This window comes from Castor canadensis, chromosome 12 (genome assembly GCF_047511655.1).
Source record: "Castor canadensis chromosome 12, mCasCan1.hap1v2, whole genome shotgun sequence".
Classification (NCBI taxonomy): Eukaryota; Metazoa; Chordata; class Mammalia; order Rodentia; family Castoridae; genus Castor; species Castor canadensis.
This window is the reverse complement of record NC_133397.1, coordinates 104,949,869-105,094,047: the sequence shown is the minus strand read 5'-3', so window position 1 is coordinate 105,094,047 and position 144,179 is coordinate 104,949,869. Positions and strand designations below refer to the sequence as shown.

Below are 144,179 nucleotides of genomic sequence, written 5' to 3'. Positions count from 1 at the left end.
GATTCTCTCCCTGGTTCTGTTATTAACCACCATAGTGGCCATTAGCAGAAATCCTAAACCACTCGGAATCTCAGGGCTTCCTTGTTCTGCAATGGAAATATAAACACCTGAGCTTCCAAATGCAGAAAAGAGCTGTGAGAGTCTCATGGGATAATTATAAAAGTGCTGTTAAAAGTACTAATAATCTGTGTGTTTGCTCCAGGATGCTGTCAACTTTGGCCCTTTATAATTTTGAGAGAAACAGAGGAATCACTCATAATGCTGGAGGATCTGGGATCTCTGTTTCTGGCACACATGGAGGTGGGCTCCTGAAAAATTATTCCTGCTGAACTCTGTGCCCCTAAAGCTGTCTGTTTCAACCTAGTCTTCTTACAGTGGCCAAAGGATTATTTGTAAATTTAGAAGAGAAAAAATCTACTCGTGTCTGTCACTTCCTGTTTAAAAGCTTTGAAAATGTGTGTGTTTGAGTAATGAGTCCATGAATAACACAGAGGTTGCTTACTTCCAAGTCAGGATGGAAAGGGAGATTGGGATGGCCTTCTACAGATTCCCTGTGCTGAGGTTCAGGATTGTGAGACAAATGAATATGAGCTCCTCGTTGATGAGAAATCTGAAAAATTGGGCAATACTGTGGTACAGATATGTTCAAATGTGTTCTCCAAAGGTTCCTATGTTAGAAGATTGGTCTTCAAAGTGTCAATGATAGCATGGAAGCTTTAAATGGTGGTGACAGGTCCTTAGGTCAGTTGTGGACATGCCCTTAGAAGGAACGGTGGAACACCCAGCTTCTCTGGCTTTCTGCTTGTCAATGTGATCTCTCTTCTCATAGGTGCTCCCAGTCCTGCCATCTACCATGGGCCCCTTGCCAGAACTGACACAATGCTGTTTGAAATTTCAGCCTCTAAACCAATGACCTAAATAAACCTCTTTTCTTTAGAAAGTTAGCCTTCCTCAGATATTTAGCTATAGTAACAAAAGGCAAAATAATACATGGCATACACAGAGGAGGAAATGGACACCGTGTTACATGGACTATGTGCATCCATTTTGATGAAACTCAGAACAAACAAGTCAACTGTGAAGCATACCCAATTGACTGGGCAAAGAGCATCAACTTCAACAAAACCAGATTCCAATGGCCCATAGGAGAAAGGAGACTCACAGGAAGCCTGAATTAGAAACACTTGTGGTTTCTTATTAGACCCAAGAACGTTGTTTATTTTGTTTTTCCCAGACTGTTTTATTTGGCAAATCCTGGATGAAACAGCATCCCTTTTCCCAGAGCTCTTACAAGTAGCTGCTTGTTTGTTTTTGCAATTGGCCATTTTACAAGTAGGGGTCACAGGCATTCACACCAAGCCCTGAGGCCACTGGTGAACACATCACTCTGGTGAAACATGGGTTTTGAGTGAGGCCAGCTGAGTGGCAGAAAGGCCCTGGCTGAGATCATCAATGCACTTCCCACCTGTGTCACTGCTGGCACCTGTGCGTGATTCTGCCCATGGGCTTCCAAAGTCCACCTCCGTCTATAAACTGAGAATCCTGTCAACTGTGAACTTGCTACTGGTCTTCTGCATTCCAGTAACACTGACAGCCTCTTTTGATGTCACCTTTCCCTGCAAATCCTAGTGCTCCAAGTCTCTCATCCAACCTGTTCTGGGAGACACTAGTTTGTCTTCAAAGTAGGTTGACCAGATGACCAGTTTATATGGCTTAGTTCTGTTCTGACCCAATGGTGCTCTCTTTTTGCCCAGAATTGTGCTTAGATGACAATTATAAAGGCATCCTATTTCCAAATTATGTTTTGTAAAGAGAGTTATTTTAAATGATTATGCCAGAAGCTACTCAAGCAACATATTTTCTGAAGTAAGAAGTTTGAAAATATAACATATTTTATCTTAGAAAAATAGGATACACTTTAGCAAATTAAGGGCTCTGGGAAGTTCCTGCATAAAGATGTCTCCTCATTTTCTTTAACCCAGCATTCTCAATAGCTGTTAAGCTATAGACCTTGATTTTAATAAGTGTCTATTAATAACTTACTAGAAAATGGTTTGGAAATGCTTCCCTGAATCATGAAAAACCCACTGTGCTGCTTTTCTCAGATACCGAATTACAAAGATGTGCCTCAGGGAGAAGCAGATGATCATCTGATGGGCTGGTGTTGCCCTTTGTGAATTACACATGTTGGTTACAACCATATTTTTCCATTAAAAATCTGACAGTGTGGCCAAGCTTATAATCAATGTGACTAAATTTGTGGCTCATGCTTGTAATCCCAGCTACTCAGTAGATCAGGAAGACTGTGGCTAGAGGTCAACCCTGATAAAAATTTAATGAAACCCCATCTCAACAAATAAGCCATGCATGTGTGGAGACATCGGTAGGATGATCACAGTCCAAGGCTAACATTGAGCAAAAATGGGAGAACTTATCACAAAAATAACTAAAGCAAAAAAGGGCTTGGAGTGGTTGCTCCAGTGGTAGAGTACCCACCCGCAAGTTCAGTACCATAAAAAAAGAAAACTGACAAGGTGATAGATATGTTGATCTGACGTGGTTCTAAAGATGAGAGGAAATATTTTAATCAGGATAGACCTAAACAAATCTGAGTCTTCTATATAGTGTCATTACTCCATTCTCCCTATTTGTTGACCTCAGGACAGATTTTCAGCAAGCTATTGATATACCTGAGCAGCATCTTAAAGAAGTAGGAGTTCCTCACATGAACAAGGTAGACAAGGACATTCTGGGATGATTAAACAATCTCCACAAAAGTTAAGTGTGTGATCAGGCACAAGTGGCTCATGCCTGTAATCCTACCTATTTGGGAGCCTGAGGCTCCATCTCCAAAATAATCAGAGCAATGACTGGTGGAGTAGCTCAAGTGGTAGAATGCCTGCCTAGCAAGCACAAGGCCCTGAGTTCAAACCCCAGTACTGCAAAACACACACACACAAACACACACACAACTATTCCAAATATGACTGAATATAGAAATGTGTATGTCTTGCTGGGGTTATGGCTTACTGGTAGAGCACCTACCTAGCAAACACAAGGACCAGAGTAAACCCCACCCCAATACTGCCAAAAAAAAAATAACAAAATAACCAGAGCAAAATGGACTGGACATGTAGCTAAGTGGTTGAGCACCTGTTTTCCATTCCCGGTGTAAAACATCGTGGCATTAATAACAAAAGAGAAAGTGATTAGAGGTGGAGCTAGTGCTATATTGCCCAAGGCCCAAGAATGGACAACTGAGACCCAACCATTCAATAACTGTAAGATTCATGACCATTTTGCTCCAGGTTGTCACCAGCTTTTATGCCATGAGATGATAGAGGAGCCCTTATTAACCATGTCAAAAGCTCAAAGCAGGAGGTCAAACCCAAGCAGGAATGAGGACAACACTGATGGATTTCCCTGCCCAGTCTAAGAGGATCCGTATGCTCACTGGACACTCACTGCATTAGAATAATGTACGTCTATACTTCATGCTGCCTTACAGAGAGGCTCAGTATATTTTTCCAGACTAATAAATATTGGATCCAACCAAAGAGGTCCCCATCCCCAGAAGGACTCATACTGACCTTTTGTCCTGCCTACAGTGTCATGGTACTACCCTGTTCAAGCACCTTTGATGAGGCTACTTGGAGCTGAAGCCCACACAGAGCCCTGGTGCCACCCATCTGGTTGACTAAAGTAGGTGTGGGGTTCTGCTGCACCATCATTTGTGTTTCCCCATATGGGAGACAGCAGCCCTGCTCCCCAGAGAGCAATTGTTCCCAAAAACTGAGGCCAAAACTAATTCAGCAAACATTGCCTGATGCAGCTCAGCTAGGAAGAAAGAAGGGCTGTGCTTTTCCTGAGCTGAGACACCCATCTGAGCTAAGGCTTGGGACAGGGGCCCCAGAACAGTGACTACCAGATGCCACCAGAACAGTGGATCTGGGAAGCAGTAGCTGCAGGCTTATGCTGCCCTTCACCTAGGCTTTCCCATAAACACCATGGGTTCCTTTTGGCTCATAACTCCTTGGTTTTTGTTTTTTTTTTTTTTTTTTGACATGTGTGATGACTTCTACAGAAAGCCAGAGATCATTTGTATGCTATGGAAAGTCTCGCCACTTTATCAACAATTTTGCCATTACCAGGACTGGCTTTGTGAGTCCCACACTTAACCTCACAGTTGGTTTAATACTTTGCTGTTACCCTTGTGAATTTCTCAATAAAGTTAAACAAGGACCCGTATATTTTCATTTTCTATTAGTCCCTCATATTATGTACTGGTTCTGATGCAACCGACAAAAATAATTCTCCCTACTTCTGAGTAACATTTCTTTTACATTTTCAACAGGAAACTGTTGCCTTATTTGATCCACATAATTATGCATTGAGGAGGAAAATTGACAGAGAAGACAAGACCTTCAAGTTAGACAAGAGGGATTCCAAGATGGCAGCTAGAGGGAGGAAGCAGAAAGCGTGCCTCCTATAGTGAAATCTTGGAAAGACGCTGGAGACACACCTTGCAGGCAAAACCACTGAGAAGAGGCAAAACTTTGACCCCTCCACACCTCCAGCTGGCGCAGAGCATCTCCACTTCACGTTAAACAGAAAAATCAGGAGGGCCCCCAGGGCACCAGCCGCCAGCCACCAGCCGCCCGTGCCCAGACAGCTTGGGAAGACATGGACAAGGTGAACTTAGCAGTACCATGGTACTCCCACAGACAACCCTGGGCCAGAGCAGCATAGCCCCCTGGACAGACCGACCTCCACCCAGGGAAAAAAGAGAAACTGAGTAATAAGCAATAAGAACAATAAGGACATGCAGGAAAGAGGGTGGGGCGCACTGAGTGCTGAAGATTGGGGGAAGGGAATCCTTCCCAGGACTGTAAATAAACAAGCCTGGCAGGCCGGACAGACTCCTGCGGGAGTGGGAGTGCGAGCCCAGCAACCAGGAGTGGGATAGCTTGTGAGAGTGGCAGAGGGAGGAAAACTCCACAGGAGAGTGGGAAAAACCCACTTCCCACATGAGCTGTAAACAAACATGGCGGCTGGCAGGAGCAGCAGCACTGCCCAGTAATCAGAGTGGGAAAGCTTGTAAAAGTGGAAGTGGGAGGAAAACTCCACAGGAGAGGGGGGGAAGACACACTTCCCATGCGAACTGTAAACAAACACGCAGGCCTGAGAAAGCAGGTGCAGTGTCACCTCCCCCAGTGTGCTTGGAAAGGGGAAAGCTTGTAGCAGTAGCTCATGCACAGGAGAACTCTGAGTAAACAAAGCCTGCAGGGCCAGGTGAGTGTTAAGCTCACCCCTGAGATCTGCATAAATAATGCCTCCAGCAACAGCAGGCTGACAGCAGCGGGCAGGCAAGCCACAGCCGCAGATACCATTCACAGAACTGTCTCCAGACTCTTTTTTTTTTCTCTCTCCCTACCTTTGATGAGAAAACAACCGAACTACACCTGCATGCTGAAAAATTTACTGAAACTGTGTTGCATTTGAACTTAGGACACTTTCTGGGGTTTTTTTGTTTTTTGTTTTTTGTTTTGTGTGTGTGTGTATGTGCAGTTTTGTTCTACTTTATGCATCGCCTTTGATGAGACAACTACAGAACAACATCTGAGGCACCATCTCCAGGATTGGAGATTGAGACAGACACCAAAATTATTAAGACTGAAACTTCATTGCATTTGAACTTGGAGGTTTTTTTTTTTATTGTTTTTATATTTTGTTTTCTATTTTTCATTTTGTTTTATTTTATTTTTATATATATATTACATTCATTTGCTTATTTTTTTATGTTTATTCTTATCTTTATTCTTTTTATTTTTTACTTTCAATCCTCTCTCTGTCTCTCTAAGGTCTGTTCAGCTTATGGTCGATTAGTACACTAATGCTCCCTGTTTATACCTTTGAAACTTTCTTGTTTTGTTTTTTCCTACCTGGCTGTTTGTTTTTCCCTTTTCTTTAACTTCTTCCTTTCCATCTCCTCTCACCCTTCCATTCTAAATATTACCATTGTTATTATTACAAGCTAGAAAATACTTAATTGTACACAGTACAAGGACAGTAACAACACCAAGGACAATGACAGGAAGACAGAAATAACAGGGAAACCAGTTTCCCCACAGCAAAAAATTAGTACAGGAACCAGAGGGGAATGAAGAAAACAGATATTCAGATCCAGACTCAAACAAAATGAAGATAAACTATGCCAAAGAACCCAATGAAGCCCACAAGAATAATTTAAAAGAAGACATACTACAGGTTCTCAATGAGAATCTTATAGAGATGATACTGGATATGGTCAACCAAAATGTATAGGAGACACTCAAGAAATTCCAAGACAACAAAAATAGAGAATTTGAAAAAGCAAAAGAAGAAATAAAGGAAACCATAGAAGCACTGTATAAACACCAAAGTGAAACAGAGAACATGATGAATAAACAGATAAATGAACTCAGGACAAAAATAGACAACATTAATGAGGAAACCACCCAGGATATGGAAAACCTCAGAAAAAAGAATGAAACAGAACTGCAAAACAAAACGGAAGGCCAATCCAGCAGAATAGAACAAACAGAAGACAGAATCTCAGAACTTGAAGATGAAATGGTAATTAAAGGAAAAACCGAAGAACTATTAATTAAACAACTCAAGACCTGTGAAAAGAAAATGCAAGAACTCACCGACTCCATCAAAAGACCAAACTTGAGAATCATGGGCATTGAAGAAGGAGAAGAGGTGCAAGTGAAGGGAATGCATAATATATTCAACAAAATAATAACGGAAAATTTCCCAAATCTAGAGAAAGATATTCCCATACAGATGCAAGAGGCCTCCAGGACACCAAACAGACCAGATCAAAATAGAACTACCCCACGACATATCATCATTAAAACAACAAGTTCAGAAACTAGGGAAAGAATATTGAAGGCTGTAAGAGAGAAAAAACAAGTAACATACAAAGGTAAACCCATCAAAATCACAGCAAACTTCCCAACAGAAACATTAAAAGCAAGAAGAGTGTGGGGTGAGATCTTCCGAGCACTGAATGAAAATAACTTCAACCCTAGGATACTCTACCCAGGAAAACTATCATTCTGCTTCCATGATAAGCAGAAACTAAAACAATATGTGACCACAAAGCCACCACTACAAAAGATTCTTCAATGGATTCTGCACACAGAAAGTGAAACCCAACTTAACCATGAAAAGACAGGCAGCACCAAACCACAGGAAAAGAAAAAGCAAGACAGTAGAGAGTAACCTCAACTTAGGTACACACAATCAAACCTTCAAACAACTAAGACAATTAAATGACAGGAATCACCACATACCTATCAGTACTAACACTTAATGTTAACAGATCTAATTCCCCCATCAAAAGGCACTGCTTGACGAAATGGATTAAAAAGGAAGATCCAACAATTTGTTGCTTACAGGAGACCCATCTCACCAACTGAAATAAGCATAGGCTTAGGATGAAAGGCTGGAAGAAGATTTACCAAGCCAATGGCCCCCAAAAACAGGCAGGAGTAGCAATACTTATCTCTGACAAAGTAGACTTCAAACCTACATTGATCAAACGAGATAAAGAAGGACATTCCATACTAATAAAAGGGGAAATAGACCAAAAGGAAATAATAATTATCAACCTGTATGCACCCAATGTCCATGCACCCAATTTCATCAAACATACCCTGAAAGACCTAAAAGCATATATTAACTCCAACACAGTGGTTGTGGTAGACTTTAACACCCCATTACCATCAATAGATAGGTCATCCAAACAAAAAATCAATAAAGATATCCAAGATCTAAAATATACAATAGATCAAATGGACCTACTTGATGTCTACAGAACATTTCATCCAACTTCTACACAACATACATTCTTCTCAGCAGCCCATGGAACCTTCTCTAAAATAGATCATATCCTAGGGCACAAAACAAGCCTCAACAAATATAAGAAAATAGAAATTATACCATGCATACTATGATCACAATGCACCAAAAGTAGAACTCAACAACAAAAGTAAAGACAAAAAACATGCAAACAGCTGGAAACTAAATAACTCACTACTCAATGAACAATGGATCATTGATAAAATAAAAGAGGAAATTAAAAAGCTCCTGGAGGTCAATGAAAATGAAAACACAACCTACCGGAACCTATGGAACACAGCTAAGGCAGTCCTGAGAGGAAAGTTTATAGCCATGAGTGCATATATTAAAAAGACTGAAACATCCCAAATCAATGTCCTAATTATACATCTCAAACTCCTAGAAAAACAAGAACAAGCAAATTCCAAAACAAATAGAAGGAGAGAAATAATAAAAAATAAGAGCTGAAATCAATGAAATAGAAACCAAAAAAAAATACAAAGAATTAATGAAACAAAAAGTTGATTCTTTGAAAAAATAAACAAGATCAAACCTGACTAAAATGAGGAGAGAAAAAACCCAAATTAGTAGAATCAGGAATGCAAAAAGGGGGATAACAACAAACACCATGGAAGTCCAGGAAATCATCAGAGACTACTTTGAGTACATTCAAATAAATTTGAAAATATTAACGAAATGGACAGATTTCTAGATACATATGATCATCCAAAACTGAACCAAGAGGAAATTAATCATCTGAATAGATCTATAACACAAAATGAAATTGAAGCAGCAATCAAGAGTCTCCCCAAAAAGAAAAGTCCAGGACCTGATGGATTCTCTGCTGAATTCTATCAGACCATTAAAGAAGAACTGACACCAACCCTCCTTAAACTGTTCCATGAAATAGAAAGGGAAGGAAAACTGCCTAACACATTTTATGAAGCCAGTATTACATTTATCCCAAAACCAGGCAAAGACACCTCCAAAAAGGAGAACTATAGGCCAATCTCCTTAATGAACATTGATGCAAAAATCCTCAACAAAATAATGGGAAACTGAATTCAACAACACATCAAAAAGATTATTCACCATGACCAAGTAGGCTTCATCCCAGGAATGCAGGGGTGGTACAACATACGAAAATCAATAAACATAATAAACCACATTAACAGAAGCAAAGACAAAATCCACTTGATCATCTCAATAGAAGCAGAAAAAACCTTTGATAAGATCCAACACCATTTCATGATAAAAGCTCTAAGAAAACTAGGAATAGAAGGAAAGTACCTCAGCATTATAAAAGCTATATATGACAAACCTTCAGCCAGCATTATACTTAATGGAGAAAAACTGAAACCATTCCCTCTAAAATCAGGAACCAGACAAGGATTCCCACTACCTCCACTCCTATTCAACATAGTACTGGAATTCCTAGCCAGAGCAATTAGGCAAGAAGAAGGAATAAAAGGAATACAAATAGGTAAAGAAACTGTCAAAATATCCCTATTTGCAGATGACATGATCCTATACCTTAAAGACCCAAAAAATTCTACTCAGAAGCTTCTAGACATCATCAATAGCTACAGCAAGGTAGCAGGATATAAAATCAACATAGAAAAATCATTAGCATTTCTATACACTAATAATGAACAAACTGAGAAAGAATGTATGGAAACAATTCCATTTACAATAGCCTCAAAAAAAATCAAATACCTAGGTGTAAACCAAACAAAAGATGTGAATGACCTCTACAAAGAAAACTATACACTTCTGAAGAAAGAGATTGAGGAAGACTATAGAAAGTGGAGAGATCTCCCATGCTCATGGATTGGTAGAATCAACATAGTAAAAATGTTGATACTCCCAAAAGTAATCTACATGTTTAATGCAATTCCATCAAAATTCCAATGACATTCATTAAAGAGATTGAAAAATCTACTGTTAAATTTATATGGAAACACAAGAGGCCACGAATAGCCAAGGCAATACTCAGTCAAAAGAACAGTGCAGGAGTTATCACGATACCTGACTTCAAACTATATTACAAAGCAATAACAATAAAAACAGCATAGTACTGGCACAAAAACAGACATGAAGACCAGTGGAACAGAATAGAGGACCCAGATATGAAGCCACATAACTATAACCAACTTGTCTTTGACAAAGGAGCTAAAATATATGATGGAGAAATAGACTCTTCAACAAAAACTGCTGGGAAAACTGGTTAGCAGTCTGCAAAAAACTGAAACTAGATCCATGTATATCACCCTATACCAATATTAACTCAAAATGGATCAAGGATCTTAATATCAGACCACAAAATCTTAAGTTGATACAGGAAAGAGTAGGAACTACTCTGGAGTTGGTAGGTATAGGTAAGAACTTTCTCAACGAAACCCCAGCAGCACAGCAACTAAGAGATAGCATAGATAAATGGGACCTCATAAAACTAAAAAGCTTCTGTTCATCAAAAGAAATGGTCTCTAAACTGAAGAGAACACCCACAGAGTGGGAGAAAATATTTGCCAGCTACACATCAGACAAAGGGCTGATAACCAGAATATATAGGGAACTTAAAAAACTAAATTTGCCCAAAACTAATGAACCAATAAAGAAATGGGCACGTGAACTAAACAGAACTTTCTCAAAAGAAGAAATTCAAATGGCCAAAAAACACATGAAAAAATGCTCACCATCTCTAGCAATAAAGGAAATGAAAATTAAAACCACACTAAGATTCCACTTCACCCCTGTTAGAATAGCCATCATTAGCAACACCACCAACAACAGGTGTTGCCGAGGATGCACGGAAAAGGAACACTCTTACACTGTTGGTGGGAATGTAAACTAGTACAACCACTCTGGAAAAAAATTTGGAGGCTACTTAAAAAGCTAAACATTGATCTACCATCTGATCCAGCAATACCACTCTTAGGGATGTACCCAAAAGACACATGTTTATTGCGGCACTATTCACAATAGCCAAGTTATGGAAACAGCCAAGATACCCCACTATTGACGAATGGATCAAGAAAATGTGGTATTTAAACACAATGGAATTTTATGCAGCCATGAAGAAGAACGAAATGTTATCATTCACCGGTAAATGGAAGGAATTGGAGAACATCATTCTGAGTGAGGTTAGCCTGGCCCAAAAGACCAAAAATCGTATGTTCTGCCTCATATGTGGACATTAGATCAAGAGCAAACAAAACAAGGGGATCGGACTTTGAGCACATGATAAAAGCAAGAGCACAGCAGGGAGGAGTGAGGATAGGTAAGACACCTAAAAAATTAGCTAGCATTTGTTGCCCTTAACACAGAGAAACTAAAAGCAGATACCTTAAAAGCAACTGAGGCCAATAGGAAAAGGGGACCAGGAACTACAGAAAAGGTTAGATTAAAAAGAATTAACCTAGAAGGTAACACACATACACAGGAAGTTAATGTGAGTCAACTCCCTGTATAGCTATCCTTATCTCAACCAGCAAAAATACTTGTTCCTTCCTATTATTGCTTATATTCTCTCTTCAACAAAATTAGAGATAAAGGCAAAATAGTTTCTGCTGGGTATTGAGGGTGTGGCGGGGGAGAGGGAGGAGGTGGAGTGGGTGGTAAGGGAGGGGGTGGGGGCATGGGGGAGAAATGACCCAAGCCTTGTATGCACATATGAATAATAAAACAATAAAAAAAATTAAAAAATAAATTCAAAAAAAAAAAAGTTAGACAAGACCTGGGTTCCAACCCAGGCTCTGCAATTATTATGAACTCTTGGTCTAATTGTTTAATTTCTTTCATCTTCAGTTTCTCTTCTTTACAATAGCAAAACTACCTGCACATTAAAGCTGATGAGATAATTATATAAAATAATGAATGTAGCAATGCCCGGTACATAATAACTACTGAATAATCCTCATTTCTCTTCTCTCCTAGATCCTCTCTTGCCCCCACCCCCAACTTTCCCAACATACAAGTTATAAAATTTGAAACTGAGAAGCTTAGACGATCTGCCAACTGTGTTATTCTGGGTCCAATGAAAAGCAGAAGTCAAGCTGGGATTAAATGTTCAAAGATTGAATTCTAGGAAATGTGGGTGTGAAATGGGAGAAAGACAGGAGAGTCATCAAACCAGGAAGCAATTAGAACCCTCTGCGAAGTAAGAGTGAGAGAAAGTTGGGCATATATGTCCTAGACTGCTGTGCCATCTAAGGAAGATTTGGCAAGAGACTCACCAGGGAGTCCTCAAACCAGCCAGTCAGCTCTCAGAGGCCATGTCACCAGGAACGGTCTTGCCTTAGTCTACCAGCAGGCTTGGTCATTGGCTGGAGAAGCTCACTGGAGGTGTGGCCTCAGAGCAAAGGAAGCTGTGGGAGTCTCAGGGCAGCATCTGGGTACTTGGTCAATTGTTCTCCCTGAATTTTCATGACTATAAGGTGCATTTTCCTGGCCACCACATCTAACTTCACATTAAATTGGTGACAAAAATAAATCCTTGGCCCTTACTTGCAAGGCATTCGTTTGGTTCAGCATCTTCCTGTAAGGAGAAAGAAATTGTTCTGAGCCACCGCTTTCTCAAAAAACAGATGACTGTTTTGTTGGAATTGGCAGTTCTGCTTGGTCCTGACACAAAGGGTCTATCTGCTGAAGAAGTCTTTGTCCTGTCTTTCTGAGGACATGACTGTTTCCTCAGAATTTTCTATCACTGCTCAGCTCAACAACAGGGTTTCCAGGACCCAGGAGAGAGAGTCACAGACATTAAAAGTGATTCAAGGGAAATTCTGCAAAAGTTAAGTATCCTTTGGCTGGCGTGTGTAAGTACATGAAATAATTTTCAAGGAAAACAAGAGGAAAAAAAAAGAAATATGGAGGTGGGGGTGAGGAAGGAAGAAAGCAACTTCTAGCTGTGGAAGGACTTTCACATACATTATGGTGTTGATACATTTGGTGGAGATAAGGCAGGTGATCTTATTTTTAAACCCCATTTTTAATAAAACATGGAAACCGAGATGCAGAAAATTTAAACCACTTGCCCAGGTTTCCATAGTTTGTGAAAGGTGGAGCTGGAACTCTATCCCAGGCCTCTGCTCTCCTCCCATAGAACTTGGTTTACATAACACCAATAAAATCTTTTGACTGAATCACAGAAAATGTTAGTCATTTCAGCAAATTATTGTTCTGGTACCTTTAGGCCCTTCTCTAGCTCCAAACACTTCCTCCCAAGCTTTCCTAGGCTCTAGAGCCCAGGATACAAAATCTCTGCCAACATTTACAGAACAGAGAAGGAAAAATCACAAATTTAATTAATCAAGAGTAAGCAGATGATATTCAGAGAAGGAGAAGAAAGAAGAGAACAAAAACTCTAGTTCAATTAGGAATAAATGTAAATAAAGGCATGCTTGAAAGTAAATTTAATGTTACTTTGTTGACTGTACCTAAGTAAGGTTTCAGTGGAACTCCTTAAAGATTTGTCTTAAGGAACAAAAATAATTTATGATATTTTTCTCATTGACTCAGTTGTCCCTAATTTAGAGCTGTAAATGCTTAGTATAAGGCCTGAAATTTAGCTTGCATTTTTAATGCATATTAAGAAAGATGGACTAAACCAGTTACTTTAAAAAAAATGCAGATAAATTTGACATTTACCCACTAGAATGAAAAACAAGAAATATTTACCCCACTTAGAAGCATTGACTTATTTGCCAAAAAGAGCTCACACAGTAAATCAGGCTTACTTATTCAAAATAGATGTGATGTAAAAGGAGGTAAGGTGAAGGCAGTTGAAAAATAATAGAATAAAACCAATTCCTTTTTAAATATTATTTTATTCATTCTTAATTCCTAGTTCAGACCAGCCCTCTTATATCCTACTTCCTCTCTACTGCCACCCCCACAACTTCACACCTACATGACCTGCCCAGTTAATCTAAATTAAAGAAATTTTACTGTGTTCACAAGATAAATCTGCAGAAGCCTGTTTCCATCTATAATGCCAAGTGTGAAAGGGAGGCTCATGACAAAATTTTAAAAGAGGCATAATGTCTTTTTATCCCCACAAAATCACAGAAACAAAGCTTCCACCCAATTCAGAAGTCCCTTCAACAATATCCTCCAGAGTTCTGCTGCCTCCACAGGGAATCTTAGACAAAGAGTTCTCAGCAGTGTCAGGAAACATTGCTCTTCATAGAGTGCCTCCAACTTCTAGAGAATAAATTTCTTTATATCAAGTTGATATCAACTCTTCAAAAACTAGAAAAATATTTGTCATATCATCCATTCATCTAATCCTTTCAAGATTATACCTAAAAGTTATGTTGAATTTTTTCTGTAAGTGTCCCGTTTCGTATAGAGAGACCCCATGTGACATTTGTAAAGGTCCCATCTTTTTGAGACATGGAACTCATCATTATTCTTCAAATGTAATACACAGATCTGAACTGTGCTCCACTGAGTCTTTATTCCCTTCAAACAGGTGACTAGCATTATTTACCTCACAGGCATATGTTGAATACTAAACTAAATAATCCTGATTGTGAGACCTTCCAATATTTGTACTTTGTTCATCCTCTTGGGCACACGGCTGGAGTACATTCCAGACTCCTTTGTAGTCAGAAGAGGCTATATGACTGAGTTCTAGGCAATGAAAGGTGGGTAAATTAGTCTCTTGTCTCTTAAATTTTCTCTCTCTCCATCTGCCTGCTCAATGGAAACAATTCAAGCAACTCAGAGAAGGGAAGAGTCACAAAATAGAACAGACATAAGTCTCTACATGACTGCATTCTTCACGCACACCCATCTCCTGACCCATACTACAGTGCAAAGTATGCAAGAATAATATTTTATTATATTACAACACTGAAATTTTTAAAGTTGTTTCAGCCATTGACTAACACTGCAATGCATATTAGGCTAATGTGTAAAATACAGTGGGAGTATAGAGAACTTTCAGTACATACTAGCAACTGTTACCAGTAACAGTGCTTCTAGCAGTACCACCACCACCACTACTAGTAAAACAGTGTAGTCTGACTGGAGTCCCATGTTACTCTCAGTGAATCTAGTCACTTCAGCCTAGAACTGAACCACTGTTTGAGAAGTTACAAGTAACTAGATTACTTGGATTTTTTTTCTGCTGAGTTGTTTTAATTCCTTATATGTTCTGGATATTAAGCCCTTATCAGATGAATAGTTTACAAATATTTTCTCCCATTCTGAAAGTTATCTCTATTGATTGTTTCTTTTGCTATGCAGAAGATTTTCAGTTTAATACTGTCATTTTCTGTTTTTGGTTTTGTTGCCTATGCATTGGAGACAATATTTAGAAAATCTCTTGCATTTCCCCCATGTTTTCCTCTAGTGCATCTTACATTTAAGTGTTTAGTCTTTTTTGATTTATATTTGTAACCGATGAGAGACAGGGGTTTCATTCTTGTGTGTGTAGATAACCAGTTTTCCCAGCAGCATTTACTAAAAAGGTTGTCCTTTCCAAATGTGTGTCTCGGTGCCTTTGTCAAAAATCGTTGGCTGTAAATGTGTCAGGTTATCTCTGGGCCCTATTCTGTTGAATTGGCTGAAGTGTCTGTTTTTATGCCAACACCATGTTGTCTTGATCACTACAACCATGTAGTATATGTTGAAGTCAGTGTGATGCTTCTAGATTTGCTGGGTTTTGCCCGAGATTGTTTTGGCTATGTGGAGTCATTGTGATTTCATATGAATTTCAAGATTGCTTTTTCTTCCCACATATTTTAATTCTTATAGCCATTGTAAATGAATTTTTCTCTTTGTTTCTTTTTCAGGGAGCTCACTATTAGGGATACAAAAGCATTACTGACTTTTGTTGTTAATTTTGTATCCTATAACCTTATTGAATTTGTTTATTAGTTCCAAGAGGTTTTTCATAGAGTCTTCAGGGTTTTCTCTATACAAGATCATGTCATCTGAAATGAGCACAGTTTGACTCTCTCCTTTCCAATATGAATGTCTTTTATTTCTCTTGCCTAATTTTTGTGACTAAGGCTGCCAGGACTATGTTGAATAAAAGTGGTCAAAGTGAACATCTCTGACTTGTTCCAGATCTTGAAGTGAAATCTTTCAGTGCTTCCCCACTCAGTATGACACTGCTGTGAATATGTCACATATGGCCTTTATTGTATTGTCCTTTGATAATTTAGAGCAATCTACTCATTAACAATATTTGAGTTCTATAAGCTTGAATATGTCTCACCATCTTGTCCATAAGAATGTTCTAAAATCTTTGTCAAGTGTCACTTTGAGAATGATAAACCAAGTCATAGCATTCTCCTAATTAATTATAATTTAGTAAAATTTTTGAGACAGTCTTACTGTGTAGCCCAGGCTAGTCTCAAACTTGTGATCCTCCTGCTTCAGCCTCCCAAGTACTGGTAGTTCATGCACATGTTACCACCATGCCTGGCAAAATTTAGTAATTTTGACAAAAAGATAAAATGAGATTTTCTTGGAATAACTTTTTAAAATAATCCTCAGATGACTCCTAGTAATCATTGCTGTCTTTTCTAAGTTCTATCAAATCTTGTACACTATCATAGTCCAGAATAGTCTCTGGATTTAACATCAAGTCTACATTGCTTAAAGTCTCTTTCTCCCAACTCCTCCTTCAAAATAATGACATTCACCCTTCTCCAATTTTCCCAACATCCATGACTTCTTAACCTATACCAACAATAGGCTCCTCATGTCATATACAAATTCCTTCAGATAGTAATTCTAAAGAACTGAACTGTATGGAATCCAAAGCCCCTGACTTTAGACACAGAAGCCCTTCAGCTACAAAATACTGTACCCATGACTACAGATAATTGCAACAATAAGTCAGGAAACTTTATCTTATTCATGGAGCATCTCCAGACTGGGAAACTTGCCTGTCCACCCAGTTATGGGTTAAGGATTTTGCTCTGTATGAAGCATTTAACACAATAGTTAAAACCCTTGTTCCTTCCTATTATAGCTTATACTCTCTCTTCAACAAAATTAGAGATAAGGGCAAAATAGTTTCTGCTGGGTATTGAGGGGGTGGGGGAGAGGGAAGGGGCAGAGTGGGTGGTAAGGAAGGGGGTGGGGGCAGGGGGGAGAAATGACCCAAGCCTTGTATGCACATATGAATAATAAAACAATTTAAAAAACACATATAGTTCATTTAATTCTCATTCCAATCCTATAAAAATTGAGGTTCAGAGAAGAAAGTTCATCAAGGTTATACAGCTAGAGTCAGGCTGAGTCAGGAGTCACCCAGGTCTTTAAAACTCCAAAACTTACATTCTCCTTACTGATGTCTCCTAATTAATTATAATTTAGTAAAATTTACCTAACTGAATCTTCTCACAAGGGCTCTTATGCCATCTGCTTACCTATCTCAGGTTTCATTCCTTTTTAATTATGTGTGTTGTACACTTTTCAGTTGGAGACCCTTCCTCTTAGTGAAGACAATGGGAGCATATCAGAAACTGAGATGTTTGCTCCTCCTCTATGTCTACCAGTCATTCTAAGCATTCACCAGGTAATTAAGCATGTTCTTGCAAAAGGAGGTTTCTCATTTTTTTCACAAGCTTCAACCTATTCTGTATTTTTATTTGACTTCAACCTCACTACTTATGTTTAGCTTAAAATCTTGTTGGTGATGTTGGTGAGCCTTGATTCCTTTGGGTCCTCAGGATATGCATTCTGCTCTCTCTTTCTCTCTCTCTCTCTCTCTCTCTCTCTCTCTCTCTCTCCCTCAAGGTTATCTTTCTTCTATCCACACTGTTCTTTGAATCTCATTCTTCTAAGTATCAAGGTTCTTGCCAGGTCCTTCCTTCTGAGAACTTATGACCTTTAACTAGAAGATTCTGCTCAGTGCCCTGCCCACCCTCCTGCATGCCCATACATTATCCTAGTGGTTTATAAGCAGAGGACATTGCTGTCAAGTAACTATGCTCTGGTATCAGCAGATGAATATTCTGAGTATCCCTTTCCTTGGAGACATGTCCATCTTTGGATGGGATGATAAAGGGTGACACAGTGATTCTAAGCACAATTTCTGTAGAGAGACTGCACCACTAACTTTCTCAGTAAACTTGGGCAACTTACGTAACCTTTCTGGGTTTCAGTTTATTTACCTATATGATGGGGGGAAATTCTGCTAAATAAATAATAAATGTTGGCTATTACTTCCACCAAGTGAATCTTAATGTTGGCATATTTGTCTTCTAGTAAATGAAAGAAGAAACAATTGAGAGTTGAGGACTCTGAAGGTTGCCACAAAATTCACAACATGTGTGTGGTTACCTCTTCTGCTTAGCAATAAGCAGTAACAGAATTTCTGAGCTGTAAATGTCATCCCATCCAGAAGTTGCAAACTCAAATGCCAGTGAAGCAGACCAGATGAAGACTGTCAAACTGGAGAGTTAAGTTCATGACCCTTCTAAAGAGGGCAAACCTATTTGGCTCCACATGAAGCTGTGGCCACAAAATTATCAAATCTTCTTTTGCTTTTTCCTAAGAAGTTCAGATTTTTATGTAAAATCAATCAATTTTTAAATTTTGACAAGCTATTTTTTATTACATCCTATTTTACATGTTTACTAACATTGTATCACCAGTTTGCAACCTTTGGCTGAAAGCCTGAAGTCCCCTTCCCCTAGTCACTAAATGGATTTATGACTACAACATGCTGCTGTTACCATGACTACAAATAAGCTCAGAAGATAGGTCAGGAAACATTATCTTATTTCCAGGCTTGGAAACCTGCATGTCTACTCAGCTATGTGCAAGGCTAACCCTTTTCTGCCACACATATTAGTTTACCACAAGACTGCTCTTGTCAGATCCCCCAGAATCTGCGGGTCAAATTCCTGGCCCATCCCAAGATTCCAGTCACTCACCGGTGATCTTATTTATGGTGTCAATTACTAATGGTCCTGAGATTAAGAACTGGGTAAAACAGATGCCAGGAAAGCTGTTACTAAAATTGTCTATACATGGTTAGAGACAGAGAGAACACCAGTCCTGCCCTCCACATCTTTGGAAGAAGAGGGCAGGTTATTGGAGGCAGCATCCAATGTGTTCAAGGTCAAGTCATCCATTTGGGGAAACTGGGGCTGGTGGCAGCTGTTGAGTGAGCCTTGCTCATTTTAGGATTATGAGAGAGCTAAAGAAGCCTTGATAAGTCACTAAGAGCCAAGTCTATCTTTGGAATCCAGTGTAATTTTCCAGCAGATTTTATCTATAAGGAGTTATATATAAGGTTAGTAAAGATTTAATGTCTATAAGTGTTCAAATATAAAAGTTTATTTCATTGTTATTTACATTGGAAATATATAAATAAAAATAAGTTAAGTGCTTATCTTCAGAAAATTGGGTTAAAATTATGGTTCATCCATATTACACAGTAGGTAGCTAGCTATGGAATAAATGAAATTAATTTTAAAAAGGCCATCCATAGGATAATATGTATGACATTGCCACTTTTTGGTTAAAACAAATAAAGGAAGGAATGAAATAAAAATTTATGTGAATATTTGTATCTGTTTAAATATATATGAAGATGTATGTATTCTAAATAGTCTTAGAGAAAAAATCTGGAACGATACATGACAAACAACAACAGTATAACAATATGTCAGGAGAAATTTTTATTATTAAATATACTTTAGCAATTTTTCTTGTTACAACAAGCAAGGAATAATTTTTAAATTTAAAAAGTGAATATGAAAAAATACTTAGCTTTTATCAGATCAAATCAACTCATTAATTTAGCACCTGCCATGAGTCTAATACTGTGCTGTGTTCCATCAAGAAGATAAAAGAAAAGCTCTTGCTATCTTTAAGTATCATAATTCACTAGGGGAATCCATATATATGTACACTTTATAAATACTTTTAAAATCCCCAGGACCAAATCCTTTTCCCTTCATAAGTAAATGAAGATACAACTATTCCTATTTTGTACATGAAGGAAACTGACTTTCAGAGAATAGAATGACAAGTGGAAGAATGTTTTAACTCTAAGAGCTTCACTACCAATTTCTCAAGGATAAATACTTTCTTTAGGATTCTATATTTTTCATAGCCATGGCAATGAAGAGGGAAGACATTTTGATAAGAACTGACTAAGAAATATTTAGAAGGGCTTGGGAAGAGAGGAGTACTCAAGCTTAACTTTCTATAAGTAAGTTTTGACAACATATTACTGATCTTCTCACTTATTTCTTTAAACAGGATCTACCCGCAGAATTGAACAAAAATCATGGAACAAGATGGCTGTCTTTCATGGAACACCAGAGATGGCAAAGACCTTAGAAACCACTTCATATAATACTTCTATTTTAAAGGCAAGAAGCTGAGGCCCAGAAAAGCCTGAAGACTGCTATACCTGCTGGTTAGTGGCAGAGCTGGGACTTGAATCTACTACTCTTTTTTTTTTTTTGAATCTACTACTCTTTAAGCCCATTAATGCCATGTTCTACTTGTGAATGCCCAATGAAATCTCAAGGCAGCATTCCTGAGTATCCCAATTACCAGAGAGTTGCTCCCAGAAATTACAATCAAACCTAAGCAAAATTCTCATTGCCTCCCAGGATCTCAGATCAGCTGAATGGAACAGATGATTGTGCTATTCTAATCATGCCTGCATCAGGTTTTGCTAACATGTTGTTGTCCATCAGGCAGGCTGCAGATAAACACAAGCACAACTAGCATTTATCAAGCTCCTGTTATACCATTCCCACTGAGATTAGGGCTTTTAATTACATTTAAGATTAAATTATTATCTGTAGCAATCTAGGAAGTAGATTAAATCCTTATTTTATGGCTAATAAATGGTGGAAAGAAAGGTTTAAACCCGACCTCTTTCAAATACTTTTAGGGCTATCATCTTGTGTACTTTCTTCCATTGTGTAGCAGAAAAATCATTGTATTCAGCCCAAAGACAAGCAATTTCTAAAGAAAACATGCTAGTGAAAGCTCTGCTTCCAGGCAAAGGCAATGGAAGTCAAGTAAGTGTATATTTTATTCTGTCCTCTCCTGACCAACTGGACTCTCTGAGAGTTACTGCCTCCAGGTATTACAGGAGTCTCTGATAATTTCTCTTTGTCTCAGACTTCCAGATCTTTTCCTTAGGCCATTTTCCTGATCTTTAATTGGAGCACCATTATACTGTGCACTTGGGCATATGTTCCTTTGGAACAGATGGCAGACCTCAGATTAAAAATTCTACAAACCTTGTCCTTTGAGTTTCTCGTGGTACACATTTAAGATAGCTGAAGCCCAAAATAGTCGCTCATTTTATTTAAAGGGTTGCTCTATCATCTTTCACCTCCTTCTTAATTTTGCCTAGTTCTGATTAGGGTCTACTGGCTTAACTCAGAGAGAGGAAAAGGATAGTGTGTTTGCAGCAACAGTCCCATTGGAACTTGAGTTCCTATAGTTCTGAAACAGATTAGAAGGACCCATCTCTCCCTGGGGCATTGTCAGAGCACAGTTAAATAATTACTGATAATGTTAATGATAAGCCTAATTGCAAGCATCCTTTTTAATGTTTATCTTTCCTTTAAATAAACTAAGATTTGAGGGGCCAGGGCAATTTGACTCCCTAATTGACAGGTGTTAGTCCATCGCTGGTGTCCCAGCTGCCTTGAGCAAAGGACCATCAGCCAGGCAGCCAGCTAGACTGCACCAGTTGCTGACACTCCATGATGCCTTGAAGAAGCTGCATGGCAAACATAGCTGCTTGCTGACAGAGCACAACTCTGGCTCTAAAAGACACTATTCCAGTCATGACTGTTTCAAACAGCTTGTCCCAGACTTTTTGCCAAGTCTAGATGACCCTGCAGTCATTTTCACCCAGACTGTGACTGGTATGAACATAGATCTTCATTTGCATGAGGGTCTGTTGCAATTGGTGCAAACACTGAGCTCCATTTGCATAAAGGACTATGCTAAGAATAATGCAAACACAGCCTTCATTTACATGAAGGACTACCACCATTTGTGCAGACACCCTTGCCACACCCCCTTTTTGGTTATATAAGCAGGCTGTTTGGCCCACTTAGTGAGTCAGTCAAGAGACACCCTCCTGGGCTGTTGCTTGGTGTTACATTATACCCTATAAAATGCTTCTCTTGAGTGGCGTTTGCTTGTCTACTTTTGATCTTTATCATTAGTAAAGTAGGCTGAGCTGGTAACACAAAGAGAGAATGGTGGAAGCAGCATCAGCAGAGTCACTGCAGTGGCAAAGGTGGTAACAGTGGCTGAGGCAACAGTGACAGTAGCAAAAAGAAGGCAGCTTAAGAGTTCCAGGGAGGACCACAAATGATGTGGAGCAGAGGAGACAGAGACAATGAGGGCTGTGAAGAGCTGAAGATATAAAATGTGGGCTTTGGTCCAGGAAGCTGCCTAGCCTTAAGGGCAAAGAATCTCAGACACCCTAAGCTCAAGAGCTATAACACTTGTCACTATAGGATTGAGGGTTCTAGCACCTGAAGCCTGTACAAGAGCTATAACACTGGAAGGAGCTGCCTGCTAAGACATACTGCTGTCTGCTGCCACTGTTCTCTGCTGCTGGAAGCTGAGGATTATAATAGCCCCAAGTGCAAGGGCTGCTGGTGGTCAAAGTCCAGAGCAAAAAGCCTCAACTTGACTGTCTAGAGCCATAAGTCTCTGATGTCTAAAACCTGGAGCAACAGTTCCCTGGCTTTCAAAGCTTGGAGGTGTAAACTTCTGTGTCCACCATTTCAGCCTCTAGTGCTTGGGCACTCAATGGCTCAGGATTGCCAGCTCTTGAAAAGTTTCTCCTGTCTACCCACAATTCCTGTCTGGGTAGAGCATAAGGACTCTACCCAGCTGATTGGTAACACTGCAACTCACTGCAAAAGCAGCATCGTCCAGGAGATAATGAGTTGGAATGAATATATCCCTTTAGTTATTTCTCCAAACAGAAAGGATTTTGTCACTGAAAACATAAAATACACCTAAAAAAATATTCTTCAGTAAAGTCCAACAGAATCAAGGTGTGACATCCCCAAGAACAGCCAAGTCACAAAAGAGCTAGTCATGCTAGAGACCAAGTTAAATAACTCATAATTTTGGATCTCTGACTTCTGCTATCACCCTTGAGGGAAGGCTTGTGAAATGCCTGAATAGGCAAGACGGCCTCTGTTGAATCTTGCTTGATTTGTTGAATCTTGCTCTTCTATGATTTGGCTTTCCCCATGCATCTCACACCTTTTCACAAGTGACCTTTTACTCTGTGTTTGACTTTTCTATGGTGGGTTAAGTGTTGGCATACATTCACATCTTCAGGTTCCCATTGTGAAAATGATATGGTCATTCGTGGTATTGCTCTCTGGATATGCAAGAGAGATTGAAGTTCTGCTCAGGCTCCTGCAGTCATTTCTGGGATAATTATGGGTATAGGGACATGGCCAGAAGATGAATTCCCTACATGTCTCCATGATGCTTTTTCTTGTAGTCCCTTGAGCTCCCCCAATACTTTTCATCAAACCCAGCTTGCACATACTTGACAGTGCCTCGTTCCTTAGACTACTAACTTTAGGTCATGTGCTGTTATTTCCTAACATTCCAGAGCTATTTCATTTGATAAAAAATTTCCAGAATTCCCATAGGCAAACTGCATTATGTGACCATGGACTTCTGCATTTCCTTGAAACACTACTACTACAGGCCACCCTAATTAAATCACTGGTTCTCAGTTTATTTATGTTAAGTTAATATTAAGTCTATGTTATGTTAAATTTATGCTACGTCCATGTTATATTAAGTCTATTTTTTGTTAAGTCTAAGTTAAGCAGTCTTCTATAAGGTATCCATCAACATCTTCAGGAACCCTTACCTGAACTCTGGATTGATTCAGCTGCTGCCATAATGTGGCTGTGTTTACCTCTGTTGCAGCATTTTCGTATCACAACAGGGGACTGTGATCACACTGCCCTGTGATTTCCTAAATTGTATGGACAAGCTCTTGTTTATCTGTGTATTACTAAGACTTAGTACTGTGTCAGGTACAAAGTAGACGCTCCATACATATTGATGAGCAATTGTTGAAGGTTTAGTAGAATGGGTTAGGGTGAAAGTTATTTCCAGGCTTGTGAATAATTCTATTCCAGAAACCCTTTTACTTGCCAGTAATTGTTTCGTCATGAAATATTGAGTATGGCTTCTGTTGTCAATCAGAGAGAAGACATATATCCATCTAGACCTGTCACTACAGGAAGATTGATTGGTTTAACTCTCAAAAGGTAATTTCGTTTACCTTGTTTTGGGGATGGGCAAGTGAGACTGAATCCTCCATGTTTCATCTTGTAAGATATAAGGAATTTAGCAGCCAGTTGGATTGGCCTTAACATGGTCCATATCCTCTAAAGCACCTTCCTTAAACTCTCCTAAAAGGCTGTACTGGGCTTCATAGATAGTATAAAACTAACTGCCTGGTATGACAGATGTACCTTTGTCCAAATTCCCAGCCATATCCATTCACTCAAGCATGCTCCAGTCTTATATATAAACTGGGAGCCCCAGAGATCATTGTTGCCAATCTCAATACTTTCGGTTTGCCAGAGAGTAGTTCTGTTCGGCTACGTAATTGAGGATGTTCTGAAGATGTCTTGGAGACTCTTCAATCTTTGTGGTTTGAGCAAAAAATTGAGTTGTTCCAATTATGGAGCCTCTGGCTTCCCCCTAATTATTTTATTAGGTTCTTAATCTTCTCTAATTCTGCGCAGTGTAGAAAGCCCATCCCTGGCCATGTTTCAGAGAAAGAAGGTGAGACTTAGCTTTAATGAGAAGATGTGTATAATCCTATGTTGTAAAGAAACAAACCAGCATTTAGGAAACAGTTCTGTTGATGAAGCATGGGACCCTCCTCAGACCAGCAGACTGTGGAAATGCAGAATGGAACATGTAGCAGTTTGCCTACATATTCCGGGGAACCATTCTGGATGATAAAAGAGCTATTGTTTCCCTGAAAAGAAAACTAATTGGTGAGATCTCAAAGGTTGATTTGCTGTAGAGTGCCTGACTCCGCAAGCTTCTGCTGTGAAGAGCACCTGAGGTCAAAGGCTAAAGCACTCTCACAAGAGTAGACAAAGTCTAATTGCAGAAACCTAGTTCAGAAGCCAGGCAGGAATTTGGCTTCCAAGCAGACTGGATCCTTGCAGATGGCAAATAACATTGTATGACCAGTTTCCATGTTCCTGCCTTGTGGTAAGAAGTGTCATCTGAAGACCTGCAAAAATGACAGGCTATGTAGAGAGTGATCCTGACACTCCAGGGATGACTTCCATAAGCTTGTCATACTTTGGCTTTTTCTGGATGAAATGAAATGAGAAGTGAGTCTTGCTATACTATAATTTTTTAAGGCAGATAACATGACTTATCCATAGAATTTTCAGCATTTTGCCTAAGCAATTAAATATTGCATAGTAATTAATAGTGTAGGCTCTAAATCAGAGTGCTTGAATGTGACCTTCAACAAGATTCTTAGCCTCTCTGCACTTTTTCTCTTACCTGTAATGTGGGTATAGTAATAACAACATCACTGTCATAAAGTGGTGTTAAGAAATAAGATGATGTATTTAAAGCACTTTGCTGGTATATAATAAGTACTCAGATAAATAGTTCTTGTTTTATAGTTCTTACAACTCGAGACAAGCTCACTCTGCAGTTGATGGATCCCCATGATGTTTTAGGAGAATGGGAAAGAGCACTTGCTGGAAGACACAGATGAACTGAACTCCACTGTGGTAAAATAGGCTGCTTCAGATTGTTTTACAAAGCAATTGAGAAGCTGGGCCTACAAATTGGAACATACTTTCACCTGCAGTGTTTGTAGGAAAAGCAGATTAGATTAACTTGGGCTAGATTGGCTCAAGGGCTAGCAAAGACTCCCTAAAGCCTAACAAATATGTTTCTTTTTTCCCACTCAGATGTATTTCTCACTTGCTTTGCAATTAGGTGTGGTCCATCAAGTCCTCACCATTAAAAAGAGGAAAAGGTCATGTAACCAATTTCAGACTGACTTATAAATTTGTCCCATGTTCAAGTTTTCATTCTTCCTCTACTAGCTGGATGAATAAATACTTTTTATGTGCTGAAGATAGTGGAGCCATGAAATAGTGGAGCCTGGTTTCCAGAAATACTGCTTGGGGAAGAGCGACCTAACCAGGAACCTCAGGTTGAAACATAAAATGAATGAGAAGTAAGCATTGATATGCTAGGATTTTGAGGCTTATCTGCTATATCATCTAGAGCAAATTCAAGAGGGACTTGCTTGTCCATGGGTGAAGGAAGAATATGCAATACGGCAAGATGGGAAGAACCCCAAGAGCCTCTGTCATGGAGTCCAAAACCTTCCTGGATAATGAGAACTGCTGGAGGTTGACTTGGCAATCCTTTGGCCGTCCCCTTTGTCCACTTTGGCTTCACTGGGTGAAAAATACTAAAAATGACTCAAAACCCCTTTGGTTTTCTGTACCTCTACAGGGCTTGCAATAAAGTCTAATAAAAGCAGAAAGTGTGAGTAGGAAGCATCTGAAGTGGGAAATGGCGTTAGGCTGGCCCATAAAAGATGAGTGCTATGGGTAGTAAAATGAGCTAAAAAGGAAAACATGACGAATGTTTGCTCGGCTTTAAGCACCAAGGTCCCCTTTCACCATCCCACGTGGCTGGAGGGAGCAAGGGGCTCTGTGCAGAGCCTGACTCAGGGAGTATGGCAGCTGAGCTATCCCTGGGGCCCTGGCCAGGGAGTGTGCAGAGGTGTTGGGGGGGGTATACCTTGACTCTCCCATCACCTCCCTCCCCTATTGACCCTTCCTAGGTTGAGGAAGGATCAACTAAGACATAAGAGGAAATCCTGAATTTACCAAGTTGCAGGACCAAGACTCCTCACAAAGGAAAAAGAAATCCAAACTCATGGTGCCAGGAACAGTGAGGAGAACAGGATGAGATTTGACTTAGAACAGTGAACATTTCCCTCAGTCCACGGCCAGAGCTTATTGACCCATTAGAGACATGTGTCTCTACTGCTGCCCTCACATTAGAAAACTTCCTTTCTCTTCAAATTCTTCAGAGTACAGTTCAAGTTTAGCCTTCTCCATGAACCCATCTCTTTCTATTTTAGTTCCTATAAATATTACTTTTAGAAAAATATAGTAGTAAAGTGACCTAGGTTAGAGTCCTATCTTTGTTACTTGCAAGCTCTGTGATTTTTATACACATTACTAACTTCTATGATCTTTAGTTTCCCCATCTAAAAACAGGGTGGTTGTAAGGATTACAGGATATTGCCCTGCATAATGAGTAACTTGTAATAAACACTCATTAAAAATTAGTTTCTTCCTGAAATTCTATAGCATATATGGACTTTACCACTAATTTAATACTTTTTTTGCATGTATCTTGACTTCCTGGCCATGCTAAAATGTCTTTCCAGGTAGAAATTTTCTATCTGTTCATATTACACACAACAGTTCTGAAAATGTGTTAGAATATCAAGACATATTTAATGTTTTCTTATTAATTGTTATTTATTATTAACTTTATTATTAAATGGTTGTTTGATCATTGGTTTTAATCTTTTACCACACTCACACTGTAAGGATTCTATTAAGAAAGTCATGAAAATAGGACTTTAGTGAAGCCATGTAGAAGACAGATTCAGATCTGAGAAGTCTCTAAGTGGCCCAGTCCCAGAAGGCTTTGGCAGAAAATATTAATGCTACAAAGCCATTGTAAAGGCAAAAGTGCCTGGCCTCAGGTGAGGCAGAACTAGCAGAGTACACCTTCTGCACTCAGCATAAGTACAAGTAAGCAAATTCCAAGGCCTGCATTAGTACTAGCTCAAATGTCAGCTGCTTAGAGCAGCATTCCCATCATTTCCTATCATCCTATTATATTTAATTTCCTTAAACTAATTGTTGCAATATGAAATTATACTATTCATTTATTGGACTCAAAATCAGTCTTCCACCAGGCCATGAGTTCCTTAAAAGCAGGAACATGTCTGATTGTACACTGCTTGCAATCAATACTCATTGATTGCATATGACAGGATAAGAATTAAGTTTGTGTTTATTGAATTAAACCAGATGAATGAATGGAGCTGGATATGGGTGTGGAGACCATAGATCTCAATTATTAATGATCATGGAAAAGAAGGCTTTGTGAAAACGTATCTTAGTGGCTGGGCTTCCTCATGAGGACAATTGCCCTGTAGGTTATTGAGTACAAATCAGTATAATAGAGCTTCTCTGAAATCCTCAAAATACTAAGCAGTGAATCAAGCCCTTGACATCAATTCATCTCTGCTCTTGGATTTCAACCCTCAACAATTCTACTAACAAGAAAATATTTTATAGAAGATATTAATCCATAGTCTATAAGAAATTTCTAAGGGGTTGGGGATTTAGCTCAGTGGTACAGCACTTGCCTACCATGAGTGAGAACCTGGGTTTTATCCCTGCACTGCAAAAGAGAGAGAGAGACAGAGAAGTTTATGAATGTTTCCTGCTTTGTTACATTGTTCACTTTTAACTGAAATTCTATCATTTTTCCTCCAAAACTTATTGTCTTTTAAAATGGTTATTTCATTATTAAACTCACCAATTTCTTATATCTACAAAACTCCAAACGACCTTCAATGCTTAATTCAAGTTCTTTCTCCTTAATGAATGAAAAGAATCTCAGCCTCACCTCCATACCTTAAGCATTTTTTCTAAATTTTCAGAGCCTTTGATATCATTTGCTTCACATGGATGACTGCCTGAAAAGTCCCTTTCAAAAAAAATCATGGCACATATTAGTTCCCTGCATTATGTATGACCATTTGCTAGCTGTTATCTAAATTAAATTTACATTTTTCACAGAATACTACATTAAGAACAACAAAAATTGTTAATTTAGGCCCATATAATTTGGAATGATCAATAATTCAGCATGCAATCATTTTTTACTATCTTTGAAAATGGTTTGGTCAACAAACTCAAGAATACATTATGTGCTGAGCTTCTATGAAAACCCAGGAGCTGATCCAGGTATTGAGGATGCAAAGGTGAATGAGGCAGCCTTTCTCCAGGAAAAATGAACAAGGATGGAGTGTTCTAAACCACATAGGAATAATCCTAGTAAACTGCCTTTTGTATGCAATCAGTGTGATGAGTACATTGGATTTTCATTACTTCATTAAAGAGAATTGAAAGGGCATATTCTTGGCAATTCTTTATCCAGTTTGTGTTTTTAAAATTTTTTCTTACTTGCTCAAATACAGAAGGAAACAAAACTTGGATGTAACTGTTTTGGATTGTTCTGACAAATTCAAATTATAGAATTCTGTATTTAATACTCAAAATGATTAATCAAATTATTACTCTTACTGTTGAATATGAAGATTTCTGTGTCAAGTTTTGGTTGCCTAAAACCTCAATGGCACTAAACCAATGAACAATATTTGGTATACTAATAAATCAGAGAGAAATAGCCCAAAGTATAGCATGTAGTTGGTTTTGACCTACCACTATGCCAATGGGAAATACAAGGTTTCCTAATAGGAATGAGTGTCTTTTTAAGTTTTGAGACAGGTCATACTCAAACACCTGGAGGTACGAGTTGGTCATTGTCTCAGCTATTTTGGCAATCGTTTGATGGCTAATGGAATTAACTGGCATGCCATGCTTTGAAGTTATTTATACACTGAAAGCAATGATTAATTTAGGTTTCTGACCCCACCTCCAAACCCAGCTCCATTTCCAGTGAATGAGTTTGGTGGTTGGCATCCAGAGTCCCCCATGTCGTGTCCCAGTAAACTGAGTCAGTGAGCAAACAGTGTAACTGTCCACCAAAAAACATCCTTGGATAAGGATAAGAGCAGGAGCCTCACATCCTGGCTCTGCTGTTTCCCAGACACATAAGTATGGGCCAGTCACACCTTGACCATCAAGCAGTACTTCCTGCCTTTTGTCCACCCTTCATGACTGCTGTGAGGCTCAAATAGGATATGTGTGAATGTGCTTATAACTGTCATAGCCCAAACACTTTTATTAGTTTGTTATAAATTGTCACTTGGTTCATGACACCGTCTCCTCCCATGCTTCAGAGATGCATTCAGTGAGGACAGTACAGATTTTCAATTAAACATATTAAGCAAAATTCAGCCTCAGAGGCATACTTGCCCCAGCCCCTGAGGACATGTCTTCTTTTTGGATTGTCCGAAGCGCTGGCATAATGACATCATGCTACTTGCACAGACCTGAAGGTCAGCCTTGCCAGCTCCACCATTTGCTACCTGAGAGTCTCGGTCAAACATTAACCTTTTATAAGCTTGCATCCAGACTTACAAAATCATGATGACAATAATATCCATCTCTCAAAAATGTTGGAGAATGAGACAATCGTGTAAGTGACATGAATAGTACATGGCATACAGCAGTGAGGATTACTGTGAGAGGCACAGGTTTCTGCAGCCAATATGAAAGCAAACATCCCATCAAAGTCTTTAGACCTGGTTTCAAGTCTTATAGTTCTCCCTCTGATGGGTTGTATGATCCTGGATAATTCATTCAGTCTCTCCGAAGCTCAGTTACTAATCATAAAATAAGGCTGGCAAGATTTACTTTATGGGGTCTGTAGAAGGTCACATAGTAGTGTGTATGAAAGTTCCATGCTAACAAGAAGGCAAATGCACAAGGCTATTATTTAATTTTTTCTGTATGAACAAACACACGGAAAACAATTGCAAAGATTTTATTTAGCGGCTTTCTGTGCTTGGCACTTTGAAACAGTTCCGTGCATACGGGCAAATTTTTATACACCTTTTCTTCATACATATTTTACATACCCTTTTATTGCCCCTTTTTTAATATTCATAATATTGGGTACCCCACTAGGCATATAAATACATTTATCTACAACACCTCAAAACCAAAAATCTTAGTAATATCTGTATTATTTTACTTGGTATTATTTGCATTTCCACACCGTTTAAAAGTTTTAGCTTGCATCAAGCTTCACTTGCTTTCTTAGCATTAAAGGGCTTGAGGGGGAAAAGGAAAGATGAAGGAAAAAAACCCAAAACTTCAAAATGCAATGAACTGATAAAAATGGAGATCTACCGGCAGGTGGAAACATGTGAAAGACCCATCAGCAGTTCCCTGGGACACTACAGGGGCTGGCAGGCAGGCGGTAGGGTCAGGGGTCTGGATCTGGCATGCGAAGGCCAAGCCTCTATTACTGCAGCCTCTGCTCTTTGTATCACCTGGGGAATAATAAAATTCTTCCTTCTCCACACATTTGTGGTTTGCTCACACTGCCAGGTTGCATGCTGTGGAATCAGCACTTCCCAGGCAGTGCACCTCTCTCCTGGGGTACAATGGTCAGAGCTGTGGGATCAAGAGGCATTCCTTGCCGCAGCCCCTCTCACTGGTGCTCTGGACATATACAGTGTCCCAAGGAGACTTGCTCCCCAGTAACACCATTGATCCTTTCTATAACCTGTTGGGGGGTAAACAAACCCAAACAAATTTCCTTGGCGAATTTAAACACTCCTCACTGTTCGCACCTCTCTCAGTCTTGCTCTCCATGCCCTCCTGCTCTCTATTCTTTCTCTTTCTCTCTCTCTTTCAGCTGCTCTCCCTCCCTCTCTTCACAGGCACCACAGGAACATCAGTGATGGCACACTGAGTGAAGAGAACCAAAGTTAAAAAGCAATCTCTTTCAGGAAGCCAAGTCCAGTTGTAGTGCTGATGTCTTTCCACTTTCATGGACAGAGAGGGGTACCAGAACACATGGTTCATTCCAGAAATGGGGTAAGCTGCAAGAAGAAAGGCTGGCAGTTACTGTGGCCCAGTCCACTTTTGTTGTACATAGACAAGCACCCATTCTGGGCCTCCACCAGAGTTTGCCCAGTTCTGAGTCAGTGTGCAGGATGTTTGTGTACATATGACTCTGTGTATGGTCATTGTGCACATGTATGTATGCAGGTAAGTATGTATAGGTAGGACTGCTTGTGTGTGTCTGTATTTTTTCATGGCTGCTACATGCTAGCATCTCCTTTAACATTATTTTTAAACGATTATTATTCAGTCTCTTCCAAGGCCAGTCTGACATAGACAATATGCTTTATAAAACTCAGGTTTGGGAAGGCAGGAGAGTGGCCACTAGGTTATGGATGGTTCACTGCAAATAGCCTTCAGTGGCCAAAATAATGTCTCTTGTTCTTCTCTATATGCTTTCCTCCTCCAGAAAAGAAAAAATACACAGTTCCTGTTTTCCAAAGGTATGGGCTCCTAAACAGGAAGCTCTACCCAGGGAGACTCTGCTGTCTTGATAGGGTCTTGACTGCCACAGTCTCCATGGTGCCGGACTGCTCTTTAGACCATATGTACGGACATCTGGGAGGAGGAGCCTGGGACTGCCCCATACTGCCGGCCATCACAAGTGTTGGTCGCCTGCTGATTATTAGGCGAAGGGCTGATCATGTGCACACTGTGCTCCATCCCTGTGGGCAGGTACTGCCTCTCCCCAAAGGCCCCGTTGGAAGGAGAAGAACAGAGTAAAGTGCTTTGAGAGGCGCTCAGTTTTTCTGGGCTTGCAGCTAGCCTGGGGGAGGTGGGGAAATTGTATCCATATAGATTGTAGGGGTTGTGGAGGGAGAAGGCATTGTAGGAGCTCTGCTGCATGTGGCTGCCCCCAAACATGTGTGGTGATGAGGAGCTGGAGGCTGCATTGCCTGCCTGCATGACATACTGAAACTGGGAAGTGGGGAAGGACCCCAGCTGGCCACCATAGGCTTCCATCTTGCTGTTGCTGGGCAACGAGGGAGGAGTTGGTATTCCTGAGATCAGGGATGGAGTCCTCTGAGGCATGAAGGTTTCAGAGGGCTGAGTGGCTGAAGCAGTGCCACTCTGGAGCCTGTTGTAGCCACTGTCACTCAGCCCTGGATAGCTCTGCAAGGCAGCCATGTTGCTTCTGGCACATGGTGGGTAATCAGAGAGGTTTAGATTACACAGCTGGCTCTCGCGACAGCCCACGTTGAAAGTGTTGGGGGCCAAATGAAAAGTGGGAGGAGAACAGGATGGAGATAAAAGATGAGAAGAAGCTGAAGGGGATGGTGTCCCAGTGCTGGAGGTGGTTGGGGAAGTGCCTGTGCTGCCTCCTGAAAAATAAAACATGAATACCATTTGAGTATTTGAAAATGAATCTGTCTAGGCCAAATGCAAGCCATTCAGAAAGTGCCTTCAAATGTCCAAGATGGCCTATTTGTACAGAACCATTGCTTTCTTTTAACTCAGAAGACAAAGCTACATGATTTGAGCACAAATTACAAAAGAGAGGACAAACAGGATGATAGAAAAGTGTACTGAAGCCTTTGAGGTTTTTTGCAAGAGCCTTAGTAAGCCTTATTTTTAAAAATTACAGCAAAGCTTCAGGTATTAATTTTTCCATTTCTCACCATCAGATTCAATTTCTAATAAGACCTCTAGTGAATGGTCTTATTAAAATTACTAGCTCAACTTTTCCCATTCTCAGTGGACATGAACTAAATATGTATTTTAGCCAGTGGTGGTTTCCTTCTTTGCAATCTTTAGTGTTTTAGCCTAAAATGTAGCATACAAAAAGAAGACCCTAATCCCAGGGAAAATGGGGTACTGGGGCAAGGTGCCAAGTCCATGACTGAGGCCTGAGAAGGCAGAGCAAAGGCCCAAGTGATGTTCTGTTACATGAAAGACACAGTGTGTGACTAATTATAACAGCTGGGTTAGAATAAAGCAAGGCTAACTAGAAATGAAGTAACCATGATCCAGAGGAGCCTGCTCAGTCTCAGAGCCTGGAACAAAGACTAAAATTGGAGTCCTTGAGTATAGATATTTATGAGAACAAGAGCCAAACAAACCATAAAGTGACATGAAAGTTAGGAGGCATGGGTTCTGCTCACACCTCTGTCACACTAACCACCTTATGATCCTGATACCTCTCCTGCCCTCTGTAGTCCTCAGTTTCTTCATCAAAGATGAGGAATGGAGTAAGATCTTAGGACATGTAAATGTTAGAGATGGGTGGGTGGTTAATGCACCAACACACTAAGAGCCAGCTCAAGCCAATGTTTTCAAATGTGTTCTCAGTTTAAGAAAATCAAAAATGATTTCAGAGGCCTCTTCTATCCCCAGGCCAAGAATCAGAGATACAGCACTCACTTCCCATGTTGCTGAAAGCAGGTTAACACAGTGAATGTTAAGGCTATTTAGCCCTTCAGTGAATTGCAGAATGGGTGGCTACTTTGCCTTCAATGGAACCGCCCTGATGGAATTCCCTCCTTTATGCCATATGGTAACTTTCCATGACAGTTGAGAGCTGTGATCCCTCAAAGTCATCCACAGCTCTTCTTGGGACTCTAAGCATCATAAAAGGGTAAAGGGAATTTTATGTGGCAAATAGTAGGAACAACCTTTTAATCAGTGAAGTGACTATGAAGAAAACCAGCTAGATTCCAGAGATACTGGAATTCAAAGAAACCCTTCTTCCTTGTTAGTGGGAATATAAATTAGTACAACCACTGTGAAAAGAGTGATTTTCAAAGACTAAAAATAGAACTGCTATATGATCCAGAAATACGACTCCTTGGGATATACCCAAAGGAATTTAAGTCAGGTTACAATAAAGACACTTGCACATCCATATTTATAGCAGCATTATTCACAGTACCTAAGTTATGAACACATCAAGATGCCCCATTACTGATGAATGGATTAAGAAAAGATGGTATTTATATACAATGGAATTTTATTCAGCCATAAAGAAGACTGAAAGTTTGTCATTTGCGGGTAAATGAATGGAACTGGAGAATATCATCTTAAGTGAAGTTAGCCAGATTCAGAAAGCCAAAGGCTGCATGTTTTCTTTTGTATGTGGAATATAGACTCAATACAAATATAAACAATATCATGAAAACCAGGTCACTTATACTAAGGGGAGGTCACATACAAGAGAGGGAGGGTAAAAGAAGGAAGTTAAAAAGGTAAAGATTGTTGATGTACTTCCTATACAAGAATGAATATAGAATTTTAAACATGTTAAAATCACCATAAGAAGGGGACTAAGGTAGAAAGGAGAAAAATAGAGGAGATGAACCAATTTGGGCAATAATACATCTGTACATGGAAATGGCACAATGAAACATCCCATATAGCTATCTTAAGCAAACAAAAATGCCATTTTTTTTCTCAAAAACAGAATGGGAAGGCAAAACAGTCTGGGAGGTTGGAACCAGTAGGCGGGGAGGATACAAAGAAAGGGTGTAGGAGGATGAACATGGTACAACTACTGTATACACGTGTATGTAACTGGAAAAATGAGACATGTTGAAACTATTCCAGGAATGGGGGAAAGGGAGATAAAAGAGAATGATGGAGGGGGTGAATTCAACTATGATACACTGTGAAAACTCTTGAAAATGTCACAATGCACCACCAGAACAATCTTAAAAAAGAGGCAGATGCCACAAAGAAATTAAATTAAATCTTTAATTTAAAAATTAAATTAAAAGTTAATTTTAGCACAGGAAACAAAAAAAATCTCAGCCTGCATCCATAGGCATATGTAGCAGTACTAGCTATCGAAGTAAAAATTTGTCTCTAGTTAATATTTTTTGAGATTGAAATTTCTATAATGCCCAACTAATATCATATTATCCTTGGTCAAGAGAATTTCTATACCTAGGAGGGTGAATATGGTAGAAATATTATATACGCAATGTATGAAAATGGAAAAATGAGACTTGTTGAAATTCTTCCAGGAATGGAGGATAAAGGAGAATGATGGAGGAGTTGAATTCAACTATGATATATTGTAAGAACTTTTGTAAATGTCACAATGTACCCCCGGTACAACAATAATAAAAAAAATTCTACAATGAACTTTCAAATTATAATTGGGTTTAAACTCAGTCAGCCACTATCTTTAGAGTCATTTCAGAAAATTCTCTTTCCTTCAATTATAGTTCAATTGCTATAAAAGAAATAATATTTTTATTCTACAATCTGAGATAATGCCATCACTGTAAATACTGCCAACAGCTCCTGACCACAAACGATGCAGGCTACCTCTTCTTTCTCCCCCTCAGTCCTAAAATGAAAGGCTTGAACTAATGGCCCTCAGTTTCTGTCATTAGACCTGTAGCTGTGTCTGAGGATTAAAGTATGTGAAGTGTTAATGATCAACTCTAACTTCTAAGGAATCACTTTCATATAAAGAAAGAGTTCTAGAAGTGGAAGACTCTAGAAGGAGGAGGAAGAGCATCTCATGCTTCCTGTAACTGAACGGCTAAGATGGCCTTGCCCACTGTGCCTTACAGAAAGCTCACACATTTATTTTCCTCTCTTTGAGATGTCCTGCACACTTTTATCCTTTTCCATCCTATGACATGAACTTTACTTAAAGTAAGTGCTCTGGCACAAATGGAGAAACTTGACTCCAGCTGTAAAGAGATTTGTGTTTTACGAGATAGGTACCTGGTCTCCTCTCTTTGAAAACCCTTCCTGCTTGCCCTTGTCTGGTGTTTATGCGGCCCCTGAGGAGACCACCTGTTCAGCATGCTGCAGTGTCCTGTGATAGGCATGCTCCACAGGCACTGGCCCTAGCCCTGCAGCAGGAAGTGTGAGATGGAGCAGATGACATTCTACAACTCTAAATGGTTTTCTCAGATGGCCCACGATGGAACGAATGGTACAGATTTAAGGCCTCAATTGGTTTCACTACAAAAAAATAAGAAGGGAACTATTAACAAGTTACAGGGATTTCTGCTGGGCAGATGAGAGGCACATGTTAAAAGTTTGTAGTCGGCTTGCTTTGGCTTTTAAATGACATTCACTGGAAATGAGACTTGGTGACCTGCTGAGCTTCAGGGGGTGGAAGCCTCCATATGAACTAGTGTTTGAAGGGGGGAGCAAGTCTGATAAGGGAAGGTCACATTGTTTCCATCCACTTTCATGAATATAAATAGTAACTTTTCCTCAAAGTCCACATAGAGAAGACAACGGTATTCATTTTGCAGAAAAGCAAACTGAGATACTGAAAGATCTTTATGCTCTTATGATCTAATCGCTTGCTGACTGTTAATAAGATTGGGAGTGCCAGCCAAGTGCTAAATAAGCTTAAGAGGCATCCCACCCTCTCTGTGTATTTCAGCACTTGGCTGAGCAAAGACCACTCATCACAGAAAAGCTAGGGAAGAGTGGGAGGCCAGGCCACACTGAAATAGAAGGGATCAGAGCCTCCCCTTCTTGTGTAGCACTCTCTTCCCTTCACCTTCATCTCCTGTGTACCTGCTAGATTCTGATGCTTTAAGAGTTTTTATATAAATTTATTTTGTGGGAAAACATGGATTGTAGCCCTAGACAAACCTGTTTCTAATCCCAACTATGTGACTATGAGACCTGGTAAATTAGCCTGACTGGGCTTAGGTTCCATAGTCACATAAATGGAATCACTGATGTCTACCCTCAAGAGATGTTTGAGCAATAAATGAGATAATATGTATCAAAATGTACTCATAACAGTTCTTGGCATGTAGACATTAAATAATGTCTTTGATGAGGATGAAAAAATCCTGAGGTATTTGGGTTGTAAAGGGGATGGCTCTCAGGTATTGACCTCTGGTCATGGATGAGTGTCTTGGCCTCTGTGCCCACTGATGAGAGGTGCATGTTCTGTTGTTACAGGCCAACAGAGGCTCCATGCTATGAATGATGGAGCACTGGAACAAGTGACATCCATGGCCTACCTGAGCCATTTTCCAAAAGGCTGTATGTGCTCTATATTCTCTCTGAATCATCTGTACTTCCTTCCTGTCCCCAGCCCAGAATGAAAATGGCCAGTCCCATGGCTTCATCTCTTCTCAGATCAAGCAAAGCAGAATTGACAGAACACATATAAGTAGACTGGTGTCTTTCCCACTGTCCTCAGAGATCTTAATCTACTTCCGAGAGGTGATCAAAATATAATGCAATAAATAGTTTAATACTCTCGGGTGTTTCATGATCATTCTCCCCCGCCCAAACTCCTACATTTTATTTTACTCCCCTCTCCAACGAGAGGAGGTACACATTAAAATTCATATCCAAGGTAACTTGCTCCAATATTCAAGGCTGACAGCCAAAACATCAAAAAGAATACATGTTTAGCAGTGATCCCATGCAAGGACAATAACCAAGAATATACTTGTGTAAAATGAAGACAAGTTAAATGTGACCGTGAACATCCTGAATACCAAACCTGCTGACTTTTGCATCTTTAAATTGATCACTTCCAGATTGTAATATGGGAGTTTTCACATATAGTTTCCTTTTGAATTTATTTTGCTGTGTTTCTCCCCCTTAAAAAATTGAAAACCAGTAAGATAAAACCCCATTTGGGCTAGTAAAGAATATATTTCCATGTAATTACTTGGCTCCACAAGCCAGACTCCTCTCTCCTGTAACTCATTGGCATCTCTCCCTGAAGAGCACTGATTCACAGTGTATCCTGAGGCTTTCAAACAGGTAAGAGGTGAAATATCAGCACCCAATGGACTGATCCTGGGGTCAGAGGCCATAAGGCTTAAGAAGCATAGCACTGCTAAGATAATTTCTTAGTTGAGACAAGTACTTTTCTCATAATGCAAATGTGAACATTACAGTACCGATGGGAATTGTGTGGTTTCAATCTTAGACTCCTACTACATTCTTTTCCATAAAACTTAAAGGCACAAATAGATCCAAACTCCTTCTCTTTAAAATAGTTTTCTATATATTCACCCAATTCTCATTTTTCACATTGGTCTTCATGTTGTCTCTGCTTTTCAGATGGTCTATTAACACCTGCTGCATTCCCTGGGCAGACGGTCCCATTTCTTCTCTTTGCATCACCTTTTTTCTGTTACTTGTTTTACTGACTTCCCTGTTGCAGTAAACATCTGCTGTTATCATTGTTTAGGTTAGCATGCCTCTTTCCTGGAAACAGTACCAGTTTTCCCACTGAGAAGCACTCCCTTTCCCACTTCTCACTCCTTTCCCCTATCTCCAGGGAAGGCATGTGACTCTGGCCTGGGTAAGCAAAGCACCATATTCCCCCAGAGCACAGAAATTTATGCAGGGGTGACCAAGTAAAACAGAGAGATTTTGCTAGATATCTTAGAAGAGAGGCACATGCCTTTCCCATCACAGTTAATCCTAAAAAGATGCAAGCCCAGCGATGTTTGCAATGACCACACTGAAAGCCTGAGAATGAAGTCACTATGGAAAGGAGCAAAGAGTTAAGAAATGGCACAAGACCTGGCCTGGGTGCACTTGTTTGGGCTGCTCAGTTAGGCTTTGCCAACAATCAGCTGCTTTAATCTTTCCAGGTTTGTAAACTAATGAGTTTCTTTTGTTTTGTTCTTTGGGTTTTATTCTATTTACAACAGTAAGAATTCTAATTGATACAGCTCTCCAATTCCATGGAGGTCATTCCACTGTGAATCTGAAGAAAGTTGGGATAAAGCGAGAGAAGAGGGAAATGGAAATGAAAGTGGTAGAAATGGTTTAAGGATCACGTTATCAGGTTCTGCCTGGAAGCAAGGAGAGTGTGGGGGCCAGGAGGGAAAGATGGCCCACACAAGGTATACAGATATGAATAAATGTAGAAACAATTAAAAAATAAATAAAAATAAAATATAACTGTGAAAAAAAAAAGGACCATGTTGTCAGATGAAATCAATGGATGATGCCTTCTAAAATGTGATAAATCCTTGAAGAGTAAGTAACAAGAGATGTCAACTGTTTGGATGCCTGATAAATATCCAGTTCTACTAAAACAAGGATCTGACTAAAAACTGTAAAAATACTTAACTTCACTTTCAAAACTATATAATCTCTTAAACAATTAAGGAAATAGGAAGAGCTGCTACTCTGTCATCATTCTGATCAATAAGAACAAACTAAACAGGAAGTTAAAATGCTGGCAAATTAAGATGACTTTTCCTGTGAGTATTTGTAACAAATAAGGGATACAATGTAGAGAATAGAAAAACAACTGCTTGCTTAAAAAAAAAAAAGATTCTAAAAGGTTGGAGGAGAGAAATATACAAATACAGGGAGGTGATTCTGAAAACCCCATTAAGTCAAATGAATATAAAAGAGAAGTGGCTATTTTGTGATGGCTTTATGAAACACAGTTGGATAAGATATAAAGAGGGATATATAAATAAAGACAGAAATAAACAATGGCAGATCTTTTGAGAGTAACATTAGGAAATACAGAATTAAATGAAATTTGTGGATTCCTTTAACCATCTTACAAGGTTTATTTCATTCAAACAAGACATATCACTTTAATGACTTATTCTTTTTTTTACTACCTTGAACTTTTTCAAATATATTTTAAAGTATATATAAAACATGAATATTGTACATATTCATGAGATCATGATGTTTTGATGCATATATGCATTGTGTAATGTTTAAATCAAAATAAACATCTATTTCATAAAATGCTTATTTGTTTATGGTTAAAACATTCAAAATCCTTTCTTTTAGCTTTTAGAGATATATAGTACGTTATCATTATCAATAACCACCGTGCCGTACAAAGGACACCAATACCCTTACTCCTATCCTGCTACACTTAGTACCCTTTCATCATCCTTTCACCATTCCTTTCTCCCACTGATTCAATTCTCCTCATGAATTCTGTCCCAAGAAGACTTAGCAGTACCTACGACAGCATAAGAAACATGAATAATAACTCAAGCTAGAATCATACTAATAGCTAAGGATAGAAACAGAGGACATTCACAGAGTTCTTAGTCCCTGTGTAAGCATTTAATTTTCTTTATTTTAATTTTAAGATTTTTATTTAAAAGATTGCATGAAAGTATAATTATATTTTAAAGATGTAAGTACTGATAAATCATAAGACTTGTTTATATTTCAAAAGTAAATGTATCAGAGTGGCTGTAAAATCTTATATTATTATCGTGTCTGATTCTCCTCATCCCTATCTACTTTAGAGGTGAAGCAGAGAAGCTAGAACTTGCCAGGTCTAATGACCTCTGGTAAGGAATATGTCTTTCCTGAGTGAAAGGAAATTATGGACTTTAAAGGGTTTTAAGCAATGTGGGGTAGGAAGTTGATGTGAACAAATGTGAGTTTTGAAAAAAAAAATGACACTATGGAGGATATTAGGGTCATCCAAGTGAGAGATGATAATGACTTGGAATGGGTTGGTGGCAAGAAAGTTTAGAGGTGTGAATAGACTCAAGAACTTGGCTTTGGTATGGGGTGGGAGCAGGGAGAGAAATATCCAGGATGACAAGTGGATGACTCAGTTTTGCATACATTGAGCATAAGGGAGTTTGGGGAAAAGTTACAATATGTTATCAATTACAGGTTTAATATCAGATATCCCTTATCTGAAATGCTTGGCACCAGAAGTATTCTAAATGTGGGACTTTTTTCAGATTTTAGAATGCTTACATGTATCTAATGAGTATATCTTGGATATAGAAGCCAAGCCTTTTTGTTTCATACATACCAAATATAATTTCATACAATATTTTTAATAATTTCATACATGAAACAAATTTCATGGGATATGATTTTCCAGTTGTAGTAATCACAGCAGTACTCAAAAAAATTTAGATTCTAGACCATCTCTGATTCTGGATTTTGCAATTAGAGACGTTCATCCTATACTGTTGTTTAGTGAACTGAATTGAGACGTCTTCCATCCTCCACCAGAAGCTCCTCATTCTTATAGTGTGAGCCATGCCACAAAATTGAAATCTTATTCTTCTATATCAAAAAGAGGAGTGCTTTTTAAAAAAATCAATGTGAATATTCCATTGCAAGCAGTATTCCTCATATCAGAGATAAATGCAATCTGTGTAAACTGGCTACCTTTAAATCATTACAGTGACTTCACAGTGCAAAGGCTGACACCCACTTAATTTTTTTTCTCAGTATTTTACTACAGTGACTTACTCATATCTGGTTCCTCTCACTGACCAACTTCTAACTAAGACAAACATGAGAATATAATCACCAACAGAAACCCCATAACTTCATGCTTTAATACCCTGACAACCACTAAAATATCCAATGGTGCTGAAATCTTTAGGGATCTCAGCTAATGCTTGAGCAAAAAGGAAGGCTTTCAAAATAGTAGGTCTCCTTGTTTCCACAAAAGGAGACAAATTTCTAGTTCTGGGGTTTCTAGAACTATTCCTTTAGCACAGTAGTTACCACTTGGAGTCACCACTCATAGAAACTCAAGTTTTGGTCATACAAATAGCTCTGTTGCAGAAATTAAGAGATTGAAGAACAGATTTTATTCAAGAATATCCATCAGGATCACATTATATTTGACTATAATGGACCTGGGCACTTATTCTTTTTCTCTCTGTGTTACTGTCACCTTAGTAACGTTCCTCAAGTGTGATGGTTAATCTTTTCAACTTGACTGGACTGAAAGTCACCTAGGAGATTAGTAAGCACTTCTCTGGGTATCTCTATGAGAACATTTCCAGAGATGATTAGATCATAAGAGCTCTACCTAAACGATGGTTTAATCCATTAATAGATCCAAATTTTGAACAGACTATAAAGAGGTGGTAGAACTGTGGAAGATGGGGCCTAGTTGGAGGAAGTAAATCACTGAGGCAGTGCCTTTGAAGAGTGTATCTTAGCCTGACCACTTCCTGTTACTGTTCTTTTTGCTTCCTGGCTGCCATAAGGTGAACCTCTCTGTTCCACCACACCTTTCAGCCATGATGTTCTGCCTTACTACAGGCCCAGAAACATGGAGCCAGCCAACCATGGACTGAAATCCCTGAAACCACATGCCAAAATAAACATTTCCCTCTCTAAGTTGTTTATGCCAGGTATTTTGTCACAGAAACCAAACTAATACACTTGTTAGTATACAACAAGTGTATTAGTTAGTATATAACAAACAAGTACAACTTGTTTGTTAGCTTATTTTCTCCATAGGACTAGCAGCACTCAAGCAGAAGCCAGTCTTGAAAGAGGATTTCTATCTCCAGATTCTCCAAATTTATACGTAACTTTGCTGACTCCACATCAAGACACCTGGTTGTAAAAATCATACAATTGACTTCATTTTAAAATGTAATGCTCAAGTTGTTGAATGATTAGCTATCAATAGGAAGAGCCAATTAAATTCCATGCAGAAAATTAAAGCTTAATAAATAAGAATGAAGGAAAATAGCATAGTCTGTTGGAAAGGAAACTATCCCTCAAATAGGAGATTGGCATTAGCATTGTCAACTTTGTTTTGCCACCAGTGTGCTGTGACACTAGACTGCTCTATGCTTCAGTTATAATGCATCCCTACATTCTTTTCCATAAGCAAAAACAATTGCATAGAGCACTATTCAATCTTTTCAAATAGAAGATTTTGAATTTTTGTAAAATTATGCCTAATTCATCTAAATGTTTTTCCTTCAAATTTTATCAACAGTTAGTCTTAAGAGAAATAGAAATAATAGCAAGGACAGGAAGAATAAAACATCCTTAACCTTGTCAAAGGAGAGCGTTGATCCAGCCTGCACCAGTAGCAGCACAAAATTGTCATAGGGCTACTGCTGACATGAAGGTATTCACATGTTTGAAGCAATGTTGTTATATGGACACTTGGGTAAGTCAGTTATTATAGGGATTTTAGGTATGGTGCCAATATTCCCCGCACCAAGAGAGAATCACTACGAAACCAATGTGCCACTGAAGATGCCATTAGCAAGGTCACTATTTCCTCTAAGACACTGAGCAGTTCAGCACAGTTGGTCTCTTTATTTTTTGAATGATACTGTTCAGAATTACAGAAACTCTTATTTCTTAAGGGAAGAAAGAATGTTGCTTATATATCGTTTGTCAGCATCAGGAAACCAAGCAACATAATTTTTTAATAAGAATTTGGATTAAGTTCAGTGTGTAGTTCAAAAATATACCCAAATTAAATTATAATAGAAAATTTTATTAACTATTTAATAGAAAATTTAGTTCAGTAAATTGACTTTTCTCTACCCCATCCTGCTACCACATGTATCCAATAACTCAGATTCATTTTTCCCAATAAAAGAGAGTCACAGAAATAGTTGTGATATGCTTTAAAAGTTCAGTTTCTGTGAAAGCAATTGCTGAAGCAAATTGTCAATAAAAAGGCTTCACATTGATAAATTTTTAGTAGCAGTGTCATACCTGTCACAATGCACACCTAAGCAATGCATCCAGGGTCCCTGTGCCTGCATCTGCCCAGTGGGCCTCGTGTGCTATTGCAGTGCAGGTTACCACCCTGAAGATTGTTTCCTGAAGACACACCACATACATATAAGGTGTGTCTGTGCTTCAAGACAGAAGCTGACAGTGACCCTGCCTAGCTGAGCCACAGGGCCACCAAGTAATCTCAGGTACAAAGCCCTATGATACATCCTAGGGACACAACAGTGAACACAATTTTCACCTTGCCTGCTCTCAGGAACTGGCAACAACTCTGTCAATCTTTTCTACCTCCACCATGATACAAACTCCTGCTTAGCTAGAGCTTAACAACTCAAAGAAAGAAAAGACAAGCAGAGAAGCCACCTCAAAAATCAGCACAATCAAGTGAGGGTCTTTGTATGACAAATTTCATTTATCTAAATGTGAGCCAACCGGTACTCAGAGTGGAAGAAAACTGCCAAGGTTACATAGAGGGTTAGTGACCATTAAATGTGAGAGCCTACATATTTCTTACTGCCGTAAAACTTGTGCCTTTTAAGGGCCATGAGGCAGTTGTAACATTCTGAATAAGAATTGATACTGCTGCTAATCACAGCTTTTTTTGGAAGAAATTCACTTCATATGAAGGGTTTCCATTTCTCCCTGACATATAAAAAAGATAAGGATGTTCTAGACAGATTACCTCACCTAATCCTTGCAAAGAGATACCATTTAATCATATTTTGAATAATCATCAGAAAGGCAGTATTTCCATTCCCTGATACACTTTTCTGCTAGATATCCATGTGCCAGGACATGGGGGGATGGAAACTGATGAGGACAATAGCAAGTAGTATGTATTGAGAGCTTACTATTTTCTACATACACTATCTCCTTTAATTCTCACTCTGTTGTATCTTCTGTATCATGCAGAATAAGAATAGAAAACTGAGTGCCTGAAAGGTTGAAAGACTTAGCCAAGGTCTGAAACTGGGAAGAAATAGTGATAAGAGCCTGATACAAACCATCTTGCTCAGAGTCTCTGCTTCTAATCACCATACTCACTTTTAAACTCAAGATATTTCAGCAATGTCAGTTACCAACCTAATTTAGTATGCAAAGTGTCAGCTGCTCCCCTGAGAAGGGAATATGATATAATATCAGAGCTAGAGTGACTTCCTGAATGGAAGAATCACAAATTCAATAGGCTTCTATAGTGACAGCCGGTTAGTGGACAGAGCGAGCGCAGGCTCTACATTTTGATCACCGTCAACTTTGGTAGGGGGAGGCCGAAGAAGGAGACTCATAAACCATCCAATACTTTAGGGAAGTTTTACTCTGTTACCAGGTACCTGAAAATAGGACTGCCTGGGGATAGGAGTTGAAGTCAACCCATGAACTTTCTGTACATACAGCCAAGGTTTCCCAGACTGACCTATATGGGAAGGAAGACCAGAAATTGAATGAGAAGCACAAAATCCACTCAGCACACCAATGTGAGAGGGCTGCTGTTTCAGATGAGGAGAGAGAGAGAAAGACAGACACAGAGAGAGAGAGAAAGATTGCAAACTTCAAATAGGCCCTTGGGGCGGTTTATTGCTACTATCCAGACCTAAGTTTTTATCACCTATAAAACTAAGATAAGAAAACTGATGAGGCTATCATGAAGGATAAATGAAGTTACTATAATGATCTCTTCAAATGTCAAGGCCTATGTGAATGCTTACTAATAATTTCATTGGAATAATTTTGCCACCATTATAATCATAAATATACAGCTACACTTTTAGGACAGAATTTTGAATACAGATGAAATATTGCCTCTGGAACTAGTTTATTTGCACACATGGTGTTGCTTTGGTTATTTATGGAGCTACAAGTTCTCTTTGTTCCAGGAAAATTGGTATAATCCATGTTCTGGCCTGGGGCCAAATGTGCAATACTCTGTTCAACTCCCCCTTTCTCCCCCTTCATCCAGGCCTTTACCTTGCTGTTTTTGCATGGTGGTGAAATCCTCAAAGGTGAGTGTGCGCACTGGAGGTCTCCAGAATGCATAAGTCTCCATAATGGCTTCGAGTCCAGTTCTGGAGAGAGAAAACAACGTTGTGAATAATACTAAGAAATGCATTGACTTTTAGAGATCCAGAAGTAGTTTGTCTGACAAGTGGTATATTACAGGCACTGAGAGATATCACCACCATATAAATTAGTCTGAAAAAGCACAAGGTATAGACGCCACTGCATTACATGAAGAACAAAGTAACCTAATTCAGATTTTTTACACTGAACTTTTTTGTACTCTGAACTTACTTCAAAAGTTTGATGTGCATGACAAAAACATATTAAGTGTTAAAGGTCAAGACCACTAATATCATGAGTACACCTGAGTAGAGAGTAGCATTGACTGCTTCTCTAGTGTAGGACAATGCTATCATTATTACCACACCATTGCTGACACATCCTGTCCCAGAGTCAACTCCACACCCAGAGTCAATGAGGTGTCAACAAAACTGTCAAACTGGTGTCATTTCCAAAGTTTATTAAATCAACAGAGAGATGAGCGGACCAACAGAAAGAGAAGGAGAGTTAGCCATCAAATACACTCAAGTTTTTATTGCAGCGCAAAACACCTACTGAAGGCAAAGAAAGTACTTGGTCCCAGACATTATCTCCAAAGCAAAAAGAGGAATATACCTTTCTCCAAAAATTCATTTGTAGTTTTACAACCTAATAATCAAGCAGGTTTTTTGACAGCCACAATCTGTCAGACTTCAGAAAATATCCAGAATTTTACCACTACATTCCTGCACAGCTTCTGGTTCACTGGTGTTGGATATTCCATAAATTGGGCAGTGTATATTCTGTCTTCTCTCCCCTTGAATTAATTGTGTCTCTGTCATCTATATGAGATGTTGGTGTACATTGTTTTAAGATAATAATATATTCTGGCTGATATTCCATATCCTTAAGATGAAATGTTGGTTGGGGGTTTATTTAATGCTTTGAACACAGCTTCTGATTACTAACTTTACTCTAAAGTTAACTGTTTCTCGCTTCTATCTAGGGGAGAGAAGGGAAACTCAGGAGCCGTGGGTACGGTAGAAGAAGGAAATTTGGGAAGAGCAAAATCAATGGAAGGGACCTGCTTTCCCTTCCTGAAACAGAGAGGCTTTCCTGATTGAGAAGAAAATTTCACTGCCTCTTTCTCCCTAGACTTACAGTGTTCTCTTCAGTCTTTCATACCAAGAATAAAGCGAGAACAAATAGCCTTTCCTTTGAACTGACTATAGGATCCCCTGAGGTTTTTCTCAGATGAGCCATTGATACATTGATTGGCCCTTTGTTTTGGAAATTTTCCTCTCTAAACTGGCCTTACTTGCACAGTTAACTTTCTAAAGTCTTCCCCGGAATATTGGAGGCTTTAAATATACCCATGTTGGCAAACCAAACTCTGTATTTTAAGAAGAGGTTCACAGGAGAGAGTGTTTCATGGTGTTTATTAGCTGTTAATCTGTTAGAAGTAGGAATAGAAGACATCTCCACATAGTCACTCTACATTAATGCTAAGTACAGTACATGAAACTATTTGTAGGGAGAAAGAGCCCAGGCAATTAGAGAGTTCAGAATAATAAGGGGACAGGCAGATAAAGCCAGGCTGAGCCTTGGTGGATAGAAAGAATAGATAAGCCTGGCTTAGATCTTACTGCTTTGTTTTGGAATGTTGGCAACCCACCAGGACATCTTAGGATTGCCTTTAATGGCACAGGAGGCTCACTGCAAATGGCAGGGTTTTTATTGTTCCACCTTCTATTCCATTCTTCCCAGGAACATGTACCCATGATGAAGATGAAATCCTAGCTCAAGGACAAAAAACAACCCCTCTCATTTCATAATAAAGTGCTAGAAGACTGTAATGTTGCAATAATGCACTAATATACTGCCAATATTATTTATGAAACAAATAGAAAATGAACTTTGGTCTCAGTTTATTAATAGACAAAAAGGTTGTAGCAAAGGTATGAATGACTATTTAAACAGCCAACCATATGCTATAAAATAGTGACCATGTATCATATAACTTTAATCTGAAATCCAACTTAAAAAACAGTAATATTGCTGGGTACCAGTGACTCATTCTTGTAATCCTAGCTACTTAGGAGGCAGAGATTAGAAGGATCTCAGTTCGAAGCCAGCCAAGGCAAATAGTTCATAAGACCTTACCTCAGAAATACCCAACACAAAACAGAGCTGGCAGAGTGGCTCAAGGGGTAGAATGCCAACCTAGCAAGCATGAGGCCCTGAGTTCAAACACCAGTACTGCCAAAAAATAAATAAACAGCTATAGAATCATAGATTTAAAATTTGGGAAGGATCTTGAGTGTTATATACTATACTTCTACTATACTTCTTCAGTTTTTGTTAGATCTGCTAGAAAGTTCTCTCTGACATTTTGCTGAAATCTCTGATGTGACTTTCTCCCTCTGGTTCCATTACAAGTGGGTAAATGATGACAAGGCCAGACATTTCCCACAAGGAGTATGCCTGCCAAGTCCTCCTCAGGGAGACCTTCTTTAGCTTAAGAAAGGAATATACAACATGTCACACATGAACACATCCATGGTTCCTTCAGGGTTCTGTCATAGCAAGGATTACTTTGGTGGCAGAATTGGGAAGATGCAAGTTCTGACTTCTCCAAAATAAGGGCTAAGCCATAGCATTACAAACCATACCTTATCATTCATTAAACTGTAAATCCATCTCTCATATATTTGTACTATATAGGACATAACATAAATTATTCTATAATATGAATTATCCTATGCCATATTATATAAATCTCACAGATTTATATTACTCAATCTATTTGTTGATTCAGAGTGTATCTCTTTTAGAAAACTAATCCTATGTGTTTTCTCTATGCCATATCTTTTCTTTTTCCTCAAATTCTCTTAAGCTTCATTGGATAGATCTAATTATTAGAAAAGACTAGTTAATTGTATATATCAGATTTTGTAGTAATATGGCAAAAGTAGATGTACTCTCCACAACTAGCATGTATGTATGCACTCCCAAAGTCTTTGGATCCCTTGGTTTTCTCTCCCCTGCTGCCTAGCACAGTGCCTACCATGTGGCAGTATTTCAATTGATATGCATTAAAATAGTAAGTGAAGAAATAAAAGTTTCATTACTGAGTTGTTATTTCATAAACTTTAACTGGCATCCATCTTTTTCTAAACCTCAAACTTAGGAAAACAATTTGGTGTGAAATAAACTCTCTGACGATAGAAGAAATCCTCTAGTACTAGAGATTTGTAAATTTGTTTCTAAAGCTAACTGTGACTGTGACATTACCTAGGTCTCAGAAAGGTGTCAACTTTCCTTTCCTTTCTTCTGTTCCAGCCATGGAATTTCTGACCTGCAATAGAATCTGAGTCCCCTAGCAGAATTCAGTCATTTCTATCCTCCACCCTCTTACAAGAGTCCTTGCCAACTAGCTATGACATTTTAAGCCACTGAGTGCCTATTCAAAGTTTATGCTATGCTACACATTCCTTAGTATCTGTCACTTTACCCTAGTTTTATAAAATTTTATCTCCAAGTTTTAAAAAATGAATTGTCTAATGGATGAAAATAAAGCTGTCTTAATGTGTCATTAATGTGCTCCACATGGTGGGCCTCTTAGGTCTGGTACACACCAAAGATCTAATATCATCTCTGAGGCTTCCGATCAGAAACCATCACACTGGCAAGTGTCACCCTCTTGCTGATTTTTCCTGTCAACTGCAGTGACAACAGAGGTTGTGTCCAAACCCCCTTTGTTCAACCCTTTGGCTGTAACCACCTCTCTGATTTCCAGGACTCCTTGCATTAGATTTTCCAGCCTGCTCACTGGCCAAACCAACAGAATGTGCTGAAAAGGAAGTGAAAGAGGACAGAGGCAGAGCAAGCCAATGAGCTCTTCCAGAAATTGATGGTGCCTCAAGACCCACTGAATTGTAAAAATAACCAGATTATGAAGAAATATCTTTACAACTCCACCCTCCCCTGGAAGGGGAAAAGTGGCAGGATCATTCCTTTACAGATCAATGAATATTTGACAATTGCAACAATTATAAAAACAACCATAATCTTTTAGATAGCACATCAATGCATAGTTTTTGCTTTTCATTTGTCTTGAGACAGGGAGTTTCTATTAATAAGCTTTTTTTCCATTTATTCTGTTTAGTTCTGACTTTCTTACTAGAGTTTGACTCTTCCCCACATTAGTTGCTGGTGATCCTGGTGACAAAGGGAACATATGCAATGGGTAATATGGCCATTGGTCATCTCTCAATAGAAGACATAGCCTAATGTAACAGGGGTTTTGAAGTCATAACGGAGTTATCCAATCAAGGAAAAAATATGTGCTAAATTCAGGAGCTATAAAAACAAAACAGACACAGTGTCATTGCTCTTTAGAAGTGTCCTGCCCAATAAAAAGAGAGCATGTAAATGACTAATTTCTGAACTATGTGATATACCAGACAAAAGTAAAAGATGTCATGGAGCATTGAGCAAGAAGTACTTTACATACCTAGGAAATTCAAGCAAAATTCCATGAAAGGGAAATTATTTAAACTTAATATTAATGGGTGCTCAGAAATCTTCCACTCAGACAAAAGACAGAAAAGGCTTTTGTAGTAGAGTTAACTCTATGAACAGACTGAAAGGTATGGAAGGGAAAGCAAATTCTGGGAATGAAAAATAGGTCCAGGTGGCTGGAGGTCAGGGTGTAAGATGGAGGGGAGGAGTTAGACACAATGGACAGCTACTCCATGTGAGGCACTTAGATTTTTATCCTATAAGTGGTTCTGTGCCTCTCATCTCTTTTTCTTTCCCATCCTGTTCTAGTATTTGAAAAGACACAGAGCCAGAATACACTATTGTTTTAATTGTCATATATCTCAAAATCCTTGGATGGTACTTGCTCCATTAATGTAAGGCCAAAACTTCCACACTTCTTCCTCCTTCACTGAATCTGGAATCAGCTCCTGAATGTGGAATGTAGATTCTTCAAGATATCTGCTGTCCAAGGATATTCTAAAATATCTCCCATTAGAAGTCTGCAAATTGATTAAGAACCAAATCATCATTCAAAACCGGCTACAGATGGTACAAGAAGGGTGTCTACACAATGAAGTAACTATCGCCAATGTGCCTCTTCTAATGGCTGGCAAGAGCAAGTATTCAATAAAAAGATATTTGGAGTTCAGCTAAAATTATTCATCACCTGGTAATACCCAGTTTGGGATTCCTATCCCACCCCTCTCCTTGGAGTTTGACTAAGTAATAGTGGCAGTAAATGAGAAGTTTTCACTGCCCTAAAAGTGATAATAAAAATTCTTACTAATACTAAGCAGGCTTAATATATTAAGTTTCTTTGCATTTGACTGGAATAGACTAACTTTAATTTGGCAATACTAAAGTCACACAAGAGACAGATTAGTATTGTAGGTAAGAGCATGGGCCCTGGACCCAGACTGCCTGGGTTTAAATTGCAGCCTTGTTTCTTACTGGTACAACTTTGGCAAAGCTATGTAACTTCTTCATGTCTAAGCCTCCCTAAATGAAAATGGAGATACTTATAATAATTATCCTAATTATTACTCAATAATCCAGATAGATTAAAGACAAAATATATACAACAGTAAGAGAAAACAAAATGAAAGCTTGATGGCCATTGGTCTAACTCAAGCAAAAGAAATCCAATCACTCTGCTCAGGTTGCAGTATTTTTTACTTCACTGGAAGTCAAAGCTGAGTCAGCCCTCTGGCTCTGGATTATATATTGAGGGAGCAGTTTGTTACCTAATTCCATTTCTCATTTTCTTCTCAAAGAACCAAAAGCATGTCCCTCAAGCCCCTGTAGTCCTCATTATCTTGCAGATTATTTCACACTCCAATATGTTAGCCATTAAAAGACGTCACTTTGTTCAATGACAGCATCCCTGGGCAGGAGCCATAGATAATAAAACAATTGCCAACTTTCCCTGGCAAAGCCACATGGCCAAGACGACAATGGTGGAAAAGGCTCATGACAAGGGAAAAAGAACAAATAATAAGGCGGAGAAAAATATTAAGTTCTGGCTAAAAGACCACAAGCCAGTGGTCATGATAAATAGCTACAGCCTGAATGAATAGGAGGAATCCAGAAGGATTCTGCCGCCAAAATCCAGTACAAGGCCAGCTACCTTGCATTATAGATGCGGCAGAGGACCAATTACTGCAGAGATCTGCTAAATGGCAGAAGCCACCCATGCCAGGGATAACAAAAGAGAATGCAAAGTCTATAGGGACTAGTAAGATTGCCGGAAAAGATCAGGGTAAGATTGGCTGGAAAAACACAGCTGATGTCTCCAGAGAAAGCAAATGAAAACGTACAAATGAACATAAAGGAGACTCTTGGGATGTTGTGCTGGTTAAAAAAAAAAAAGTCAAGTGGTCAGCTCATTGGCTCTAAGCTTGCTACAGGAGCCTTCATGAGCAACGGAGAGCCAAGGATAGACAAGGATACAGTTTCTGCTGACTGGCTAACTGTGCCTAAGCAGGAAAATGAAATCAGTCTCTGGATGTTGTAAATGGCTAGATTCACAAATTCTGAGAACTAGTACCTCATCACATTCAGTAGTACCATAAGCAAAATGGGAACTACTGTCCTGATCCCATCAACTCAGAGGTAAAAATGGACAACTTGCATGAAATAATTATTACTATTATTTGTATACTTATGATTTAAATGGATAGAAATAAATATGAAGTTGAACTGTATGAAATTACTGGTATTTTTCCATTTTTGACCTATAAATATAACAATTTCCTATGTTTGGCTTACTAGACAAATAAAGATATTGACAAGAGTTGAATTACTTGTTTACAATAGAGAGCTCTATTGCCAGATGTTAGTTGAGCTCCACTCTGCACCCTATCTCTCCCCTCTTTCAGAGAAAAGTCATTTCAGATCTAAGCAAAGATGAATTGGACTTGGGGTTAATTTCTAGTTGACTTTTCTTTGTTCCTTCTTTTTGTTCTATTAACATTAAGCATGTTAATTGCTCATTTCAGATGCTTTCTTCTGGGTATCTTGAGAAAGGTCTGGGGGTATGGTAGGGAGTTCCTATTTATGCCTGAGCGAAGTGGTTCTTCACTCCATAGACATAGCCCTTGCACAGCAGCTGCTTAAGAAAGGGTTCCAAGAAAACTTCTTCCTCCCAAATATTTTTCCTACCACCATTAGAGAATAATTCCTTCTCTTGGGTTAAGTATTAGCCTCAATGAACATCCTCTTTCAGCAAGCAAATTATGTCCACACCCATAATGCAATGAATGATCATGGTCCCCCCTGAAACATTAGGTAAAGAGACAAGAGATAGCAAGGAGGACTGCCACCACCACAATTCCAGCATATAGCAGTGCTGGCTGGAAACACCCTGCAACCTCTATTGTTTCTTCAGTGAGGGGCCACCCATTATAACTACTTACCCATGTAACTCAACCTCCCTACAATATCGTACAGGACATACTATGCCTCCTTTCTGACAGTTCCTGAATTGTAGAATTTGAGTACCCTGGCTCTAGCCTACAACCACATACTCCATAGAAAAAAATATAACCTGCTGGAAGGTTGCACTGATTCACGGGCTATGGAAGGGTCATTCTATCTGGGACTTATCATGGGGCCAAAAGCAGTGGCTTTTGGAGAAAACCATGCTGCTTGAGACAACCCTCCTTGCAGTTGTCTTTAATGCAATAAAGCTTGGGAATAAGAATAAAGCCCAAGGTCAAAGGCAGGATGAACAGCACTAGTAGAGGAAAACCAAAAGTCTGTCACTCCATGGTACTTTTAAGATAAGTTCATCGAACCCTTCACTCCCCAAATAGAACATAATTTTAATCCTCTTTTTTATGTATGTGTTTGTTTTGGAGGAAGTCCCTGGGAATTATATAAAATTTCCCAAGCTGGCTTGGGCTTTGTGTAAAGTCTTGGCAGACACCACTGACAGAGACAAGGCTTTCATATCCAATATGGGCTTGGAGACCCACAGAATCCTCTTCCTTCTATTCCTCTGGCTCCCCCTTTGACAGGCAGGGTCTTTGTAGTTGTCACTTCCTCTAGCTGAGCAATAAAGACTCTCCAGGGTTGCTTTCCAACAGCAAAACTCCATGTAAAGATTTCTTCTTCTCTTCAGCTTCATGAACCTAACTTTCCCTTTGGTACATGCTCCTCAGTGGGGTGACTATCCCCAAAGGGATAGTTTTACCTCTTGGGTCACTACTGGGCAATGTCTCTCAACCAAACCTCATTCTGCTTTAGCTTAACCTCTGAAAATTCCTTCTTGCCTGAGACTTGCAGACACTGAAAACAGGTGGATGCTCTTCTCCAAGGAACCAGGAAGCCCAAACATGCCCCCATGATCAGATGGTCCCAAAGATGTGTGTCTACTCAACAATTAGGTCAAATCAGTGTCTTATAGAAGCAGTCTCAGATTTATATCAAAACTAATGTTCGTCTTCCCAGCTAACCCTGTTTATAGAATTACTCTTTCTTGCCCTCTTGTTTGTTGTCCAAAACTAGCTGGAGGCTTCTGTTCTCCTTGATTTACTCTTGGTTGGAATAGGCCTTTTCATGCTAGAGTTCTCAGTTTTTAATATCTTTGTCATTCATCAACACTGTTTTGTAACTAATGAAAAATTATTATTTCATTCTGTGTACCTGGCACTTCAAGGAGGAAAATCTGGGAGTAGGAACCTGAAAAGGTACAGCCCTCATCTTTCAAGAGTTTGCAGTCTATCAGGGAGCAGAGCCCAGGAATACAATCCACAAAGCAGAAATGATCTCAAGCTGAGGGGATCTAGTGTCCCCAGGAGCAGGAAGGTGTTACTGTCTGCACTGGCAGGAGAAATCTCCAGAGGTAACTGTGGAGATTGCATCCTGGACTTGAGTATGATTAAAGTCACATATCTTGACCCTTCACTCAAAACCAGATTTGGTTCACACGAATTTTGAGAAATCTACGAGTGGAACAACTTGGAAAAAAGCACAATTTCTCTCCCTCGTAGAGACAATATCTGGAAGCAAAATCTGTCAGTGTTTCTACCCCAAAAGGCATAACTGTCTACTTTCCGACAATATGGATTTCTCTCTCTCTCTCTCTCTCTCTCTCTCTCTCTCTCTCTCTCTCTCACACACACACACACACACACACACACACACACACACTCACACACATACATACACATTCACACATATACCTATCTTCTTATACACACAGAGGCTTGCAGTGACGACTTCTAATTGGGGGCATAATTACATGGGCTTGGAAAATAGCAGCTCCAAAAGTACAAGTGTAAAAATAGAGTAAAGAATTTCTTACACTGAAGCATGAGCCTGGTACCTCCTAAAGAAGCAGAAGCTGGGCCTGGTGGTGCAGCCTCTAATCCCATCCTCAGGAAGCTAAAGAAAGAGAATCATTTCAGCCTAGAAAGTGGAGAACGTGCTGGTCAACATAATGAGATTCTGTCAAAAGAGAAAAGAAAAAGCCAAGACCAGTGAGAGGTTCATGCCTAGTCCTAGCTGCTCAGGGGGCTGAAATTTGGAGGAAAATGGTTCAAGGCCAAAAAAAAGACAAGTTTACAAGACCCCATGTCAAAAGAAAAAAGTGAGCATAGTAGTAGAAACCTGTCATCACAGCTATGGTGGGAAGCATAAGAGGATTGTGGTTCAAGCCAGCCCAGGCAAAAAGTGAGACTCTATCTCGGAAATAACCATAGCAAAAAAGAGCTGGAGATGTGGCTCCAGTGGGAGAGTGCCTGCCTCACAAGTGCAAAGGTCTGAGTTCAAACCCTAGTACTGCCCAAAAAAAAGGAAGGAAGGGAACTATGTCCCCAGCTCTGATGTTAAGGATACCACAGAGCTAGCAACGTGGACTAAGTGGAGCTCTACCTGGGTTCTAGACAATCCAGTGACTATTACTTCTTGCCTGTATCCAAGCTCAGAATCAATCCTGAGAAAGACACAGGAGCCTAACAGGATAGAGAGCAAAATACCAATTTAATGACAATAAAATTGTCTGGAGACTGTGGTGTAGATGTGAGGCTGAATGAGCTGCTTAGAACCCCCCTGAAGAAAGCCAGCTCCCTCTCACCTCAAACTACAAGTCTCCTCTGCCAGATTCACACCTAACAGGACAGCTTGGGATGTGCACATGCTCTGCAAGCAAGCAGGCCCTTAAGGTCCTTCTTCCAGAAGCAACATTTAGATCAGCTGCTAGCTCCCCTAAAAGGGAGAAAGGATGGGGCTGGAAGCCAGGACCCCTTTTCACCAGAGACCTCTTTACATTAGCATAGGAAGAATGGCACCTACCATCTTCAGCCACAACAACCTCCAGCACTCTTCTTTGCATTTCAGAGGGTGCCTGTCATGCAGGTCACACTCTGATGGCTTAAATGTGAGGGACTAACAGGCCCAGAGACCCCCACAAGGCTTCTGAGGAGAGTGGAGTTATTGGCTGTGCTCTCCCCATCTTACTTCTCCCACTCCCCCTCCCCCAGCCTCTGGACTGTGCTGGGATAGATTGAGATCGACAAACCTGAACGTGTTTTGGTTTGAGGTTTGGCAAACTCTGTAATTCCAAAGTACTCCACAAATGTTTTGTGTTCTGCAAAACCAAAAAACACTGGCCAAGCACTTTCCCCCCTAATTTTTAAGCCCATGTGTTTTGAAAGGAAATGTAATCCGTATGTTTTGGGCACATTTGTATGCAGCTCATCAAGCCGTGGTCCTCTGCATGAGCCACTTGACATCTAGCATGCATGGGGAAGATCTCAGAGCTGTGTGAGCTCTGTTAGCACAAGAACGGCAACAGATGAGGCACTGGTGGGAAGGTGGTAAACTGGGTCCTGATGCTGGCACAGAACCACCGGTTCCCAGAAGACTTTCGAATAATTCTCCATATCCTCACCCATCAATCTTTTCCATCTGTAAACTGGCATTTAAGACTTCTTGCCCTCATCAGATCCTGCAGGCAGCTAGGGAGGATTAAATCACTTGGCAGTGAGAGATGATCAAGTAATGTCAAACTTTTTAAAGAGAAAAATACAAAGCCCTGTACAATAAATTATAAATTTATTGTAATCTCGTTTCCCAGAGTGCAGCAGGAGAAAAATGGCTTGCTCCATTGTGAGACCTGTGACTTCAGCATCATTATATTCAGTTAACTGATGTGTTTACAGTTTCACCTGTTAGAGACAGTCACCCTGGCTTCCTGTCCTCAGCTAGGGAACTCTTGTTTGAAGTATGAAGTAGGAGATGATGCCATATAGACAGGCTGAGAATGCACAGCTTTCTGTATTTGGAAAAAAGATGATCCTGGTTCTGGGTGACTTGGGTTGTGTTTTTAGGATGATGAAGGATTTGTAGAGGAAGGATTCTGTTCTCAATATCTGTTGTAGATAAGGTAAGTACAGTATAAACTGTTATCATGATAGAGCACAGAGCACACAGGCCTCAAAGTCAGGAAGTTTTGGGTTTTAATCCCTGCTCTAGCTATACTCTGTGACAGTAGGGAAACTGTCAACCCTCTGTGCCTCAGTTTCATTTGTAAAACATAGGTTATTTTGAAAATTATAGAAAAGATTATTGGAGCATCCTTCACAGTTAACTGAAGTAATTACTAGTAGTACTTAAAATAGCCTGCTGGGTTGTTTCTAATTTGATATATAATATTATATCTATTTATGTGGTACAATGTGATAATTCAATATACGTGTGCAATATGTAATGATCAAATCAGGGTAACAGGCATTTCTGTTTCCTTAAATGTGTACCTTATCTTTGGATTTGGAAGCTTTGAACTCCTCTTTTCTAAGTCATTATAAAATATGTAGTAGGGGACTAAAGAAGCGGCTCTAGTGGTAGAATGCTTGCTTTGCAAAATGAAGCCCTGAGTTTAAGCCTCATCCCTGCCAAGAAAAATGTGATAATATACAATTATTATAACATATTATATATAGTTCCCAATAATGCTGCAGAACACTAGCATTATAGTATTTATCTTATGTAATTGTATTCTGGTCCTTCATCTAGCCTCCCTCTAGTCCTTCTCCACTGCCATTCTCCAACCTCTAGTGACCACTATTCTACTCTCTACTTCTACAAAATCAACTTTTTTAGCTTCCACATGTGAGTGAGAACAGGTGGCACTTGTCTTTCTGCCTGGCTTATTTCACTTAACATAATGTCCTCCAGTTCCATCCATGTTGTCACAAATGACAGGATTTCATTCTTCTTTATGTAGCCTTTGGGTTTAATAAGACATAATGAAGGACTTCCATGTCATCAGAAACAAATAAATACATCAATATCTATAGCAAGGTAACAGGATATAAAATCAACATGGAAAAATCATTAGCATTTCTATACACTAATAATGAACAAACCAAGAAAGAATATATGAAAACAATTCCATTTACAATAGCCTCAAAAAAATCAAATACCTAGGTGTAAACCTAACAAAGGATGTGAATGACCTCTACAAGGAAAACTATAAACTTCTGAAGAAAGAGATTGAGGGAGACTATAGAAAGTGGAGAGATCACCCATGCTCATGGATTGGTAGAATCAACATAGCAAAAATGTTGATACTCCCAAAAGTAATCTACATGTTTAATGCAATTCCCATCAAAATTCCAATGACATTCATTAAAGAGATTGAAAAATCTACCATTAAATTTATATGGAAATACAAGAGGCCACGAATAGCCAAGGCAATACTCAGTCAAAAGAACAATGCAGGAGGTATCACGATACCCGACTTCAAACTATATTACAAAGCAATAACAATAAAAACAGCATGATACTGGCACAAAAACAGACATAAAGACCAGTGGAACAGAATAGAGGACCCAGATATGAAGCCACACAACTATAACCAACTTATCTTTGACAAAGGTGCTAAAAATATACGATGGGGATAAGACAGCCTCTTCAACAAAAACTGCTGGGAAAACTGGTTAGCAGTCTGCAAAAAACTGAAACTAGATCCAAGTATATCACCCTATACCAATATTAACTCAAAATGGATCAAGGATCTTAATATCAGACCCCAAACTCTAAAGTTGATACAGGAAAGAGTAGGAAATACTCTTAATAGGTATAGGCAAGAACTTTCTCAATGGAACCCCAGCAGCACAGCAACTAAGAGATAGCATAGATAAATGGGACTTCATAAAACTAAAAAGCTTCTGTTCATCAAAAGAAATGGTCTCTAAACTGAAGAGAACACCCACAGAGTGGGAGAAAATATTTGCCAACTATACATCAGACAAAGGACTGATAACCAGAACATATAGGGAACTTAAAAAACTAAATTCTCCCAAAATTAATGAACCAATAAAGAAATGGGCAAGTGAACTAAACAGAACTTTCTCAAAAGAAGAAATTCAAATGGCCAAAAAACACATGAAAAAATGCCCACCATCTCTAGCTATAAAGGAAATGCAAATTAAAACCACACTAAGATTCCACCTCACCCTTGTTAGAATAGCCATCATTAGCAACACCACTAACAACAGGTGTTGGTGAGGATGCAGGGAAAAAAGGAACTCTCTTACACTGCTGGTGGGAATGTAAACTAATACAACCACTCTGGAAAAAAATTTGGAGGCTACTTAAAAAGCTAAACATTGATCTACCATTTGATCCAGCAATAACACTCTTGGGGATATACCCAAAAGACTGTGACACAGGTTACTTCAGAGGCACCTGCACACCCATGTTCACTGTAGCACTATTCACAATAGCCAACTTATGGAAACAGCCAAGATGCCCCACTACTGATGAATGGATCAAGAAAATGTGGTATCGATACACAATGGAATTTTATGCAGCCATGAAGAAGAACGAAATGTTATCATTCTCTGGTAAATGGATGGAATTGGAGAACATTATTCTGAGTGAGGTTAGCCCGGCCCAAAAGACCAAAAATCGTATGTTCTCCCTCATATGCAGACATTAGATCAAGGGCAAACACAACAAGGAATTGAACTTTGATCACATGATAAAGCGAGAGCACACAAGGGAGGTATGAGGATAGGTAAGACACCTAAAAAACTAGATAGCATTTGTTGCCCTCAATGCAGAGAAACTAAAGCAGATACTTTAAAGCAATTGAGACCAGTAGGAGAAGGGGACCAGGAACTAGAGAAAAGGTTAGATCAAGAAAAATTAACCTAGAAGGTAACACACATGCACAGGAAATCAATGTGAGTCAACTCCCTGTATAGCTATCCTTATCTCAACTAGCAAAAACCCTTGGCCCTTCCTATTATTGTTTATACTCTCTCTTCAACAAAATTAGAGATATGGGCAAAATAGTTTCTGCCGGGTAGTGAGGGGGTGGGAGGAGAGAGAGGGGGATGGGGGGAGGGTGTAAGGAAGGGGGCTGGGGGAGGGGGAAGAAATGACCCAAGCATTGTATGCACATATGAATAAAAAAAAATAAAAAAGAAACAAATAAGTGAATAAATAAAATATTGAAACAAGCTAATGAGGATCCATAGTTCTTCCTTCCTGGAGTTCTTACAGAGATCAGCCCACCAGGCAGGACAGGCAAAGCAGATATTCACCAGTATCCAGGGCCAAATGCTATGTGGGGGTCCCTTCTGACTGAGAGAGGAGATAGGAAGACCTCAGTACTTTAGCTAAGCTGGTGTGACAAATTCCTGGACAGTGGAAAACCGTTCAATATGTAAAGATCTTGCTCTCAAACAATCTATCTGATGCTCTTCTATCATTCCTCTGCACCACCCTCACCCCCATTTCATAATGTTCAGACATGTTTTTGAGCAGGTACCATGCTCTGTAGCCACAGGGTGTCCCAGATGTACAAATGCACCTAGAATGTATCTTTATACTTGCTGTTTCCTCTACCTGGGATCATGTTCATACCTGGTACCTTCCCTTGCATCATTCAAGACAATATCCCTAGCCACTGAAAAGAAGTGTCTACCACTCCCACTCTATATCCTAACTGTTTATTTTCTTCTTAGTACTTATCAAAAATTAACTTGTATGTTTCTTGATACCTGTGCAATATGGACAAGAAAAGGTCAAAGTGCACCAGATGGCAATTTCCAAGAGTAGGACCCCTGCTAACATAAAAGTACTAGTTGAAGAATCAAATTTAACCTTAGAAAAAAGTGACAAGGACTCCAATGGGAGAAAAAGGCAAAGAACTAAAAAAAAGAAAACATTCCAAGTGTCAAGAATAATCAAATACTAAATGCCAGTGGAGGTACAGAAAGAAGGAAAAAGAAATAAATTACTAAGTAACTATCAACTGTAGGTTTGACCCTGAAGACATATTGTGTATAGAGTAGACATTCTTAACTTTGGAGATGGACTTTTTTGAAAATCTGAAGAAAGCTACAAGCTTACCCAAAAAATACACACCTGCTGATCCTCACACACAATTTTACTTATAATACTAAAGGCCCACAGAACCTTGGAAATCCATCCAAGGACTCCAAGCTTCAGATCCTAAATTCCCTTGACACACATTACCTACCTATTATGAATGTCCTGCCCCAAAGAATCACTGGGCATATATAGAGACTTCTATATGACAGACAAGTTCCACGTTTACTTCCTTATCTCTACAGGTCTTCAGTTATCCCAGAGAGGAGAGCCTTGAAAAAGAGGCAAAGGAAGCAGTTCTGGTGACCTAGACACAGAATCTAAGCTAATGGAGAGGAAGGTGACAGCCCAGCTAAAATGGAAGGAACAGATGTTTGTTTTGCATTGGAAAAACTTTGAAAATAAAGGTTTTGTCTTGTTTTAAACAAAGAACCATAAAACAGGAAAATATTTGGCCAGGAGCCTATATGCCTGAATTTTAGTGTGCCCACCACTAACTGCTTGACCTAGAACACATTACTCAACGTTGTTAACTGAAAACTGGAAACTTAAGTGAATTTTATTTTATACAATGGATGTGACCTTAAGAATTCTGAGATAAAATTGTACAGAAATCTAAATGTACATTGCACATGTAATAATAGTTTAAGCCAGAGGCAGGGGCACACATCCGTAATCGCAGCACACATGAGGCTGAGGCAGAAGGATCACAAGTTCAAAACGGCCAGGACTTCATAGTGAGACTCTATCTCAAAAAAGACAAAACAACAACAAAAAAGAATTTAATAAATAAGTGACTTCATAAATAATTTTGTAAAGGAAATTATCACTATGGGTGATTTCTAACATAAACCTGTGTTACGCTAATGCATCACACAATGACTGGGCATGTTCTGAGAAATGCATCATTAAGCAATTTAATCGTTATGTAATATTCTAAAGTGTTTTACATACTAGACAGTATAACCTATTACACACCTATCCTCTGTGGTACATGCTGTCACACACAGGGTCTGTCTTTGAAACATTAATATGTGACGCACAGCTGCATAATGCATTACATATTTCATGAAGTGGTTCTAAATATAAGTCTTTGGTAACTGTTTCAGAGAGAATGCCAAAGATAACTCTTGACAATCTGTCACCCAGATGTAACAAAATGTTTGCAAATTACGAAAGACATGTGATTAAAGTAAATTGCTGGTGCAGAATCCGTGCACCATATGAAACATACGTGTCACCTTTGCTGGTGTGGGATTGTCTATACAAGATGAAATTTCCTAATTGGGTAACCTTGGATGTACCTGGCTTCCCCAGCAATTCCAGTTCTCTCCTAACTTTCCACTGAAAATAGATTTTAATCTTACACAGGAAAGGTGAGATAGGAAGAATTTAAAGGAATATTAACCATAAAAACAACAGTGTCTAAGGCCATTCACAAAAAAACAAATTGTCCTACAAACATCCACAATTCTAATGGTTCAGCTGTATAACATCATAGTCATACTGATGGTGGCAGTAGTGATGTTTTAGAAACTCTCCTTCTTAAAGCAGTAAACATATACATATTTTGGAACTTCCTTCTGGTAATGAAATGTTAAGCATTTTACAGATTTTAGCTCATAAAGGTAGTAATTTTCTGAAAAAGTTATTTGCGTATAATTTCTTGTTTGATGGTAATACAACACATCTGAGATATCACTGCAGGTATTGTAGCCTTCTGTGAACATTTATCAGAAAAAAACAGTTTTTAATAACAATAAATTGTCATATAGCATGTTTTCAGTGATTGCAATACCCAGTATGATGGGGGAGGGCAGCATGAGGGATTTGATCTGGTGATTTAGATTGTGTTAGCAAAGAAGCTAGAAGACGTACCATTGGAGGGCAGCTTTGCAATTCTTGGATTAGCTATCCAGTGGCAGAACATGCAGGCACTCTCAAGAAATCCAGAGCCAAGAGCCACCAATGGAGTGTGGGGAAAATAATGTCACAAAGAAAAAGTCAGTGAGTCTCTTGCTTAAGTATTCTTACCTGTTTCTCCCAGAATCTCTGAATCCTTTAGCAAAAGGGTTTCGGTCGATTTTTAATCTGGTGATCTGGAAACAAGCAAATAAATATGAATTACTTTCATATTAGCTGATTTCTTTCTGTTACTCCTAGAAAAAAATGAACAAAAATCACTCTATCAATAACAGTTGCTAATATTATGAAAACAGGTCACACAGAGGTCACATACAAGAGGGACAGAAACTAAGAAGAAGAATATGGTTGATATACCCTCTATGCAAGAATGAATACAGAATTTTTAAACTGGTTGAAACCACCATAAGAAAGTGACTAGGGTTGAATGAAGAAAAACAGAGGAGATGAACCAACTGGAGTTATAATACATATATAAATGGAAATATCACAAGGAAACTTCTTGTGTAGCTATCTTTATCTTCAATAAGCAAAAACGTCATTTTTCTCTTTTCTTCTATAAGAAGAACAAGAGGGCAAAACAGGTCCAGGTGTGGGGGGGTTAATAGCAGTGGGAGTGGAGAGGTGGCAGGGAAAGGGTATAGGAGGGTGAATACAGTGCAAATACTGTGTACACATGTATGTAAATGCAAAAATGATACCTGTTGAAACTACTCCAGGAATAAGGAAAGGAAGGATAAAGGAGAGGGTGGAGAGGTGAATTCAAGTAGATATATTTAATACACTGTTAAGAACTTTTGTAAATGCCACAATGTACCCCCACCCAGCACAACAATAAAAAAAACAGCTGTTGTTTCTATTTAGTTTCCTTTTAGTTTGAGATTTAAAGTGCAACTTGAAAGAAGACTTGGGACCTGGCACCCAGATGTGTCATTCACTTTTCCTAAAACCAAAGGTTTGCCCCATATGTGACTGTGAACTCTCTTCTACTTACTCTCCTTGCTTCAAAGTGGTGATAAGTCATTTGCCTAGGTAGGCGCAGAAATAGAAAGCTTGTCAGTGGTTGGGTTCACAACACATGACACACAGAAGGAATTTTAGTGCCTGTTGGATGAATGGTGATCAAGTGAGTGAATAGGAAATGACTGGATCCAGCCAATCCAGTTAGGTGGCCCAAAATAACTGACTTCATTTCCCATTTCATTTAAGGTATACCTTTCCTGCCACCAGCAACTCTTAACTTAATGACCTAAAAAGTTCATGGAAAAGATGCAAAAAGTAGTTAGACTTCTGCTGGGCTTTTAACCTAAAGGAAAAACCAGTAAATACGAGTTTGAATAGAACATGGTACAGCACATCTCATCCAGACTCCAGGACTCACAAGCAAATCAGAAGAAACACAGAGGCAGCAACTTGCGAGCAAGCCCTACAAGTCCGCTTGCATCACCCATGTTAGGCAGGTTCACAGGGGGCATATGGTTTAACCTCCACCCAGTGTATTAGTCTCCCTCCACTGCATCCTATCTTAGTCCCAGAAAACCTGCCATAGGTGTATATATTACCTTTGGGCCTCTACACAACTTTCTTACCAAGAAAGCAAGCCTGACCAACTTTCTCCATATGTAGTCTAGTGTTTCCTCTGCCAGCCTTGGTCATGGGAGGCATTTTGAGAGCTTGATGACTGAATCGATGTTATTGACTAGCTACATCCAAGAAGTAGAGATTAGACAGTGGGGGCTAGGAAACTCAAAGAAGGAAACATACTCTCAAAGGAAGATAATTCTAGAAATAAATAAATCTCATTATTTAAGACCATCTTCATATGTCTGCTAACTGCAGAACTTACCACTAAAGCAAGTAAAGTTGCTTCCTATGCTACAAATCTTTCCTAGTCCCTCTTCCATCTCATTTTGTCAGAGTGGAATTTCCCAAAGCCACAACCTTTAAAGGTTTAAAATCTTTAAAATGCAATGTGAGATTCTGACAAACACACTCTGACTTGAAAGAACCATGCTGGCTTCAAGGTTATTTTTCTCTCTAAACATTCTTTGCCTCTAGGATGGCGCACTAATAATACAGCATTAAGAATGTAGCAAAAGCAATTTTACATCTATTTTATAGACCAGAGCAGGAGCCTGAATGTTTGGCTTTCTAACATACAGTGTCTGCTTGGTGAATACTGCACTGAGTTTAAAGAGTGTCACTGTTTTTCTGTGTTTGACTTAAAGTCAGTTCTTTCTTCTTCCATAATCCACAGCAATAAACCACACACCATATTTTCTTTTCAAGTTGGGGTTATAATATTTTATTTTCTCTTTCAAGTTGGCTTATCCTGTCCAACTCATTTATGACAGTGCTTTCTGATATATAATTGTGCTGCCATGTTTTGGGGGCCTCCACAGACCCCTGTAAATATAACGACTTGTGCTTCATGGGCCTGGAAGAAATGGCTAAAAACTTAGTTCCCACAGCTCAGTGGAGCCCAGACCAAGGGGTCTGTGTAGAAATTTAATAGAAAAAGGTCATCAAATGTCAGGAAAAAGAACACTTCTACATCTCTTTCAAAGCTTTAATGAGAGATTTAGAGAGTTTTGTGAAGAGTGTGACTGTGCCACTCATTATTGACTATCAAGTGTCTTTTAGGTGCTAAAAGCAATGCAAGTGACAAAGTGGTAAAAGTCAGTATATGGCTGTGTGTCATCCTCTTTCCCCCCAAGCTTATAATCTACATGAAAAAGCAGACACATCTACTAATAATGACAATAAAAACAAGTTGATAAGGCCTCAACAAAAGCACAGTGACTTGAGAGCTGAGAGGGAGTAGCAATTGCTCTATGTTGAAGGGCTCCTAGGCTTCATTTAGAAGGTATAAGTGAGCCAGGCCTTGAAGAATGTGTACAGTTTTAATAGAATATGCAGGAAGAGGAAAAAGAGACAAGGGAATCATTAAATAAGAAAAGTCCTATGTAAGCCAGAGGTTCAAAATGGGAAAAAAATGCACACATTCAGGAAACACTGAGGAATCTGATCTAAGCATAGCCTAGGCCACAAGAAGAGAAACAATGACTGGGGAGTGTGGAGAGGTTGTCTTGAGACCATACCATGCAAAGCCTTCACTGCTTTGATCAGGCGTTTAGATTCCTCAATAGGCAGAAAAGAGCAATGTTAGCTATGTAACCCTAATTATGATCCCCGTTAGTGGTTGTGATGACAATTATAAAAATACAAAGGGATCAGGGACAATATCCTGGAAAAGTAAGCCAATGTATTTTTAGCCTCAATAATCTTTAGTCCCAGAATTTCCATACAGAGAGTCAGATCTGGTTGACTCAGATCTGGTGAGTGTCCTCCATAGTGCAAAAAGGACACAAATGATAGCTGGGACTTGAGGCTTGCTGTCTTATGGAAGATAAGGAAAGAAGACCCTCTTCTTCTCCTGTCCTAATGGAGTCTGAGAAAAGAGGGGACAAAGAGGAAGCAAGCACTTGGACTTCATGTGCCTTTACTGTCCCTTCCAAACCAAATTCCAGGGATGCGGTAGATTGATTCAAGGGAAACTGGCAAGATGACCTCCATGTGTACATCAAGGTGGTCATTCCAGATCCAGATGAGTTACAGCCCCATCAGGAACCAAGCAGATGACCTGGGTGAGACTGAGCAAGCAAGGCTATGACTGAGACAAGAAAACAAAATGTAGTTTTAGTCATATTTTATCATAGAGTTCATCAGACCAGATGTCCCCCAGCAGAGGCCAATGAGCCCAGTGAATGACACAGGGACCCATGAGCAACCATCTCCTCTCCACCCCTGTGCATGCACCATACAACTGGATGTCGAGAGATATATCCAGGGAGAGGCAAAAAACACAAATTAGACATTTACTCGAAATAAGTCTAGTTACATGAAAGAATACTAACTCAAAATAGAGTTGGAAAGTCATATTTTCTCCTATCCTACTCCAATTCAGGGACCAGGCATTTAAAAGAAAATCAGCCATAGAAAATTAACAGCGAGAGAGAGAACATTTGAGTAGTTCATTTTTCAACCCCACTTCATAACTATGCTTATCAGTTTGACTCAAATATATCTGTTTATCTCCACCTCTCTCACCTTAGGCCAGGTCACCTTAGTTTAGAAGGGACAGACTAAACTCCTCTAAACCACCTTAAAACTGATCTCTTATACAAATGGTCAGTAAATACATGAAGAAGTATTCAACTTCCCTGGCTATAAAAGAGATACAAATCAAAACTACACTAAGATTTCATCTCACCCCAGTTAGAATGGCCATATTCAGGGGCAATAACAACAATAAATATTGGTGAGGATGCAGCAAAACAGGAACCCTTATACACTGTTGGTGAGAATGCAAATTAGTATAACCATTAGTATAACCGTTATGGAAACCAGTATGGAGAGTCCTCAAAAAGCTAAAGATAGAACTGTCATACGATCAGTGATACCACTCCTGGGCATCTACCCAAAGGAACATAAGTCAGGATATAATAGAGACACCTGTGCACCGACGTTCATTGCAGCACTATTTACAGTAGCCAAGCTATGGAAACCCAGATGCCCTACACTGATAAATGGATCAAGAAAATGTAGTAGATATACACAATGGAGTTTTACTTAGCCATAAAAAATAATGACACCATGTAGTTTGAAGGTAAATGGATGCAACTGGAGGACATTATGTTAAGTGAAGTAAGCCAGGCTCAAAAAGACAAAGGCTGCATGTTTTCTTTCATATGTGGAAGTTAGATCTAAAAGATAAACATATACACAAAAACAAACATGATCAAACATAAAGTCATACATAGAACATTTCTGTAACAGTAGAACTATTCTATGGAACTCAGAGAAGGTGGGAAAGGAAAAGAGAATAGAGCATCAACAATATCATAAAACATAAAATCTGTGAAGGTACAGGAACTAAGGATATGTATTGAAACTTGTTGAAGAACAGGGGATGAAAGGTAAAGGAGTAAGGGAGAGTAATGGAAGAGGGTGAATGGACGAAAGTAAGGCATACTCACTGAAGGGATACACTGAGAAACCCCTTTGAACATTGACTTAGATACTAGTAACGAAAGACAGGACTGCAAAACAGGTACAGTGGGGGGGGGGAATTTTGAATGAGGGGGATTAAGGTGAGATACATGGTTGATGAACTTCATATACTTATACGAAATAGAACAATGAAACCTCTTGCAATAGTTTTTAAGTGGGGTGGGGCAGGAATCGAGGGAGAGATACAGTGGGAGTGATCTAACCAATGTACAATATAACTCTATATGGAATTGTCACAACAAATCCCCCCTGTACAATGAATATATCCTAATAAAAAATTAATGGGGGGAAAAAAACTGATCTCTTTTCTTCCACTCTTGTTCTCTATCCAATCCCTGGAATCACGATTAATGCAAGCCGATATCATGACATTCTCTTCAGTGGCTACCCCTTTGAAGAATTCAACCCATGCCCCTTACCCAGCCTTGCAGGGCCAGCATATCATGGCTCCAGTCCAATATCCAACACCATTGCACTCCTCTGCCCTGGACCACAGGCTCCCCAAACTGAGTTGCTCATTACTGCAATGTGTCAAGCTCTTTCCCTGCACAGGCCTTCACACAGGCCTACCCTTACACTCTACTTTTCACATAGTGGACCTCATCCTAAGTCTTAGTCTAAGAGTTATATTCCAAGAGACAACTCCCCTGATCATTGCTCTGCTAGTTCCTTTAACTGCACCTTCTTTAATTCCACCTTTGTTCTTAAACCAACTGGTAATAATATATTTAATATATTTACTAATATGTAATTAATAATATATTTACATATTTACCATCAGTCTCTCCCCCTGGAGTATAGGTAGAAACTTTATTTTATACACCATTTTAATAAGCAGAAGGCAGTATGATACACTAATAACATTCAAAGAATATTTTGCCCAATAAGTGAATGAGTGACCAGATGACTATGTGGGAACCAGGGATTGCCAGCCCAAAGCCATGGCAAGATTTAGATTCCACACAGAACAGCTCCCTCAATCTTGTTTACTTTCACAGTTATATTACAGACAAAAGTCTTAAATATTCTTCCTGAAAGAACAAGGCTTATTAGTAACTTCCTGTGCCACTGAGGCTTTCCTACAGTAGTAATGTTCAAACTTGGTCCAGTGATAATGAGAAGACATGGAAAATACACAGGCTGTGAAAGCATTTTTCTTCACTGATTTTATTTCCATAACTTTAATACTGGTTTGTATTGTCCGAGCTATTGAAGACTGGCCCAAAAAGGGATGCTTGCTAGCTTGTCACCATTAATTTTAATCATTACCACTGACTTTTTCGCCTAGCAACATAGAGGCAGTTAATAAATGAGGTACACCTTGCAATGCACAGTGGAGACATAAATAGCACAGGCTCCAAAGGAAATGAACCTTGAGTCACCTGGGTATGATTTTATAGAAAGAAGTCTGAAAAAGCTTTCCCTTACTAGCACTCTCTTAGTTATTCTTATTTTATTACTGTACTGCTTGAAAATTTTCCTCTGAGGGAAAAAACACAAAAGGAAAAATTTGAGTCTGTATGAAAAAGAAAAAGTCCGTATGAAAAAAACCCCAGAAACTTCTGCACCTATTTGATTGAAAAATTAGAACAACATTGGCTCAACAGTGTAGAATATAATGAGTGGCACCAAAATTCTATCAGATTTGCTTCCGCAAACCTGGCTATGGTTTCAGATGTCCTAACTGTAACCAATTCTCATCAAGAAATAAGAATGTGTTACTTGGCAATAACAGGGCTATGTCTTTTTTAAATCTAGCTTCCTGTTTGAAAAAAAAATCCACATCCAACAGTCTTTTTCTCTTAGAGAAGACAAAAAATTTGCAAAAGAAATTTCCTGCTAATTCCATGAGGACATGTTGGCATCAGAATATTCCAAGAAAAAGCGTGGAGGGTTGAGTCACTTACATTCCCACTCCACTGACTTACTCTCCACGATGAGAGTCTAGGCATGGAGTACCTTTCTCTCTTCCATAGACATGCCAAGAGCAAATGATAATAATAACTTCAGTGTGTTAGCAACTCTAGGTCAGGCTCAAGGGTGGGGGGAAGGAATGGAAAGGTGGGAAGCATAAAATACTGCACAAAAACAAAAATGCCTTTTTCACACTTCACATCCAAAGAAGCAGAACCACAGCTGTGTAAGGAAACTAGTAGTACAGGTGTGCTACCTAATTCATTCAGGTATGCAGTCACATACAAAGAATACAGCCAGTGCCATGCACTACAGACACTCATATCTTACAGTTATGGAGAGGGAAGCAATCCCTCATTTTAATTCACGCTTTCTGGGCCTCAGAATTTCAAAGACCAGCTCGGATCCGACCATCGACATATATGTCCCAATTCTTAGTATACCAATTGAAGATATTAATACCTACCCACTCTCCTATCATCATCATTTCATAAAATAAGTGACATCTGCATCAGAAAAACAAGACAAAATATAATAATGTACAGTAATGTAATTGTAATGTAATGTAATGTAATGTAATGTAATGTAATGTAATGTACAATAATAATGTACATCCACAAAAAGTCCTTATTACCTTTCTTTTTCCATTCTTCAATGCTCCATAAAAAACTCCTTCTCAGACTGGCACTGATTCACACCAAACTATTCATTTCCAAACAAGGGAACTGAGGCAGAAAATTTACCAAAGGCAATACAATCTGTCAGCTGCCGAGTTGGGTCTAGAACTCAAGTCCTAAACTCTCAATGGGTGTTTTCTACCATATTACACTGTTTTTTTCAAAAAGTGCATTCGTTCTCAAAAAGTTCAAAATAGTGGTGGGAGACTGTACACAGACATACTAAGGTTCTAATGCGATAAAGGCCTTGAGAGACGTACAGTGGCCCAGAAGGTCTAAGCGCATAGAGCTCACTTGCAGCTGAAAATTAAAAATAAAGACCATAGGAAGTCGTGTTTTCACCAGACTTGAGGAATCCAGACAGAAGAGGCTGGGCAAAGGAATTCCTGGAAAAGACAGCTACATGCAAAAGCAAGACAGCTAAAGTTCATTAATAAAAATTTACCTAATTACTGCACTCCTCTAGATGTGTAATGAGAATAATGAGAAATGACCTAAAGTGTAGCTAGTGCCTAACCACAGAAGACCAGAATGGACTATACTTTACTGTCTGAGCACTAAGGAGCAACTGGACAATTTTAACAGATAAGTGCTAAACTTAGCCCTGTGCTAACTTTACCTACCACTGATGCATGGGATGGCCTGTAGTCCATGTGACCTGACTGGGAGATCCCAAGGTGCAGGGATGTCAGGACCAGAGCAATGACAGTAGCAATCATTGGAAAGAAGAAAATGCTCTGCAGTAGTCTAGAGGAAGACTGCATGTGAAGAAGCAGATGTCAAGTCTGGGAGACAAGAACGGAGTCACCAGGTTTTAACAATGGAAAGAATGGGAAAGATCAAAAATGAGTAGAAGAACTTGGAACACTTTGTTTATCAGCAGCAAAGCACAATGTTTCTAACTTTTAAGTGTGAACTTGCTAAAAATATATTAGTCTAGAATACTGTAGAAAATATGTAAATGCTTACAGACATAAACATTCTAATAATTTTCAATATTTGCCTCAGTTTGGTGACAATAAATTGCTCTCAATCCTTGTTGAAAATCAAGCAGAAAAAAAGAATAAACTAGAATTCCAGAGCTATCAGAGACTTTGAAAAGTAGAGGCTAACTCCTCATTTTCTAGAAGAAGAACTGAAGCTCATAAAAACTTGCTCAGAGTGACACAGGTATCTATTGGAAAATGTAGAAGGCAAACCCACAGCTCCAAATGTCTAGTCCATTGCTGCCTATGCAACAGGTCACTGCTTTCACACTTCATTTCAGTTCCATTCCCTCTCGTTGACCTTCCTTCACTAGGTCAGTGGTTCCTCAGAACACTGAGGACCTACCACTGTCTTTTATCCTATCTACACTCACATAAGCCTCCTACTTATTTCCTTTAAAAGAAAGGGATAAAGAAAGCAATTTTGTCATAAAATGTTGTTCTTATTCTGGAATATCAAGGGGAATAAAAACACAGGGAAGGGTGAATATAGCTTACAAAAGAGAGTAATTTCTGCCCCCTAATCTCCAGGCAAAGTCTGAAAATTACTGTTACATAACAACTTTGGACCTATAGGATGCAGACTTCAAGGTGCCTGGGGAAAGACCTGAGGTTATTTGGTTTTATTAGAAGATACTGTGTTGTGTTCAGTCATATCTACACAGCCAACGGGAATGTTAAACAATCATGCTTGTTGATTTATTTGGGGACTGGGGACTTGTTAAACAGGCAAAAGCTGTTATCGTGATCTCAAAACAAGCAGAACTGAGTACGACTCATCTATTTTGAATGTCAGCATGTCATGAATTCATCAAAATGACATGAGGACACAGAGATCAAAGTAGTTACCTTTTCATTATAATCCCTTCGAGAGCCAATGCAGTTCCTCCAATTCCCAACAACCTGCTTTTTCCATAATGTGAAATTTATTGTTTAAACTTACCTCTATCCCCCACTCTCCTCTGCCTATGTATACCCAGCCACGGGGCCAGGTAGGCTGACTATTATGAAGTGGATTACAGGTTTGTGTTGTTGATTGTATATGTGTGCCCCCATCTACTCCTAACTCTACCGGGCAGGCACATTTTCACACCAGGAAGCATAAAAAAACTGAAAGAAGTTAATACTCTATGAAACTTGGGGGGGAGAAAAAAGAAAAGAGAATGATAGTGCAGGTAGAGGACATAACGATATGCACTGAAAGCTATGGAGGGAAAGGATAAGGGGGAGTAACAAAGGGCATGAAACTGACCAAAGAAAGTATATTAACGACTGGAATACATCAAAAAACTTCTTCAAACACCAACTTTGGAATTAAAAATGAAAGAACTGTAAAATAGGTACAATGTGTGTGGGGGGGTGTTTTTGGGAGGAAAGAGGGTGAACCAAGATGAAGGTGACAGAATGTGGTTGATGGGCTTTATATAAATATATATATATATACATTTCATATATTATATATATATATGAGATAAAATGATGAAACCTATTGCAATTGCTTTAAGTAGGATGGGGAAGGGGTTGAGCAGGGGAGATGGTGGGAGCAATCTAACTAACATACAATGTAAGGATATTCAGAATTGTCACACTGAATCCCCCCAGTACATGAATAAATGCTAGTAACAAAAGAAGGAGTTAAGAAACCTACTCAAGATCACACAATTTGTCAGTGGAAAGATCAAAAATCAAACAAGGTATACCTTTTGTCAAATTATTGTAATCATGGCATTTGCCCCCACCCAGCTTAGACATAGACAAAATATTTATCAGAGTGAGATGTGCTCAGAACACTGAGTGGAACACTGGAATACTGTTATGACAGAAAGGGACTTCAAGTCCCCATGTTTGGTCTCTTTTATTATCAAAGTGAGTGGCAGCTTCTGACTTTCACTGTGTTTTACAATAATGGCTCCCCTGTCCTCTAGAACTCACCTCAATGAGGCAGTGGGATGTTTATTCTTCAGTGTTCTCATTTGTTCTATAAACAAAGTCCTAAAACTGGAATGTACGACGTCATATCACTGCCTTCATAAGAAACTAACAATTAAATTGTAACTGAGGTAGACTTAATAAAGTGCTATCAGTTATTCCAAGAAACTGGACTCTTACTCCTCCTCTTTTGAGTCATAGTCAATCCCAAGGTTCCAGTTGTCTCAAATGCCATGACCATTTTGCTGCTGCATCTTGTATCAGAGCTTCAAAAATCTTACTAAAGTTTTCTGTATGGGACATCCTTGGCCTCTGTAATTTTATTATACAAGAAGTTTAAGAGAGCTTAATCATTTTTAAATAGCACTCTCTACCTTAGATCAAATATGACATTCACAAGGATGGTTACAATAATAGCTGGAGTTGGGAACACTTTACAGCTGATGAGAAAGTCTGACAATCATAGGGTACCTAACATTTACTGGACTAAGGGGTTGTCATACAGCAAATTCATCTGAAGGTAAAGAGCATCTAAGGACTACTAGCCAAATACACCATGAAAGATATAAACACCCTTTCTATGTGAGCCAAAAATCACAAAACTCACTGTCAGCTTTCTGGCACATAGTAAATAAATGTTTTCCTCAATTGCTTTGTGCACAAAACAAAGTAGCCAATATAAAAGGCATTGAGTATAATAGCATAAGTTCATCTCATTTCAAGCAAGCCCCAAATAAAAGTATGTTGATTAATAAGAAAGATAAAACAAAAATCTCTTTGTTTGGGGAAATGATTTACAGGATTCTTTTAAACTAGGAAATTTGTCAAAATAGAAAGCACAACTTATAAAAATGGGATAAACACATAAAAACGTACAGAGCATGGGGTGTAGCTGGTGATCACAAGAGGTAAATTTAGTATGAAATTGTAAATGGCAGTGTTGAGTCTTAAATAGTTTAAGAGGCTTGGTGACTTTGATGTAGCCTGATGGAGGCTATCCGGAAAGCCAGCTAAGAGGGAAAGCATGAAACAAACCTCAGTGCTTTCAAAGGAATTCCAAATGCAGAGGATTACTTGCCAAGATGTAGTGGAGATCGTAAACATGGGTATACAGAGACATGAGGATAACATAGACATGAGGTATGGTCCTCTTGATCAAGGATCTTGTCTCTGATCTAAATGCAGACCACGCCACCTGTCACTAGGCATCACCATATGATCATCACCAATGTCCTATGGGTACCGCAAGACTAGTGCTTCCCGTTCTGACCTTCAGTGCCACCGAGAAAGAACAAGCATTTCGTACTAAAAGCAAGACCATGCTTCTTTAAAAATAGATACACAGGATATTTTCAAGGGTAGCCTCTCACCTGCTGGTTCTGATAGGCTGTGACTGTGGTGAACACCGTCTCGGGAAAGTTGAATGTTTTCACCCCATCCCCCACAGGGACAGGCTTGGTGGGTGAAAGGTCGCTGCTGAAGTCCTTACGAATCACGTGAACTCGAGGCTGGTATTTGTGCATAGAGTGCAAAATGATCTGAAGTGAGAAGAGAAAACATTGTGCTGTGTTTAGCTTTAGGTCTCTCCATTGGACTGGCAGAGTGGCTCAAGTGGTAGAGTGCCTGCCTAGCAAGCGTGAAGCTTTGAGTTCAAATGCCAGTACCACCAAAAAAAACTAATTAAGAGCTCTAGATCTTTTCAAGTTCTCATGCAAAATAAATCACAAGATGGAAGCATTATAGGAAGAAGACAGATTGGGGATGGGACCAAGAAATCAGAAATCAGCATACTTGCCCGTGGAAGAAAGGACTAAGGCATTGGATAGCATTACATGGAACCATATAGCAAGCTATCCCTAGCATGGGTGGTAGATGTAATGTACTTGTTTTAATTGGGGAATTGATGAATAACTGTTTTAGTACCAAAAGATAACACTCCACTCAAAATTCTGAGAACCTCTGCCATGTGATAAGTTGTTCCTTCCAGCTTCAAATTTTCAACATGGCTCCATGCTGTCTCTAAATTCTGCACATTATTATTTATGCTCATTATTGAATTCATGGGCATTCTTTTATGTCATGTGAGTGTGAGTAATGTATGTGTGTTCTCACTTCCTCAGAAAATTGTCATTTCCTTAAAGAAAGAAGTTATAGTTTTAGCTTCTTCAATCTTTCCATAGCAACCAGTGTGGATGCTGGTAGTGAGTGAAAATTCAGTTCGTGTTTTATCACTAGAGATAAATCAATAATATCAGTTGCTTCCAATATCCCTGCAGAGCCTTAAGATGTAGTCTTCTCTTATAAATTCATAAATTTCTTAACGAGTCAGCCAAAACTGTCCTTCCTTCACTTCTTTCCCTGAGTTTACTGGCATTGTCTAATTTGTCTTATGTTTCTGTCTTGCCTCTTGATGAAACTGCAAATCCCTAGAGCAAAAGGACTTTATCTGATAAGCATAAGCTGATACATTGCAGATGTTTGCTAAATGTTAGATGTATAATAAACAAAATTGAACTGGAGAAAAAACTTTTATGCGTACTTACTTTAAATGACTTAAACTGGCATAAAGATTCTTAGCTTATCTATTTGAAGGAGCCTGGTCGGCTCTAAAGCAAAGGAGAAAGAAGGAGGAAAGGCAGAGTATGATTGACTCACATGGCCTTGATCATCCAGTTCATTGTTGGTCAGCTTGAGTTTGTCGAAACTGACCACCTGCCTCATCCAGGTGTCTCCAGAAGCTAGGGAATCGGGGTGTATATAAACCCTGGGAGGCACAGGAGAGTCAGCATTGCCAGCTACCATCCACTTGGAGCTATGATACACATATCTGGGATGGAGAGGGAGAAAGGAAATTTCAGAGAGATATAGAGATGCCCAAGAAAACGAGTAGAGACAGACAGGAATAAGGAGAGACAGAGATGACAACAGTGGAGAAGTAATAGGAATGACAATATAAATGGAAAAAACAGAGGGAAGAAAACAGGGGAAATGAGATAAGATGGAAATGGACAATGAGATGCGATGGGGGAGGGCACAGAAGTGTTGAAGTTAATGATCAAAGCTACAGCTCTCAAGAGGAAAACATTCTCACAGTCCTTTTTCTTTCTTCTCCTCTACTTCTCATGCACCCCTGTGTGCACACAGGCATCCAAAACCCACATGTCTAGCTAAGGGAAAGGTATTTTACTGCAACCTTTCACCTTTCAAATGCAAACCATATAATCCCTTGGCCACTTGTTCAGGATTTTGTTCCTTATTAAAAACATCTTCCATATTGTCCTATAAAATGTAGCCATGTGCAGAGACCCTCGCAGCCTCTCAGTCATTAACCATTTCCTTGCTAAGAGCCAGAATTCTGAGGCATTTTCTATGAAAATGAGGTGCAAGCATTCCCAAAAACATCATGAAATCTTCCCAGTTAGTGTTTGCTTTGATGAACCTGGTGTGGAAATTCATCGCCTTTCACATTATTTCTCATGAAGACACTGAACATGAGATGTTGATAACAGCAAAAGAAGTCAGCTTTCTGGACATTGCCAATTTTTCTGTTGTCCTCAGGATCTACCTCCAGGGATTGACACTTTGTTGTTTCTTAGTTCTAAAGGACCACATGGGTCCCATATTCCAGGAAAGAGAGGCACTCAGCCCAAATTACAACTCCCAAGATCTTCTAAAACAGACCAAAAGCATCTTCGCTCCTAAGTCTTACAATCTGGCCCATGTCTCTCCTCCTACCACACCAGTCCTGGATTCCCCATCCATCTCTCACTTCCAGATCCACAGGTGTAGGGCTAAGTTCTCAGAATTTATGTATTTTAAAAATAAGCCATGATTCACTGATTTGACTGAAGTCTCAAGTGATCAAATAAGCCACAACTTGTTCTAATAAGAACAACATGCAAGCCATCCAAGTGACTTGGAGACTCCATTGGCTTTTAACAATTTAAGGGAAAGTTATTTAGCAAACTCACTTATATCTGTAGGAAGGCCAATAATTCTCCCTAACTAGATGTTCTTCTTGAGGTTTTACCCAATTCTCCTATTCTCCATTATGTCTGGAGTCCCATCAGATGTATGATTGAATATACTGCACTGATTCCCTCATCCTACCTCACTTAGTATTTCACAAACCAAATCCTTCAATATGTTAGTAACTTTTAATGTTAACTGAATTAATTTCAGACCCAATACATGTTTAATTTTTGCTGCCCTGGTAATAAGATAAAATTCTATTCTGTCCAGAGACATAGGAGGATTTGAGACCAGACTGTTTCTGAGCCCTGATTTCCTATCTTTAGTTACTACTTTCTGCCTGGTGTTCTGCCATCAACCATTGGCATATCCTCTATCCTTGTTCCCAGTATTGTTAAAATGCTTCACCTAATGAGCTCAAAATCTGTCTTGGGATGTTGGTAATGTTCACAATCCACATTCCAGAGTTATTCTTACCTGTATCTTTTATTGTCCACAGGCACAATGTCCATTGCTATGTAGTACTGCTGGTGTGGGTCCAGGCCAGTGATTTTCACCCTCATGGCAGGAAACATCCTCCTGTGAAGGTGAAGAAGACAGTAAGCTCACAGAGGAGGAAGAATAGCAGCAGGAGTTGCTCACAGAATTCTCTTATTACATCTTCTGAGCACATCAAGGTCCAATGCCCTCTACTTCTCAAAGTTGGTTGATGTTTCTTTCACTTTGCAAATGATCATTACAAAATATGGTGGGGACTTATATTGCTGAAAAAGCATCTCTTCTTAACTTAAATTTGCCTATTTGATGATTCATACACTCAAGGATACCTTACCTTCCTTTACATTTTAAATTGATCTTTGATGTAACATACATGTGAGTATGTGTCAGTGTATGTATGCATGTATCCACACATACATTTCCTAGTAGCCATAATCTTCTTAAAGGTGGACCTAATCATTTATAATCTTACCCAAAGGGACTTATTACAATATATTGTAGGTGACATTAAAATTTTTGAGTGATGAGTTTATTTGAAAAGAATTACTCTAACAAAATGAGGGTGCTACTAGTCTCCAAAGGACCACCAAAGTTTTCTTCAATGCATTAAACTGTACAAAACTTTCTGCAAGTTCTCAGCTGTCGACGTGTGTGTCAGAGGAAGGACCCTGTGGAATAGGGAGCAAATGCCAAATGAATTCTAGTGGCCTCTGGGCAATACCTTGTTTCTACCACAATGGCTTGTTAAACTTGCCAAAGCAAGTGAGGTCAGGATATGGCACTTTACAACTTCTCTCATAATTGAAGAGAGGAGGAGGAGCAGCCCAAAAGAGGTATTGAGTTTCAACAAATCTAGAATGAAGTTTGCCATTCTTCTTTAGCCATAATAAAGAAGAAAAACATCAAGCTCTTTTGCATCAATCCAGACAAAAAAGTGCTCAGCTCAAAAACTGGGATTGTCCTGAATGTGCTCTAGGGTACTTGTATACAAAATGCCACATTAAGCTTAGCCATCTGGGGCTAGTTAGTCAAGCTGGGCAGAGCACGGTGCTAATGAGGTTAAGGTCACAGGCTTGATTCACATATGGCCTAATTGGCTTTGCTCCATTTCATGGCCATAGACCATACCCTGACCTCAGTCAGCAGTCTTGCAGATATGTACTGCTTGATTGCATGAGAGGCTCGCTATGCAAATCACACATTCACTGCCTATCCAGGAAAAGTAGCCCAAAAAACAAGTGTCATCTGGCAGTAACTTAGTGACATCATAGTCATATTTGAGGGACAATTGACCTTTTTAATTCTTAACTAGTTGCAGAAAATACTATATAACCATTCTTTTTTCCCACTTTATTACTTTACAAAGTCTTCTGTTGGTTTATAATTTTAGATTTTCTTCCTCTGACCTTACAAGTTTACTTAGAAAGCCTTATATTTCAGTCCTATGATGCGCTAATGAAATGTAATGGCAAGGGGACCAGGAACTAGAGAAAAGGTTAGATCAAAAAGAATTAACCTAGAAGGTAACACACACGCACAGGAAATTAATGTGAGTCAACTCCCTGTATAGCTATCCTTATCTCAACCAGCAAAAACCCTTGTTCCTTCCTATTATTGCTTATACTCGCTCTACAACAAAATTAGAAATAAGGGCAAAATAGTTTCTGCTGGGTATTGAGGGGGTGGGGGGAGAGGGGAGAAATGACCCAAGCCTTGTATGCACATATGAATAATAAAATAAAATAAAAAAGAAATGTAATGGCAAGTTACTCCTAACTAACATTCACTATGGGTTAGTCATTTTGACCTGCATTAATACTTCCAAAATTTTGAGAACCTTGGTCTATACATTTACATGCAGGTGAGTAATTTCCTTATCAATAACAATGAATTATAATGGTCCTGTGTGTATAAGTTATTGGAAAGCATCTTTCTGGCAATGAAGAGAAAGCCTCTCAATTACTACTGAAGGTGAAGGAATGTAGGTTCTCTCCGCCACCTAAAGAGGCAGAATTATGTTGAAAGAAATGAACTTCTGTTTTGATGACTTCAAGAAAAGGGATGTGATGTTTTTAAATTTAATACCTATTTTATCTGAAACCTTGAGGGAAGTGACCTTCAATGAAGAAGCTATCCACCTCTACCCAGTATTCAAATTCTAAAATTAATAAGCTGTGTGACTTTGGATAAGTCATTCAGCCCTATCAAGAAGACAAAGCAGAGAGACTAGATAATCTCTAAAGTACCTACCTGTTTTAAATTCTGTCCAAGTTTGAATATTTTTAAAATCTTTGAAACTAAAAAAGCCTTTCCTTTTTGTCAGTATTTTAGTTCATAATGTCAAGAGAAGTCATAATACTCTGGAGAAAAAAGTAGTCTTTCATATTTCACAAAAGATGTCTTGTGTTGGTTTTAATTCTGTGGCTAAATTTAGGACAATTTTTTTGGTCATCTAAACCCATTAATCCCTACAAGTACCTCTGTCCATGGTGCTGATTACACTAGTTGTGTTAATACATTAAAAAAATTTTTAATTTTTAAAAAATTTTAACTTTATCGTTTTTACATTTACTCACATAAGTATACATTGTTTGGGCTACCTCCTCCCTGCCACTACCCCTCCTTCTGGGCAGAACCTGTTCCGAAAAAATAATTGAAGGCTATAGAGACTGCCCTCATTCAGAATCAACAGGATTATAGCTTGGAGTGTAGGAAGAGATAGATGGTGACTAATATCTTCTGATTGATGAAAAAAGGACAGAGAACTATATGTAACTAACATAACTAAGAAACTGAAATAATTAAAATTGAAAAGGATACTGCATAGGAAGGAAAGTGAAGTGAGAAGAAAGAAACTGACATGGCAATGAGGAGGGATGAAGAAAATCCACAAAAGAGAAAGCTGTCTTGTAAAATTTCTGAGTTGTTCCAGAATTATCTGAGGTGTGTATTAGATGTATCAGCAACAGCAGATGGTGCAATCCAATACAGAAGCAAAGAATGTAGTTTCTAAACATAAGCAAAGGATTTCAGTATGACCAAAGAAGAAATCAAGGGTCTGTACTAGGAAATGTGTTGGTGGATTCAGGTATCAAAGGGAGTTGTTGAAATCAGAGATGTGCAGAAGAAATCATGAAATGAGTAACAAGAGAGTTGTCAAAAAGGTGCTCAAATGAACTGAATTCACTAACGTACAGAGATGGGGGAATGATGTCAAGAACGAGACGACAAGAATTCACAAATCCAACAACAAAGTGAAACCCCAAAATAATAATCAGAAAATCTTGTAGACAAAAAAAAATATGTCATATACCACCTCTTTCCAAACCAACCTCCTTACCAAAAAATGAAGAGTAAAAATTTAAAGATAAAAACATTTTCTTTGGACTGGTAGAGTGTCTCAAGTGGTAAAACACCTACCTAGCATATATGAGGCCCTGAGTTTAAACCCCAGTACCGCCAAAAAAAATGTAAAAAAAAACATTTTCTTTGAACTGCTTTGTTTCTTACCAGATTTAACACTATAAAATGTAGAAGATGGGAATACTAAAAGCTAAGCCATAAGAGATGACACCGAAAGTAATTTTCCTTCAAAGTAGCTCCTTCTAAGAAAGTAAACCACCTCTTGGTGGTTTAATTCACTACTGAAACTTAAAGAAGGAAGAAGGCTGCATAAGAGAAAGAAAATGAGCAAAATTTCTCATTCACTTTAACCTCATATTTTTGTGGCATCTTATTGTATTGGGACATGTCTTTATGTACATGTATGTAAACTGGACCCAATGAAAATGTTCTTTTTCTTAAATGGCCATGCTCTTGAAAACAGCTTACAGTGTGGTAGATCTTCTCCAGTCCCATGGCATATGAGTCTATGTATACTGGGTTTGAAAATTATAAAAAAGCATCATTGTTTGCTCAGTTTCAATTAACTACTACTATATACTCCAAAGTTTAATACAAGTTTGGTTTTATCTAAATAATTTTCATTTTAATCCAAGGGGCATGAATACAACCATTTCTTAGTGGTACAGAGTTATAAATAGTTCATACCAATACTTTAGAACTACACAGATTTATGTAGAATTCTGAAGCTACCTCTTACTACCTCATGTTAATTAACCCCCATTTACTCTTTGCATCCATGGATGGTATGATCATATCCTGTGATCATAGGTTTCCTTCACAGGATTCCTCTAATGCTTAAATGACACAATATATATTGAGTGTCCAGCACATAACAGATAACTGGCTATGGAAAACTGAAAGATGCCAATAAAGGAATTGCTTAACTAACAGTGTCTATTTCAAGAGAAATTGTATTTTAAATTTTTAATTATCCTAGTATTTATCTATGTTTTGCAAGAAATTCCACAAATCACCATTAAAGTTTTATAATAATTTTAAACCAACAATAAAACACCATGGATCAATAAGTAGGGCTCAGAAGGTGTGCAGAATCCAATTCTTTAAAAAGTATCCAGTTGTTCTAAATGCCTTAGAAGATATGAGCTGTTCACTGGAGAAAAGCCTCTTCAAGAAATGGTGTTGGGAAAACTTGCTATCTACATGCAGAAGACTGAAACTAGACCACTATCTCTCACTCTATTCAAAAATCAGCTCCAGATGGATCAAAGGTCTAAATGTAAGCCCTCAAATTCTGAAACTACTATGGGAAAACTCTGGAATATAGAGGCATAGGTAATTGTTTTCTAAATAGGATCCCAATATCCCAATAAATAAGAGCAAGAATTGACAAATAGGACTGCATCAAATTAAAATGTGTCTGAACATCAAAAGAAAAAAAATACGAGAATCAAGAGACAACTTACAGAATGGGGAAAACCTTTGTCAGCCATTCAATAGATAAAGGACTAATATCCAGAATATACAAAGAGCTCAAAAAACTAAACAGCAAAAGAACAAATAATATAGTTAATAAATGAGCAAATGAATTGAACAGAAGTTCTCAGAAGAAGAAAACACATAGCTAATAAACACATGAACATAGGTTCAATATCCTTAACCATAAAGGAAATGCAAATCAAAACTACACTAAGATTCCATCTCACTCCATGCCAGCTTAGATATCATCAAAAAACCAGATTATAACAAATGCTGGTGAAGATGTGGAAAAGAAGAAAACCTCATACACGTTGGTGGGAATGTAAACTAGTAAACTGCTATGGAAATCAGTATGGAGGCTGCTCAAAAAACTAAAACTAGATCTACCTTCTGACTCTGCCATACCACTTTTGAACATGTAGCTAAAGGAGTTATATCAATATATAGGAGAGATACCTGCATACCCACGTTTATTGAAGCTGTGTTCATAATAGCTAAACTGTGGAATCAGCTGGGGTGCTCAACATACAATGGATAGGTAAAGAAATTATGGTGTGTGTGTGTGTGTGTGTGTGTGTGTGTGTGTACATGGAATATTAGTAAACCATAAAGAAAAATGAAATTATGTAACATGCAGGAAAATAGATGGAACTAGAGATTATCATGTTGAGCAAGATAAGCCAAGCTCAGAAAGCTGTCAGGCTAGAGGTGTGGCTCAAGTAGTAGAGAGCCTGCCTTGCAAGTTCAAAGCCTTGAGTTTAAATCCTCCCCCAGAAAAAAGCCAAATATTAACTGTTTTCACTCAGTTATATAATATATACCCAAAATGATGGTGATGAGAATAATAAGAATAATGATAATGGGACATGAATGTAAAAGAGGGATTGTCTAGGAGCAGAATCATCAGGAAGGAAGAGGGAGAAAGGAAAGGTGGAAAGGATACTGAGGGTGAAGAGCATCTATCTGTCCATCTATATAAACACACATTGTAAAGAAGAAGGGAGGAGGGAGGAAGTCCAAGAATATAATGGAGAGGTGAACTTGTTCAAAGTACACTATACATAACTATGGAATCATCACAATGAAATCACTGTGTAGTATTATTGTATGCTAATTCAAAAATAAAATAAAATTTTATAAAGAAGATGTAATCTGCTGTTTGGGGAGAGCATTTTGAGAATATTGGATGGGGGAGCAAATGTTTGTTTCCACAATCTATCTTTTGGCCAGTGGGATACCAAAAGCCCCATAATCAGCTGAAATACATTTGTAGATGGGAAACACGTTCATGAGGATAAAGGAAACTTGGGTTTGAATGCTTGGAGGAAACTAGCAGAATCACAGTAAACACAACAGGACCATATTACCCAGATGTGCAAACGTAGAAAAGTAAGTTAACGTTGTTTTGACTTCACCTATGCAACCATGAATAAATGGTGGGGGGAAGAGCTGGGAATGTAATAGCTCCTACCTCTTTGGAGGCTTTGAATTTGGCTGTTCAAAGAAACATCCTTACCTGCCTGCTTTGGTGATGATCATCTCGGTTCCAATGTCGTGGAACCTCTTCCAGAGGTCAGCACATTGCAGTTCCACCTGAATCTCCTCCATGGAAGACATGGTGGCAGGCACAGGACCTGTGGTTCCTGAGGCCAAATCAGGGTGAGTGCTGAAGGAGCAGGAGGTTCGCTCAGTAAGCACCTCAGAGTCTGACCCAGTGCTCTGTTCAGAATCTGCAAAACAAGCATCAAGCCTGAGGTGAGAAACTGCTGAGTGGTCCCCACGCCTGGCCCTAAAACAAGGGGTCTGCAGGGAGGTAGTAGACTTGAGCTGGGAAGCTCCGGAGCACAGCACTTGGGGTATTTTATTATTTTTTTAATGGTTTGTTTTTCTGATTTACGACCTTCTTTCAGGTTTCATGTTTCCAACATGACATCTGGCATTTTAGTAAGTTTTAAGAGCAGCTAAAGAAAATTGGCCCACAACAAACAATATACAGAGTACTAATGTCACCATGCTGAAGGGAATGAACCAGGGTGACAAAATAAATACCAGATTAAAGGAAAATAATAATTGCAGACTATCTCTAGATGTGCATTATACTATTTCATCTGTTGTTAACTACATTTTTTTTCACTCCACACCACTCAGCATCTCTGTACATCAGTCAGTTATTTTTAAGCATAGCAATTTTCCTTACCTATGTATGCCCTGATCATCAAAAGTAATGAAAAGTGGTTTGGAATCTTTAGAAGCACTTTGTCACAAATTTGAACAAATGGTTTTTTCTAAGATCCAATCAGACCATTTTTGATGGGGAAAAAAAACCTTCTGTTGCAAAGCAAGTATATAAGCATATGGAAAAAGTTACTGGACAAGGCGGTTGAAACAAAGGAATAAATGAGTTCAGGAGACACCTTGATTGGTTTCTGAAGTATGGGCGAGGGAGCCGTGATCCAAACAGGAACCAAATAAAAAGCTGCCATGCTGGGCCAGATGGTCCTTCCTGGCTCTTCCATAGTCATGAAGACAAGTGGGGTGTGGGAGAGGGAGGGAAGTAGAAAGATGGAGAAGGCTGGAATCAGATTTACAAGAGAATTTTCTAAAATTTTTTAAATCAGGAGCCCAATGCCAAGAATTTTAAGTTGTAAGGTTTTCCACACACAGGTTAGCTAGTACAATTTCTTCAAGCCAGATGATATTTCTGTAAGCCAACCCACCCTTAGTAACTAGCATTCTGATTATTTTCCTTATAAATAAAACACATACTTATGGGTAAAGGCTGAAAACAGTAACATACTATTTTGACAAATAACTTCTCCTTTTCTTTATTTTTTTAAATTTACATGGAATAATTATAAGAATATACAAGTTAGTGTTGATAATTTGATATATGTGTATAGTGATCAATCAAATTAACATTTCCATCTCCTTAAATATTTATTATTTCTTTGTGCTTGGGTGAGTTTGTTTTTTTTAATTAAAAGTACTTTAATAATGAAAACATAAGGAGAGTATATTAATGGGGTAACATGATGCTTTCATGCATATATTGTGTAATGTTTCAATCAGGTCAAACACATCCCCTCAAGCACTTATAATTTCTTTATGGTGAAAATTTTCAAACTCCTTTCTTCTAGCTTTTAGAAATGCACAGAATGTTATTGTCCTCTTTAGTCACCTTGGTGTGCAAGAGCACACCAGATCTTCTTATTCCTAGCTAAGGCAAAGATAGCACACATTGATCAACCTTTCCCCATCCTGCTCTCCTCTCTCTGGTAATCCCTAATTTCCTCTCTGCTTCTATGAAATCAACTTTTTTTTTAGACTTCACATAGTAGGGAGATCATGCAGTTCTTATCTTTCTGTGCCTGACTTATTTCATCAAGCGTAATGATCTCCAATTCCATCTATGTTATTGCAAGTGGCAGGATTTCATTCTTTTTGTGGCTGAACAGTATTCCATTGTGCATATGTACCACATTTTCTTTGTCTGCTCATCAGTTCATGGATACTTAAGTTGTTTCTATTTCTTGGCTATTGTGAATAGTGCTGCAGTGAACACAGGCATGCAGGTGTTCCTTCTACTCACTGATTTCATTTCCTTTGTACATATATCCAAAAGTGGAATTCCTGGATCATATGGTACTTCTATTTTCTATATTTGAGGAGCCTCCATACTGCTTTCCATAATGACTGTACTAATTTATATCTTCACCAATAGCATGCAAGGGTTCCCTTTTTTCTCCATCCTCTCCAGTGCTAGTTATCTTTACTCTTATTGATATAGCTATTATTACTGGGATGAGATGATTGTCACTGCAATTTTGACTAACCCTTTCCTGATTATTCTTGATACTGAGCATCTTTTCATAAAATTTTTGGTCATTTGTGACTCTTCTTTTGAGAAATGTATACTTAGGTATATTGACAAATGACTTTTCATTGCTGTCAACTGTCTGACCTTCTTGAACATCAGTCTCTGACACTGAGAAAATCTAAGAAGAATGAGATCCTCTTGTTACCATCCTCACTTATCTCAGCTGTTTCTAGACCTACAAGCAATACACTGTATGATCTTTTATTTTTGTCTTTCTAGCCCTGACTCATTTCTTTCTCAAACTTAGGCACCATCTCTGAAGAGTATATCCCACAGCTTTGTCAAAATGCATAGGAAAGAAAGTACCCGTGGGTAACAAAGTGTCATTTGTCTTCATCTTCCCGAGTTCCTCATCCATCATCTTTAAATATATTCAGGTTGCTGCACAATTGAACTAAACTCCTAAATAAAGAAGAAATTCCTGATCAAAAATTTTAGTTTATCCATAACCACTAATCCTATCACTGGAGCTATTTTTGTTCCCCTTCAAGCACAGGTCTAAGATGGAGAGCTGCTGCTGAATGACAAGTCTCCATCCTAACCTGATTTAGATGGCTTTCAGCAAAGGTATTTCATCATTACTGAGCCACACACAGTAATTCAGATCCCCTAAGACATGGATTTCCAAATTTTCTTTTGTTCATGATATCCCATGAGTACCTGACATTATGAATATTGTGAATTATTCAAAAATTTCTCAGAACAAGATTTTTTAAATAGCCGTGAACTTACCTATGGGAGCAAAGTGCTATAACATTACCTTACCATACAGTACTATAATTGGAAGTACACATTTCCAATTATGGCCCAGCAGAAGTTTTAGACATACGATTTCTCCAGTGCATGTTCAGAAGGGAGGAAGGAGGAGAAAATGTATCACCACACTAAGTCATAAATACTTCATGATAGTCAAGTTAAGGTTGAGATTTAAATGGGGACTATGGCTAGAGAATTAAGAAATAAGAAACTCTACTATTAACTCACTATGTCATCTGAAGTGAAAAAAGGTGGGGGAGGATTAAAAAATATGACATTAAATAGATTAACAATGAACCTTGGCCCAGTCACTTAACCACAATTGGTCTATTTCCTCATCACGCAATGAGAACTGAACTGAAAACCTGTAGAGCTTCTCCCACCTCTGATGAATGAAGAATGCAAATGATAACCCAGGAAACCGCAATTAAAAGAATCAGATGTAAAACTGATTGTGCAAGATGGGTTCAGTGAGGAAAAGCACTGAGGGCCCAGATTCACATTATCATAAGAATTGAAGAATTGAATTATAGTTTCAGTCAAACAAATCAATAAGCACCTGAGAGCATGTGGCCTTCACTGAGGTACCATGTGGAAAATAAGAATCCCAAATCCTGAGGACTTTCCCAGTTGATATTGCCTAACTATGCTTACCGTGTACCAGAACTGTGCTAGTTTCTGGGAAATACCAAGTATACAGAGGGATCTCTCTTCAAAGCATTTATAACATAGGTGGAGACTGGGAGCAGTCATAAAATAATGAGAGATCAGTACAGATAACTACCACAGCTTTTCCCACCATTACTTATGGTCTCATAGAAGTCCAGAAAAGAGAGGGATTTGAGAGGGCTGGTACACTGCTGGGAAACCCATGTTTACTAGAAAGGAAATGAACAACTCTATGGAGATATAGGCAGTATTTACCTAGGAAGAGAACTTTCAGAAATAGCTCTTTGTATGTCTTAGAATCTCACATTCTTGGAAAGTAGCACCCAGGGACTTTTGTTACAGACTGTACACACCAGCCTGCATCTGCAATAACTTGCGAGCACCATGTAATTTTCTGTTGTTTGTTAGATATCATAATTTATAAATAAAATTTATGTTATATTTCATAGAGATTTTTAAAAAATAACTTTTAGGACTGGAGGTGTGGCTCAAGTGGTAGAGTACCTGCTTTGCAAGTATGAAGCCCAGAGTTCAAACCCCAGGACCACCAAAAAAAAAAGAAAAGAATGCAAAAAAAACCTTTTAGAAAAAGGCCACCTATGAGATAAGTTACCCTATAACACCCTTAAAATAGTAATCTCTGAGTCATTTTATTTTTGGTAAAAATAAAAGTTTAATCCTCTGTAAAAATACATTTCTAGGCTGGGGGCATGGCTCAAGTGGTAAAGAACCTGCCTAGCAAGCATGAGGCCCTGAATTCAAATCCCAGTACTGCCAAAAAAAGAGTACATTTCTAAATCATAGCTATATAAAATATACAGGCTAGACAGATCAATAATTTCATCTATTAATCAGTATATATAATCAGGTTATCTAAGTGATAAATTAAGAAACACAGAATTGGTTATTTAAGTCAAATTATGAATGGATATTCAAAAACACAATCAGTTCCTTAAAAATCAAAAATGCCTGTGTGTGTTTAAGTGCTTTTATTTTTGGATATTTGACTTCCTTCTTTCAGAAATAGCCACTAAGGACCTCATTTGAGGGCTGGGGGCATAGCTTAAGTGGTAGAGTGGCTGCCTAGAAAGCTCCCCACTACTGGAAAGCATCCACTTGGTATTATTTCTACCAAGGAAGTTCAGTAAATCAGGAACAAGTGACACTTAAATAAGGAAGTTAAAGGAGAAGCCTCAGAAAAGATACACAGAGCCAGTTACATGGTATGATCCTAAGGTCAAACTAACATATCTCTTACCATCCAATAAAAAAGTCCTTAAAAAACAGAGTCTAACCATCAGCTCATAGTATCAGTAACTTTCTATCCCTAGCTTATTTTTCTTTGAAAAATAGGTACTAAGTTCACACAACTTAGAACTAAGAACACTAAGTTCACACAACTTAGTGAGTTGAGGCTACTTTATTCATGAGTAGCAGTCAAGTAGTTTCTTTACTTACACTGTACACTTCTAAGATATCCTTCTAATTGATAAATTAGAAAGTATGTATGTATTATTATGTCCATTTTGTGAACAAAGAAATTGAAAGCTAGTAGACTAAAACATAAGTCTTCTGCCTTCCAATTCAATGAACAGATCTCTCCAGAGCTTGACTCTGGTCAAAGCAGCTGGCAATTCTGTAACACAGATCAACTATTTCAACCATCCCCACAACTAAAATGGCTTAAACATGTTTGATCTTGGCCAAGTCACATAACTATTCTGGTCCCCAATTTCCTTAATCTTTATAGCACAACACATGTACATTTAACTAGACGTGCTATAAAGTTCCTGTTAACTCCAATGCTTAATGGAGGGATTAGTGGTGCAACTTAGAGACCACCAAGTCTAACAACAGCAAATCAACCACAATAAGTTGATTTGGTTACCATAAACAGAAAATTCCTAAATTGCATATACTTTGATTTCAATGAGCACTTATATTCAAAATTAGACATTGGTAAAACATATTTTAGTCAGCTAGGTGATTTGAATCTGCCTTAACAGTAGTTTTATGAATCAGTCATTAATACAGTGAACAAAGCAGATTTACTCCAGTGGCATTTCTACTTGCAAGTGAGACCTTTGGAAGTCTTGTTGCCTCACGGGGCCTCAGTTTCCTTACCTTTACTGTTAGGGCCTAGAAGTCTAAAATATGATCCTGCTTTAAAAATTATATGCATATCTTTATATCTAATCTCTAATCTAATGATTCTATTGATGATAACAATGTTATTAACTGGGCAGTGATATAAATATGATCTCAAAAGAACTATCCCAAAGAGTTCATGGTTAATACCTATAGAGCTCTTACTATATACTGAGCACTCTGCAAAGATCATACACACACACACACACACACACACACACACACACATACCATACCATTTAGTACCATCATCAATAGATGCTAATGTTCAGATACATCAATTCTACTGGCTAAGGATTTCAAGCACATGAGACTGTACTTAATTCCATTTTTATTGCACCAAGCATTCTGCTTTGTATAAAGCAAGCTATATATTAATGGACCTAGACAGATAAACCAGGCTCTTGCTCTTAAGGAGCTCTCAATCTGGTAGAAAGGACATGAAAACTATTGAAGGAGACTGACCATGCTAGGTGCTCTTACAAAGGTAGGAAGCATATATTGAAGAAGGAGCAAGTCAATGACAAGAGAATTGGATAGACAGCAGGACAGGGTGGCTCATGCCTGTAATCCTAGATCTTGGGAGGCTGAGATCAGAAGGATCACATTTCCAGGCCAGCTCAGATAAAAAGTTTGCAAGACCACATCTTAATGGAAAAAAAAAAAAACTGGGTGTGACAGGGCACACTTGCCATCCCAACAACAGCAAGAAGCTTAAAATAGGTCAGCCTGGTCAAAAAGCAAGACTCTATCTTAAAAATAACCAGAGCAAAAAGGCTGGAGATATGGCTCAAGCAATAGAGAATCTTACAATCCAGGCAGGACTGTGTGACAGATGCAAGTCAGCTACTTCCATAAGACCTCTGCAATGGAAATTGGTTCTGGGCTATCAAGTTATATCAGGTAGCTTAGAGAAAGCTGGTAATGAAACTTTTCATAGAGTAATTCTAACGATGGCAGAGGCAGAGCACTTGGAAATGAACTAAGTACACGCTGGGCTCAAATTTGATACTCAGTCAAGAGCTTCAAGGGAATGAACTATAACCTAAATTGGATTAAACTAAAATTATGTTGATAGCAAACACTCAAATGAACTTGTTAGATGGCTTCAGTAGTGGAATGGAGTCTCTGAGCTCTTCATGCCCTCCAAGCTCTGTTTGGGAGATAGAAGGAGGTAACCTGAAGCCTGTAGTTCTTATGCCAACAAGCCAATTAAAGAGACTAGGCTAAGCATTCTTATTTCTTTAGCTGTCTAAAGCACTCTCCACCTAACAACCAGCACCTCTCTCAGAGATACAGAAAACCACAGCAAGGACTCAGGTCATCGCTGAGATCTAAGCCTTTTAAAGAGGCTTTGTAAAGAAGTGACAGCAGTCACTTTTTGTAGGATCTATTTCTTGAGAAGTAGACGAAAGCTCAATACCATTAAAGGTTCTGGATCTCCAGCCTGCTGTGAAGATGGAAGGAAAATATATAAAAGACACTATAACTAGACACTATATATATATATATATTATCTCATACTTTTCACAGAATCCTTATAAAGTAGGCATTATTGCTGCCATTTTGTAAGTGAGGAGACAGGCTTAGCATAAACAAAAGGCTTTTGTCATGTGTACGGCTAGGAGGTGTTGGAGTGGATATGAGTTAGTCTGACGCTAGAGTTGATGCTCTTTCTACTACACACTGTTGCTCATTTTCAGAGCTAGAACTGCAGAGCTGTATACCTCCAGGCTGCTCCAGAAGACGGCTCTAAGCAAACTAAAACATTGCCAATTGTTTGGGGGAAGGGAAACAATTCAAACCAAGTTCAGAAGGAATTTTCTATCAGAGCAATTATGTTTGGGATTAGTTTAGCTCTCTTTACCAACTTAACATTATTTAATAAGTAAGTACAAGTGTAAATGGGCTCTTTTGTTTTATTTCATTTCCTATCTTCATTCCTACCTAGGTAAAAGATCTAAATGTGATGAACAACGAAGATCACTGTCAATGTCAAACCACCCTTTTGCTTTAGTCTAGACTCATGAGCAAAATAACATAGAAAGTATGGTGTTTGGAAGGTGTTTAGGCTTTGAGAAGTTTTAATGACAAATTGAAAGACAGGACAAGGAAGCTGAAGTAGTTCCTATATGTGCAAAATTGGGTTAATTTAGGGACCAAAAGGTTTTGATGATCTTAAAAGGATATTTATGCTTGAAGAGAATTCAACAATAATAACAAAGTGAAAGCACTTTATAAAAGGAAAAGTATCAAATTAGCATGATTCTATGCCAATGTCAGGAAGACCAAGAAAAAATAAGAGCCAACCATGGGTCCTGGACTTTCTAAACCAGTCTTAATTTCAAATCTTTTATTTTCCCCATAAAATTAAAATTTGTGAGATCAATTTTTAGTTCAGAAAATGTTCCTGATGGATGCACAGATAAATGCCTAAATGTAATAATAATCAAAAATTGGCCACAAGCCACATGGCAATATCCAACCTAAATACCTTTTGTACCAGAACTCCTCCAAAAGTTGATTCTGATCAATTGGGTGGTCTTCAAAGTTTGCCAGTCATTTTTAAGCCAGCAGCTGTCAACACAGGCCCCTCTCTGAGGCTCTGGGCATCTTTCCTGGGTGAAGTGACACATTAGCTCATCCCAAAGTCAGTGCTTATTTGCTCTTTCCAACCATGACTTCCAACCTTCTACCACTGCCCCAGCATCATCCTCTGCCATTGCACCATTTTTCATCTGCTGCCATGGTCTCTTAATGTCTGTGAATTGCAAAGTAGGCCTTCCTCCAAAGGCCCTGGAAACACTTACCTTATACCTTGTTAGAATGTTCCTGCTGAGCACCAATAAATAAACAAATTCATGCTGTTGTCCTCAAAGGGAAGAACCAAGAAGCCAAGTTCTAAGCAACAAGTGCAATTTAACTATGATTTCTAGAGATAGTATCCTTGGAAATGGCAATTACAAACAGGTAAGTAGGATAGACATGTGAGTACAGCCAGGAACATACCATGCTCTCATGCTCTTCAAGTGAAACTCAAAAAATCTCCAGAGCTAGAGGCATAGCTCAAGTGGTAGAGTACCTGCCTAGCAAATGCAAAGCCCTGAATTCAATTCCCAGTACCATCAAAGAGAGACAGAGAGAGAAAGAGAAAGAAAGAGAGATCTCCAACTACACCAGTTTAAAATCCACCCCCCTTTCACCAACCATGCTATTTGATAAATATAAGAGGGGCCTGCCTTACAACTACATTATAAATCTTCAGTAACCATTTGAATTAATCATTTATTTTTTTCAGCAAATAATTATTATCTAGCCTGGGCCTAGCAATATACAGATAATATGGTAGTCACCAAACTAAATAGGATTATCTATGCCCCCAACTGCTTACAAAAGCTTTCAGGAGACAGGATACGTCCATAAGGAAGTCTAATAAGAGTAGAATAGTCAAAACCCAGCATAGCACCTCACACAATAGGATTTTGGATCTGAAAAATGAAGTTCTACAACTCATCTCTTTTCTTTCCAACTGTTTAGCCTTGAGCAAGTCATTTAACCTCTTTATGCTTTAGTTTTATAATTTATAAAATAAATGTATCATTAGTGCCTACTTTGTGAATCTTATGAACTACTAACAAGATGTGGTTATACATACATTTGCATAAGATACATTAGAGATATTTAAAGAATAGCAATCAATATAAACCAGCCCACATCTGTGATATTCCTCTTGTATCTTTTAGTGTCTGGTACCTATTATAAATTCAATAAAATGTTATTTTGCTGAATGAATGAATGAAATACTCTATGTTTAGCAAAGCAAGAAAAGAGATATGGGCAGAAAAGAGAGGGGAGGGTGGTCTGGTGCCATATAAAGAGCCTTGAATATTATTCTTCTGATCTTCTTCCAGGAAACAAATATATCCCTATAATGAGGTATCTCAATTGCATACCATGTTCCCAGTGAAATCCCTATTAAATCCCATAGTATTCTACCTGAATGGTAGAACACTATGGGCTTTTCCATCCATGACTGTGAGTTGTGTTAAACTGATTGGTAAGGAATAACCTTCAAATGAGTGCAGTGAGACCAATCACTTCTGTGAGTAGCAGTCACAGTCAAGCACCTAGAAAATACCCAGGAACTAACTCTCCTTCATATGAACCTGAGAGGCGAAGGTGATTATTGTCATGAAGATAAAGTAGATAGAGGATTGAGCCCTTTTACAAAAGCTAGCTCTCCAGGTGCTGAGGGAGAAGCAGAAAGGTAGAGATACTTCCTCTTCCAGGAACAGAACAGCTCTTGCACAGAGAGCTGATGTACCCCGAGGCTTCCCATATGCAGTATGGTGGGGCTTCCAGACATGCTGTGGGATAAAGGAAAGAATACAGGCCATCTTTAGAATCACACAGATTCAGATGTATGACCATACAAGTGACTAATCTTTTGTGAGCCACAGTCCTCATCTAAAATGGAAATAATCAAGATACCAGTGGCTCTCCATAAAGCCTCTGCCACAGAATATAAGAGTAGATTTTATTCCTTCCATCATTTGAAAGGGAAGTGATCATAAGGGTTTTTTTCCCAATCACTTCCTTGTTCATCTCTGAAATGGAGAAAGAAAGTTTGTGTCCTTCCAAATTAAGAAAAGCATATCCAAACGTACGATGGGGAAAAAATCACAAGGTAAAGAAAATATTTCAGAGCTGGGAGCAAAAACTGTTAAAACTGAATGGTGTTAGGAGAAATGGTAAAAGGACAGAAGGACAGATAACATAGAAACAATGAAAATGCATGTAAGAAAGAATGGCTTTATGTGGCTCTACTTAAGTGATGATCTCCTGGTCCATGCCAGCTGCTACACTATTTGAGAAGGGAAATGACTAGGTCTGAAAGAAGCAAGAAGAAGGCAGACTGCTGACAAATGACTTATGTTGGATCTTCAGTAAGGAATGGGTAGCAAAATCTAGTCTGAAACAGAGAATGTAACAAAAGCTAAAGACAGAGCCCAAGGGAGACACAGACAAGAGCTGGGAGGCTGCCAGGGAGGATTCCAGCTGGACAACCTTGACCAAAGCACTCACCTTCTGGCTCAAGATAACTAACAAAATGTACACTGGGGAAGGAGTAAAGACCTCGTGGTTAGGTGCAGCATCAAGAGGCAGGAGGAGAGGCCAGAGGGTTAGCATTATGACTCTGCTTTACAAGTGAGATCACTGAGACTTAGACAAGGTAACACAGGGTGCTACCCACCCAGAAGTATTAGAGAGGAGAAAAGTACACAGGTCATTTTTACTCCAAACCTGAACTCATTCACCATCCCACAGCACCTTCAGAAACTCTAAAATCAACTATTTTGATAGCAGAAAAGAGTCCATTTTGGGGACACAAGGCAAGCATTGAAGTTGAGTTACTGACATTAATTGCATTGTCTTTATATTTACAATTCCCCAACCCAACTTAAGACATTTGCAAAATTTAGAACCCTATCCTCACACCTGATGTCCCCAGGCCACCTCTTGAGTCTATCCTGATATTTTTCCTTCTAAAATCCTTCCCAAAAGGAAAGGATACATCAAAGGATCCTAACACCAGGGTAGATTTTTGGTGAGGGCCAAGGAGCAGCAGGTAGAGTGGGGTAGGAATTGCCTAATACTGCTGTCCGAGCAGAAGGCTGATTTGAGAATCTCAAAGTCAACATATTACTCTTAAATCCATCCCTGACTCCTTGAGTCATCTTCACCAGGTCACTAGTTTCCACCTGCTCCTCCATCAACACTTTTGGCTAGAGCATCCTGTTTCCCCCAGGCCTACCTACCTTGAAGGGTCAGAATGACTCTTGAAAAGCCAACGTCCTCCAAGTGTGTCAGCAATTTAAGAGATGACAGCTTCTAAAATAGCTTGTGTGATCGTGGGTGTCTGTTGCCCTCTGAAGGAGTGGTAGTGTCACAGAGGCAGCAGGATTTCTTTGCCAAAGTTGCTCCTGCCCTCCTCCAACAGACTCTGTACTGTCTCTCCCATCCCAGCCTAGGAAGACTTTTAGTCCAGGGCCATGGCATTTAAGCACTGTCAGAGTTCCCACTTCAATTTCCCTGATGGTGCCAGTTCAGCATCTGCCATGGTGACCCAGCCTGAACTGTATTTAGAAGCTTTAGACATGGCACCATGTGCCAACCCAGCTCAGAGTGACAGGAGATTTCCTGAGCACCTGGGCTTGTGACTTAAGCACTCCTCCTCCCAGGGAATGGGGGACAAAATGACTTTCCTCTGATCGTCCATTTTCTCAGGAGAAGAGCCCTTTTGGAGGTCTTGGAAGTCAATCTTCATTAACGCTATTATATAATGATATTTTGAAGATTTATACTTTTTATAAAACTAGCAATAGAAGGCAGGGGAAAGAGAATATGGGAAAATCATTCTGGAAATGAATTTAGTACTTTGTTCATGGACAATTCTTATAATTATAAATATCCCTGGAAATGCATCCTGATAGTGCTCAGAATCTACCAGATATTGTCTGTGACTCAACTTTATGAGACAGTGATAATAATTCACTTCATCTTCTTGGAAGCCTCTAAGCCCATCTTAAAAGTAGCTCAATAGACCTCAAAACAATTGCAAGTTAATTATGGTTAGTGGTTTAAAAAAAAAGTCCAATTTATTTATACCTTAAAGTAATCTCTGCCCAGAGAAGCAAATAGGTAATTGCATAACACTAATCTCAAGGAGAGCTGTCACTTTTGAGGGTTACTGCACACAAAGTGGATCTAAGTTCTCAACTCTGATAGATCACAAGAGAAGGAAGATTGGCCCCCAACCCTCTGCCCAGTGTCCCTGACCAGAGTCCCTCAGAGACACCCTGTCATTTAAAAGGCATCAGTATTTGGCCTGTCCCCATTTCTGGGCAAAGACCCAACACTCAGAGAATGTGGTTTTAGGATCGTGGCATCTAATCCACTCGAGGATTCTTTTCCCCCCTACTGCTCAGATGGGTGTGTTAATCAGCACCTCCCTTTGTTCTGTAATAAATTCAGCCCTGGCCAATTCCAGGCTTCTATGCATCACTGAAGTTTAAAGATGGCGTTTTGACAGGTCAGATATTTAGAATCAATGGACCACCAACCAGTCAAAAATTTTAAGTAGTTTTAAGAACATATGGAAGTAATTTTTTCTAAGAATTCACAAGTCTGGAGGATGAGGTATTATTGATGGCATATGAGCAGCTGTATATATTAAAGTATTACTTTATATACTATATTTAACATATAATCAGAATTGATTTAACAGTAAAGGCAGATTTTCCTTAGTATACCATGTATTACGCAAGTGCTATCACATACAAATGGAGTACACATTGTATAGCACCTTTTTAAAAATCAATGAAAGACTCTTGAAAAGAGACAGTGTCCTCCAAATGTGTCAGAAATTCAGAAGCCAAAGCTTCCAAAATGGCTGTGAATTACATATAAAATGTAATATTTATATATTATAAATTATCTTATATACAAATTATTTATATACTGCATTTATGTTTATAGAAAATTATAAGTAAATGTGCAATGAGTACCTCTTTTTTTAAAACACAAATGTTATAGGCAAGATTATTTCAAAGAAATCAGAATTTTTTGTAACACTCTCCACCTACACTCTAACCACAGTCATCTCCAGTGGATCCAGTGAATTTTATCAAGGAAAAATCATTTCATAAAATATTAATTTCCAATTATTTAAATAAAGAGGTTACTAGCCTAAAGTAAATGGATGGCTTTGGGAATTTATAAGTCACCTAAAGGTGCAGGTTAAATAAGAACTTGCCTCTTTCTGAGAAGAAGAGACTTGGAATTTATAGAATTCTCAAAGAGGTCTTTAACTTTAAAGGTCCAAGGAACACACTGGTTTGATGGGTTTTCTTCAATGGGGAACCAAGATTCATTTCTGTTGTAATGTTCTATCTCTTCACAGACAGATATTTACATTGGGAAAAACACTCAGAAGACGAGGAAGAATACTAGGGTACTCTCAGCAAAAAACAAAATCTATACATAGATATTTATCTGTATCTAGGGGAAGGTATGATGGCAACACCTGTACATCCTAGCATGCAAAAGGTGGAGGCAGGAAGCAGAGACAGGAGGGTCACAAGTTCAAGGCCAGCCTGGGGTGTTCAGTTCAATCCTGTCTCAAAAGAGCAGAACAAAACACAACTTCCTCCCTGATAAAGTGAAGTGGTCGTGTTTTTCTGTGTAGTAGTGAGTGTTAAATGGTCACATGAGACCACCTCACTTTCTCTACATGTTTCCTTATTTCCCATTTATCTTTATGGTACCCATATAAATGACTGTATAATAAGTAGGGTAAATTACAGTCCATGTCAGATCTTTTTGGGAAGTCAGAGGATTGCACATCACATATAGGTAATGACAGTGGAGCTTTTCCTTTAGCCTCACTGCTTTTACTTACACCCTCCTGCTCTCCCACACCCTCTGCCACCCTACTCCCACATGTCAGCTTCACCAGGCTGTTTCTCTTCATGTGTGCCAAAACCACACACCAAGGATGCCCACTTGCCAGGGATATTCTCTCCATCAGTGGTGCCCCTACCTCAGAAAAAGTCGCCTACCCCATGTCCTCTGAAGCAGAGCCTGCATCTGGCACTGGGCAAGAGGCAGCTCCCTGGGGAAAGCTGGACACAGTGGCCAGCAAGGCTGTCATGCCAAGGATTTCCTAAAGGCCACCAGCAATCCAGTCTGCCAGAGGAGAGAACATTTTGGTGAGCTCAGTTTGTTTGCTGCCGAAAACCACCTTGCCCTCACAGCTAAACATCTATTTTTACCACCTAGTGACACTGAAGACACTCTGCAATCATTAAAGTGAACGATAGAGTCAACTCTGCACTAGTCATTCTATAGGGAAAAGACCCTGGATTCAGAATTTGAAATCAGGGCATGAGATCTAGTTGTGACTCTTTAAAGATAGAACCTTGAAGAAGCTGCTTAACCCTGCAGAGGTTCTGTTGACCCTTATTGGAAAAGTAGATAAGGAATACTATGGCTTACCAAACTTGATGAGTCACTGGAGGAATAAAAGAATGCAAATGAAAGCACTCAGCAAACTATAAAGTGCCTTAGACCTGTAAGTTATCAGCATTACTTGGAATCTTGTAACCTACAGTCACTTCTCCATGTGCTCTGAACACTGTGCTAAATCCAAATCCGGTGACCATGAGAGAAGAGAACACTGGGATTCAGAGCAGCAAAGCCGTCAAGTGGGTTCTCTCCTCCCTCTCTCATCCAGGCCTCCATTAGGTTGGGTGCATCATGTCCTCTTGCTGGGCAACTATTGCCTCATCTTGAAAATGAAGATGATAATCACTCATGCTTATGAAGCAAAGATCTAGACAAAATGACCTCCCCAGAGTCTTTTCCATGACCTATGATTCTGCAAGATGTAAGCCAGGTCACCAATTATCTTGTGGTAGAGTGGGGGCTAGCAGCCATGTCTACCGGCCAATGGACCTCATCAGATCCTTGTTCCTTTGGCCTTGAATCACCTGACCATTTCCCCAGTGGTGACCTAAGGAGAAATCACAGTACATTAGGGCCTCTCCCACATTAAGCATGCTAAGTGCATGTCACTATATTCTGATTCTTTACTAATCAACATATACAGCAACTACTTTCTGATCAAGCAAAATAACCCTTGTTGAATATTAGGGGAGCACTGAGCTAGAGAAAGAGTAAGTAATGGGGGGCTAATTTGATTAAAGCATGACACATACATGCTTGCAGTGCCAAAGTAAAACTCTCTTGGACTATCAAAAACAAAACCAAAAAAGGACAGGAGGGTAAAACAGGTCTTTACTGTGGGTAGTTACCAGTGAGAGGGAGTTGGGCATAAGGAAAAAGTGAATGAGGGTGAATATAGTGGATGTATTTTGTATTCATATATGAAAACAGATGAAACCAGTTGAAATTGTTCTAAGAAGGAGGGGAGGTGGGAGAACAATACAAGGGATAACTTTAAGATTTGCAATATCACAATGTATCCTACTGTACAACTATCATTTACTAATTTTTTTTCAGAATGGGATCTCCATCCTGTTCTTCCAAAAACTATTTATCTCTAGAGATAACTCAGTCCTTAGAAGAAAGAATGTCCAATTTTTTTTATCATGCTCTTAAACTTCTTGTAAAAGACTTCCTTCTGGTCAACATTGATAATTTAAATATGAGCTAACATGGTCAGGGATAAAATATACCCTCTTAGGCAAGGAGAGAAAATGACCACTTGATTGTCACCATCAAATGACAGCACAATTTTTAGTACACAAAAGTGAGAAGCATAAGGCCCAATCAGCTAGGAAGGAAGAGTACCAGACACATTGGCAATGTCTGTGTTGAACAGAGGAGTAGGAAATAGTAGCATGTATGTTACATGCTCACCATCATATTCTTTCCAAGGTTTCTACTGAAATGCTGCATTCATGAACTGTCACAGTATCCTTTTACCTGCTTGCAAGAAATAAAGGCTATGGTGTCACTGTCTATATTCTATGCTTTTCTTTCCAAGTGGTCTAGGTTTTCCAGAGGCCTCAGAGAGGCCACTAATCTGTCTTCTCTACTAGTAAGGTCATCATGTTAGCAAACTTCTGCTCTGACACAGTTGTGGTTTTAATGGAGAACTAATGTCTTCATCAGTATCTGTGCTATTTCACACTTCATTTCCTCCCCAACTCTTGGATGAAAACCATCCGGTCCTGGTGATTTACTTTGTGGGAGTTTCTTTCAAGTGAGTTTTCTTCTCTAGGGATGCCACGCAAGCATTTTCAGGGTTCCAGCTGGGGAGCACCCAGCCTTGAAACATCAGTGTGTAACTGAGTCATTCAAGAAAGTCAAAGGCCTTGGCAATGACCTGACCGTGAGGCCGTTAGCTGAGGCCTTTGAGTCTAAAGTGAATAAAAGGAGTTATTTTTTTTACCTCATTTTCAGTTCTGGTTTGATGGCTCAAGGTAATCCATACTGCCAGAGCCCTGAGAGTTGGATGTATATGGAAGACTGAACTTGTGATCCACAGTTCAGTCTACCTCCAGATCATTCAATGAGTTTCAAAGTCTCAAAACAACTTCAAGGAAAAAACTGGTCTTAAATTTCTTTCTTAGGACCCAGAGTTGCAACCATTATCAAACCAGATTATTCAAAATAACCCTAATTTATATTTTGTGGTCCTCAAGCATATCTGCATTTAAAATAATATATCAGGGTGAGGGATGTAGCTCAGCAATGGAGTGCTTGTCTAGCATGCACAAGACCCTGGGTTCAATCCCAGGCACCACAAAAATAAATAAGTAAATAAATAAATCCCCGAATAACTGGCTTGAAAAACCAGCCCCTGGTATGAGTAGGTATGAGTATATAATAAATGCTTTACTTTTAACTTGAAAAAAATGTTGGCACAATTCAGACAGTGAATAGGGAGAATGAAGAAAGTGTTACAACTGCAACATAATTTTTATAGGGCTATTCTATGGGTACTCCATCAGGGTAACAGTCCCACAACCTCAGGGTCTAGGTGTATATGGCTTGTGCAGGAGAGAACTTGGGACCTGTGGCTGTGTAAGGGAAGGCCCCAGACTTCTCCACTGTGTGCGGACAAAGAAAGAATTGAGCAGGAAGGAGCCAATATGAAGCCAGCTAATGGAGAGTCAAGACACACAGGCATGAAGACGACCTCTTCTTCATGCATCCTTATGGCAGAAGGCCACTTTTGGCCTTTAACATAGTTTAGGTAAGGACCAGAAACATGTTGGATCATTAAAATATTTGCCAATAGCAGCAGAAGAAGATAGATAAGCAACTCGTCACAGAGCAAACCCTCGATGCAGGGCCAAACGGCATCCTTCCCAGAAAAGCCTGCATTTGTGGCACGAGCCTAAATGGCAGGACCTCTGATGCAGTTTTGTTGTTGCTGTTTCGCCCTTAAATGAATATCTAATATCAATGCCTTGATAAGGATGGACCTCTCTTCACCATTCTCCAAGAGGAAATATATACTTAGAATGCCAGATAGACTTCAAAGATGATTATAAAAAAAATAAGAGCCAGGTATGGTGGTACACACCTGTAATCCCAAAACTTGGGAGGCAGAGGCAGGAGGATTGTGAATTTAATGCCAGTCTGGGCTACCTAGCAAGACACTGACTCAAAAAAACAAAAACAGGGCTGGAGGTGTAGGTCAGTGGTAAAGCACTTGACTACCATTCATGAATCCCTGGGGTCAAGCCACAGCACCTCAGAAAAAAAAAACAATAAAATAGATAATAAAGCCCGGTACCAGTGTTTCAGGCTTGTAATCCTAGCTACTCAAAAGGCAGAGATCAGGAGTACTGTGGTTTGAGGCCAGCATGGGCAAATAGTTCAAAAGACCCTAGCTCAAAAATACCCAACACAAAAAAGGACTGGCAGAGTGGATTAGGTGGTAGAGTGTCTGCCTAGCAAACATGAGGCCCTGAGTTCAAATCCCGGTACTGCCAAAAAATTAATTAATTAATTAATTAATTAAATAAAAATAAAATAAATAAAATTTTTTAAGGAATAAAAAGAAAATGAGGAAACATAACAGCTTGGGTTTCTCCAAGCTGGCTGGTATGAAGGTCAGTCTACACATGTGTGGTCTTGATTCCTTGCCAGTAAGGCAGTGAACATAAGAAGCCCCAATATATCACTGTGGCCCTCTGCAAAGGCACTGGCACCATCTGCCCCTCAAAAGCAACATACAAGAGCAATTTTTATACTGCAACAGATTTAAACTGTTAAGAACAGAATCATTACACAATGTGGAGTGCATGCAATAAGAACAGAATAATTTGGAAAACAAAAAGACCAGAAATCCTAAACAGACTATATCTGTAACATGCACAAAGCTTGGAATGAACTTCTTCAACAGGAAAGAAAGATTTTCCTTACTCAGAGATTTGAAATCAAACTCCAATGATCAGGATAACAATATAATTAGGGAGAAGTTTATCACCCTACACTATGAGATTCTTACCCCAATTGGCTCATTATTGTAAATTCTTAGAGTAGGCCTTTCCATGGAGTTCCACATGCAAGTAACAACAAATGTGCAGTTTCCCTGAGTAGGAAGGAGGCTCTATTCTGCTGAGAACAGGAGTAACCAGTGCCACCCTGACTTCTTCCAGCTAAAGAAAGAAGGCCGTGGTGAGGTTTGAGTGGCAATAATAACAGCCATGGGCTCTGAGCCAGGAGTAAATCTGTGGAATCCCAGACCCTGGCCCTTTCCCTCTGACTAGCAGGGTCCCCACATGGCTCTTGAGCTCTCCTTAACCGTCTTGAAGGTTCACCTGATACAACCACACGTGCTACTTTCTGTTCACCTCATGGTCTCCTTCCTCAGGCCCTTTGTTCCTGATTCCAGTTGGGAAAACTTAAAGGTCACCATTAACGTGACTTGGCAGCTTTCCATTTACATCCCTGACAATCTGCATTGCACACTCCAAAGCTTGCCTCAGTACCCGTGGTCCCTACCTGTGCCTCGCTGTTCCTCCACACCTACAGGCTGACAAGGCCACGCTCTCTTGCTTTTGTCTTTCTTCCCAACTGCAAAGCGAGAAGGCCCTGTCCCTGCCACTGTCGAAAATCTCAGTATGATTCTCAGTGCCTTCAGTTCACAGGAACATAGGACTGTGGAGAAGATGATATAAGGATACTACAGGAGAGCGATTTATGATATAATAATATTATTCTGCCCAGGCATGGTGACTCACTTCTATAATCCCAGATGCTCAGGAGGTGGAAATCGGGAGAGTCATGGTTCAAGGCAACCCTGGACAAAAAGTCAGTGAGACCCCATCTTAACAAATAAGCCTGGTGTGAGCACACAAGCCTGCCATCTCAGCTATAGAGGAAGCATAAGAAGATCATGGTCCCAGTCCAGCCTGAGCAAAAAAAATGAAACCCTGCTCTGAAAAATAACACAAAAAGGTCTGGGGTCATAGCTCAAGAGGTAGACCACCTTCCTAGCAATTACAAGACCCTAAGTTCAAACCCAAGTACCACCAAAATAATCATAATTTTCTGTGCTTAAAACCATTCATGTCTTCAGACTGAAACCAAGACTCTCAGTGAGTTTTCATCCACGCAGAGCACTCACTGAAAGCAACGGTCTTGGGCCCACTCCTTTTACAAGATATCTTACAATCTTGGGGCCCTATTTCTCCTGGGAATCTGCCCTAACATGCCACTAAGCAGCCACAATTGCCCATACTGGGCACTCACATGAAGTATGAGTAACTTCCAAAGAGGGCTAGACTTAAGAGATTCAACAAACACAAAAATAGCTCCTCTTTGACTCACGAAGCCAGCAAGAACTTTTTCCTTGGCCAAGAACCTGCACTAGGACCCACAAAAGACAAAAAATCAAGAAGTAAAATTTCTTGACGTGTGCTACCTGAGATTCTACTGTCTCAGAAGTGAGGTTCAGGAAACCTCTAGGAAAGATCGTCATCAGCTGAAGGTCATTAGCAACTGAAAAATTGTGCCTTCCATATTCAGATCCTTCCTCAGCACAGGCCTCCTAGAGCAGTGTGTAAAGAGCCATAAAAGGAGGCTGGAGGAAAGGGAGGCATTTTGGTTTTTTAAATACATAAACTCAATACTGACATTTGCCACATTGCCAGGTTTCTGTGGAAAAGCTTTGGGATTTGATTTTATGACTAGATTTATTAAGGGCACTGATACTTTTTCAAACTAGTGACTTCTTGATTGTTCACTGAACCTTACCCTCATAAATGAGTCACTGGAATCTAATTCATTCTGAAGATCCCCTTTCTTTTAAACCCCTGATTCTGGCAGTCAACTAAACAAAAAACAAAAGATATAAGCCAAGAAGAGTAGTGTGCATCTGTAACCCCAGCTACTCAGGAGGTGGAGGCAGGAGGATCTTGAGTTTGAGGCCAGCCCACGCAAAAATTAGTGAGATCTTATCTCAAAAACAAAATAAAAACAAAAGGGCAGGGGATGTGGCTCAAGTGGTAAAGAGCTTGCCTAGCAAGCATGAGGCACTGGGTTCAATCCTCAGTACCACAAAAATAAACATATATGTATAAATAATGCAAACATAAGATAAAAGATACAAAAAGGAGTAGAAAAAGAATAATAAGAGATATAGGGCAGAGCTATAAACTCCACTTCATCTAAATAGAGCTCTTGCCTAGCCTACAAGAGGTCTTGACTTCAATACCCAGTACTCCAAAAAAAAAAAAAATAAGGAGATATAGAATAAAATCTGGGTGAATTCCAACTTCTGCACAACTCCAATAGAAACATGGGTTCCTCCACTGTTCCGAACCTCTACCCTCCACTCTTGAGGCCTCAGGACACTCAGAGCCTCATTCCAACTAGAAATAAAAGTAAAGATGACTTACTTAAAATTCTAATCATAAAACACATTTTTAGAATAAAGTTTGGTTATTTCATAGTTCATACAATAAGATTTCAGATGAGACGAGAGGCTATGTGCTTATGTGTGTGACATTGCTCATACGGAAGTAATCTGAAACCCACATTTTCACAACCCAGAACTAACACTTTATATACAGGACTGTTTCAAGTTTCTTTCTCTTTTTTCTCATTACACGAAATTTTCAAATGAAGACTGATGAATATTTTCTTGCCTCCTATAAAGGTAGCTATTACTTTAAAAGGTCCAAATTCATTCTAACTGAACAGTCTAATATTAGCAGGATCAAGGAGTTGTCTGTACCTGAAGTGGGAGCAGACCAAACATGAATACTGTAAGTTGTCTAATGTGGCCTTTGACCATCCATCTAAGTTCTCATAACCAGAAAGACCAAAACTTGTAACCAGCCAGGCAGTGGCTGGGAGGAACATTATCTTCACGTGGATGCTTAGAAGACCATCGGTTTGATCAACTACTTTCAGTGGGCTGTGAAAGCCCCAACCTGCTGTCAAATCAAACTGTAATAGGAAGATTAAATGTCACAAAGTCAGATAAACCTTCAGGGACCAAGCTAAGGAGTTCTCCTGCTTGGCTTGCCAAAGCAAGGATCAAAGGAAGCTTGGAGTGGGTGCAATACCACAGTCCTGGAACAGAGGTCAGGAATTTGGCCTTTTCCTGGCTTCCAATGATATTGACTACAACAGATAAATTAAGATCAAGGCACAAGGCAGTTCTAAAAGCACCAGCCTGTCCCCAGGAGATCCCAGGGACAGAACTGTCATCCACCACGAGCCAGATCTTGTCCTCACTTGGAGGAATGCCTATTAACATGTCTACCGCAATGTTTAATGAAAAGTCCTACAGCATGATCACAGAGGGGCAAACTTGTCAAAAGATTCCACTTGGCCAAAGAAGAGATTCTAATGCAGGCCCAGGACAAAGTCGGTGGAATTCACCATGCTCCAGCTCCCACGTGGAGAGGGGATTACCCAAAATAGCAAGCCAGCTCAAGAGATTACACGAAAATCTGACTCTTTAACTTGAGGCAAACATGGTCTACCAGCAAATATCCAAAACAGGAAAATTTTCTGAGATTAATGACTCAAGCTGATAGTCATTGCAGGTTGGGACTCCCCCTCATCTAACTCTTGATTTCCACAACTGATGCACACAGGCACTTCAGCTGGGTGCCCCTCATGATTTGATAGATCCTTGCTCAGTACAGCCTTCAAGTTCCACTATAACCTGCCTGCCAAAGTAAAGAGGGGAAGGCCTAGAACCTCCTTGGCTGAAAGCGTTTTGAGTTATCAAGCTTCAGATTCCATCAGGTCCAGGAGTGGGGCCAAGAAGGGTGTATGGAGAATGTAATCTGTCTTTCCATGGACATGGGCATAGGAGTCACTTACATGGTGTCATTTCAGGGTTGTGACAAAGGCCTCCATCTCCCTAAATTTGCCTACAGCTCACCATTGGTCTAAGCCATTTTTTTATTTCTACTTGAAATGGTACTTTTTAAAATATAAAAGCCCTCCCCACTCCTTTTAAAGGGCTAGCTGCTTTTGAAGTAGGGAAAATGTGTGTGCATGGAAGATGGGAGGGGTAGGCTCTCATATCCTACATGCCACACAGCTTCATGGATCTCCTTCTTGTCTTTCCTACCAGAATATAAACTGCTTGGGAAAAGGGACCAGGTTTTATGCGCTATAGGATTAAGAAGAGCTGAACCAACAGAATGTGTTGAATTAACTGGGGAATTTTATTTTGATTCCTAACAACATACTCAAATAAACCAAGTACTTAAATCAAAATGCTACATCAATGCAGCTGTGCAGATCAAACCCAGGCTTATGATGCAAAACCAAAGCAAAGCAATGGATCAAGGGCTGGGGACATGTCTCAAGTGGTTGAGCTCCTGCCTAACAAGCCCAAAGCCCTGAGTTCAAACTCTAGTACCGCCAAAAAAAAAAATGGATACAAAAACAGCTCACCAAGAAAGCCTTTTCAGAGTAAATGTTAATTCTCGATATTCATATAGAGAATATGCTATATTGTACAGTGAACATGACAAATGGTATCAGGACTGTCACCTTGCCTAATGAGATCCAAAACCTGAATGTAAGCATAAGATGACATCAGAAAAACCCAAATTGAGTGGCAGCCTACAAAACAGCTTGTCTATGCTGTTCAAAAAATAACAAGGTCAATAAAGACAAAGAAAGGCTGAGTAATTGTTCCAGATTTAAGGAGATAAAAAGAACTTGACAATTTAGCTGGGCACCAGTGGCTCATGCCTGTAATCTTAGCTACTTGGGAGGCTGAGATCAGGAGAACAGCAGTTTGAGGCCAGCCCATACAAATAGTTCATGAGATCCCCTCTCTCCAAAGTAACCAGAAATAAATGGACTGGAGGTGTGGCTCAAGTGGTACAGCATCTGTTTTGCAAGTGAGAAGCCTTGAGTTCACAACTCAGCCCCACCAAAAAAAAAACAAACCTAAACAACGTGACAGTGTAATGGAATGCATGGTTGCTATGGCCTGAATGTTTGTACTCCCCCAAATTTATCCATTGAGACCTAAGCACCTAGTCCATGACAGTAATAGGAAGTGGAGTTTGGGAAGGTGGTTAGGCCATGAGGACAGATCCCTCATGAACAGAATCAAGAAGCCTTAGAAAACAGAACCCAGAGACCTGTCTTGCACCTCTCACCATGTGGGGACCCATCAAGAAGGCCTCATAGATGAACAAAGAAACATGACCTCAGCAGAGACCATGTCTGCTGGTGCCTTAATCTTGGACTTTTCAGCCTTCAGATCTTTTTTCTTTTTTATAAGATTTTTTAGGATATATTCATTATACAGGGGAGGCCATTCATAGTGACAATTCCAATTAGACTTATATTGTACATTAGTTTTGTCATCCCCATCATCTCTACCCCTCAACCCCCTCACCATCCCACTTAAAGCAATTGCAAGAGGTTGCTTTGTTCTATTTCATATAGGTATATGAACTCCATCTACCATATATCGTCAACTTAATCTTCTTTCACTCACTCTCTCCCTCCCACTAGTACCCCAACACACACTGTACCTATTTTACAGTCCTGTGTTTCATTATTAATATGTAAGTTGATGTTCAAAGGAATTTCTCAATGTATGCCCACTGTGGATATACTTTACTCTGGTCCATTCAACCCCCTCCATTACTCTCCCTTACCCCTTTACCTCCCACCCACCTCAGCTTTTATGTCTTTGAGAAATAAATTTCTGTTTATAAGATACCCATTCATGGTATCTTAGTTTTAGAAGCCTAAATGGACTAAGACGATAGTCTTGGGTTAGATCTTGAATGAGAAAAAAGAATGCTAATAATGAATGTTAGGAAAAAAATACTAAAAATAAATAAATAAATAAATAAATAAATAAAATAATAGCAGTATTGGGGTTTGAACACATGGCTTTGTGCTATGCTAGGCAAGAGCTCTCTCAGCCCTTTCTGCTTTGTTTTTCAGATAGTCTTGTGCATTTTACTCAGGTTGGACTTGGGCCATGATCCTCCTACCTACATCACCTGCCTAGCTGGGTTTATAAGTGTGCAGCACCACACCCTCCTTGTTTTTTGAAATAGGGATCTCGCTGACTTTTTTTGCCTGAGTTTGCCTCCAACCACAATCCTCCCATCTCTGTCTCCCTCGTCACTGGGATTATAGGTGTGCATGGCCTGCTACAATATTTCTAAAAGCCAAAATTAATATAAAAATAAGTGATGAACAAAATTGTCAAAATATTAAATAAATACAGTGTCATGGATTAAATTTTCCCCTCTAAATTCATATGTCAAATGAATTTAGACAGGTACATACTACCCATGTACCTGTTTTTGGAAGCAAAGTATGAGGGGAGGTAATTAGGAGTAAATGAAATCATAAGAGATGGGGCCCCTGTCAGATAGAATTGTGTCCTTAAGAAAGACACACAGAGTTTCTTCTCTCTCTCTTTCCACCATGGCAGAACTCAGCAAGAAGAGGCTGTCAGCAAGTCAGAGAGGGAGGCCTCCCCAGGAACCAACCAGAAATCAACCTAGCTTGATCTAGGGCTTTTAACCTCCACAACTGTGAAAAATTACATTTCTGTTATTTAAGCCATCTAGCCTGTGGTAGTTTGTTATGGAAGCCTGAACAGAAGAAGACAGGCAGGATCCCTATAACTGATTTTTCCACCTGCCTCAGGTTTCACTGTCATTCCAATATTTTGATATTTAGTTTACCATGGATTTTTACATAAATTTTGAGGTTTTTTTTAAATGTTGTACAAAAATATTGTTTTCCTTGATGAGTGACATGAGTTTTGCCTTACCTTGGTCCTGGCTATGCCAGGTGTCTAGGGCCATACTTTGCAGCCCCATCTCCCAAAGATATAGCCAGACCTCCATGGATTCTGGGCCTGTGTTTTACTAATGTCCTGTCTTGTTAGGCCATGTCGAGGTGTCCACCAACTTTCTATCAACACCACTTGGACACTCCTACCTCCTCTGCTTTCCATTGGACTGGTTCCAAAGAGAAAAACACTTAAGAGAGTCAGAAATAGAGGATGGAATAGTAATCAAAAGGGAAGATTAGAAAAGAAATGGGTTGAACTCTATGATTAGTGTTCCAGTATTATAAACACTAAGCTAATAGGAAGTCTCTCAAACTTGGCGCAAAGATGCCTGACCAGTCATCAAATGTAGAACATCTTTCATTAGACAGCTAGATAGATAGATAAATACATAGACAGATACATAGATGATAGATAGATAGATAGACAGACAGACAAATAGAGAATCTGAATGCATGTCCTGCTCAGTTTCCTTGTGGGAGTAAGGCAACAGTACAGGAAAAACAGGGTGTGGAGACAGAGGAAGGTCATCAGTTAAGTGCTTCCTCTGCACTAGGACTGTGCTAGCTGCTTCCCACATTAGCTCACCATACCCTCCTGACTCTGAAGGCTGGGGTGTGTAGGATGCACTCTGCTCCTGTGCCAGAAAGCTTTCAGGTGAGCAAAAGTACATATTTATAGACGTCTGAGAGAAAGACCGTCGGCTCTTCTTTGGAAGGCAGAAAGCTGTGTTCTGCCAAGTATTCGAGTCTTCTGCATCTGAACATGAAATGTACGAGGTGTCTCCGACTGGTGCTGGAGAGATGATGGTCCTTGATATTTCCAGTACCTGACCTCTGTCAGCACTGTGGGGGCTCCAGTCCCCGTAGCTGGAAAAAACAAACCATCCCTGCCAAGCTGAGCCAAGCCTTCCCTGGAATTACTGCCGCTCAGCACCTGTTTCATTACTAGTGCATTTACCCAACTAACATCACCTTAACCCTTGGAGCACTAGCAAAATGTAGAGTTTTATATTTCAGAACAGTGACAGCCCTACTCCAGTCCCCTAATTCATCTTTAGTAAATAGTGAATGAGCTCTGTTCAGTGAGCAATGAAGGCTACATACAAACTGAAGAAGGAGATGAAACCAGAACAAGCACATATATCTATAATAAATTCAACACATCTAAAAAACACCCTGATTAAAATTGGAGTTAGAAGCCAGTTTCTCCTCCTTCTACAGACCCCTGGAATATGTTTCTTGAAGTGCAGTAGGCAGGTTTTTCTGTGGCTTCCCTGAGAGGAGAAGCCCCTGACAGAGACCCAACTTCTCTAACTCTATCCTGCATGCCAAGAAAAGACCCAGAAGCATGGAGATTGTCAAGACAACCAGAGCCCTGTAGGAAAATTGAAGAATCCTCTAGACCAAAAAGAAGCTTGGAGGGAGAGGAACACAGAAGAGAAAAGGGGAAGGCCCCAGCAAGGGAAAAGCCAGTGGTTTGCATGAGGTGGGATACAGGACCCCAGCTATTTCTGCCTCTACTTGTGGAAGCCTCTCCATCTTGCTGTGTTTATGGGCCTGAGATGACTTTGTACCCAAGTACACCAGCTAGGCTTGCACTGGAAAACTTGCCACCTTCTGCCCACTTCAGGTTTCATCTGATTCACGCCATGCAGGTCTGGTTTCAAGAGTTCCATGCATTTTTGCAGCTGAATGGAAACAACTGGATGTAAATCAGACCTAGAGAACACCTGCAACTCTTCATGCACTTGTACTTCATCCTTGACACGAATTCCACTATTTAACCACTGAGTGACCAGAGCCAGTGCCCAGGTTCCTCCAGGCTTTGATGTCCAAAGCTGCCAGATTCCTAGGACCCCAGAAGAGGAAGCCAGTCTCAAGAAGCTCCAAAGTTTGCACAACACAGTAGGGTGACCAAGAGGCCACACTGGAGAAGGAGGGGAAGGCACACCAAGCAGAGAGCACAAGGTTGTAATTTATAGGAGATGACGCAGCCTCCCAAGCAGGCTACTGAGTGAGCCGACAGAGGTTCCCTCAGGATCAGGGCTTCATGTTCTGAAGTTGAGAGTGTGAGGAAATAGGGACAAGTGGCCACTCTGACTCAATCATCCCAAGTGTTTGCTGCTCATTGCTTTGAAGGGAGGAGGGAGAGCAGTAACCAAGGTCTGGTCAACACAGCAGTGACTCGAAGTGCAATTTAGTCATCTTGGACTTGGTCCAACCAGCCCTCTTGGTGTGAGAGAGGAGCAATTTGTTACTTCTGCTGTCATCAGCACTGGGCTGCCATAGCCAGAGATCTGCAGGCAGCAGTAGCAGGAATGGCTGAAGAGAAATGGAGGGAGGATGGCAGTCCTCCTGGTCTGAGAAGACACAGGAAAGGGGTAGCCCCCAGGATTCTCCCTCATCCAGACCCTACTGCAGGAAAACCTGGTAGGAATCAGGAGACTAAAAATGACTTTCTGGCTCCCCTTTTCCCACCCAGGCTGTGCTCCCAGATTCTGTCCATACCCTACTAGGGCAACCATCACCCTATATAATATGCACTTGACTGTGTGCCCGTCTTCTTAAGAACAGGGACTGCGTTTATTCATCTTTATGCCTCCCAGCACCTAGAGCCCTGTCTGGAGTGAGGGAATGAAATATTGTTATGATGAAGGTGTGATTTACTCTCTCCAATGAAACTGAGGGGTAGGGCTGACAGTATGGTTCAAGTGGTAGAGGACCTGCCTCGCTCAGGTGAAGCCCTGAGTTCAAACTCTACTACCACCAAAGAGAGAGAGAGAGAGAGAGAGAGCTGAAACTGAGGGGCTACTGCTATGCTGCAAATCAGTCTCAATGTTTGCATAGCACTATCTGGGATAAGGCAGCCTTCTTGGGCAAAGGATCATTATTCAAAGCACAAGGGCAAAAGGGAAGTATCAGAAGAATGTCTGAGTTGCAGTTTAAAATTCAGATACCTGAGCCTTCCGGCTCTCTGAAGCAGAAACTTGACTGTGGAGACACGAAAAGGACCATCAGATTCATCTCACTAGATTTCCTTATTTTACACATACCAGTTCTGAGACTTATGAAAGAAAAGTGATTTGTTCAAAGTCTCCTGTCTAGAACAGGTAGAGCTGAGAGTAGAGTTCAGTCTTTCCCACCACAAGCCGAGTCACTTCTGTGAAAAACTGAGAACTTACCAGATACAGGACCCTTTGCTGAGCTCTGAAAGGGAGATGCACGGATAGGTAAGGCATGATCCCTGTCCTCAAGGTGTACATATAGTCTAAGTGTTGGAGTAAGACACGCCTACAATCAAGGCAGACTGTGATATCCATGCTGAAGTAGAGGGTAACAGTTTTGGCCCCCTTAAAATTCAACATTCAGATGCTTAGATAATAACATTTTGTTAGAACAACTTCATTTTTACAGAAGGACTATAAGGAGTAAGCCAGGGTTAGTATTTATATGGTGAGGCACTGACAATTTTCAAAAACTAATATAATACATCAAACCCAAATTTTACCAAACAAAATTTATCTCTGCTTTAATGAAAGAGTTATATAGATGGCACATTCCCTTTTTGCACAACTCTAAAGGACGTTGTGTAAAGGTCGATTATTGCTGACCCGTACTGGCTAAGAATTTTGGCTAGATAAGCATACAATTGTTTTTAATTTCAGATGAATAAAAGTTGACTGTACCTTTTTAAGGAAAAGTCTAGACGCAGCCTTGAATGTCTATCACTTCAAATGAGGTCCACATATCTTTAATGCACAATGATAAATCAGATGATGATGAGGGTAATCACTCCTCTCAATGAACTCATCTCTGTGGCCAGAAGCAATAACCAATCTTTCAAATGTATTCAAATGACAATGATGCTCCGTCCCAATGAGCTCAAAATCATCTTGATGGTCAAAAGAAGGACTTATGGGATTCTATAAGCTTGAAGCGTGCCACATACCCAATCAGTTATGACATATGGGTACATCATACTGGGGGGGTGCTCTCACAAAGGCCAAACCATGTGGCCAACTGAAGTTTTCACAGCCCCATAAAGTATCACATCTGGGATTGAATGTGCTTCTCTCTACCCCTCTGCACAAGTCCTGTGATTATTTGTTTATTCATTTGCCTGTTTGTTGGTTCAAGGTACAATACTTATTCCTACCTCAATGGGAATTTGAAAGATAGATGCCAGTGATGAGCTTTGGATAAATATGAATCATAAGCACTGACGATTTTGTCATATATACACATATGTATATATGTTAAGGAATAATTGTTACACAATTGGGAAAAAAGAATCAAAAGCAGAATTAGGGATGAAGAAGTGGCTCAAGAAGCAGAGTACTTGCCAAGCAAGTGCAAAGCCCTGAGTTCAAATGCAATACTTCCAAAAAACCAAGCAGAACCAGTTTTTATTAATCCCTCAGTTCCATTAGGACTAAAGCTGCCCAGAAAAAAGAAGAATAGACTTTTTTTTAGGTGCTAAGGATGGAACCCAGGGCCATATGAATACTAGGCAAGTGTTCTACCATTGAGTTACATCCCCAGTCTAGAACGAGACTTTTAAGGGACCTCTTCTCAGTAGAATGAGCCTATTTGGGAAGTAGAGACAATAACAAGTTCCTTTTGAACGTTTGAGCATTCAGGTTGTCATTAAATTGTCTACTCTCTGAAAGTCTTTCTAACCTTCATGTTGTGAAGTCTAAGAACTTGTCAGCCAACTTTATTTTTAAAAGCAGAGGGCGCATGTATAAGTAAATAAAGCAATCCATGATGGACTACACACCCTTGGAGTAAAAACCCAGTTAAAACATTCATTTACAGAAATGAAGAAAAAAATAAATTGCTTTTTATGAGGTAAAAATTATAGCAGGAAGTTGAAAGATTTAAGACGTTATTTTGTCTAAGCTCTGAGCAGACATGCACTGGAAGGGTTCTCTTATTGTGTCAATCCTCTCCTTTGTATTATCACTCCAAACACTGACCTGCCTTCCCACTGCCTTACCACTAGGGAGCGATTCCTAGTTTCAGTCCTATCTGTTCTCTCCATCTGAGCACCAAGCCATACCACCTTAGCCTTCAGAACTTAGTCAAGACTATGATTAGTTTTAGTGAAATGACTGTGACATATTTAACTTGCAGACAGAGACATCAGCATAACCCTCTTTCCTTGCCATGACAACCATGTGTTGAGATGGTAGAGAGGCAAAATGGAAGAGGACTAGATTCCTGAGTCACCTTCAGGAGAGAGCCATGCTACAAGATGTCCAGATTGTTCCTGGTGTTCTTGTATCAGTGGCTCCTAAGCAACAAACTCTACTTCCCAGAATGTATCGTTGTCCAGTTTCTTCCCACTGGTTATGGGTTTGGCCATGACACTTACCTTAGTCAATTAGATCTTTGGAAGCACAATGGAAGGCTGATTCATGTTTACACACTGGAGCTTATCCTCTTAGAACACAATCACTGGCAGCCTAGCTGCCATGCAATGAGGAAGCCCAAGCAGCAACATAGGGAAGCCACATGGAAGAGAACAGAGAGACCATCCAACAGCCCAAAGGGAGACAACAGACATATGTCCCTGCTTATGCCATCTCACTCAGCCATTTAAGCTACCTAGGCTGAGGCTCCGGATATCACGGAGCCCAGGTAAATTATCCTTCTGTAACTTGAGTGCCTGAGCCACAGAATCAGAAGCAAATAGAATGGTTGCTTTGGATTACTAAGTGTTTCAAACCACTAAGTGCAGAAATTTTTGATAACTGAAACAGTAAACAAGAAAGAAACTTAAAATAAATACTCAGCCACTAGACTTCAGGGATTATTTTTTCAGTGCCAAGAGGCCTAGCTTGTCCTGCATAACTCTGATCTTCCCATTTCTTATCCTTCTTTATCCCATGCTTTAACGTCTTCTTTACTACTATTACATGAACACATGACACTAGCATTAATTGATCACTAACTATGGATGGATTTATGGAATTCTTAGAACAAATCTTGATAGAGAAGAATTTGAAGTCAGGAGACCTCAAATTACGCAAATTGCCCAAGTTTTCAGGCTTGACAAGGGACAGAGTCACGATTCAAACCCATGCTAAGCTCTTAGCACTTCCCTGCTCAAATACAGCAGCTCCAAATACCTACCCAATTATCCTTTGTGCCTCGGCTTTAAAATCCTTTGCTTGGAGACTGATCCTTACTATTCTATTAAGTGTCTAGAAAATAGCTGCTGGGTTTAATTGAATGGACTATTTGTCTCAGACCTCTTATAAATACAATCTGATGCATGTGTGCATGAGTCAAAGGAGGCTTAAGCACTGGGATCAAATATGCACCATGGCTCGTAACTGCTCACAGTCATTCTTTGGAGTAGTAGCAATACAGCTGGTTGGAATCCTTGCCTGTATTCTCCCCCAGGCTTTTCCAGCAGCTCTACTTCTTTCCTACTACAGGAAGGGATAAACACCCTTCATATACTTCCTCTCACCCCAAACTGCAAGGAAAGTAGTAACACTAATTAGTTGTAACAGGGTGTTCATTTCACACAGGTCTCAGCAGGATGCCTGCCATTCTTTGAAATAGTCTGGAAATGCCCTTGATTTAAACATCTGAAGATAATTGAACCAAAGTTGCACCCAAAAACTCTGAGTGACATGCCTTTAATTCTCTCCCTCACTAATAAGAAGTATTTGCTGCCATTTCTTATCTACTAAACACCTTGACAGCTTCAGACAATGAAGACTTGTACCCGAGGATCCTAAAAGAATAAGTTAAAGTAAAAATTGATAATAAATGGAGGAGCAAGGCAGCCTGAGAGATTGAACAAAACCCTGTGTCAGAAGACTAGACAATACTGGGGTTAATCTGATTAAAGCACAATATATACACGTCTGAAAAACCAAGGTGAACCCCTGTGAAACAATCAACATACACTTAAAAGGTGAAGGTCAGGAAGGTAAAACAGGTCCTGTCTAGGGGTGAGTATCAGTGGGAGGGGGAAGGGTAAAGAGGGTGAAGGAAGGCAAATATGGTAGATGTACTTTGTATACGTGTGTGAAAATAGAACAATGAAACCTGCTGAAATTGTTCTAAGAAGGGGGACAAGAGGAGAATGATGGAGGGAGTGAATCTAATTAAGATATACTGTAAAGGGCTGGGATGTAGCTCGGTGGTACAGCGCTTGCCTAGCATGCGTGAGGCCCTGGGTTCAATCCCAGCACCAAAAAAAAAAAAAAAAAAACCTCTCCCCAAATATATACTGTAAGTACATAGGTAAATGTCACAGTGAATCTTCCCTTGTACATCTATGATATGTTAATAATTTTTTTTAAAAACCTGTGTCTGTTTAAAGGGAAGAAAGAACTGCCCTACGGATCTACAAGCTTAAGCTCCATACCTGGAAAAAAATAGGAAAATTAGAGGAAAACTGATTTTTTGACAATATCAAAGACAAGGATATTAATTAGCAAAAATGAGAACATTTTCTAACATGTTGCTGTCAAGCTAATAGGTAAACAGGCTGCTTGTACACCACAGGTGGCAGTGTAAATTGAACACCACTTTTGGAGAGTAATCTGGAGTGAACATCAAAATATTAAATGCCATAACTTTAACTATACAACTCCAGTTCCAGAATTTATTCTATAAATGTTATCACACAAATGTCCCAAATAATTACGGAGTTTTATTTAAAGAAGCTTATGACTAAAAACAACCTAAAGATTCATTAACATAAATTTGAAAAAGTTCTGGTAGATCCACAAAATGTAATACTTCATGACTTTTAAAACATGGGAAAGGAAGGACCTGTAAGTGGCTATTTAACGATTCTCAACACAGCAGCTCAAGATCAGTTATATTTTTCTTTTTCCTTTGTGTGCTATTCCTGCCTCAATGCTTTAGAAGATCATGTTGGTCTATGTTTCCATTCTATGAAAAATATAAGTGGATCTTGATGAAATCCAAAGGATACTATATGTATCCTGCCACAATTTGTGTTCTCATTTTACAGGTTTGTATGCATACATGTGTGTATGTATATAATTATTCATATACTTCAGTCATATAACTAACTCATGTATATGCATCTGGGATAATGCTAAAGAAACTGGTACCTGTTTATCCTGGGATGGTAAACTGAGAAACTTGCGATAGGAGATTACTTTTGTTTATGCTTTTCACTGAGTACTCTTTTGGGCTGTTTGACTTTTTAGATATATGTACAATGTATGAGTTTTTAATTTATATGTAAAAACAAAGCCTAACAATAGCTATCATAACCTATCATAGAATGGAAATTTATAGACCAACATGATCTTCTAAAACATTGAGGCAGGAATAGCACATTAAAGGAAAAAAGAAAAATATAACTGATCTTGTGATTTGAGACTTTTAATCAAACTGTTAGGAAAAACCTACAAATATACTTACCCCTCAGACAGCAGTTCAATAGGTGTGGAGGGAATCAGAGAAAGGCCCAGATGCCTGATGATCACTGTCACCCAGCAGGGATTTAACAGAGTAGGTGCTCCTGGGCAGCAGCCAAGGAAAACACAGTGGTAAACATTCCAGGCTCAGAAATACTGGCTACTTGAAAAGAGTGAAGGAAGCCCTCTACCTCATCACCACATCTTAGGCCCAGCCCAAATCTGACCCCCGTGGACATAGAAGAAAATCCTCTGCACGTTCATAGACCCTTGGGTTATAAATGATATTCCTCCTTCTCCCAGCACATCCTTTAGCTCTCCATCACCATGGCCTAGAGTGAGGAAAGAAGGGCACACTGAGGCTGGGGGACTTAATGGGAAGCCAGGTGCTTATCTTTGCTCTCTGCTCATGCCTGACTACCATCTTGGATGAGTTGTCTTCACCTGTTTTCCCATGTCTAAGATAAGAAAACTAATGATTTCATTCTTTTATGAATTTAAACATGATCGTTAATGCAATTTTCCCTCCTAGGACACACAGGAATTTGAGAAAATAAACTGCTGTACAAATAGGAAGTGGTAGCAGTGTTACACAAAATGATCATTCTGGTGGAAAGCCAACAATTTATCCAAATTTTCCAGTCAGTTGATTCAATTAAAACAGTCAATATCCCAACACAAACAAAACCTAAAAATATGATTGATTCATTTATTGCCACACACATATATTGAACATTTATTGCAAACCAAGGGTGATATGAGGACTACAGATATATAAACAATATGTATGTAGCATATACAAGGGAACAGACATAAACAAATATTCATGCTCCAGTATTGTCACTACAGTATCCCACTAGAGTTATAAGCAAAGTGCCATAGGAGGAAAAAGGGTTGACCTTGTCTATGGTTTCGTCTACAGTTTCGATCTTCACTCACACACACACCCCAAACATCAAGACACATAAGGTAAACACAATTGCTCACCACACTGCACAATTATTTGTTGAGAAATCTGCAAGTTATTAGTAGTAATTTTTTGAAACTGGATACTAATCAACATATTTTTCAGTTTTGTTTCAACTTAGTCAAGCATCTAATTGAATAATTCCTAAGCTGAAGGACCAAAACGACTCGGTAAGTGGTGGTTATTTCAGATTTCACAGTGGTAGAAACACTGTATAAGAATTATAGAAGTGACTCAGAAGTAGTGGCAATTATTAGGCAATATTTTGATCAAGATTATTTTGATTAGTGTCTTCACCACCACCAAGCCTGGGTTCTATCTCCGCTTTCTGTGTGCCAACCTACATAGTTGTATTACTTCAAAATTACTGCATGTTTGTTTACTCTGTGAATCAAATCCATCAGTAAGAGAAGGAAAGAAATGAGGAGAAGCCAAAACTGTCAAAGCCATGTGACAACACAGTAAAAGTCATGAAGAGGAAGAAGTTAACCAAACGTTTCACTTTAAACCTGTGTTTTCACATTTAGTGTTTCATTCAGGTCTAAATAGCCCAAGAGTTGCAAGTATTGGACAGAGATCCCTGAGTTAACCTGTATAAAATTAAATTTTATTCTAATTTAATTCACCTCCAGAATGGTACTCTTGCTATCAATGCTAAAACCCTGAAGGAGTTTCATCTTCTATTACCTTTATAAAAAAAAACAAGTTGTATTTGCCACAACCAGAAAATATCCTGAGCCTCCCTTGCCTAGGGAGCCTGTAATCAGACACTACTTGCCCCCACACATTATTTCAATAGCCACAAGTCATTCCTATCAAAACAAAAAGTAATTTTCTGACCTTTCTAACAATAATGAATGTTCTTAGTTATGACATTTGTTTGGGTGCTGGTAGAACTGTTACTGTAGCTTTCAAATATGATGCCAATACACTCTGACCAAGTTTGCACTTTCCAGCCCCTTTTCTCCCAGGCATTCCTAAGAAAAAGACAGTGATATTCGGTAATGGTTTTCAAACCTATATGCCGAACAAAATCATCTCAGAATTTTTCTAAAATAAAGACTGCAACCCTTCTTCCCCTTCCAGAGTTCCTGAAAGGAGTCGGTGTGGGAGGGATCTTCAAAACTGTACTAGTAACATACCCTTCGAGTGCATTAATGATGAACCCAACATAGACCTTTACTGGGTATATGTTGTCCTAAAAAGAACTATGTAGGCAGCTCAGAAGAGAAGAGTTGGTGGCAAGGAGGACTTGACAGTTTCTGAACAAACCAAGGAGAGTTTAGTATGGACTGACCAAGATGATATTAAGAAATTAGCACTGCAAGGTATCATTGCCTCACGCCTGTAATCCTAGCTACTCAGGAGGCAGAGATCTTCAGGAAGATCATGGTTCAAAGCCAGCTCTGGCAAATCATTCACAAGACCCTATCTTGAAAAAATCCATCACAAAAAAAAAGGGCTTGTCCAGTGGCTCAAGTGATAGAGCACCTGCTTAGCAAGTGTTTAAACCCCAGAGCTGAAGAAAGGAAAGAAGGAGGGAAGGGAGAGAGGGAGAGAGGGAAGGAGGGAGGAAGGAAGAAGGAAGGAAGGAAAGAAGGAAAAAAGGAAGGAAGGAAGGAAGGAAGGAGGGAAGGGAAGATAGATTAATATTAATTGTATTATGTGTGGTATTGTGTTTCTGTCAAAATGGACTTTTTTTGAAGACTTCTCAAGTACTAAAGAAGTACTTAGTGGTGGAATGACATGATAATTAAGGCTTGCTTTAAAATAGCCCAATAAATAAGAAGAAAGATGGAGAACAAATACAGCAAAAATATGAGGGCATTGAGGGTAGATGATGTTTCATGAAAGTTTGTGGCACTTTCTTGTTCACAAATTTTCATAACAAAATTTGTTTAATTATCTGAAAGAGAGCAATAATAACTACAGCCTATCTTCATGGTGTGAGGTTATTTATTTTCCACATCTTCTGGATGAGAGCTCATTGGCACACTATATTCTCTCCATGTAAATGAAAAAAATAAAGACTCAAAGAAGGCAAGTGTCTTACTTATGCTAATCAGAGACTTTCCCTTAGCCATAACTTATGCAGTGTTTTAGAAGTTCATCTCTATAAAGCATTTTTTATTTTTTCTTTAGGAAATTCCTTGAAGCTGGACATTTTTATTTTCAAGCACCAATACACTGAATCTGAGAGCTTGACACAGCAGAAGGTGAAATTCAAATCACATATACAAAAGAGGTCAATTTTCATGCCTGAACGAAAATACACAACTCATTATGGGAAGATCCAACTTATTTTTAGCAAATTTTATATATGAAAGAAATGGCTTTACCAAATCTGTGGGCATTTGTCCTCACTATATTAATGAGAGGGTTTCATCCTGTATAACCTTTCGCTCTAGCACACCTGAAACAACAAGCATTTTCCTGTGCAGTGAAAACAAGTTGTCATCTAAAACGTCTTTGTACACATCTGGAGAGAACTCACATACTTCAAAGGTGAGGTATAGCAGGCACCTAACTATAAACCCCACTGGTGAAAATAAAATACAAGTATATTTACGGAGACTACTCAGAATATCAGAAGAGTTGGTGTAGATACTATTTTGCACCCATGGTAAACAGGCTGCATTGCCAGTGTTGCTAGATGAAGAAGGAAAGACCCAGAAGCTCTCAGCACCAAAACTAGTTTGAGGAACTTGTGGTTGGGTTTGGGCTCACAAAACAGGATGTTGGTGCCACTCTAGTCATCTAAAGAGATGCACACAATGCAGATGTTGGATTGTAGTCTATAGTAAGCACAGTGCCTGAGCCAGGTACAGAAGCTCCCATTTGTCCTTTCCAGGTAAATATACCAGGTCCCGAATTCTGAACTCTATCTTAAGTACGAGGTGCTTCAAGCATTTTTCAAATTGTAAGTGCAAGTGAGATTAGGAAGTCAATTTTTTTTTATTTTCCTAGGATAGAATGGCTCGAATGACATAGTAAATATATCATCTAGCATAGGCTTAAATTAGCAAGATCTGGATTAAAGAGAAGCCCTCTTGCAAGTCATGAAAGGCAACCAGCACAGCAGCCAGAGAAACCCTGAGAATCTGCATTAAGTTCCTTAGTATCTTGCACAAATTACTCGTACCCTGTACCTGATACAAAATCATACCTCAGGTTCATCTCATCTTCTCTCTTATTCAGTAGGGCCCACATCTTTGCTGAAACAAAAAAGAGGGGAGGTAGCTCAATCTGTGTGATTATTGTAGGGGCCCTATATAGTGGGGTTATTCTGTGACTGTCAATCCTGCCCTTCTGGACCATGAGAGACCTGAAAAAAAGCCTATAATTTAGTTAAGAAAGAGGGTGTCACTGAGTGAACAGGAACTTTCAAATCTTTATGGACAACATATACTTTTCGTAAAGTGTTTCAGCCTCTGAAGTGCTCTACTGTCCCTCAGAGACATGCAATGGAATACTTGTCTTTTGTGTGCTACAGTTAGATCTCAAGAGTTGTCATGTACTCCCCTCCTAGGGTTGAGTTCCTGGGTCACATTCCTTTCTTAAAGAAGATCCAGAATAAGCACCATGTTGGAGTGGTGGACTCCTCCAAAAAGCATTCAACAATTCCTAGAATCTGTTGGCTGTCATTGACTGCATCTTGAAGTAGTCTCTCGATTCAGGACAGTCAAGTAGAGAGAGTCAGACTCAATCATCCTGCTTGTTTATATATGAACTAGAGAGAAACTATTTTCCATGGTTGGAGTTCAAGGCATCCTCTTCCCAATCCTCTCAGGCTCCTTGTGAAAGTTTCATTCTCAAGCACTCAAGGGCAATCTCTACTCTGCAGGCTTAGAACACAAGAACAACTTGAAAGTCACCTGCTCCACCAAATCCACAGTGACACTGGGTTGGCCCCAGTAATCCTACACCAATGTGAGCACAGTGGCTGAGAGCCCAAACAAAAAAGAGTTTGGACACCTTTTTCTTCTACAGCAGGTTCTAGCTACAGGTAGCTGTAAGACTGATCAGAACACATAACGGACAAAGGGAAATATCAAAGGGAGGCTGTTTTCTTCCTTGAGTGTCTAAGTCAGACCCAGAATTGTACCTGAAGTTTATATGTAATTTGACAGGGACTCAAAAGTATTTGGCACTCTGTATATCTCCATCCCTGACTCTTTATTACTGTGCTGCTGCTTCTGAAACACATTCTCACACAGCTACTTTATGTTCGTTCCTCAGCCCTCCAGTTTTCTAAAAAGTTAGCTTTTGTCTCAGGGATGGAGTGGGTCCTTCTTTCTTCTCCTGACAACATGTCTTCTCTTCCATTATAGGGCTGAGCCCTAGACTAGAACTTCCTGTCAGTTCATGCACGTATTCCCCACTACTGATGGGAAGGAAAAGCCAAAAGAGTTATGTTCTGCTTGAGCTTAACCCAACTCCGCTTTCTCAAGCAAACATACGCAATCTGTCTTTCATTTAGAGATATTTTTTGCACTTCTGCTTAACAGTGGTGATTTTCAGATTTCCTTTTATTCTATTTCTTTCCCTCCTTTGCTAGGCAGAAAACAGAGGTTGCTGTGGATATAAGGCCTGAAACAAATTGGGAAAAATAGAACAAAGATAATCACAGGAAGAGTGATTACACTCCTCAATACTAATACCTTTTCAGGCAAAATCTCTAAAACAAACCCCATGCAGACAGTATTCAGAAATTTCTACCTATAAAAATGCCGTATTAACAGCAAACTAGATAATCTTTTTTCTTATTCAAATCTAGTTGTCTCATCCCCATTACAAATGAAGACTCCAGAGTCCAGAGAGATCAATGGATAGGTCTAGGAACATACCTATAGGCAACTGGCAGATACCTCATGCTGGGCTTCTAGTACCATCTTGAAGCCAACTCACCTTCAAAGTGGTTTTGTTGGTGACAAAAACTATCACTAAAGTTTGTCAACTACTAATTCACTTTCATGAATTTGTACTGGGTGCTAATAAGAATTCACAGAATTTTCCAGTCAAGAGGGACTTATAAAATAAGTATGTCTCCTCCAAAAAGTTACAATTCAAGGTCAAATTGTTAAGTGTCATGGGAAAATACAAAATAGTAAGTTGTATAGGTTTCTACTTCACCCCTTTTTCTGTATACAATTCTACAAAGTAGAAAAGATCAAGAACAAGCACTATGTTCGTGTGTGTATGTACTCACATGTGCATAAAGATGGCCACAGAGCAAAGGGAGACCACCAAAGCCAACACCTCCTTGGGTACAGGCATCAATTGCCCAAGAGTCTAAAAGTTAATGACAATCTAAGAAGACAAAATGAATGTAACAGGTGTGTGTCCTACCAAGGAAACAACAGGTTGGTTTGTAGTGTACAGTATGCAGGTATTTTATGAAGATAAAAGCAGGGTAAGGGACTGGAGGAGTGGGTCAAGTGGTAGAGCACCTGCCTAGCAAGCGTGAGGCCCTGAGTTCAAACCCCAGTACCATCAAAAAGAAAAAAAAAAGCAGGGTAAGAACCTTGCTCAGAAATTATCTATTCAGAGGACTTAGCAAGGACCTCCCCATCATGGAAGCCACAGAGGGATCCCTGGAATTCCCTGTGACCATAAAATCATAGAAGTGGCCTGGCATCATTGAGAGAGAAAACCAAACAAATGCCTCTAAAAGAAGAGCTCCCTATAGCAAAGTCCAAGTGAAAAGGTATCTGGTGGCATCCAAGAATTTCTTCCACAGTGGTAATACTTAAATATGTGAGCTCTGAACAGACATATCTATTTCTCTGAAGTCATCACATGTTTGATTTGGACATGATGTTGATTGACGTTTACATCAAATTGCCCTTGTCCCAACCTGGAGTACTCTGGTCATATTGGGTGCTTAAAGTAGGGCTGGAAAGTAGGACAAACTTTCCTTAGAAAGAATTTTAGGGAGCAGCAGGGGGAAACAGGATCCAGACAGGAGCAGCAGGAAGCAAAATGGCATGAAAGAAAAGATAGCCTTCAAGGAGGATGAGCTATGAATATCAGCAGTGCCATAAGACGAGAAGGTTAATAGGGTCCAATCCCATGCCCCACACTCTCCAAATGGTTTCTCATAAAAACACTGAAGAGTTTTCAAGTTTTCTCCGTTTATCAAAAGGAATAAAGTAAACAGATAATAGTATCAATCACATAACAGCCCTGCAGCAATTACTACTCTTATTTTATATGTACACAACTGAGTGTACATGAAGTGACTAAGTCACTTACCCAAGGTCACAAAACAAGAACTAGATGCTCAAGTCAGATCCCTCTGACCTTTAAATCCTGACTTCTCTGCTGTACAAGGTTATTTGACCTCTGTATCAGTCAGCTTTCTGTCACTGTGATAAAACAACTGAGAAAATCAACTACAAGGAGAAAAATTTTATTTGGGCACATGATTTCAGTCTTTGGTCCCTTGGCTCCATTTTTCATGGGCTGTAGTGAGACAAAGCATTGTGGTGGTATGGGCATCACAGAGCAAAGTTGCTCACCTCATGACAGTCAGACAGGAAGCAGAGAGGGAGAAGGGCCAGGACCTTCAAGGTCATGACCCCAATGACCTACTTACCTTACTAGGCCCCACTTCCCAACAGCATCACAGGCTGGCAGCCAAGCCTTTAGCACATGACTGAGGGACATTTCAGATCCAAGTCATAACAGCCTCTATCTTCTGACTCAGTTTCTCCACCAACCAGTGATTTCTGTTTCTAGATTTGAGGGGATTTCTGCTTTCTAGAACAACTCATATTCATCTCTCAAGAGTCTCCCATGAGCTATAAGAGCTGGTACTCAGCTGATAAGATAATAGACAAAAAAATCCTCAAGATTCAGAAAAGAGTCTACACACATAACCAAAAATCGCCCTTATAAAGCAGACCTTTCATTCTCAGTACTCACTAGCAATGAGCCACACAGCTGTGGAGGCCTAACAATTTGGGCAGGAAAACAGACAGGCAAAGAAAAAGAAGAATGTAGTCAAGCCCCAAGGAAAAAATGTTAACATCCGGAACCAATTCACCCATGCAAGCTGGGGAGCATTACACCCAGCTCTGGATAACACCCCTCAGCACCCCGAGCCCTTCACTACACACACACACACACATTGAGACTTGCTTTTCAATTTGCCCCCCTACAGCCATCACACTGGCCTGCATCTGCAGGAAGCACCTCCTAGGGTACCTACCACCCAGTCAGAATATCACAGAGATGCCTTAAATCGCTGTGATGTCACAGTCTAATCTGGGTAATGCACAGTTGCACCAGATGGGATCTAATGTTCCCAGGACTAATGCTGATCATGCAACCAGTGGAGGAAAACTGAAATCATCAAAGCCTGGCCAGTTGCATATCCTGCAGAATCTTCATTTCTAATTGCACAGATCTCATGGATGAGATCTGGTTAATCACCCAAGACTGCAGCATTCATCTCATCCCCCACCATTCTATATATTTCAAGAGTTTGTCTCAATATATGTTCCTTGGGAAAGGAAATGGGCCTAGAGCTTCCTATGCCTCTGTTGTGCAAGAGCATATCAAATCCCATCAATCAGCTGCCTGCAAGCAGTGGGGCTGGTGGTGGGAGAGGCAAAGCTTCAAAACAGAAATAGACTTTCCATCATTCTCTTCTTAGCTCCTAAAAGCCACTTTTCTATCATAGGGCACAACAGACAGGAATATAACACACCGTACAGTTAAACAGCCAAAAAACTCATTAATATTAAAAGTCCACACGCAGAAATCAGGGGGGTAGTGGTGTAGATTTTCTCCAAATCCCTGCTGGAGACATCAGACATCCTAAGAGAGGAAGGTTACTTGGAGTGGGAGGGAAAATGATGGAAAGACAGTGAACAGGTGGACAAAGAAAAAATTGAAACCTACTGTTAAGTTTTCTGAAGCTCACTGTTTACATCTTATCCACTCAGGGCAACAGAACAGAAATGGAGCATGAGTGTGTTTATCAGGATGAGAGATTTCTGCAAATAACAGATCCCGTACCAAACAAGGCTGCTCTAAATAGAGCTGTTACAAAATAAAAGAATCAGATCAGTCACTCAGAGGTTAAAGCTAAGCCATGACTCTAAGAGCGGGTGTACTTGCCGTGGGTCCTCAGGGCGGTTTCCTAATCCTCAGGCATTAAAAAGAAGCCACTGTGGAAATCAGAATCTCTTCCTTTGTAAATTCAATCCATGGCAAAGGGATTTCAGCTGTGATTGCTGAGTTTGAAAAAAATCAACAGTACTTAGAAATGCACGAATTGCTGGTCACTGCAACTGATATGTTTCTAAGCTGTTCCATTTTGAATCAATTACCAATGAGATTCCAACCATCCTGTTGTGAATGGGGAAGGGAATGGGTAAAACAGAACTGTTAAAATGTCTCCTGAATTTCACTGCATGAAGGGATTTAAGATGAGGAGGTTTTAGATCAAATTCAATATGTAGTCACTACTCTTCAGACACTGAGATTTCTGTGCATTAAAGTCAAAGAAAAGGAGGCCACATTGGGAAAACTGCACATGACACATTCCAAAGACCATGGCTTAGAAACTCAACCCTACACTGCTATAACATGGAGCCCTCTACCATCAGGTAGGGAAAAGTCATTTTAAAGCTAAAGTGTTGTTATCGTTAAGACTAATAACAAGCCAAAAAAGTAGAGCACCAGAAACTCTGGATTATGACTTAACGATTTCTGTTTGGGGAAGGAACAACACAGGTAACAAGCAGGAGCTTTCCTCCACAAAACATTCCCTGTAGCACTTGAGAGTCACCTGCAGGACAGGAAAGCTAGTTCACTGGTTAAGTGTACTGAATCTGGAGTTACACAGGGCTGGGCTTAAATTCTGGCCAGGTTACTTAATATGAACAGGAGCAATGTGACTGCAGGTAAATTACTTAATCTGTCCAGACTCAACTTCCTGCTTTGTAAAATGGAGAAGCAATTACCTCCCCTGTGAGGACAACTGGGTGAATATAATGACAAATATTAATAAAACATTTTAAGAGTAACTATCTCATAAGAGCATTCTGATCTTATACTTGATACATATTATTAATTGGAGTGTGTGTGTGTGTGTGTGTGTGTGTGCACACGCGCGCGTGCACAAATACAAGCTTAGCACAGTGCCTGGTGCTAAGTGAGCCTCCAACCCATAAAAACTACTGTGGGTTAGAGTTGTGGACACTCTGAGACAAAACGGACAGAGACTATTTAAAACTCAGACCTGGATTCCCGCAGGAAAGAGCAGTCCCCTGCTCTGGAGGATCAGGATCTGAGAGCTTATGATGAAGTGCTCTGGGCTGCCTGAAGGATGTTGAAGGACCCCTGATCCCTTCTCAGTCCATCTTCCCCAAGGAAGCTACTTTCTCCCTCTGCTGCCAGGAAACCATGTAAACAAAGCCTAGGGTGTAACAAGTTTTAATTTAAAAAAATAGTAAATGATCAAATCCAGGCTTCTATTTTCTAAAAGAAAAAAAAGAGCAAACCAACAGAGCCAGATGTGGGTTCTAACACAAGGTTGGGCTTCTGTTCTTTCTCTTTTTTTCTCTTTAAAAAGATTTCCCAAACTGTTCTTCCCTTACATTCAGCTTAATTATAGATTTTCCTTTAACTTACTCCCTTTGCATATTCTCTCTCTCTCTCTCTCTCTCTCTCTCTCTCTCTCTCTCTCTCTTTCTCTCTCTGCTTTTTAACTCACCAAAGCCACATGTACTAATTCTTTACTGCAGCCTCAACTAATTGGTGCAACTGGTTCATCTTTCCCAGAATTCTGGGGTTCCATCAGAATATGGTTCTACAAACAAAGAATCTTCCAATTTCCTATAAGGCAAAGTCTGGCCTTTCAAGGATTTCTGGGTTGCAGGTATATATCAGCAATTAACTAAAGAGGACAAGAGAGCTTGTGTCAGCTCACTTTCCTGCATCTTTCTGTCCTCTCAGAGCTGAGTTCCTGGGGAGTGGGTAAAGTTCACCCCCTTCGGCCCACCCTTTCTCCTATTGTGTGCCAGCCATGGCTCCTGCCCTGGATGCCCTCCCTTCCTCGCTCAGATCTCTCAGGCTCTGACTTTTTGCCTCAGCGCAACCTTGAGTAGAAACAGCTCTCAGTTCTATTTGACTTTATTAGTTACACATACTCAGATTCTGTACTGTTTCTAACCATAGGCTATAAACACAGTGATGATTCCACTTCATGTCCCAAATGTCCCACTTAAAGCAAAAGAATGAGAAAAGAACCAGAGCATATAGATTATACCTTGTAACCATTTCTTATATTATCTACATAATATTAATTGAAATGCATATGTAGGCATATATATATGTGTGTGTACATATATAAGTTTAGCACAATCACTGACACATGTTCAATGAATGTTGTTATTTGTTATTATTGTTCATATTGTGTTATAATTATCATTATATTTTTATTATTTAGTAAGTGATTTCTATGTGCCAGCCATTTGTGGTCATTTCTACAGAAATGAAATCAGTGAATTCAAGGTCCTGCCCCATAACAATTTACAGAGGAGTGGTAAGAAGACAACTGGTAAATTCACATACTCCGAGACTACAGTCTCCTACAGAGGGGTTGTGCAAAGTGAAAGCATCAAATGAGGCAGTGAGCCATCACTGGGGTTTGAGCCCGGCTACAGAAGTCTATACGGAAATAAAACCTCACAACACAGAAACATGAGAACCCCTCCTAGGTGTGTACTGGGCCCGGTGTGACCCTGCCCTCAAGTTCAGCTGCTATGAATAGAGGTCTTGAATGCTAAGCCATCTTCTGATCTGTCTTGTTGACAAGCATTGTGCCTGTTACTAAGTCGTCCTTTCAGCATTCTCACATCTCTGCCAGATGGAGATCTCAGCTTAGCCGACTAGACATGGAAAATAGTTACTAGTGCTTTCCATTGGGCTCAAATAGTAATGGAGGGCAACGGATATATTTTTTTTAGTCTATCATTTCAATTCACTAGTGATAAAATTACTTTTCTTGGTCTTCATTTTTCCAATACAGAGTTTTTCTGGTTATTTCTTGGAATGGCACAGGAAAGTGTTCAAAGTATGAATAATTTTTATTTTTTTTCAATTCATTAACATTATAGAACCATTTTGGCATTGCTCCCACAGGCAACAACAGGTTATATCAAGCACAAAGGCCTGGAAATCACTGATTGAACGTCTGAATATGTGATATTAATACAAATCTTTTTCAAGAGCTCTCTTAATTTTAGTTCTAAATTTATTTTGGCTTTGAATTGCTATTACTGTCATTTTCCACAACTGTAGTAAAATTTCCCCTCCTTCCAACAAAGTAAGGGAAGGGTCAAATGATGGCCAAGGTCCAATAGAAGAAACATTAAGATTTTAAAAACAAAGAATTAATAGGATCCCAGGAATCTTATAGCTGAAGGAGCTTCAGGTTTCATTTGAGCCTGGCTCCCTCATCTCACAAACCAGAAACTGAGGCTTCACCAGAGGCTATGAAACAATTTTAAAACATTTCTGCAACATTAATATGTCTGCCTTTATAGCCCTGCTTCTAATTTTAATGATAAAGCTAGTCCTAGAAGCTAGATCTCTTAATTAAAGCTAGCCTAGCCCCCTCTTCCTACCCAAATCCAAAGACATAACAGAATAGGAAGGTCTGTGTTGAAAGTTTTACAATATGGTGAAGACTTGTAAATATGAACATAACAGCAACTAAGGATTCTGAAAGCTTTTACTATTTAGTATTCCACTACAAGCTTCTTTATGCCTTTAATTTTCTAACTAAACCCCCCTTTTTCAAAAACCGTTCAGAGGTACAGCCCCTCTTGGACTTTGCTGCCAGAAAAAGAAAAACTCAAATTATTAATTAAGCTTCTGAATTGAGAAAATCGTTCAATCCAGGAAAGGCATCGCTGTATTTTCAGTCATTGGCCCAAACATTTCCCCTCCCCACTGTGGAAATCAGTAAATTTTTTTTTCAGGAGCAAGAAAGGAAGCTCTGAACCACCCAAGCTTGCAGGCTGGGCTCAGTAGCTTTGGAGCTAGAAGGATGCCTGGGGCCTGGCTTCAGTTTGCCCAACTAAGGCTGAACTCCGAAGTCATTCCCGCGGGCTTCTAACCGAACTTGGTCACTTCGCAGTGACTAGTGGACACTTCTCAGTGGACTTTGTAAAGCTGCGTGGTTTCTCTTTTAAGAAAACAATCACTTCATTGTTCTTCACACCCAAGGTCAGCATGCAGGACAATCCTTTGAGGTCCCTTTGTCTCCACAGGTGATGCAGGGATCCTGGTACAGTCATCTCTACCTTTAAGAACCTAATGATTTTCTTTCTGTTTCACCAGACTGGCTACAATATTTACTGACCCTAGAATTACCCATTTGGAAATGGTTAGGATTCAAAGTTCTGCAGGCCTAGGGATTCCTGGTTTCTAATTGCTAATGTTTGAAGTCAGTTTGATTCCTCGGAAATTTGTTCAGCCTGATGAAAGCAAAACTCAAACTCCCCTCGGGGCGCGAGGTGTAAGATGTTTGGGTTCAGTTTGTCTTTTTGATTTGTTGTTTTAGGGGGTCTGGTTGTTTTGGGGAGTGCTTTTACCAAGGCTGCCCTGTTAGCCCCGCATTTCTCCTGGATGCAATTAGAGCTAGGAAGGGCATCAGCCATCCCTTTCGATTGCGGACTCCAGGGTTTCAGTCTCCGCCGCAACCCTGGGCGCCGAGCAGGACCGCAGGGAGCGCGCCCAGGCGGAGCAGCCTTGCGCGGTACCGGTCATCCGCGCTCCGCGCGGCCCTCAGAGCCGCTCAGCGCCCACGCACGCGGCTCCGGCTCACTCTTGGCCTGTGGAGTGCAAGTCACCGAAGTGCCTCACTCCTGGCCTGTGAAGGTCATTGGAGCTGCGTTCACGGGAAGGGATTCAATCCCGGTTCCTCCCGCCGCTAAATGTCATCTGAAATTTTTTGGGAAGGAGGAAAAAATATGGACGTTCTCAGAGTGTGCGGAGGAGGGGGAAAGTGCTCCCGGTTACCCTATCCGAGGCTTCGTTCCTGGCTCTGGGACAGTACAGGGGGCCCCGCGATGAGAGACGAAAATCCTCGGTTCGCCCAGTTTAGAAGTAGGCGTTCAAACTCCAAGGCAAGGCGTCCTGTGTAATAAGGACCCCGGTGATCCCTTTCAAAAGCATCTCTATGCCATGATTGAGCAGGTTTTTGTTTTTAAATCCTGTGTGGAGGCTTTTTGGCGCCTTCGGAATTACATTGTAGAAAATAAAACAGAAAAGAGGGAAGTTTCTACGTGAATTTCCTATGCTCCTAAATTAACATCACGAGATCGCATTGTTTCTCTCGTTTCTATAAACCACAACTAACATCCTGATCTCTCCTACTTATTCCGTTTTACTTTCTACACGGAAAACCACGAAATTATTCTTTAGAATTAAAAGCAGCATTCTGTCCACCCAAAATAAAGATGGCATTATTCAGAAAACTAAATACCTAATTTAGATTTTTTAAATGTCCATTGTCCGTGTGCTTGTAAATTGCATTCGAACTGTCTCATTTTGGTGTTTTCTCTTGAAATTTGTTCAAGTCATCAGTTGGTTTAAGAATTAAACTAAAACGGTATCTAAAAGTTTCAAATATGAGATTCTGTAGAATTTTCAAGAGATACTCCAAAATGACAAAATTTTTAGCTTCCCAAATTTTGTGTTCCAAATTTGTTAAAGTGGCTGCACGAACGCAGGCGCACACATACACACACAGAACACTTTTTAGTACCTGAAATTTTATCTATATCCTATTCAGAATTTATGTTTTCTGTTTTGAAGATTAGCGTTCTTGAAGATATGGCATTCACACGTATATGTTTGTGTATAAACACATACACATTTGTGTATACTTTTCATATACTTATCGATAAAGGGCAAAACTAGACACGGACTAATATTTTTTAGATTTGGAATAAAAACAGTGATTGCAAGGCCTGTTTTCACTTCTCATATCAAAAACTCATCACTAGTTTGTAGTTAGCAAGACAACCTGTCTCCAAGTGAAGCCATTAATGGCACTGAATAATTGTTGATAAGACTTTACCAGTTGCTTAAATTCCCCCACCTCTTCCCATTTCACAGCAGGTCTCCCCAGCAAATCTCATTTTCCACCCCCACACTTAGAGCAAGGGCTTCGCTTAAATTAATTAATGATTATTCTTCCCCAAAGAAGTGTAAATGGACCCTGATTTATAAATTCGCTAATTGGTGTTCCCAGTGTTCACCTCTGAGTATCTCAACCATGTACACATAAAATTCCAGGCTTGTTTACAGGAAACCAGACAACAGCCAAGCAAAACTGAATCACATGAAAGAGAGAAGGAGAAAAGAATTCTACCACCTTCTTACTTTTCCCTTCTTTTGTGAAAAGTACCCCAAAAAAGTCCAAACTAAAGCCTCAGATGGGAAAATTGCTTAAATATTCTCTATCAAACGACTTAATCTCTCCAGAATAAGAAAGCAATTATACCAGCAAGACTTCCAGAATAATCATCAGGTAGATTTTTGCATTTCCAGAAAGAAGAAAGGAAAGTGATGAGCCAATCTGAAGTCTCTTCCTGTGGAATTTGCACTGGTGGGCCTTGCCTTTTTTTTTTTTTTAAACCACCCTGAGAAGGAACTCATTCATAGATTTAAGAAGCAACTGTTTCCCGACTATAAGAAACAAAGTTCTAGAGAGTCCATAATCAGCTTCCAAAAGAGTTCCCTCATTTTATTAATATTATTATTTTTGCCAAAAAGATACACTCTGATGGAGCTGGAATATTCTGCTCTTTATTTTTATAGCAATGAATGCCCTGCAGGAGGGCAGGATGTTTAGGTCTTCTGAGTCAGACATATTGGTCTTTCTCTCCTTGTAGCTCTATATGTAGGATTAAGGATGAGGGACTTCCATTAGGTTCACATCCACACGTGCATAGGGAATTATACGTGTAAATGCGGAACACAAATCACTAATACCTAATCATTTTAGTTTGGGCCCTCAAGCTAGGCATTTCACGGCATTCTGCACTTGCTCACATGCTGCATGGATTAAAGATCTTTTAAACTAATTTTCTGTCATAATTAAAATTTTATACCATTTGAAGCAATTGATAGGAGGATGGGGTTTTGGTTAGGAAATGGGCAGGGAATCTATGTCAATATAATTTCAGTGGAACTCCTCTTTAAGAAATTTAGTTCTTCCTTCCTCCCCACATAAACGACACCCGTAAACTTTTCTTTCTGAGAATTTCATCAATCAACACAAAATTGTAAGCTGGGAGCCCCAATACAGTGTTAAATAAGAAATAGCCTTGGGTAGGGTGACTGGAATTCCGAATTGCAGCGCTGTGAGGCTGTGCACTGATCTACCTAGATAATCTGATCACACATTAGATTTGTGCTTCTGGGAAGAGGGGGCGGTCTCCAAGATGCAGAGTGGGCCACAGAGGCTGGTGAGAGGCAGCAAAAGGACACACTGTGCCCTGCTCTGTTTGTTATGGCTGAATCCATCATGCTAGCTTCTTAACTTGAGGATAGAGGTGACTTTGGAAGGTGCACACTCACCTTCCTCCCCATTGTGGCCCAAACTCTGAACATCAATGTTTTCCTTATTCCCCTTCCTCCTGACTGTGATCCTTTCTTTGAGACTGAGCAGACTAGAATCACTTCCCTTTTCTTAGTGGCTTCTGTTATATGGTTGCTCCAGGGCCAGGGTTTCACACAGAAAGTCTCCATAAACTGCTCCCACTGCCAGGAGCCACTGAGGTGCTCTCTCTGCAGTCATCCCAGCGAACAAGCATCCTCTCCTGGGGACAAAAAATTCAGGCCTTACCTCCTCCCTCCTTTCCCTTTCATACAAGGTCGTTTACCAAAGGAGTGGCCTGGATGGAAGACTGTTTTGACTTGATAGGCGACAGCCTTACAAAAAAGTCCGACAGGCCCCAGAATTGGCTCATCTATGGGCAGAGGCCATGCACCCTGAAGGCCTGTATCGGTGCCAGAAGCCACTTAAGAAGTACGGAGGAACTAGGGTTCCTTGCCCTGGCCTCTACCCCAGGAGACCTCTATGGTCAGAGCCCAGGCCTGTACCCTTGAGTGTTCTCTCCACTGGCTTCCAACTCATCACTTTTATCTGTAACTTAAAGAGCAACTTCCTCTCCTTCACTCTGTTTCCCTATTGGGAGTAAGATGGGTAAAGAGGTAACGTCAGGATTAAAACCTTAAGAGTTTTACTGTGAGCAGACTGGCAGATTAAATTACGGGGCCAGTTCATCTCAGTAACTCGAAAGAAAATGCCCTGGGGTTTCTGTTTGGGCCTCTTCTGTCTTGTTTCCCTAAAGTTTGTGCAGATGGGTGCATACAAGAAAGCGCGAGGCTGCGCGCGTGCGCGTGTGCTCAGAGTGCCCATCAGCTTGCCTATGCATACATGCCTGCGTGCGCGGCCACCTCCCTGGTCTCTCGGGCGCCAAGGTGACAAGGCTCAGGCCTCCAGGCTCTGAAGGGAGAAATCCCTCCTCAGAAGGTTTGAATTATTTCGCTCCGCGGGAGACCAGGTCTCCACTGCACTGTTAGGAGGATGTGGCCCAGAAAGGCCCAAGCCAGAGTTGGGGAAGCCGGGTGCAGCCAGGGATGGGGTCTGAGCGCAGACGGCGCGCTGCAGCCACAGCAGCTGTTCTGGCCCATCCTGGCTTGAAATTTTCTTCTACTGCAGCTTAGAGAAAGGGGAGGAGGAGCCAGGCTCCTCGGAAATGGTCCTTGAGACCCTCTCCAACTAGTGGCATCTGAGCCCTAGTGGCTTCCCCAAAAGACAGAGGATGCCGGTGCAGGCGCAGGCACTTCAGTGACAGTACCTCACAAGCGTCCTCCACAAACCCACGGGCTTCGGATTTTTTCCGGGCCACATAGGCAGGATGGAAATTTTTGAGATACATACGGTGTGCTCTGGTGGGTGGGTTGCCTACAGCGCAGAGGTCAGGCTGGCTCCCGCTGCTGTAGGTTGGCACCCCAGGCTGCAGCTGCTCAGGCGCCAACTTAAAGTCAGCTCTGTCCAGACTCGGAAAGAAAAGTGGTCTGTGAATAAGCAAAAGACCGCTCTTTGGATTAAGGCTTGAATTAAAGTTAAGAATTACAATTTGAGTTGTCTGAGGATCCTGTTAATTTCAGGCTCAGAAAGGCAGGCTGACAGCAGCGGTCCCAGCCGGAGATAGTGAGACTGAAAAATACAGTTGCTCTAGGCAAGGAGTGTAGTGTGTGTGTGTGTGTGTGTGTGTGTGTGTGTGTGTGTGTGTGTGTGTGTGTGTGGCGGAGGGGGGTGTGATGTTCTTTTTGATGGGTTTCTCTAGTGAGACCGAGAGCCACGCAGCAACCTCCTGGCTAGAACAGAGAGAAGGCAAATTGAACAGAACTGCAAGGCCCAGCCAGGCAGAGAAACTGCCCAGAACTGGAGGGTCACCTGCACTACTTATCCATACATATGTCTTTAAATGTGGCCGTGTGTGTGTGTGTGTGTGTGTGTGTGTGTGTGTGTTAGGTCGCTATAAAAGATAAGAAAAAGAAAGGCCTGAAAAGGCTTCAGTCCCCAGGTCGCCAATTTTGCTACAGTCGGGGTCCAGAGCCAGCAGCTCTGCCTCCCGACTCTCTTCTGACAGCCGCATCTCCCAGCTGAGGCGCCCTTTTCCTGAAGGACATTTTCTCGTCCTAAGTCCAGATCGCAAGAAAGCTTTAGCCATTTCCAGAGCTCTAACTTGGGGATCTCCTCGGCTCAAGAGCAGAACAGGTCTCACTGGACCCATAGCCCTGCTCCGCAGAAAGCCCCAGAGCATTCTCGGCTTTGACTTCTTCCTCCCCCTGGACTCTTGCCCGTAGATATATTTCGTTTTCGCTAATCCACACGTCCATCTTTTTCTTTTTAGAAAGGTGACGAGGTAATGGGACGGAGCAACTGAACTCTGTTACATAAAGCAAATTCTATATTCGGACTTCCACTTCGCCCCGCCCCCCTCTCTCAGGAGCTCAAGAACAGAATCCTGAACACCAGTTCCCCACATTCATGTCCCCCTTTGCCCAGATCACCTCACTTTTTCTCCTCACATCCCCTTGGAAGAGCCAGAAGAGCAAACGGTGAGCCGAGTCCCTAATTTGGATCCCACATGTTGGCCCTTTTGAACATAGGACCCTAGATGGCTCTGTGGCCTCCCAAGATAAAAGTTCCTAAGTAACTTCTGCCTTTTCCACTGTCAGGAAAATAAAAGAACCTCTCAAATTGAGAGTTGTCCTAAGGCCTGTAAGAATCTCCAGTAATTGTATGAAGACCCTAATGAGATTTTGAAAACAATTAAATTAGGTGAGGAAAACAGAGTCTAGCCAAAGAAGGCAAACACAGTAATACCACAGGTTCCTTCCTGAATTGCCCACGCAGGGGTCCGCGTGGACCTGCAGCAGTATCCAAATAGATAAAGGCTTGGACGCATGAAATAAATCTTTTAATTTTGTTTTCATCGACTAATAAAAATAATTCCCCAGCACTAAACTCAAATTCCGTAACGGACCGAAAGCACACGGAGAATTCATAAAACCCTGTCTCTGCAGGTCACTCGCTAATCGCGTTATTATTAGCCTCAGGAGCATGGAAATTGAACTGTCAGTGCCTAAAGAGAAAATGTAAGCGACAGCTGTCCCTCCTTAGGTTTGGCCAGCTTTCCGGCTGGAATCCCCAAGCTACTGAACTCCTGGCTGCTCCCACTCCTATGCGGGCCGCCGCCCCCCACCCGGGTCTTGCCAGCATTTGGACCCGGGTCTGCTTCCCAGCCCTTGCCTGGTCTGCAAGAGCACCTCCAGCGTGGTTTTAGAAGTCTGGGCTGGAAAATTTCTGAAGCCGCTAAACCAAGCTTGTGAGGGTTGTGTTTGTGTGCGTGCGCACAAGTTTCTTCTGACCACAGCTGTTCCCCCGGGCTGTTTTTGCACCGATGAAATCTTGGCACTTAATACAAAACGTTAAGTTGCCCCCACCCAGAGTTCTGCTAAAATACAGACATCAACATCCACCCTGCGTTTTACGTGTTCTGTGCACATCGTGTACATAGAATGTCCATAGAACCTAGACACAAATTAATCAAACCCTTCTCCCCCAAATTCAGAGATGTGGGCCTTGAAAAGTGACTCACGGTTCAGGGTAACGGGTCTAACATCCACTCCTGTTTCTAATGGGGCAGAATTATGATTACACTCCAACATGGAAGAGACAGTTGAGAGAGGGACTAGCTCTGCGATCCGAGGCTAAATGAGACAAACTGGGCATTTCCCAAGACGGAAATATCGGGTCTTGAGAAAGTAGCGCCAGTCTTCCGGAGCTCTCAGAAACAAGTCCCAGCTCCTCTTGGCTCTTGCTGTTGTCTAGGACCACTGCGCTCCTTAACATAGGTGCCTGAAGCCCTTGAACATGGGCCCCCAAAAGCTGTTCTCTACTCCCAGAAAAGAATGGAGTGCTAGCAAGTAGGCCTTCTTGCTTCTTGTTGGCGACCAAAATGCAAAGCTCAGGCCAACTCCCCAAGTTGGTTCCGGCGAATTTAGGGAGGCGCAGAACATTTGCTCCAAGAAAAAGAAACCCGTATAGGAGCAAGGCAGGGCGTCTGCGGCCAGGCCTCCCTCCACACCCGTGGACACCGTTTGGCGTCCCCTTTCTGACCGCCTCCCTGTAGTCGGATCCCACGCACTCACCCGGGTGGGGCTCCAGGCTGTGTGTCCCCGCGTCCTCCGTGTCTGCGAGTGGGCCTGCGGGGCTCAGCGCCTCCATGGACAGGTCCAGCCCCTTCTCCTCCCAGTCTCGCAGTTTCCGCTTTTTATTTGAGCCGATCAAGGCTTCAACAGAGAAGGCATGTGCTCGCGAGCTCAGGGCGACTGCAGATCTTCTCCTTTCACTCATTTTAGCCGCCCGCACCCGGGTCCCCGCTAGCCCGCGCCCTCACGCTCCTAGCGCTCGCGGGGCCCGGCCCGGAGACCGGAGAGGCGGCGGAGGCGCAGCAGCCGAGGTTGAGGCGGCGCTGGTTCCGCGGGTGCTCTGCACCCTCCCCCTGTGCCCTCCCCCGCCCTCCGCCGCGGGATGGACCGGCGCTCCCAGCTGCCCCAGCCTCTAGGAACTAGAGCCCGCTGGCCGCATGAGCGCTGGAGTCCTGATTCCCACCCACCCGGGCAGGCGCTCAGTGGCTGCGCCGACTGGACTTCATCTTTTTTTCTTTTTTTTTTTTAATTCATTTTCTCTCTCTCTCTCTCTCTCTCTCTCTCTCTCTCTCTCTCTCTCTCTCTCTCTCTCTCTTTCTCTCTCTCTCCTCCCTCTCTTCTCCTCCCTCCTCTCCCTTTTCCCCTCCTGGTCTTCCCGTCCTTCCTCTGATCCAAACTTCTGGGAAACTTTTCCCCCCTAAATTCCTCCCTTCCCGAAGAAGTGGGGCCGGCTGTGAGCTCTTGTCCGAGGGGTGAGGGAAAGGGAGGGGGGAGGAAGAAAAAGACTGAGGCGGGGGGAAAGCCAGCCCCCAACCAATGGCAAGAAGGGAACAGGAGAAACCCTGAGAGCGCCGACCAATGAAAGTAAGGGAGAGACTGAGGCTCGGGCCAAAGCTGAGCGCAGGGAGTCCGCGGGATGCTTCAGAGCGGACTTTAACCCCTGGCTTCCCGGTCCCCTAGGGTTACTTGAATGGGGAGGGAGGGAAGGGAGCTGAAAGTCAAGATCAGACCTGCGCCCTTACAGACTTCTGCAAATCCCAAATCCATACGTTTTCCTCCCAAATAGACTGGGTCTCATGGATAACTGCAAAATCAGTCATCTTAGCTGCAGATTTGGAATTTAGGGGCTCTGACAAAATGTTAATCTGTCCGAGAAAAGCCAGAAAACGGTTGCGATCATCTTATTCCTGTCCCGAGGTGCTTTTACATCTGCGGGTTCTACCCGATTTCTCCACACAGGTTCCTACTACTTTCCATTTCGACCTTGTCTAAGCAACTCTGGTTAAACCAAAACGAAACAAACAAAAATGCCCGTTACTATCCAGAATCTGGCAACTGAAAAACATATATAGTCTGCTTCCTACTTCCAGCTCTACCTGCTAGAGCAGGAGACACGGGCGCCCTGAGAGCTGGAGGCCGGCGGTGAGGAGTTGTGCTTAGCGCTAGCTCTGCGGGCCGTCCTAGGCTGGGCCCCGCACGCAGCAAATACTAGCTTCCGCTGCGGCGCAGACACTGGGCTGCGCTTCGCCTATTCCGGGCTCTTATTCCAAAGGACCCACAGAGGGTTATCGGGCATGGGCAGCTAAGAACTTTGATAATTGAGAAAGAACTTTTTCAAAATTCCCTTCAAATCCCGTCACCTCGAGAGCCTGGCTCTCCTTCCCTGCTAATCATCTCCCTCCTACCCTCTTTTTAAAAAATCCTTCAGGGCAGTGCTTCCATCAGAGATGGCTAAGGAACTTAAAATGCAACACTCCTGGCTATCGTTATTTCCTACACCCCCTCCAGGTTCTCCCACTAGATGCGGGTGGCAAAAAAGCCGGAGTGAAATCTTGCGCGGGCCAAACTCAGACTGAGTTTAGAATTTGGTCCTGCCCAGCTGGAAAAACGTCTCGAATTTCCCGGGCAGCGGCCGAGACAACCTTGTTTTCTGTTCTAATGCCCAGGTCGAAAAACCTTTCCATCCCTGAACTAAAGAGCTGGAAAAAGCCGCAGGCGGGCAGGCTGTGGACCAGAGGCCCACCAAAAAAGTCCTGCTCACAGACAGGCCCTGAGCAGGGTGTGAACCTGTAAGTTTAAGCTAGGGGATCTATAGCCTGTTGGAAGCCTCTGAGGACCAGCTTTCCCCCACTTTGAGGCAAAAAGGGACAATATCGCATTCCTGGCCTGACTGTCCAGGGGCCCAAGAAAATCTGGTCCTTGACATGGCAGTTGAAAGCACTACTGTTCTGGAAGCAACAACTCAGTGTTGTGGATGGGCCTTGGCCTCTGGAGAAAAGCAAAAAGACCACTTTGGATTTCCCTCAAATCATGCCCAACCTGGACAAGAAGAAGCTGCTGGCACAGCAAATGCAGAACAAAGGATGGAAAAAGCACTGGATGGGTGTGCACAGTCAGGCCTACCCCCTCAACCTTCCTGGAATCTGTGGCTCAGGTTTGAAGGTCCCCAGGGGTACGACAAGAACCCAGTGGATCTAGACACCAGGGACTCCCGCCACTGAGCCTCTGGGAACCCACATGGCAAGGTATGAGATCTCCTAGCATAGTCACCTAAATCACCATTCTCCATTGCTTGCAAGAGCCTTGGTTAAAAAGTGATCTGCAAAAATACTGGAGATAAAGTCAGCCACATGTGTGCAATTTCCTTTCTCTGTGTCTCAGGCCTTGATCTAGGTTCCTGATCTGGTGTTCCTAGACCCCACAGCAAGGGTCAGATGCCAGTGGCTGAGGCCTCAGCCAGGTCTGGTGAGAAAGCTTTGGGCCAGCCTCTAGGCTGTTCCAGGCCTTTCCTCCACTCCATTGCCTATATTGCACATCTTGCCTTCTACTCTGTTACAGGCCTGGTTTGGACTGAGAAGTGGGTACACCACAGGCTACATACCCTATCTGAGGCCACACCAGTTTCCCAAGAAAGAAGATATTTTGGTCATCCACCAACCAAAATGTCCCACAGACATATAAAGAGCAAGGAGCAGTGCCTTCAAGGGCATGCATACATACCCCATCCCAAGGCAGAGTTCTCAGCAAGTTCCTGAATCCCTCCTTTAAGATGCTCACAGGTTGCTCCCCCATACACACACACCTGCACACATATATATCCTGGAATTGTAGATTAGGACACTTAAACCATGGGACCCAAGTGAACATAAGCGGCTTGGAAACTGTCATGAGAACAAAAGAGGGGCAATGAAGTTTTGTGAAGCTATAGGGGTTAATCTAAGTTTTTCCCCCAGGGATATGTGCTCTTTAGTGTGTAACTCTATCCTGATGGGGGAGCAAGACCTGGAGAAAGATTAAGAAAGATGGTTTAATATTTGTAACTTAGGTGTACAATATAGCATGCCATCCAGGGGAAATGGGAAAAGGAGGGCTGTGGTGATTAACTGTGAGAATGTGGACTTGTGGTATGCATTTGCCCTCAATTGACTCAAAAGGCTTTCAAAATAGCTTTTCATTGCCCTAGTTTCTTTCTCTTTTTAACCTTTAAGGATAAGCGTGGGGTGCCTAGTACATAGCTCACACTCTAAGCACTCCCCAGGTTTCCCAACTCCAGGTTCTCTCTTCTACCCTGGGTAGATCCTACAGGTGATGGATCCACTTCATATCTTTTTCTTTTCAAGTCTCAAGATGACCGACAAGGAGCAAGCTAGCCGCTCCCAGCCCTGCCCCTTGCAGGACCCCAAACAGGAAGAGAAGTCATTGAACCCTTGAAAAATCAGAGAAAATTCCCCAGATGTATAAAGTACAACTATATATATAGGTATACAGTGTGTATATGGTTGGGATACACATGCATATACATAGTAGGAATATGTATGCAGGGACAAATGACTGGTGGGGGCCCAGGTCTACCCATGGCAGGAGGAAAACTAGAAAGAGAAGGGCAGTACAGAAAATGCTCAGCTAAAACTGGCCATCCCCACATATTCTGATTTTTTCAAAGGCAAAAGTGAGTTCTACAGCATCAGAGTCATAACACACAAAAGACACTCCCAGACCTTCCACACCAAATACCATGTTAATTTCCACCACTGCTGGTGCCCCAATCTAAGGTGACCCACCAGCCAGCTTTGATTTTGGAGTTTTGAGTAATTGAAAACAAAAGTATAAACTAGCCGGCCAGCAGGACATGTCAGGCTGCCCCTAAACACGTGGGCAGGACACTGTATGGGGGCAAAGGAATGCTAATGAATTCAGCCATCATGGTAGATATAAACGTTATGAGGTGACTATAGGGTAGGAAGAAACCATAGGGACTCTGAGGCAAGGTGGAGCCTAGTGACCAGGCCTGGTACAGCTCCAAACTGTGTGGCCTTAGGCA

The 144,179-nt window shown here is 40.1% G+C and overlaps 1 protein-coding gene across 5 annotated transcripts; it reads right to left on the bottom strand.

Moving 5' to 3' along the window:
* Positions 1–29,925: 29,925 nt before the first annotated feature.
* On the bottom strand, positions 29,926–140,379 carry Tbx15 (T-box transcription factor 15). 5 transcript variants are annotated; one of them, XM_074050660.1, is made up of 9 exons: positions 139,859–139,981; positions 123,264–123,312; positions 84,923–85,136; positions 78,544–78,645; positions 76,750–76,921; positions 75,465–75,632; positions 63,627–63,691; positions 46,128–46,225; positions 29,926–33,067 (listed from the first exon to the last, which is right to left on the bottom strand). In XM_074050660.1, the coding sequence occupies exons 3-9, from the start codon at positions 85,021–85,023 to the stop codon at positions 32,283–32,285; spliced, it is 1,491 nt and encodes a 496-aa protein (XP_073906761.1). In that variant the 5' UTR covers positions 85,024–85,136; positions 123,264–123,312; positions 139,859–139,981; the 3' UTR covers positions 29,926–32,282. The 5 variants fall into 5 exon arrangements, with proteins under 5 accessions (XP_073906761.1, XP_020032520.2, XP_073906758.1 ...); XM_020176931.2 differs by lacking the exon at positions 123,264–123,312 and having other exon boundaries at positions 139,859–140,379; XM_074050657.1 differs by lacking the exons at positions 123,264–123,312; positions 139,859–139,981 and adding an exon at positions 139,306–139,816.
* Between the last annotated feature and the right edge of the window lie 3,800 nt (positions 140,380–144,179).

Coding starts and splice junctions, on each gene's coding strand:
- Tbx15 (XM_020176931.2), bottom strand. CDS start 140,063: ATGAGTGAAAGGAGAAGATCTGCAGTCGCCCTGAGCTCGCGAGCACAT. Junction 78,646..84,922: donor ATCATCACCAAAGCAGGCAG/GTAAGGATGTTT, acceptor TCACCTTCACAG/GAGGATGTTTCCTGCCATGA. Junction 33,068..46,127: donor CACCATGCAAAAACAGCAAG/GTAAAGGCCTGG, acceptor TTTATTTTTCAG/GAGGCAGCACAGGCACTTCC.